This window comes from Chionomys nivalis, chromosome 19, assembly GCF_950005125.1.
Source record: "Chionomys nivalis chromosome 19, mChiNiv1.1, whole genome shotgun sequence".
In the NCBI taxonomy this organism is placed as follows: Eukaryota; Metazoa; Chordata; class Mammalia; order Rodentia; family Cricetidae; genus Chionomys; species Chionomys nivalis.
Genome location: NC_080104.1, coordinates 26,853,465 through 26,997,643, shown reverse-complemented (window position 1 = coordinate 26,997,643; position 144,179 = coordinate 26,853,465). Strand labels below are relative to the sequence as shown.

Sequence of the window (144,179 nt, the reverse complement as noted above, 5' to 3'; positions counted from 1 at the left end):
TCAGAAATGGCTTTATAGACCAGAGGCCTTGAACTCAGGGATCAGCCTGTCTCTGCTGGAATTAAAGGCGTGCACCTCCACCACCCAGTTCAAATTGCTTTTTTGATCATTTATCACAGCAACAGAAAACAAACTAGGACATCTTGGGAAAGGCTTTTATTTCTTTCTGGTGGTGGTGTTTTTTTTTTTGTTTTTTGGTTTTTTTGAGACAGGGTTTCTCTGTGGTTTTGGAGCCTGTCCTGGAACTAGCTCTTGTAGACCAGGCTGGTCTACGAACTCACAGAGATCCGTCTGCCTCTGCCTCCCAAGTGCTGGGATTAAAGGCGTGCGCCACCACCGCCCGGCCGGTGGTGGTGTTTTTGAGACTGAACTCCAACTCACCACGTAACTGAAGATGACTTTGAACTTCTGAACCTCCTGCCTCCACTCCCAAATTCTGGAATTACAGGCTTTTACAGGCTTGTGGTGCTGGTGATTGAACTCAAGTGTCTACTAGATAAGCACTCCACCCACTGAGCACCATCTCCAGCCCAGAGGAATCACTTTTCTTTAGAAAGTAGAGTCTGGCTCCTTGATGGAGCTATGGTCAAGAGAGGGCTATGGTTCCAGATTGGAAGGACAATTTAGTTTCTCACTTGGCTGGAATCTAGAATTCATGATGAATCAATAGACCTCACTGCATGAATAATTACATCCCAGGTGTTGGGTACTAATGACATTTAAACCTTGCAATTATAGGATTATCAGTAGAAGGTCAACTTGTAAACTTGAACTGCTGGATGTTATCGAAATGAAAACAACCTCTCCCAAAACGTTTTGGTATCCAAAAGAAACACTGATCTTTCTGCCCTTGCTAAAAATGTACATATATTCAAATACATATATTCATGGGTAGCTGCCAACAGAATACCATCAAAACACTGACTTTAAGAAAATATATAGACATTAATGAAATGGTGGTCATAGTTGTGCTTGATGCATGAAAATAAATCCTGGTGAATTTGCCATGATGCACTGGCACATGCAGGTATGCAAATTCTTCACAAAAGCACATCTCAAAGAAACAATGACAGTATGAAACTCTGGAGGTTGAGCACTGGCCTTGAGTTGTTTGGCTGATTGCACGGACAAATTTGATTCTTCCTGGTGTTAAGTAGGGATTGATGGAGGCAAGGTGGAAATAACAGGAAGAGGGGAAACTCCAGAAGCAGAATTGTTCTTTAATCAGAAACAACTGAAGGACTGCAGTCTCTCTGTGGAATTGAAGCTATGTGCCCAAGGCATGGGGGCCTTGGGCTTTTATAGAACAGAAAAGGGAAAAATTAAGGGATGGGCGAGTTTATTTATGGGTTGGTTCCCCTGTAGCCCAGAAGTGGTAAATACCAAAAGGTTTAGTGTGTGCTCACCAGATCAGAAGATTCCACAGGTGTTATCAGTCAACTTTAACAACTTTTCAGTCCACCTAAGGCTCTTAAGATAATTATACTGGAGCCCTGGTAAATAAAGGATCTAGAACTTCTACTACTTGGAAATTATTCCACCCTCCAATTCTACTTGTTCATGAAAAGACCTAGCGTGGTTTAATTCTACTAACACTGATTGTAATGGTCTGTCCTGTCCCTTTAAGACACAAGCCCCACCCACTCCCTTTCCCATCCACTGAGGCAGGCAGATCTTCCTCCTTGCAACCAAGTCTTTTCCTTTTCCTCTCTCTCTAAGAGGCAGCTTCTATCTCTCCCTTCTCCCCACTTCTCCCCTTCCCCCTTCTCTGTTTCTCTCTCTCTCTCTGCTCTTCCCCCTTCTATTCTTCCCTTCTGTAACCCACTAAATAAATATCCAACTTCACTCTGCATGGCATGCCTATCCATGTCTCTGTCTCTCACGAGTTGGACAAAACAAACCAACAGAAGAAAAAATCCCAAGGAAAGGCACAATAATCAGAGAGCTACTCATTCCCTCCCTCAGGAGTCCCATAAAAACACTAATCTGGAAGCCATAATATATACATAATATACAGATACAGAGATATCTGGTACAGACCCACGCAGGCACTTTGTATGCTTCTTCAGGTTCTGGGAATTCATATGTGTGCCAGTTCTGTCATGTGTAGGTCTTGAATCCTTGTCCTCCATCCCTCTGGCTCTTACACTCTTTCTGCTTACTTTACTGTGGGGTTCTCTGAGCCCTTGAGGGGAGGGGTTGGATGGAGTGTTCCGAGGTCTCTCACTCTCTTGGTAAGGTCTGGCTGTGGGTCTCTAGATTTGTTCCCTTCTGCCACAGGAGGAAGCCTCTCTGATGATGGCGGAACAACATACCGATCCACAAGTACAGCAGAATATCATTAGTAGTCATTTCCCCTTTTTACTTTTTACACTGAAACAAGTCTCACTGAGTTGCTCAGGCTAGGGTAGACTTGAATTTGGGATTTTCCTACCTTAGCTTCCCAGTGATGGGAACCTAACGCGCCACCATACCCATCTCAGTGATGGGAACATCGCACGTGCCACCATACCCAGACAAAACAAGTCACTTCTTTATTCTGGTGTGATGAAATTTGATAGTTCTTTCAGGAAAGGGCTAGGATAGACAAGATGTCTGGTGACTTTCCAAGAATAATCAATCAAATAACTTGTGTAGACTCTGCTGGTCCTCAATAATCTCCTATGACTCAAGCAAGGGGAGGCTTGAGTCATAATTCTATCAGTTCTGCAGATCATCTTTAGATGAGATCATCTGGATGGATAAATCTTGTCTTTCCCTCAGTCATCCATCTCATCTTCCTCGTGAAAGAAAGAAAGAAAGAAAGAAAGAAAGAAGATTTTGTTGTGAAATTGCTTCAGAGAAAGAATCATGTCTGATCAAAGCAATGAATCTGAACTCTAGTTACACACCACAGTCTCCATGACAGAAGTTGACAAGCACTAATGATCAGATACCACCCCACAGCAGTTAAATTACTGCTTCTGTGAGTTAGTAACCAAGTGAAAATAAGTTTTCAAGACTTCCTGGGCTGGGCATGGGGTGCAAACCTGAAGCCACAGTACTCCAGGAACAAGACCTTGCCTCAAAAACAGCAGCATCAGCAACATCACCCCAAGCGAAAGATGTTACAGGTTACACTGATGAACAGACAGGAGGAAGAAACACAGGTCTAAACCAGTCCAATCGTGGGTGTTGGGGATCTCCAGCTAGGAGCATGGGCTCTTGTCTCACTCCTCCCATTCCAAACTCCACCCCCCCCCTCAAAGTCCGGCAAAAGACAGCCCCTCCCTGGGGCTGCTCAAGACCACACCTACAAGCTTTATAAGACCTGATAGGCATATTTGCTATGTGATTCTTCCTCTGCCTTCCCAATGGTCATCCAGGAGTTGCTTTGCTCTGTTCAGATTAAGACAGGATTTACTTATTCGACCTGATCTGATTTATTATATCAGCGGCGGTGTTACTACTAGGGGATTAAACCCCTCTAAGATTAAACCCCTCCAGGGAGAATGAGCCACTCAGAAAGATTCTAAGAGAAAAAAAATTGGTATCAGTGTACTGACTTCCTGCCCAGCATAAGGTTAACTAAGTAGGCAAGCACTGGTTGGTAGTCATTTCATAACTATGCAGTGGACATGGTTTATGCAATAAAATGGCAGAGCGCAGACTGGAAAGTCCCACTAGGAGAAGAAAGCCTTCTGTAAATGCATTAAGAATAGAGAGAGGGTTTATCTCACACTAATATGAATATTGTTGCAGAATTGAAGGTCTGGAAGAAAATAGAGGAACAGAGAGAAACAGGCATTCAGCAGTCAGCCTTAAGTGCCTGCGTGGGTAGACACATTTCAATCCACAGAGAAACCAAAGACAATCAAGAGTGACAGTCGCCAAAGCAGAATTACAAAGAACGCGTCCCTGTAGTGGTCCCCTGCTTTTGTCCCTTGGGGGGAAATGCTTGTCTCTGTGTAAGCCTGACCGTGAGTCTCTCGCTGAGTCACTAGGTGAGATGATTCAGGGATTGCTATTGATGAGGAGACCAGCAGGTGGCAAGAGAATTCCAGGCCTCTCCACCTCTTCACCCAGCTTCACGGTAGAGGCCTCTGAGTGCGATGTCTCCTGTTTCCCTCACTCTCAAGTCCATACAAATTCCTCTTTCGTTCGCCAGACTCCAAGGCAACGCATCACACATCAACCTTTACTGCAGCACTATTTGTGACCCCAAGTTATGGAACCAACCTAGCAACCAGAGAGGAATGATAAAATCCGACATAGATACACAACAGATGTTGTTCAGCCATAAAGGAGAATGAAGCTATGCCATTTAGAGGAAAACGGAGAAAATCATGTTGAATCAAATGTATCATTCTCAGAAACATACATAAAATTTTGTACGCCTATACAAAATGAAAGTAAAAGCAATGCTGTGTAAAAGGCCAAAGGGAACTAGCAGGGTGAAGGAGGAAGGGGAGGTGGTGGCTGTGGGGAAATAGGCTCGACGTACATTATGTATTTCTGTTCAGATGTCCTTGTGAAACAGAGTACTCAAAGTGAACATTACACAACGAAAAACTTTAAAATAATGAAAAAGAAGCCAAAGGTTTTTTAAAAAAGGAAGGAAGTGTTCTTTAAAAGTATTCTGACACCTTTACTGCAGAGACTGAACTAGGTTACAATAGGATGATGATACCAAAAATAAGACCTACTGCTAACTGCCACTCTTGTGGAGCCTAGAGTCTACTGGGAGAGATACGTTGCCTAGGAAACAGGACAGGGAAGTATGAGAAGTACCCTAAAAGAAAAACAAGTGAAGTATGTGGAAGTCAAGCGAGCTTCAGACGTGGCTTAATGAGAGAAGTTTTGTTGTTCGTGGATTTTGTTGGCGTGAGATTGTAATTAACGTGGGAATCCTGAGAGTTCGGCATCAGCCATTCCCTTTTCACAGACACTGACTGGTAGGCACCCACTGTGACACCCGTTTGTAAATTTTTACTTGACAGCCTTCCAGGTTTGTAAACTTTTAGTTGACAGACTTCCAGGTACCAGGATCTCTCACCCGAAGAGTGAAGTGGGTGTGGCTGGCCGGATGTCCTGCATCTGCTTCCCAGCCTTAGCTCTGGGAATCAGAGTGAGGTGGCAGGTTTGTGAAACATCCCCCACCCTAGAAGGGCATAATCAGAGAGTTCTACTAGTCCTTATAGGATCTGATTTCTCTCAATAGAGCCCCCAGCCACGCGGTCTCAGACGCTGGCGCCTGATCTCTCCTCGGAGTTCTCACCTGTTGTTCACTGTCTGCCCATGGCATTAATAACTCTCCTAATAAATTTCATATGCTGCAGCTGTTTATTTCAGCGTCCCTCCTGATCCCCCATTGGAGACCTTTCAGTGCTCGTTTTTTGTTTGGTTGGTTTGGTTTTTCGAGACAGAGTTTCTCTATGTAGCTTTGGAGCCTGCCCTGGAACTCACTCTGTAGACCAGGCTGGCCTCGAACTCACAGAGATCTGTCTGTCTTTGCCACCCTAGTGCTGGGATTAAAGGCGTGCACCACCACCATCTGGCTCAGTTCTAGTTTTGTTTTGTTTTGTTTTTCCTTTTCCTCCTCCTCCTCCTCCTCCTCCTCCTCCTCCTCCTCCTCCTCCTCCTCCTCCTCCTCCTCCTCTTCTTCTTTCCTATTTGTAAATCTACCTATCAGGGAAGAGTTCCTTACCCTCTAGGGATAATGTGAACACTATAGTTAATAAGTTATTTTTTAGCCGTGAAATAGCCCAACTCAGGTGTGGTTGTAGTAATTAACAAGTCAAAAGATGTAGACCATAGTGTGAGAGTCCAAATTACATTTTAAGTTTTAATTACTATGTCTAAGAGATCCATGAACCACAAATGCCTCTGATCTCGCAAGCCCAAGAACAATGAATGGAGGCTATTGTTTATGGGAGGGAATAAGCCACAGGTTTTACTGCCCTAAACAAGTTTGTTTGACCCATCTGCACCGGTTGGGCTTAATCACACATGGTCACACGTGGACAGGAGATACATAGGCAGGAAATACATCAGGATGTATTCTTGCCCTTATTGGGCCTGACGGGAAATGCAGCGAATTGTGGGTTTTCCTTCTTAAACTGTTGCAAACTGTGACATGGGCCATTTCCCAGGAACCTCATCTACCTGGTCAATATTTAATTAAAGCTTGCTTCGGCCCGGCGGTGGTGGCGCATGCCTTTAATCCCAGCCCTGCCTGATTCCTGTTTTTTTATTTCTCCTTTTTCTTTTCGTTTTTTCCTTTTTATTCTTTGGATTTTCTTTGTTTGTTCGTTGTTATTGTTGATTTTTGTTTTCTTTGAGACAGGATCTTACTATGTAACCACGGCCTGGTACTCCCTATGTAGACATAGGCTGGCCTCAGACTCATAGAGATACAGCTGTCTCTGCCTCTCAGGTGCTGGGATTAAAGGTGTATACTACTGATTTTTATTCAAGTTTGTTTGCATGAATCAATGCATTTCCATTTTATACAAATTATTTTTCTAAACTGTTCTTTTTAATTAAATGAATCTCAATCTCCCTGTCTCCCTAGCCTCCCTCTCTCTCCATCTTTCTCTCTCTGTCAGTCTCTGACTCAAGAGATTTGACCTATGGTCTCACACATGACATGTAAGTAATCTATCACCAAGCTGTAATCCCAATCTACTATAATTGATTGTAATAGACAGACAAATGGCTCTGGGAATATACCCAGTTCCTTATTGCATAAAGTTTATTTAACTTCATTTTATGTGCATTGGTGTGAAGTTATCAGACCCCCTGGAACTGGAGTTTCAGACACTTGTAAGTGGCCATGTGGGTGCTGAGAAATGAACTCAGGTCTGTCTGGAAGAACATCCCACACTCTTAACGGCTGAGACATCTCTCCAGTACCTACACTAATAAGTCTTAAACTAATTACTCTGGTTGTCTTTAACTGCCAATTTGGCACAGTCTAACACCATCTAAGAAGAAAGCTTTAATTGAGGAATTGCCTAGATAAAAATCTGCCTCCGGGCATGTCTGTGGGAGATTATCTTGATTGTTAATTGATGCAGGAGGGCCCAGCCCTTTGTGGAAGCTTTACCCCTAGGCAGGTGATCCTGAACTGTTTAAGAAATCTAGTTTAGTATAAACAGACAGCAAGCTCTGGAGCAAGCAACAGCATCCATAGTCTTTGGTGTACTTTTGTTTGTTTGTTTGTTTGTTTGTAAAGTGAGCTCCTTGTTTGGAGGCAATCTTATAAGAAATAGAAAGCAAATCTCATTTCTTGTTCCTGATTGAGTTTACCTTGACTTTCTTTAATAACAGGCTGTGACCTGGAGTTGTAAGCCAAAAAACCCTTTCCTCCCAAAGTTCCTTTCAGTCAGGGAATTTTAATTACAGCAGAAGTGAAACTAAAACAGTGACATTTTAATTTTTTGTGCTTTAGTTGGTTACTTCCAGGTCAATATTTTTAATTTAAATAACTAGTTTTTGCTGGGCAGTGATGGTGCACATCTTTAATCCCAGCACTTAGGAGGCAGAGGCAGTCTAGTCTCTGTGAGTTCGAGGCCAGCCTGGTCTACAGAACAAGTTCCAGGACAAGCTCCAAAGCTACACAAAGAAATCCTGTCTCAAAATAACAATTATTTTGTGTGGGTTATATGTGTGAAAATTACCCTGCTCTGTCTTAGTTAGGGTTTCTATTGCTGTGAAGAGACACCACGGCCATGGCAACTCTTATAAAGGAAAATATTTAATGGGGTGGCTAACAGTTTCAGAGTTTCTGTCCTTTATCATCATGAAGGGACATGGAAGTGCACAGGAGACATGGTGCTAGGGGAACTGAGAGTTTTACATCTTGCTATGCACACAACATGAAGTGGTCTTAGCCACTGGGTATGGCTTGAGCATATTTTAGACTTCAAAGCTTGCCCCCCCAATGACACACTTCCTTCAACAAGGCCACACCTTTTAATAGTGCCACTCTCTTTGGGGACCATTTTCTTTCAAACCACCACACCTTCCTTTTGTGAGAATCCAATTTCCTACTCTCCTTTAAAGTCACTAATTAGCCGGGCGGTGGTGGCGCACGCCTTTAATCCCAGCACTTGGGAGGCAGAGGCAGGCGGATCTCTGTGAGTTCGAGACCAGCCTGGTCTACAAGAGCTAGGTCCAGGACAGGCTCCAAAACCACAGAGAACCCTGTCTCGAAAAACCAAAAAAAAAAAAAAAAAAAAAAAAAAAAAAAAAAAGTCAGTAATTATTTCAGGTTTTAAAACATCTGAAATAATGAGATATAAAAAAATAAAATAACAACATCAAAAAGACATACATATTTGGTCCCAGACCAAATGATGCACAGACCACACAACTAAACATACTTCTACTTAATTCTGCAGTACATGGAAAAAGAAATAAAAACCAAACCTTAGTGAAGTGTAAAGTGTTTTGATGAATACACATTACAATTTAAATCAAAAGGAAAACATCATGACTTCATAATGTTAGTAAAACCTTAAAGCGCTTGGTTCTATAGTAACAGAACCTGATAGTCTGCCACTTGGCAACTGGTCCTTTCTCGTTCTTTTTTTTTTTAAAAAAAAAAAACATTTATTTATTAATTATGTATACAATATTCTGTCTGTGTGTATGCCTGTAGGCCAGAAGAGGGCACCAGACCTCTTTACAGATGGTTGTAAGCCACCATGTGGTTGCTGGGAATTGAACTCAGGACCTTTGGAAGAGCAGGCAATGCTCTTAACATCTGAGCCATCTCTCCAGCCCTCCTTTCTCCTTCTTATACATTCCAGTTTCTTCTTGTGGAAATTAACGGAGAAATCTTCCCAGGCAAAAGTTACAATTATACCCACTGTCTTTTCTCTCAGCTTTCTGAGAGTCAGGAATTTGAAGGGCTTAGCTAAATAGTTCTGCTTGAGGTCCCCAGTGCAATGACAGAGGTGGGAACAAGGGCTGTGGCAGCTGGGGGCAATTCAGGCATCTCCAACTAGCCTCATGGTTCTCCCAGTGGTGTCCTCATGAGAAGTGGTGCCGTTCTCCTCAGAATGTTAGTACCCCTCAGAATGTATGATTTGCATCCCCACTGTCATCCCAAGGAACTCACAGAGACTAAAGTGACAAGCCCAGGGCCTATACGGGTCTGTGCTGGGCCCTCTGCATATATAGTAGGCTTTTTTTTTTTTTTGAGATTTCTCTGAAATCTAGTGTGAACTAGATTGAAGAGGAAAAACCATATCTAACACAGTCTCTTAATAAGAGAGAAAATGTAGTGCAGAATGAACAAGGGGCACAAGAGAAGTTGGAGCCTTCTTTAAAAAGTTAACCTGCTAAATAAGGTGGAGTAAAAGAATGTGGAGCCGGGCGGTGGTGCCGCACGCCTTTAATCCCAGCACTCTGGAGGCAGAAGCAGGCAGATCTCTGTGAGTTCGAGGCCGGCCTGGTATACACAGAGCTAGCTCCAGGACAGGCTTCAAAGCTACAGAGAAACCCTGTCTGGGTTGCATCCTATTGAGATGTTGGCCAAGGGGGTCCCATGGAAATCCCCCCAAACAACCCAGGCTGTTGCTAAGACAATTGGTTGCTCTCCTTAAACTGACAGCAGGGCTCCATTGCCAAGGGCAACACCCACATAACTCCTTGAACACTAGCCGTATGTCCTAGTGTCTTTGATTCAGGAAGGCAACCAAAAGAGAAGCATAAACATCGAACCAGCCACAAAACCTTTCACCCATAATCTGACCTGCCTGCATAATATATTAGAACAATGGAGTTACAGAACCTTGTAGGAGTAGCCAATCAATGCCTGATTTGACTTAAATTCCACTACAGATTATAGAACCCAAACACTGCTTAGGTAATCAAGAACTAGAGACTAAATAGCCCAAAGACTGCTCTTCCAAAGGTCCTGAGTTCAATTCCCAGCAACCACATGGTGGCTCACAACCATCTATAATGAGATCTGGTGCCCTCTTCTGGCCTGCAGGCACACATGCAATCAGAAATCTGTATACATAATAAACAAATAAAGTCTTAAAAAAAATTTAAAAATAAAAAAAAATTCTCTATTTAGTGTGTTTGTGTTTGGTATAAACAATAGTTAGTGATGCTATAATTAAAGAAGTTGGATTTTTAATGTATAGTTAATTTTGTTTGTGTATATACATAATTATATATACACATATGTAATATATTTTAGAAGTAATATTTTAGTCTTTTACAAGAAATATCAGAAAAGTAATATTCTAAAAGTCATGTTTTAAGTCCATAAATATCTCTCCCTTTGCTGAGTTTCTGCTTGTGTTATTTGATGTGATTCCAAGAATTAGCAAACGTCTAAAATGTGTATCTATTTGGTATGCACAGTCTTGGCAGTAAAGAGACAATGGTCTGTTTGCTGTTGTGTCAACAAAACTTGAAATGAGGTTGTGGTCATTTGAATGAGAAATGCCACCCATAGGTTGGATGTGTGGACACTTGGTCTCTAGTTGGTGGCACTGTCCTAGAGAGGCAGTGATGGAGGAAATGTGTCACTGGGGCCAGGTTCTGAGAGTTCATAATCTCACCCTTCTTCTCCTTTGCGCTCTCTGCTTCGTGGTTGAAGATGCAGATCATCAGTTTCCTGTTCCTGCCACTGTTTGGAGCACAAAGGTCCTTGCCCTCACAGATAAGCATTAAGGAAACCAGGAATGGTGAACAGGCAGGATTGGCTTTTCAACAAGAACGATGTACAACCTGGTTTTCCTCACAGAAGACTGTAAATGGAGGTGATTGATAACATTGTGATTTATGCTCTCTGTAGGCCTATACCAAGTCAAACTGCCATAAACAGGACCGGAAGTGGTCTAGGTGACCTTTGTGTCACTTCCCCAAGCTCCCACAACCAGGACCGGAGGTGGCTAATATCCCAAATGACCTCTACACTATCTGACCAAAACCATACCAGATCCTCCCCTAGGCCCTTAAGATAATGCCTGTTGCCTATCTATAGAACCCACCTTCTTGGAAGAGTCACAGACTTTGAGTTGCGTTTCTACATAATTACGCCTCCTTGTGCAGAGGGGATTGTGTCACACCAGGAAACGCTTCTCCAAATTGTACTGTGTTGGAATATGCTTACAGTAAACTGCCCAGAGTCGGATTTGAAAAGTTTGAGCTAGCGTGGCTAGCTAAGTTGCGTTGAAGCAGACTTCCTTCTTGCCTCTCATGGGATGTTTCAGTGCTTGCCACACGCCACCATGCCTGCCTGCTGCCGTCTCTCCCAGCCACAATGGACTTGTCCCGCTTGAATCCTAAGCAAAAATAAATTCTACCTTCTTGAGTTTCCTTTGGTTATAATTTTCTTACCACAGCAACAGAAGCATAGCTAGTACAGAGAGGAAGGCCTGATAGTTCAGGAATGTAATCTTAACACAGGAGTTCCAGGCAAGAGGACTGGTATTTAGGTCATCCTTGGCTGTATAGAAAGTTTGAGACTATCCTGAGCTATATAAGACAAGTCTCAAAACAATAGAATCAAAATCCCCATGCCTGTGTACATGCATAGCAACTGAATCTGATGTGAAATAAGCCGAGTAGCTGTCTGTGTAGTGAGACAGAATGATTGGCTGGAAATCATAGAATTCTAACTAGAACAAATTTTCTTGTTTCAGTTCAGTAAATTATTAGACAAGCACAGTCCAGTCACTGGAGAATGGTTTGCTTTGGTTTTGTTTGTTTATTGTTTTGAGACAGGGCTTCCTTGTGTAGCCCTGGATGCTCTTTGTAGACCAGGCCTACTTCTGCCTCCCAAGTGCTGGGATTACAGACATAGGCTACCGCATGTGTAGCATGTTTTTTTTTTCAACATAGTTTTTTTTTTAATCAATTCTTTGGAAATTTCACATCATGCACACTAATTCCACTCACCTGGAAACCCCATATCCTCCCCTGACCCCTACAGCATCCCCCAAAAGGACATTTTTAAAAAATCAAATCAAAACATAACAAAGCAAGCAAACAAACAAAAATAAGAACAACAACAAAAAAAAACCTCTTTGCTTCTTCTTTCCTGCCTTTCCAACACCTCTTCATTCATGCAGGTGGCCTTGAAAGCAGTGTGTCACACACCACACCCTTTCGTCCACTTAGCTTTATCCATAAATGTTCACTGCAATGAGTCACTGGTCTGGTTCAAGGCCTCTGGTTTCTGGTACAGCATTATCGCTGGATCCTCACCAAAGCTCCTCTGGGATTATCCCATAATAGCCCTGAATCATGGAGAGCCTGTGGGTATCATTCCACAGGACCAGTCCCTTCAGGAGCTCCAGCAGATCCTAGATGGGGTAAATGTTAGGTTGCAACTAACCAAGGCCCAGCTATGGGCCTGGGTGGTGGCTGAGCTTATCAGTACAGGACACTGGGGCCACAAGCCTCAGGGGAGGGGACAGAGTCAACTCCCCTATACCTATGCCATCAATGTCAGTTCTCCCTCACCTGTGGTGCGGGTTGGGGCCATCTCCCAAGTACAGGGGTTGGCTCTCCTGTGAGGGTCAGAGACAACTCTCTTGCTACAGTGGCCAGCAAGGTAGGACCAGCTTTCCCAGGGCCAGCAAAGGGCAGGGCTGGCTCAGCCTAGCCTTCTCATTTCATCGCACAGGGTTCCTATGGCCCCCTGAATTGACACAGGCCACAGATATCAACTGTAGCATGTTTTTAATAGAGGATGAGGCAAAGCTGTTTCTGAGGTTTAAATACCTTGTTGTCTTAGGGTTTCTATTACTGTGAAGAGATACCATGACCACAGCAACTCTTATAAAGGAAGACATTTAACTGAGTTGGCTTTTAGGTTTAGAGATTTAGTCCATTATCATCATGGCAGGAAGCAGGCAGGCATGGCACTGGAGAAGGAGCTGAGAGCTCTACAGGGTCTACAAGCAATAGGATGTGAGCTGTCACGCTACACTGGGTGTAGCTTGAGCATAGGAGACCTCAAAGCCCACCCCTCCAATGGCACACTTCCTCCAACAAAGCCACACCTCCTAAAAGCGCCACTCCCTATAGTGGTTATTTTCTTTCAAACTACTACAGTTATATAATACTTTTATGTATGTATGTCCATGGATATAAATATAAGTATTATATATATATGATTATATGATAACTATTTTAGAAAGAATTATGTTGTATTCACATTGCACTGAACAGGATTGTTGAGATATTTGCTTGTTTATTTTAAGAGACAAACAAAATTGAGTGTGGTAGAATACAGCAGTCATTCTAGCGCCTGAATGGCAGAAGTAGAATGATGGAGAGCTCAAAGCCAAGCTAGGCTACATAATGAGTCCCTACCTCAAACAGAAAGGAAGAAAACACATTCATCAACTAAACATAAGTTTGCTGACATAACACTTTTTGTAGATGTTAAAAAGTTTCCAGCCCCAGCACACTATATTTTAACATATGAATATCCAAAGCAAAGAGTGCTAATTCATTTTGAATTCACCACAGTTATTTGTCCAAAGTATATGAGGCATAAAATGACTTTATCTTGGAATGTGCTTTATTTTATCACTTTGTAATTCATTATTCTCTTAAATGGCTCAGTTTTCTCTATGCTGTCATTAAATTGAAATTCTATTTATTTTTATTTTTTTTTTTGGTTTTTCGAGACAGGGTTTCTCTGTAGCTTTGGTGCCTGTCCCGGAACTAGCTCTGTAGACCAGGCTGGCCTCGAACTCCCAGAGATCCGCCTGACTCTGCCTCCCGAGTGCTGGGATTAAAGGCGTGCGCCACCACCGCCTGGCTAAATTGAAATTCTAGACTGATAAATTGCATCTCTTGTTGGCTTCTCTATTTTTTTTTTGTAATATTTATTGGTCATCCTACATTAACTGAGAAACTTTTCATCTTCCAAGCTCCCGGATAAAATGCAGTTGGCACAGTGAGTGAAAGCAATGACGGAACGAACCACAGACCAAAGGCGAGCATTTAGTGAAGAGACCCTGGCCATTGTATTTCTTGACATGTGGAGAACATTTCATTCTCTAAGAAAGGGAGAAGGCAGACAAGGAGCAAAAATTACCCTATACAAGGCAAAAAAAAAATTACCTGACACAAAGTAAAACTGTTAGAAAAGCGAGCCAGAGTATAATCCTGCAGAAATTCAGCTTCTAAAGAGAAAGCTCCTTAAGGTGTTACAATCAAGGGGCAAATGTGTGTGTCTATGAAATGGTAACCATAGTCTTGAAGGGCAACCTCCAGAAAATGTTCAGGAGAACACATTTAACTTCTGATATTCATATTTTGTAGTCTGTGCACTGGATGAACAAAGGCAGGATATTAATCGGTATTCTTGTTTTCTCAGATAAAATACCAACACTTTTATATTCAATTCATCAGTTAGAAGTATTTTTGAAATTATGTGTATGTATATGTGAATATGATTGGCAGCTGCCCATGAAAGCCAAAACAATCCCATGTAGTTGTAAACCATCTGACAAGGAGTTCTGGGAATTAAACTCAGGGCAAGGGCAGAGCTCATTCCTAATCGCTGAGCCATCTCTTCAGCTCAAGCATTTCTCAATTAAATGCACATATACTAAAAACTCCTCAGGTCCTCGGTGCTGGTTTTTGTCAACTTGAATAAAACCTAGATATATTTAGGAAAAGAAGCCTCAATTAAGGTAAAAAACTCTATCAGATTTGTAGGCAAGCCTGTGAGGCATTTTCTTAATTACTGACTAATGAGGGAGATATCAGTTCGTTGTGGCTGGTGCCACTCATGAGTAGGTAGTTCTGGGCTGTAGTAGTGAACAAGCCAAGCAAGCCAAGAGGAGCAAGGCAGTAAGCACCACTCGTCCACGGCTTCCGCTTCAGTTCTTGTCCCTAGGTTCCTGCTTTTCTTGCCTTGAATTCCTGTCCTGACTTCCCCCAGTGATTTATTACCATATGGATATGTAAGCCAAATAAACCCCAGCTGCTTGTGGTCATGGTGTTTTATCACAGCAGTAGAAACCCTAAGACACCCTCCAAAATGACTATATCTGGGTGTATTTAGTGTTTCTATTGGAAGAAAATTTAAAAAGGTATGTCTTAGCCGGGCAGTGGTGGCGCATGCCTTTAATCCCAGCACTCAGGAGGCAGAGGCAGGCGGATCTCTGTGAGTTCGAGACCAACCTGGTCTACAAAAGCTAGTTCCAGGACAGGCTCCAAAACCACAGAGAAACCCTGTCTCGAAAAACCAAAAAAAAAAAAAAAAAAAAAAAGGTATGTCTTTTCTTTAAGTTTTTCATTAACTATTCCCTCTTTTGATATAATATCCTGAAAGAATATTCCAAAATAATTCCCAAATTTACAAATAACAAAACCTTAGATAGAATCTTTACACAGCTAATGTGAATACAATCACCAATTTTTTTGGAAAAAGTATCAAACTAACGATGATGGGAACCACTGCTACTTCTTCCAGGACCTGGGACAAATAGGAGCTCAGAAAATCATGAGCATTTTCCTGTTATCCTTAAGGGACAACTGTAATTGAGAAGTCAATGCAGTGTTGCCTGTGACTTGAGCCCTTAGGAAATGATTAGCAAAGAAATGTGATTATAATCATTGTGCTAGCTATTGGCTTCCTATTTGGGAACCTGATTTTACCTTCCTACCAAAGCAGTCCAATAGTGCAGCGCTGTTTTGTGGATGATAGTCAAAGACTCCATTACAATACAGTAAGAAGGGTGAGGGTCAAGGAGACTACACAGGAGAAGAGCCCGCTTTGGAGCTGAGCTCAGGAAATCTGCCATATTTACAATAAACAGTAAGTGAAGCTGCTCTTTCTCTGGGGAGGGACTTCACAGAAAGGTTTTGATAGAAGATACTGAGATGGAGACTGTTCCCTGAGGCCATGAGATTTATTTAATGGCTATATTATCTGCAGGCATATTTCTCAAATATTCTTTAATTGTGTCTGTTAACACTGACAGTTTGGGGCATACTAAATTTGAGAGTTGCCAGGTCTATTTTATTTTTCGTAAAACCTCAAAGCCATTGTCAATCTATATAAGAACTTTGGAGCAGGAAAGTGTTAAGAGATGTCCTGGCTAGGTGCCTGAGGGCAAGAATGCCGGAGCACTCAAGAATGACGTGTGGTGAGGTCTTGTCATTTATACCCAGAGAGTTCCACAATAGTATGGAATGGAGTACAACAAAGGTATATTTATTTGGGAATAAACTCACAGTAAGGGTGGAGATCCGCAGTCCTCCAGCCTCCTTTGACAGGGTCTGAAGAGGGGTAAGGCGTTCTGGAGCACCTAAACAGGAAGAAGATTTTAAGGCATTTGGGAAAGGGCAAAGGGGGAACATTTGCACTCTGACGTAATAGGAAAATAATAGAGAGGCTGTGAGGGAGGTGTAGGGGAAAGGCACTTGTCTGTTTGTTTTCTGTTGCTATGATAAACATCATAACCAAAAGCAGCCTGAGGAAGAGAAGGGTGGTTTCTTCTTACAAGGTATAGCCATCATCAAGGGGAACCAGGGTAGGAGCTTAAGGCAGGAACCTTCTCTGGAGGCAGAGACCACAGAGAAAGAGAAATGCTGATTTTTGGCTCGTTCAGCTGCTTGCTTGCTTTCTCTCTCTCTCTCTCTCTCTCTCTCTCTCTCTCTCTCTCTCTCTCTCTCTCTCTCTCTCTCTCTCTCTTTCTTTCTGTTTTTGTTTTTCAAGACAGGGTTTCTCAGTAGCTTTGGAGCCTGACCTGGAACTAGCTCTTGTAGACCAGGTTGACCTCGAACTCATAGAGATCCGCCTGCCTCTGCCTCCTGAGTGCTTGGATTAAAGGCGTGTGCCACCATCGCCTGGCTATCAGCTGCTTTTCTTATACATCCCAGGCCACCACATAGTAGGCTAGGCCTTCCCACGTCAATTAGCAATTAAGAAAAAACCTCACTGTCTTCCTCAGGGAAGAGCGCACCAATTGGTTATCCAATACCAAATGATCAGCCCTATAGACATACATACAGGCAACGTTATACAGACTGAACAAGTTATATTTAGGAATGCATATAAATAACAATGACAAATAAAGCCATAACTTTGAAAGAGAGCAAGGAGGGAGTACATTGGAGGATTTGGAGGGGGGAGGAAGGAGAAAATGATGTAATTATGTTATAATCTCAAAAAAAAAAAGAAAAAGAAAAGGAAGGAAGGAAGGAAAGAAGGAAGGAAGGAAGGAAGGAAGGAAGGAAGGAAGGAAGGAAGGAAGGAAGGAAGGAAAAAATGTCTCCCAGATGCAATCATTGACCAATCAAATGGAAGCGATTTTTCAATAGAGGCTCCCTTTTCCCGGATGTGTCAAGTTGACAAACGATGCTAGCTATGACAGACACGTTAGACTTATTCCCTGGATGAGGTAGGTATATACCTTATTCCTCTGATGTTCTGGATTTCTATGTTCCTCGGTACCTGACAATAACCTTGAATCTCGACACCTAGGGGTTTGCTAGACTCAGACTGCTATTGACCTCATCCAGTGGCAGCAGGGAATCCCAGAGTCTAATCGACTGTGAGGACTGACTGCTGGGAATAGAGAGATCCGTTCCAGAAAGCAGTTGAACCAAGCTGTGGGAGTTAGCATTTCTTTCCTCAAGTCTGGAATTCCCAGGGAGCCTGTCACAAACTACAGACCCTCTTCCTGATGAGCTGTCCTCTAGCAACTGAAAGATTACAGAGAAATGGGGTATGGCTAGTCCCTAGCTCAAACCTAACAATTTGGAAATTCCTCAAATTTGCTCACTGCAAACAGTCCTGAGGACTGTTCCAGGCACGAACAGTTAAAGCTACATTCTGTGCACAGCCAGCAAGAAGGAATGCTGATGCCCTCACTCAGCATCTCCCTCACTTCCTACCCACCTCCAAGGTGAGAGGGAATGCTAACGGAGATGGAGAATGGTTTTGAGGCTTTTGTGAAAAATAAACTACACATGGAAATTTCTCAAATGTAGTATATTGGCTCAGCCTCTCAGTGTTCAGTGGCAAAATTAAAGAACAACTGAGCTATGCCTGCTGATAATATTGGAATATTTAAATATATTTGGTTTTTTTTGCTTTTTTAAAGTGTAGATAAACAATATAAGGAAAATAATTAATTAAATTTAAGCTCTACATCCTGATTATTGCTGGATTTTTTATATTTTTTTAGAGTATAATATTATAATGTTTTCCCTTCCCTTCCCCCCTCCAAACCCTCTCACATACTCCTCCCATTCTCTTCCAAATTCATGGCCTCTAAATATAATCTTCTCAATTGGTGTAGGTTCTTATTTGTATGTTTTCAGGGGTTACCTTCCTCTTATAATTTAGCCAAGTCTATTTCCGATGCAAGACTTAGACTCTTTAGAGTAGAATGTTTATTAAAACATTTGTCATGTGTTCCTTGCTCAATATTGTTTATGTTGGTTGTAATTTTATACTTGATATCTATTTCTATTGTATATAGTTTTGTATTGGGTTTGGAACTCTCTTATTTAGACTAAAAGGGGGGTGATGGGGAATCTTTGTCAACCAATTATCTTATCTTAAAGAGGAGGGGCCAAGTTAGGGTGTGACTTTCTGGGACCCAGAGAAAAAAAACACCACGAGGCCCTGGTGCGCTCTCTCTGTGTGATTCCCTCGCAACACAGCTGAACTTGGACTTCTCATTCCTGTTTCATGAGTTTGTCCCTTATAATAAATAAAAATATAATTGTTATATCGTTTAGCTAGCCTGGTTATTTCTCGAATCGAGATAATTCAACAAATAAACATGGCTGAACAAGTACCTGTGAAGGGGAATGCTGAGTCGTTTGGGTATATGCTAAAGAGTAGTTATAGCTGTATCATACGATAGGTTTAGTTTTAGCTTTTTGAGAATTCTCCATGCCGATATCCACAACCTCTGTGCCAGTTCGCCATCCCATTACCAGTGAATGAGGGTTCTCTTTTCCCTGCACACCCCCAGCACTTGTCAGTTGTTCCATTTTTTATAAAACTGTTTAGTCTGAGTACCTGTTAGGACATGCAGATTCCTGTTTGTAATAGACAGTAACAACAATGAAAAGGACTTGGTTGTTTAAACAGATCAATGGCTGGCATTGACAGCTGAAAAGCAAACATATCCATAGTCGTTGAGTTTGTCTTATTATTCTTAACACTCTTCAACAGTTCAAGCTGTAATTTAGAGCAGTAAATATAATGAGTAATTGACTGAGTGCTATGTTTAACCTCAAAATCAATAGGGCTACTCTACTAATCAATTTCAACTCTGTAAAGCTAATTAATCTTAACTCAGAAGGTTTTGGCTCACGCTATGCAACATCATTTAATTCTCCCAAAGTCAATTTCGGCCTCCTAGGACTAGCTTCACCTGAAAAAATTCTTCTGGCAACAGTTTCTTAACATGTTCTGATCAATTTCCATTCTGCCTTCTTTTCTTTTACAAAGTGAAAAGTGTTCAGGAACTCTCAGCACATCAGGGTGCAGGATACTCTGCCTTTTAATCGTTCGTCCTGAATCTGTATCAGATCTGCCTAAAAGCTTCCTTCTCTTTGAGTCTCTCTCACCTAGCTGTCAATAGACTTCTTTTCCCTCCTCCTTCCACGCTCCCGCATCCTTACCATCTATATTAGTTACTTTTCTTCTTGCTGTCACCAGGCACCTGACAAGAGGCAGTTTAGAAGGAAGGAAAGGTTTATTCCCGGTTACAGTTTGACAGTTGGGAAGGCATGGCGACAGGAATGTGAGGCATCCGGTCACATCGTGTGCACAGTCAGGAAGCAGAGACAGATGAAAGGTGGTACTCCTCTCACTTTCCCCGTTGTATTCATCCTATGTTCCAGCCTCCTATAGTTCCAGCCTCCTATAGTTCCAGCCTCCTATAGTTCCAGCCTCCTATAGTTCCAGCCTATGGAATGATGCCTCCTCTATTTAGTGTGGATTGGCTCACTTCAATAAATACACTCCAGCAAGTTCCTCAAAGGCATTCCCAGAGATTCCTAGGTAAGTATAGATCCTTTCAAGTTGACAATGGCAATCAGTATTAACCATCGCAAGCCAACACCTGTCAATCTTACAGCCAAATGTTACTTTTAGGTCACAGTTTTCATCTCTTATTCCCATAAGCTTATGGCAATCTCAGTGTACAGAATATATTCAGTCCAACTTCAAAAGTTCACATAGTCTTTACAGTTCCAACACTGTCTAGGAATTCAGAACCCAAGTATCTTCTGACACTCAAGGCAATGCCTTACCTGTGGGTACCTATAAAACAAAACAACAACAACAAATCACAAACATCCAAGAGACATTATCTAAGAATAAGCATTCCCATTCCAATAGGGAATAACAGAGGTATGGCTTGGCTCAAAACTCACCAGGGCAAATGCCAAATCCTGCAGTTCTCTGCCCTGTGGGGACCATGAGGGACTTTCCGGGGGAGCAGTTTAAATAGACTGGGAGTCAAGATTTTGGCAGGCTGCCTTGATCCTCCTCTGGGGGCACAGGGATGGGGCCTCCAAAAATGAAGGCCAGAGACCAGGACTTACATTGTCTCCTCCTGAGTTTTCTGGTAATGGTCATATCTGGAGTTCTGTTGACATTGGACAAAGGGTAACATTGTTCTCCCAGAATTACAGAGACTCTATCTTTTTCAGACAAAATCATGTCTAACATAAATTTGTTCTCCCAAACCATCTTGCTAGTGGGGTTCAGATGTTCAGGTTTCACTTTGATAGCATCTTGGGTATGATTACCAAGTCTTTGGCAGGTTGTAATAAATATAATTGATCAACAATTGAATAGCAATCAACCACCAGAACAAAGCTGACTTGAAATTGCCAACGGTTTGTTTTTGAGCTTTGAGTTGTCTTGGGGCTCCCCAGGGCACTCTTACAGGATCTCTTTGAGACACTGGCCTTCATGGCCCCAGTTCATTGTCCGTGGGAACCACTTGCTCTCCTCACATTGAGAGGCTTGAGTATAATTTCCTACAGGCAGAAGGGGCTTATGACCGCTGGAGGCAGATGATGCTTCCTGTCTTTAACTAGAGGAAACACTGCTGACAAGGTCTGGCAGGAGTCATTGCCCCCGGCCTCTTGGTTTAAGGAAGAAATGATGCAATGCATACTTTTGGGGTTAGGGGACTATGTGGACGGAAAGGAACCAATTTCAGCTTGTGGTGAGGTTGCTAATGGCAATGACCTACTATGCTTTAACTATTTCTGCAGGTCATTCTATTATTCCAGGTAGCAAAGTGAAGTCATGTTTGTCAATAAGCAGTACAAGCAGTGCTTTAAATAAATCAATAAATCAGTATCTATAACTGATCTTCTCTACTATATTCTAGATCCAATGACTATACAGAAATGGCAAAAGTTGGCCACTTGAGCCGGGCGGTGGTGGCGCACGCCTTTAATCCCAGCACTTGGGAGGCAGAGGCAGGCGGATCTCTGTGAGTTCGAGACCAGCCTGGTCTACAAGAGCTAGTTCCAGGACAGGCTCCAAAACCACAGAGAAACCCTGTCTCGAAAAACCAAAAAAAAAAAAAAAAAAAAAAAGTTGGCCACTTGACATCTGTACTGGTAATAGTTGATTACTTAACTCACTGAGTCTAGAGGATACCGTTTCTTGGGATGACTATAAACTACCAATAATGACTTAAAATATGTATAGAAAACATAGCATCCATTGAATGGGATAATGGGAGCCATTCCACTGCAGTCCCATCTGAGGACTTGCTCAAATGCTTAAAATGAACTGAGAAAATACCAAGGGTTCTAGGATTGATTCTCATTCAGATAAAGGAGCAGCATTTTTCCATTTGTTTCTTTTTTTTTTTTTTTTTTTTTTTTTTTTTTTTTTTTTTTTTGGTTTTTCGAGACAGGGTTTCTCTGTGGTTTTGGAGCCTGTCCTGGAACTAGCTCTTGTAGACCAGGCTGGTCTTGAACTCACAGAGATCCGCCTGCCTCTGCCTCCCGAGTGCTGGGATTAAAGGCGTGCGCCACCATCGCCCGGCTGTTTCTTTTTCTTACCTTTGGTAAAGGTGTACTCTACCCAGTTTCTAGGCATGAGCCCAGGGAAGGGGAGGGCAGGGTCATTCTTGTCTTAGTTTTATTTTCCTTATAGGTCTTTTGGCCTCAGTTATTTCCTACCTTGAACTATCAGAGGTTCAGTGCCCTTTCCCTTGGGGCTTATTAGCCTCTAATAGTCAATTTGACGTTCACTACCCTGCTTCTGTAGAAGTCTCTTAGTGATTCCCTTTGTACCGGCACCCCATGTTTGTGCTTCATAGCAACACTCAGGTCTGCAAGAATCCCAGACTTGAGCTCAAAGACTTCTGAGACGTTGTATGAAATCACCAGAGTCTGTATAAAACTGTGAATCAGGACCATGAATTTGCTTCTTGTCATCGGTTTATCACATTTGCTCTCATTCAACTACCTGAATGACCTGACTCACAAGGGATACTATGCAAGCTTCTTGATATTTCTTATGTTGGTCTGTGCTTTTGTCTGGTTTGTTGCTCCTTTTCACTGTTGCTACGTCTCTCCAATAAGAGAGATGAACAGTTCCATAATACGGTCTTAAAGATATCATGCTTTGATATTTCATCCACCAAATTATTCCATTACTCTTGCACTCACTCAACTTCTTTTTAAAACTATTATTATTAGCTGGGCTTAGCTAATAATCCCAGCATCCAGGAGGTAGAGGCAGATGAATCTCTGTGAATCTGAGTCTAGACTGATCTACATAGTGAGTTCCAGTAGAGCCAGTGCTACATAATAAGACTCTGTCCCAAAAATAAATAAATAATTATTAGTATGTTATGATGTGTGGTCAATGTGTGCTGTGGTACACACGTGGAGGTCAGAGAACAACTTTCCAGGAGTGGGTTCTCTTTTTCCATATTAAAAGAATTATTACTTTTATGTTATGCATATGAGTATTTTTCTTTCATATATGCAAGTACACACCGTGTGTGCAATGCCTGAGGAGGCCAGAAGGGAGTATCAGATTCCCCTAGAAGTTAAATACGGCTGAAAGTCATCGTGTGGGTGCTGGAAACTGAACCCATGTACAGAGGGAGAACAATTAGTGCTCTTAACCACTGAGCACTCTCTCCAATCTCTCCCTTCTAAGCATTTTAAAGGCAGAGTCTCTTTTTTTTTGTCTCTGCCATGCTACTTTTGCTAGATTCACCAGCCCATGAGTTTCCAGGTGATTCCCCTGTCTCTGTGCCTCACCTCACTGGAGAAGTACTGTCGTCACAGCCGCACCACATAGCGTCATCTCCACATTTTACATGACTTCCAGGGATGGAGCACAGGTCATCAGGTTTGCACATCTCACCGGGCCTCACACAAGTTCTAAGGATACATGCAGAATAAAGCCAGATGCATCACTAAAATCCAGTAGCAATGGTCTCTAACGTATTTCCAGGTGGTGGTGGCACACTCTTTAATCCTAGCCCTCAGGAGGCAGATAGACGAATCTCTGAGTTTGAGGTCAGCCTGGTCTATAGAGTGAGCTCCAGGATAGTCAGGGTTGTTACACAGAGAAACCCTGCCTCAAAAAGAAAAAAACAAAAAATACAGTTCCCAATAGAATTTCCTCTGAAAACTGTCCAGAATTTTCTCACCATTCTGATCTTCAAAATACACCCCAGGATGGTTTGTTGAGCTTCTTTCTAGTCTGAAATTCCAAATGTCTGCACATCCTCCCACAAACACGTTCCAAAGGCTTGCTAAGAACCACACAGTTGGGTTTATCACAACAATCACTCTTGGGTGCCAGTTTTCTGCACTGGGTACTTTTCTTGTGGGCACCAAATAGCTGATAAGAACCAACTTGAAGGAAGAAAAAGTTTGATTTAACTTTCATTTAATGAGAATACCACCTCTAGTGGTTTGAAAGATGTTCCCCCATAGTCTTGGGCATTTCAATACTTGGTCCCCAGTTGGTGGCACTGTTTGGGGAAACTTAGGAGGTGTGGTTTTGCTGGAGGAATTATGTCACTGGTGGTGGGTTTTGAAAGTTTAAAGACTTGCACCATTTTGTTTTTCCTCTCTCTGCTTCCTGCTGCAATTTAAGATGCGAGCTCCTAGCTTGTTTCTCTAGCCACCACATCTGCCCTTTGCCATGCCTTCCTATGGTGATGGTGATGGGCTTTTATCTACCTGAAATTGTAAGCCCATCCCACACACATCCTCCTAAGTTGCCTTGATCATAGTGTCTTATTATAGCAATAGAAAAGTAATTAATACACCACTCATCATAGGAGGGAAGGCACGGTGGCTAGAGCATGAGGCAACTGTGCCATTGGTGGTCACTGGGTGTCTTTGGTCAGGAAGCACAGAGAGATGGATGCTTCTGCTCAGCTCACTTTCTCCTTTTTTATTCACTCTGGGACCAGAGACCATGGATTGTTGTCATCCAGATTTAAGATGGAGCTTCATGAGGTAGAATCAAAAGACTGGGAAGAGTGTGTGGAGTTTGCTGACCAGTTACATCAACTTGACACAAGCAAGAGTCACTACAGTCACAGCTGAGAAAAAGCCTCAGTAAGAAAAAACCAAAAAAAAAAAAAAAAACAAAAAAAGAAAAGAAAAAGAAAAACAAAACGAAACAAACAGAAAAAACAAAAAAAAAAAAAACAAAAAAAAAAAAAAAAAGAAAAAGAAAGCCTCAGTAATATTGGGCTATAGGCAGGATTAATTAGTGATGACAGAGGAGGGCCCAGTCCACTGTGGTGATGGAAGTCCTAGGTTCTATAAGAGAGAAGACTGAGCAAGTCGTAGTGGAGCAGCCAGGAAGAAACACCCCTCCATGGCCTCTGCAGCAGCCCATGCCTCCAGGGCTCTGCCCTGTTTGAGTTCCTGTCCTGACTTCCTTCAATGATGAACAGTGATATGGAAACCAAATAAACCTTTTTTCCTCAAGTTACTTTGGTCATGGTGTTTCATTGGAGCAATAGTTACACTGACCAAGACAGTGGAGGTAAGAGGAAATCCTGATTAAACAGCATGGATAGTTCCAGGACAGGCTCCAAAGCCACAGAGAAACCCTGTCTCCAAAAACCAAAAACCAAAAAAAAAAAAAAAAAAAAAAAAAAAAAAAAAAAAAAAAAAAAAAAAACCAGCATGGATAATGCCATCTCATTTGCCTTTTCTGATAAGTTATTGAGGAATCGGGGAACTAAGGATTTGATGTTGCATTTCCTTGAGTACTAGCTGGATTTAATTTTCTCTGATCTGACTTTTTGTTTGCAGCTGCTTACGTCTGTCCCATGGTTTGGCTTTCCTTTATTCCTTATAATTGAAAGTGCCACACATTTTAGATATTAAATCAGAATATGTTTTTGCATACTTAATTCACACTGGCTGGCCATATAATGGAAAACTTTGTAACTGTATCAAAGCATTTGTGGATGAGTTCAGTACCTTAAATATAACAAAAGCCTGCTCCCCTCATCTTCAGGGTCATTGAAGTCACAATATATACCATGTGTCCAAATTGAGAAAAACAGGGTGTATATATATACACACACATATATGTATATATATATACATATATATGTATAAAGAGAGGTGAGTATGAGCAAAGTATAATGTGTATGAAATATCACAATAAAGCCTACACTAACTAAAAAAGTTAACACTACACTTGCTTCTTGCTGTCATGTCTACCAGATGTCCTGCTTTCCAACTGTGATGGACTCATCTTTCTAGAATCATTAGCCAAAATAAACTCACTTCCCCCTAAGTTGCTTTTGGTGATGGTGGTTTATCACAGCAACAGAAAAATAACAAATAACACTCCTTTCAGGAAAATCTACACCAGACTCCCTCCTAAAGTGCCTAAGACCTCCCTATCCATGGGGAATGACAAGGGTTACTGTATCAGGTCAAAGTTCTTTCTGTGGAGACTCAGGATGCTGCCCAACTTATTCATCCATACTTGGAAGGAGGAGGGAGGATTGAGAAACAAACAGACAAGAGACAACAGATGGAATCGGGAAGGCATCCAGTGAATACTGTGATCTGACCCAAGTTTATTACTCAAAGTTCTTATATATCCCAATCAAAGTAATTTCCTCCTCACATCTCAAAACATCAAGTAACCACACCCTAGGTCAAAACATCCTTTTGTCTAGGTAAGGCATCCTGTAACCACACTTTAGGTCAAGCATCCTGTTGTATAACTTTGAAGGAGCAAGAAAAGGTTCAAACTCTCTTACCTTTAGTCAAGGTAGAAAGGATCCACTTCTGTGGGCTTCCACAGCAGGGAAGGCCTAAAATCCAACCAGAATGTGGTTGGTTGCCCCCATAACTACTATTCCAGTATTGCAGCAGTGATATATCTTGCCTGGCAGGTTATGATTGTGTTCAAAAGCTTCAGAAAAAGCTTCGGAGCTTGGTGAGACCAATGATGACTTTTCTACCAGTAGTGCTTTCCAACACTACAAAAACCAGGGAGGAAACATCCAACCCAATTCCAGCATTATTTCTCAATATCTTGGCACCAAAGTGAGAAGTTTCGTCAGCAAAAGGGTCTTCTCTAGCTCTGATGTGCAATCACGTGGGACAGGAAGAGCCTGTATTACTGGAAACCACTGGGGCCTCCCATACAAACAGCTCAGAAGGTGTAATCCCAAACCTGCCTCTGTGACTTGTTTTGTAATACTCTATGCTTTCTAGGAATGACATTATCCAGCAAAGGGAGCAGGAAGAATCAAAACCAATTTTTAACTAATTTGTAAAGTACTCAGTTACCATATGGTTTTTCTCATACCCTATTGATTTTGTTCAACCCCTATCACCACTCCTATGTATCCCCTTCAATCCACTCCCATCCCTACTTAAGCCTTTCCACCTCTTATATCCCCATCTCTAGTTGCATGTTACCTAAATTCTACTATCCATCTTCTTTAAAGCATTTCTCCATGGCCTCATTTTAGCTTCCTGGCATCTATAGCTACACCAAGTTAAACACAGACAACTAAAAATTCAAATCTAAGATCCACATATGAGGGAGAACACTCAGCATTTGTCTTTCTGAACCTCGGTTACCTCAAGTATACTTTTTTCAATCCCGTTCCATTTACTTGTAAATTTCATAATTTCATTATTCTCCTCAGTTGAATTTTCTTTTTTTTTTTTTTTTTTTTGGTTTTTCGAGACAGGGTTTCTCTGTGGTTTTGGAGCCTGTCCTGGAACTAGCTCTTGTAGACCAGGCTGGTCTCGAACTCACAGAGATCCACCTGCCTCTGCCTCCCGAGTGCTGGGATTAAAGGCGTGCGCCACCACCGCCCGCTCAGTTGAATTTTCTATATGTACCTCATTTTCATTATTTGCCAATAAGTTAATGCACATCAACGTTGATTCTATTTCTTAGCTATTGTAAATAAGCCAATAATGATCATGGGTAAGCAATTATTTCTTTATTATGACACAGAATCCTTGGGGGTATATGGTGAGGGCCAGTATAGCGGGGCATATGGTTGTTTTTAATTCTAAATTTTTGAGGAATCTTCACTAGTTTCCATAGTGGCTGCACCAATTTACTTTTATACCATCAGGGAATAAGCATTCCTCTTTCCTCACATCCAGCATTTGCCATCTATTTTCTTGATGATAGCAATGCTGACCAGTGTGAGATGGAATCTCACCGTATATTTAATTTGCATTTCCCTGGTGGTTAATGATAGTGAACATTTTAAAAATGTTTATGAACTACTTGTATTTCTTCTTTTGAGAACTCTCTGCTTAGATCTCTACCCCTCCTTCTCCTTCTAAGTTTTAAAGAATGGTTTTGCTCAAGCTTAAAAGAAAAATCCCAGGGAAGTCAAGCTGTAAATCTTGACAGGTGCCTAGATATTAAGGATGATGAAAAAAAGAAAAGAAGTCGTGTCTGTTGAGTTAAGCCAGAATGGAAGTCAGTCACACGGTAGGGAGGAGGGCCTCAGAGAAAGCATGAGCAATTCCAAAGTACAGAAAAAGCATTCTTGGACTCTTGGAAGCATTCAAAAGAAAAGAACAGATGAGAAGAAAAAAGAAAAGTTATACTTTTCTTAGGACTTAGAAAGGCAGGTCTGCCTAATAGAATCACATGCCAGCTTTGTAGCAGCTTCATCAGAGTCATATTTTCTAGAAAGGAAAAGAACATTGTCATATTTCAATTAATTAAGTCCCCCATCTCAAAAGCATGTCTTAGGTGAACATGCCTCCTGAAGGGCGGTCCCTTATCCAGGTGATTGATCTGCCTAATTGGATTGATTCGTATGGTGGTCAGAAATCAACACCTTCACCCAGGAACAGACTCCATTATTTTGGATAGGAAGTAACAACTCTCTCCAAATGGGCCCTGGATGCTACCGTAACACCCCTCTCTTTGAAGAGGTAACCCTTGGAATAATTTAAGAAATATATAGCCTGTTTTTTATTGTTCTGTTCATTTTCTTGAGGTTTGGGGGTACTCTGTATATCCTATGCATTAACCTTCTGTCAGATATATAGCTGGCATTTTTTTCTCCCATTCTGTAGGCTGCCTCTTTGTTTGTTTCTTCTGATATACAATGTTTTAATTTCATGAGGTCCCATTTGTTAATTGTTGGCCTTATTTATCGAGCAACTAAAGACCTACGTAGAAGGTCATTACCTATGACTACAACTCGCAGAGCACTCCTTACTTTTTCATCTAGCAGTTTCAGACTTTCAACTATTACCTTATGATTCTAATCCATTTGAACACCTGGTTTTTCCAACACCATTTGTTGAAGATGCCATCTTTTTTCCAGTGTGTGTTTGATGTCATTCCTAATTTGTTTCTCTATTGCTGTGATAAAACACACTGACCAAAAACAACTTGGGGGAAGAAAGAGTTTAATTCATCTTAAAATTCCCAGGTCACAGTCTATTATCAAAGGAACTAAGGGTAGAAACTCAAGTCAGGGGCCTGGAAACATGAAATGAATCACAGACCACAGAGCAATGTTGCCTGTTGGGGTTCAGTATTGACGGGTTCATACGTTTTAGGCTAGGAGTATGTGGATTAGAAATGTTAGGCAGAATAGATAAAGATACAAAAGAAATACAGAGACATAGGATAGTACCGGGAGGGCAACTCAGTGAATACTGACTACTGAATCTGCCAGTGTTTATTTTCCATATGCTTATATACTCCAATCCAAAGCAAGAAAGAAGGCAAAAGACTGCTTTAACATGACACAAAAAACCAGAACAATTACTTACTTCAATACTTAAGATATCAAGTCACTATTTTCTGAGTTAAGCAATCTGATGTTTTGGGCAGGAAATGCAGAAAATACAGCCTAGACCAAGTATCCTGGGTCAAGCCTCCTGTTTTAAAATGAAGGAGCATGAATAGGCTTGAATTTTCTGACCTTTGGTCAAGGTGGAGTGGATCTATGAGGTCTATGTGTCATCTTAATGTCCAAAGCACCAAGTAACTACACCCTAGGACAGGATATCTTGTTTGTGGTCACACCTGTAGTCAACAACTTTGAAAAAATAAAAATATGCTCAAATTCTCTGACCTTTAGTCAAGTTGAAATAGGATTCACATCCGTGGGCTCCCACAGTTGCCTACTGGCTTTTTTCTCAGGGCTTACTCAGTTTGCTTTTTATTCAACCCAGGAGCACTTGCTTAGGGGTGGCACTACTAACAGAGGACTGAATCCTTCCACATCAATCATTAATCAAGAAAATGCTACCACAAAGTTGCTTACAGGCCAATTAGATGGAGACATTTCCTCAACTGAAATGTCTACTTTCCAGATGATGCTAGCTAGTGTCAAGTCAGCAGCAACAACAAAAAACCCAAACAGCATAATTGCCCTCTTGTCAACTTGATACACAATTCCATCACTATTAAACCTTAACCTTTCTTATTGCTTGTCCCCAAACACTTTAAAATTTGTCTCTCTAGGGGCTGGAGAGATGGCTCAGAGGTTAAGAGCATTGCCTGCTCTTCCAAAGGTCCTGAGTTCAATTAACAGCAACCACATGATGGCTCACAACCATCTGTAATGGGGTCTGGTGCCCTCTGCTGGCCTGCAGGAATACACACAGACAGAATGTTGTATACATAATAAATAAATAAATAAATATTTAAAAAAAAAATTTGTCTCTCTAAACTATTCCAGTCTCTTAAACGTACAAAGTCTCTTAATGTTGGGTTCCTCCTGTAAAATAATAAAAAAAAATGTTATATACTTTTTAGCCCAAGAGACAAGAGTCAAGGCACAGATACAATCAAACCAAAACAAAGCCTATATTTATCCACGTAAATCAAGTCCAGTAGCTCAGTATCCCACATGTGGGGTTTCCTCATGATCTTCTCGGATCCAAAGGGCTTAGGTAGCTCCATCTTTGTGGCTTTGCCATCCATTGCACATCCAGTTTGAATCATAGGCTAAGACCAGCTTTACCCAAAGCTACTGATGTCCTTGGTAGTCATTCCTCTGTCCTGGTGTCTCCACTATGCTGTGATCCGCAAGGCAACTGAGGCTTCACTTTTCTGAATGGAGTCTCCTCAAGCGCTCTCTTAGGGGACTATAATTCTGATACTTGGTACCAAGCCTCAGTTTCTTTTATAATCTCTTCATTCTTCCCAAACCAGCATCACATATAATATTCATCACCAAGTTTAGCTACCAGTGTAACATACAACATTATCCCTCCTTGGACCACAACTTTATGTGCTGACCTTGAGAAAATACTCCCCAGAATATTTTGTCTCAATGATGTTGATCTCTTAATAATCTCAGTTAATTTTTCAGACACAGATTTGCAATTCAAATACATAACACAAATATTCCTACCAGAATATTTGAGAGATGCTCAAACTTTCACAAGCAAGGCCTCCACTGCGCTCACTGTCCTCAGACTTATCTTCCCAGCTCCCATAAGAGCAGCTCATTAAACTCTGAGCATCCAATGGCTTTTCTAGTCTAAACACTTCCCAGTCCTCCTGAAAACAACATCCCTAGGTCTGCCCCATCAACAGTTCATACGCTAGTCCCAATTCTGCCTTATGTTTCTACTACTATGATAAATGATGTGATTGAAAGTAACTTGGAAGTATATTTGCTACTTTTTTGTTTCTATGATAAAACATCATGACCTAGGCAGCTTAATGAAAGAGGGTTTATTTGGGATTTGATTTTTCCAAAGGGTTAAGGTCTATAATGATAGAGACAGTATCACAGCAAGAGGTAGACAGGCGACTGGAAGCTGAGGGTTCACATCTCAAAGGACAAACAAGAAACAGAGACACCACATTGGAAACAGAGCTTGCTTTTGAAATCTTGAAGACCACCATCAATGACATACTTCTTCCAGCAGGACCAAACCTCTTAAACACGCTCTAACAGTGCCACTCAAATGCCTGAGAATATGAGGGACATCTCATTCAAATCATCACAAGGAGGAAAGAGCTTATCTGGTTTACAGTCACAGTCCATCATCAAGGGAGGTCAGAGCAGAAAGTCAAGCCAGGAACTAGAAGCAGAGGAAATGGAGCAATGCTGCCTCCTCATGGCTCACTCAGCTTGCATTTTTATACAGCTTCTCAAGGGTAGCCCCATCCACAATGGGCTGGGACCTCCCACATCAATTATTCATCAAGAAAATGCCCTCATAGACTTGTCTACAGGCCAATATGATGGAGGTGCCTCCTAAATTGAGGCACCCTCTTCTCAGAGGACTCTAGCTTAAGTCAAGGTGGTAAAAGATAATCCACGGAGCACCTCTGCTAAAAAATCAGATGACTGGAAGCTTGAGAGATGGCTCAGTGGTTAAGAGCACATCCTGCTCTTTCAGTGGGACTGGAGTACAGTTCCCAGGATTCATGTTGGGCATCTTACAACTTATAACTCCAGTTCCAGAGACCCCCATGCCCCATTCTGGCCTGTGTGAGCATTATATGTACACACATGCATGTGTGCATGTGCACACACACACACAAATAATATGTCATTTTTCTGAAGAAAGAAAAAACAGGTAGCTGCAGTAGCACCACCTTGACTCTTAGTCCTCTGTTCTATTTGGTTGATCTACATGTTTTTGCGTCACTGCCACACTGTTGTCATTATTATGGTTTTTTAGTTAGACTGAAATCAGGTATGGTTATCATTACTATGGTTTTTTGATATAGACTGAAATCAGGTATGGTAATGCATTTAGTATAGTTCTTTTTCCTAAAAGTTGATTTGACTATCTGGGATTATTCAAGCAAAGAGGTAGCCTAGAGAAAGGGTAAAAAAATTTTTTTAACCTACATCTGACAGGGAGGTAGTATCTAGAACATATACAAAACTAAAATAACATAACGTCAAGAAAATTAATGATCCAATTTAAAATCAAGCATGTAAGTGAATAGTTTTTAAAAGGTGAAACACAAATAGATGAGAAGCACTTAAAGAGATGTCCAATATCCTTAGCCACCAGGAAAATGCAATGAGCATCACTTTGAGATTTCATCTTACCCAAATTAGTATATACAAGATTAAGAAAATGAATCACAACAGATTCTTGGTGAAGATGTGGGGAAAGAGGAGCATTCATTTGCTGCTGATTGGAGTGTAAAATGGAATAGTCATCAAGGAAATCAGTGTGGGTGTTCTTTTAAAAGCTGAAAACAGACCTACCACAAGATCCATCTATACTACCTTTGGGAATAGAGTCAAAAGACTGTACATCTTACTGCATAGTACTTGTTCATATGTGTTCACTGTTGCTCTATTCATAAGACCAAGAAATTAGAACTAGCCTAGATGTCCATCAACTGATGAATGGATAATGAAAATGTGGTACCTTTACACAATGGAATAATATTCATCTGTTAAGAAAAGAATTAAGAAGTTTTTAGGTAAATGTATGGATCTAGAATCATTCATCCTGATTGAGGTAACCCAGAAACAGAAAGTTAAATATGACACATTTTCCCTTATATTTAAATTTTTTTTTTTTATTTGGTTTTTCGAGACAGGGTTTCTCTGTAGTTTTGGAGCCTGTCCTGGAACTAGCTCTTGTAGACCAGGCTGGTTTCGAACTCACAGAGATCCGCCTGCCTCTGCCTCCCAAGTGCTGGGATTAAAGGCGTGCGCCACCAGCGCCCGGCCATTTTCCCTTATATTTAGATGTTAACTCTTAAGCTTTAGATATGTGTGCTTCATTCAGAATATTCACAGAGGTTGGGTAGCTAGTAAGGGACCAGGGAGGGAAAGAGAGGATTTTCCAATGAAGTGGAGATAGAATGTAGTATCAATTGTAGAAAGAAGTTTCTGTCCTGCTTGGTCCCACAGCCATTCAGTCCCAAACAAATATACAGAGGCAAGCTCCACCGGGAGCAGAAGCCAGCAGCAAATCCAACCTTGGGAGCCAACCCTGTCCTGGGACACTGGCAGACCTGACTCAGAGTCTGAAATCTCCACTGGAACTGGAACCGGAGTGGGACTGAACCTAGGACACAGAGACAACAAGCTCCACCAGGAGCCAGGAGCAAATCCAGTCCCTGGACACAGGCAGATCAGGACTGAGCCAACGACCAGATCCAGAGTCAACAATCTACATTGAAACAGGTACAGCGGAGTAACTGCTAAGTGAGTGAGCCAGAGCCAGAGACTGCTAAGGGTCCAGACGTGAATCGGAGACCTTCAAGGGAGTAGACCTAAGCCAAAACCCTGGTGGGTCTGGGTGAGAGTCTAGGACCTCCCAGGAACTAGGCCGGAGCCAGGACTTCTGTCAGCCTGGGTGTGAGTGAATCTGGGTCCTCCAAGGGAATAGGCAGGAACCAGAGATCTCAGCAGGGCCAGACACGATTCTGGGACCTCAGAGAGAGTAGGCCTGAGCCAGGTACCCTGTAGATTCGGGCATTTGTCTGGGACATCAAAGGGAATAGGCAGGAACCTGGAAATCCCGTGGGTCCCAGCGCAAGACTGAGACCTCTGAGGAAGTAAGCAGGTCCTCTACGGGTTTGGGCACACCTAAGCCTGGGACCTCCGAGGCAGTAGACCAGAACCAGAAGCCTTTCCAGGTCCAACTCCAGCCCAGGGACTTCTTTTTTTTTTTTTTTTTTTTTGGTTTTTCGAGACAGGGTTTCTCTGTGGTTTTGGAGCCTGTCCTGGAACTAGCTCTTGTAGACCAGGCTGGTCTCGAACTCACAGAGATCCACCTGCCTCTGCCTCCTGAGTGCTGGGATTAAAGGCGTGTGCCACCACCGCCTGGCCAGCCCAGGGACTTCTGCAGGAGGAAGTCCAGACCAAAATTTACAGATACAGGTCAAAGCCTGTAACCTAAGCCAAAGTTGCCCTGAGGCAAGGAACTCCACCTTGGGCAACAAATTCCACAGGAGTGGAACTGAAGGAGACTATCACATTCAGGGGTTCTGGTCTTAAGCTGAGGTTCTTGATCCCATATGGAGTTGAGTTTTTTGAAAGGTGATAGAAACAGATCTATGCTGGGGAATATTATTTTAAGGGGTATTGCTTTTGTTTGTGTTGCATTTGTTTAACTCTGTGAAGCTGTGTTACTATGCCTGTCTAAAACATCTGATGGTCTAATAAAGAGATGAATGGTCACTAGCACGGCAGGAGAAAGTATAACTGGGGCTGGCAAGCAGAGAAAATAAATAGAAGGAAAAATCTGGGAGGAGGGAGGAGCAAGAGAACAAGGAAAGGAGGATGCTAGGGGCCACAGCCACACAGCCAGCCACAGAGTAAGAGTGAAAGTAAGATTACATAAGTAAGAAAAGGAAAAAATCCAGAGACACAATGCAACCTTTTGGGTATAAGGTAAACAATCCTGTTGCCAGGGGTTTGGGACAGCCTAGTTTGTTAGAGACTGTATTATAGGAAAGCCCACGATGGTATGTCAAATGCTGGACCATTGGACCATTCCGAGTGCCTCTAAGCAACATCCCAGAAGAGGAAAAAAGCAAGAATACAGATTTTTAAAGTATGTACTGGTAATTCTCTGAACTTCCTCATGTCTCCCTTTCATCTTTAATTTTATTCATTTGGATCATCTTTCTCTTTCTTTTGGTTAATTTGGCTAAAGGCTGGCCAATATTATTGTTTTTTCCCCAAAAATCTGTTCTTTATTTCACTGATTCTTGGCATATTTCTACATTTCTACTTCATTAGTTCAGCCCATGGTGGATTATTTCCTGTGTATTCTTTTCAGGTGTTGTTTCTTTTTCCAAAGTTTTGAGTGTATCATAAAGCTATGAATATAAAACTCTTCAGTTTCTATGTAGGCACTTGGTGCTATGAAATTTCCTCCTTGGGCTGCCTTGCTTGTATCTCATAGACTTTCCTGTGTTGTGTTTCCATGTTCATCCAATTCTTAAAAGTTTTTAATTTCCTTCTTGGTTTCTATCTTGACTCAGTTCTCATTCAGTAAAGAGTTGTTTAGTTTCCACGAATTTCTGTGCTTTCTACTGGGTCTATTGTGGTTGGTACCCGATTTTAAGTCATGGTGGTCAGGTAGTATGTAGAATCTTATTTCACTTTTCCTGTATTTTTTTTTAATACTTGGTTCCTATCAAAAATATGGTCAATTTTGGAGTAAGTTCCATGGGCTACTGAGAAGAAAGAATATCCTTTAGAATTTGAGTGTAATTTTTGTGTGTCTGTTAGGTCCTTTTGATTTATAATGTTTTGTAGCTTCAGAGTTTCTGTTTAGTTTTTGTCTGGATGACCTGTCTACTGGGAAGAGTGGGATATTGAAGTTGCCCACCATCACTGTGTTAAAGAAAAATACAGTTTTAGGTGTTTTGGTGTTTCCTTTATGAAACTGGATGCTCTTGCATTTGTTACAAAACTTTTAGACTTGTAATGTCTTCTTGGGCTTTCTTTTTCCTTCTTCTGATTAGTTTTGCTCTGAAGTCTGTTGTGGCTAATTATTTTTTGGTTCTGCTTGCTTGAAGTACCTTTTCCATCATTTCGCCCAAACATGGTATCTGTCTTTGATTGTGAGGAATGTTTCTTGAGGCAGCATAAAGATACTCTGTTTTCTTTTCTTTTCTTTTCTTTTCTTTTTTTTTTTTTTGGTTTTTCGAGACAGGGTTTCTCTGTGGGTTTTGGAGCCTGTCCTGGAACTAGCTCTTGTAGACCAGGCTGGTCTCGAACTCACAGAGATCCGCCTGCCTCTGCCTCCCGAGTGCTGGGATTAAAGGCGTGCGCCACCATCGCCCGGTGATACTCTGTTTTCTAATTGAATTTGTTAGTCTGTGTCTTTTGGGGGATTGAGACTGTTAATGTAGAGAGCTATTTTTTTTTAAACATATGAATCTGTTTAATTATGTTGTTAGCAATTTAAGAAATCAGTTGGTGAGGATTCACATTCCGTTTGTCAGAGAGACCTGAGATTGCAGGTAGACCTGGAGCCGAGCAACAGCTTTGATCTTTGGCAAAATCTGTGAGTCCACAGTTTTCTGATCCGCCCTGAGCTACTACTCTGTAACCTAGTAGTATTTCTTCTTCCTGTTGAAGATCTTGTACTCCTGGTTCCTGGGCTTGCACAGCTGCTTCTTCTTGGAATAAGCATCAGGCAAATGTTGGGGGGGGGGTAACCTTGCTGAGAGCAGCTTTCTTTAGAGGTGACAATAACAAACTTCTGGTGTGTTCTGCTCAGAGGAAATCTGTTGAGGACAAATGGTCTAGTCACAAGTAGCAAACCACAGCATAGCTGTTTCAGGAAAGCCATTCTCTTGCCCCAGGGCGCCTGATGAGGATGATCAGGGTGGTCTCAGGAGGGGCGCAGACCACACCCAAACACCAATTTCCAAGCACAAACCAAACACAAAGAGATCCTTTATTAAGCAAAGAGACAAGGTGGCTGAATCTAGCTTTGCATTAATTTCAAGAGGGAAAAAGGGAGGTCAGTGAAATAAAGAATTTTGATTGCTGGACCTTGATCTTTTGATAGTTGGACCTTGGGGATCAGTCTCCGGAAAAAGCCTGACAGACCGAAGTGGTCAAATAAGGGACTAGACCTTGGTGGCTAGCTTTAGGTATGTAATCTAACAGTTTAGCAAGGGAGAGGAAATGGGAAAAGGCAAAACCCAACAGTGCCATGTTTGCCATGCTCAGGCCTGTATTTGCCATGCTCGAGCCTGCTAGAGCCCTTTAGGAAGACATACACCTTCAATGCAGATCTTGAGGAAAGAAGACACACCTTTAATCTGGGCCACAGCTTCTGATGGCGGTCTGTATAAGGACATAGAAGAGGAAGCTTTTGCTTTTTTTTTTTTTGTTTTTGTTTTTTTTTTTGTTTGTTTGTTTTTTGAGACAGGGTTTCTCTGTGGTTTTGGAGCCTGTCCTGGAACTAGCTCTTGTAGACCAGGCTGGTCTCGAACTCACAGAGATCCACCTGCCTCTGCCTCCCAAGTGCTGGGATTAAAGGCGTGCGCCACCACCGCCCGGCGTGAAGCTTTTGCTTTTTGACTGCTTGCCCTCACCTTGTTAGCACTGGCATTAGAGCCTGCTTCTTTGGGATTCCAGCATACACAGAAGACCAGCTAAGACATCCAGTCTTGTGGACTGAGCAGCTACTGCATTCCTGGACTTTCTGTTCACAGCCAGCCATTGTTGGATTAGCCTATAAGTCATTTCAATTAATTCCACAGATAAGTAAGTAGATAGATGATAGATAGAAAATTATCTTACTCTAGAGAACTCTGACTAATACACCTTTGACCTTTTATTACTCTTCCTTTGTTCTGTACAATTTGTGTTTTAATTATTATATGTCACAGGAGTTTCTTTTTTTTTTTTTTTTTTTTGGTTTTTCGAGACAGGGTTTCTCTGTGGTTTTGGAGCCTGTCCTGGAACTAGCTCTTGTAGACCAGGCTGGTCTCAAACTCATAGAGATCCGCCTGCCTCTGCCTCCCGAGTGCTGGGATTAAAGGCGTGGCCACCACCACCCGGCTCCTGAGGTTTTCATTTTGGGCTTTATTCCAGTTTGACTTTTCTTTAGTGATTCTGTTTCTCAGTTAAATTTTATTTTTATATCTTGAATTATTTTGAATATTTCATTCAGCTCTTCATGTTTTCATGGTCTTCTTACCTTCTTTAAAGTCCTTGAACATCTTTATAATTGTCATTTTGAAGTCTTTGTCTTGTTCTTCAGATAAATTTTTTTCTAAGGAATATTACAGCAGGTATGCTGGTTTCTAGAGGAGGCATATTGTCATGGTTGTTCACGTTTGTGTTTTTGAGCTGGAATCTTGGAATTTGGAGTTGATAATTTGTAGTATTTCTTGGTGTGGATAATTGATCTTGCCTTTGTTGGTAGGTGTTCAGTTCTTTGGTTGCTGTTGCCCCAATCTGACAGGTTATAGACCACTAGAATAATGTTTGTTTTTCAGTCTTACAGTTACTCTGAGTTTCTGGGTTCAGACCAGTTAAAGGGGGCTGGAGAAATGGTTCAGTTGTTAAGAATACTGAGCCGGGCGGTGGTGGCGCACGCCTTTAATCCCAGCACTCGGGAGGCAGAGGCAGGCGGATCTCTGTGAGTTCGAGACCAGCCTGGTCTACAAGAGCTAGTTCCAGGACAGGCTCCAAAACCACAGAGAAACCCTGTCTCGAAAAACCAAAAAAAAAAACAAACAAAAAAAAAAAAAGAAAAAAAAAAAAGAAAAAAGAATACTGGCTTTTCTTTCAGAAGACCCAGCACCTCCGTGTGGCTCATAAACATCTGTAACTCTAGTTCCAGGGGGTCCAGTGCCTTTTTTGGCCTCTTGGCAGTACTGCATATACATGTGCCCAGACACATATACAAGTAAAACACCAATACACATAAATAAAAATAAATATTTTTTTTTAATTTTAAAGAAAAGGCTTTTTTTCTTTTCTTTTCTTGATTTTTATTGAGCTCTATATTTTTCTCTGCTCCCCACCCTGCCTCTTCTCTCCCCTTCAACCCTCCCCCAAAGTCTCCATGCTCCCAATTTACTCAGGAGATCTTGTCTTTTTCTACTTTCCATGTAGATTGGATCTATGTATGTCTCTCTTAGGGTCCTCATTGTTGTCTAAGTTTTCTGGGATGGTGATTTGTGGGCCAATTTTCTTTGCTTTATGTTTAAAAACCACTTATGAGTGAGTAATATGATAATTGTCTTTCTCTGTCTGGGTTACCTCACTCAAAATAATGTTTTCTAGCTCCACTCAAAATGTTTTCTAGCTCCATTCAAAAAAATAAATATTTTTAAAAGTATGGTAAACTGAGGTTTATATCAGTTGACAATGATTTTTAAATAAGAAAAAAATCAAATAAAAAATGTTAAATGTTTGCTAGGAACAATATGCTGTGCTATTCAAAAGCAACCTCAAGTATTTTGCTTACCATGTTTTTTTTTTCAGTTTTTCTCTTATGTTTATTCAGATCAGTTTAGTATGTGAAATCTACTGTTCATGTTGAAAGTGAAAGGGGTAATACCTGGAGGGAAATTTAAGATGACTGAAAACCACAGAGGTGGGAAAATCAGTGCTGGTTATTTCTTGCCAGTCAAGCATGTCTCATGGAGTCCGATCTCCAATCATAAAGAGCAAGAATGCAGTTATGTAATCTGTTCAAGGATCCGCTCCATTGAAGCGAATGATACAACCCAAATCCTTAAAGGACCCATAGCAAATAGAGAGGAATTTACAATGACCCAGATGAAGATGAAATACTCTGTGATGTTTATATGCAGATGAAACTGCTTAACCAAGCATTTCTCAGAATGTGGCCTCATCTTCAGCCTATACATAACCCCTCTGCCTCCTGTGTCTCATTTTCCTAGTAACTACTGTAGTAGCCGAGATATTAAATACTACATCCTGATGCCGAATCTGAATTTGTTTTCATATTTTCTACATTTCATACCCCTATATTCTAACCAAATCTGTGTGATTTTTCTTTTTTTTTTTTTTTTTTTTTTTTTTTTGGTTTTTCGAGACAGGGTTTCTCTGTGGCTTTGGAGCCTGTCCTGGAACTAGCTCTGTAGACCAGGCTGGTCTCGAACTCACAGAGATCCACCTGCCTCTGCCTCCCAAGTGCTGGGATTAAAGGCGTGCACCACCATCGCCCGGCCAAATCTGTGTGATTTCCAGTCATCAGCCACCATTCCTAGGTATGGAAACAACCTAACTTTTTGTGACTTAATTTTTCTGTTTTCCAAATGGAGAAGGTTTTGGCACTTTCAAGGATTGTGGTGAGGACCAAGTATGTAAGATATGTAACTGTTCAGAATCACACGTGGGATGTAATACCACTGCTGCTCTTTTCCTTCAAGAGATTACACTTACAAATTAACATACTTTTAAGCATCCCATTTGTTAGACAGGATACTGTGGCTTCCTATTCTACAAGCTGCCTTTGCATCCTCCTTCTCCTTTCCTCACAATCTTGCACCTCCTAATTTATGAAAAACAAATAACTTATTAAATGAATTCATTACATTAAAGTCACTTAATCCTTTGTGTAAGGAAATTAAGTTTAGGCATTTTGTGCAGAATGATTTTTAAAATTGTATACAAAAGATGCTGGAGATATGGCTCAGCCATTAAAGGCTAGGCTCATAACCAAAAATAAAATTTTATACAATTGAGTACATAATATGAGATGTTAATACTGTTTAGTATGTAAGTTAAGTCAAATAAAATTGTGCTTCGTTATAAACCGAACTTTATAACCCTATACCCGTCAAAGATCATCAACATCAAGCAAAAATACTTCCTTTAAAACATTCAATCAACTGTTAAAATCATTCTGTTTGGTTTGCTTTACATTTAAGCCATCATTCTCACAAATCTTTATTGCTTGTATCTATCTGTGACAATTTCTCTCTTATGTGACTGATAAAGAACCATAGATTTTGAGGATATGCCAAACAGTATCAAGCTGTGTCTTCCTCAGACAGTCCGGTTTCCTGCTTCCTTCTAGACAAGCTGTGTTTTGATTTTCCCCAGCTTAGCTTAATTGTTTCCCATCTTTTATTCATTATTTTCAGTTTTAGTCTATGTTTTGTCAAACTACCTATTTAAATAATGTTCTCAGGAAGATGAATTCTTGTATGCTTAAAAATATATTTCTTTATTCTTGTAACTGTCAGATATCTTAACCAGACATAAAACACTAAGTTCTTATTTCACAATTATTTCCCTTTAGAGTTTATGAAGTCCCAAGGTGGTGGCTCATCTCTATGGCCCCAGCACTTGGTAGGCTGATGCAGTAGGACTGCTGCAGTTTAAAGCCAGGGTGAGCTTCACAGTAAGGTTTAGGCCAACCTGGAAGCTTATCGTAAAAAAAAAAAAGAAAAAAAAGAAAACAAAAAAATGATTTTAGATATATTTCTTCATCATCTCATATCCAATATTGCTACATAGAAAACTGATGTTGAATATGTTCTCATTGCTCTGAAAATGGATTTTCTATTTGGAAGCCTTTAGACCAGTGGTTCTCAACTTTCCTTAATGCTATGACCCTTTAATACATTTCCTTATGTTGTAGTGATCCCCAACCATAAAACTGTTTTCATTGCTACTTTCTAACTGTAACTTTGCCACTGTTATGAATTATAATGTAAATATCTGTGTTTTCCGATGGTCTTAGGTGACCTCTATGAGTCATTCAATTCCGAAAGAGGTCACAAGTCACTCGTAGAGAACAGCTGCTTTAGACTTTTCTTACAAGGTTTCACCATGTTGTCATGGAATTTTGATTTTCCTGCTTCAGATTTCCAAATGCTAGGATTATAGTGGTGCACCCTCACGCCCATATCACCATTTATAGTTTTTTCTTTTTTGGGTTTTGTTTGTTTGTTTGTTTTTTGAGACAGGGTTTCTCTAGCTTTGGAGCCTGTCCTGGAACTACCTCTTGTAGACTAGACTGGCCTCGAACTCACAGAGATCCGCCTGCCTCTGCCTCCCGAGTGCTAGGATTAAAGGCGTGAGCCACCACCTCCCAGCTCCATTTATAATTTTATATTTAGCCTTGGAAAACTGAAATTCAGTGGGGAATTATCTATGGGATATATTGTTTTATTTATCAAATATCCTACTTGATTCTTGTCAATACCGTTAAAAGTTCAAAAACTTAAAATCTATTCTGATGTCCTAAGGAATTCTCCTTAATAATCTCTCCTCTCTAATCCCATAATGGCTTTCTCTATCAGGATCTTTCATTGCTCTCCTCTGTCCCTCTCCCACCTTTGACCATTCTATTCCCGCATGTTCTTATCTCCCATCCCCCTCCCTCTTACTGCTCCCCGCCCCTGCCCCTAGTTTATCCAGGAGAGCTCATCTATTTCCCCTTCCCGGGGCAATTCATATGTCCCTCCTAAGGTCTTCCTTGTTATTTAGTTTCTCTGGAGTTGTGGACTGTAGTCTGGTTATCCTTTGCTTTACATCTAATATCCACGTATGAGTAAGTACATACCGTGTTTGTCTTTCTGAGTCTGGGTTATCTTACTCAGGATGGTTTTTTCTAGTTCCATCCATTTTCCTGCAAATTTCACAATGTCATTAAATTTTTACAGCTGGGTAACACTCCATTGTGTAAATGTAACACATTTCCTTTATCCATTCTTCAGTTGAGGAGCATCTATGTCGTTTCTAGGTTCTGGTTATTATGAATAATGCTGCTATGAACACTGTCGAGAAAATGTCCTTGCGTTATTATCGGTATATATATTCAGGAGTGGTATCACTGGGTCTTGAAATAGATTGATTTCCAGTTTTCTGAGAAACCAGCATACTGATTTCCAAAGTGGCTGTACAAGTTTGTACTCCCACCAGCAGTGGAGGAGTGTTCCCAACTCCACATCCCCTCCAATATAAGCTATCCTCAGTATTTTTTATATTAGCCATTATAACTAGTGTAAAATGGTATCTCAGAGTCATTTTTATTTACATTTACCCAATGATTAAGAATGTTGAGCAGTTTCTTAAATGTCTTTCAGTCACTTGAGATTCATGAGCAAGCTTGTTGGAGCCCAATTCCTATGGTGGGATGCCATGCTCAGCCTTAATGCAGGGGCTAGGGACTTGGTCCTACCCCAACTAAATGTGCCAGACTTTGATGACTCTCCATGGGAGCCCTTATCTGTTGGAAAGAGTAGATGGGTAGGCTAGGGGGGAGGCAAGAGGGAAGGGGTAAATGTAAATGTAAATATAAAATGAAATAAAAAAAATAATCCCTCCTCTATTTCATGTTATCTATCAAATGCTGAATCGCTAGACTGAGCCTCTGTATATCGCCTTCCCATTCATGCTTTACTTCTCAACATATGCTTTCTCTGTCTGTAAACTGCCTGCCCATTCACGCTTTTCTTCTCTATGATACACCTTCTCTGTCTGTATACCATCTTCCCATTCATGCTTTCCTTCTCCATCATACATTCTCTCTATATATGTGCCTTCCCTTTCATGATTTCCTTCTTTGATCTAGGAGACTCCTTTCAGTATTTAAACATGTTCTTCGGTAATTTCATGTATGAATCCAACATATTTAGCTTGTATCTTCACTCATGCCTCCCTCTAACTCCTAGATGTCCCAACTTTATGCCTTCTTCATCTTTGCTTTCTTTTTTATAACTCACAAGTTCAATTAGTGCTACCTGTACCATAGATGTGGTGCCATCCACTGGAATGTGGGCAACCAGTAACGGGTCCCACTACACAACCTTTTAGTACTAATTGTTTTTCCTCTAACCATTGTGTGTGTGTGTGTGTGTGTTCAGATGTCTCTTGCATTTCTGATGGTTTATCTTGCATAGTTACTAGGAGAATATCTAAAACAGTTTTATAGATAGAATATTATGCTGATCTTTTCAAGAAGTATTGTTTTATCCTTGTTTTATCAAATTGGCCTTATTTCCCCCCCTTTTTTGTTTTGCTCATCTTGGTCTTTTCCACTCAGGTTATTAATTTTTTTAAAGTCTTTGGTATATGTGTATATCAGTTTATACTTACAGAACAGAAGATAGCTTATTCAGAGTAGATGTGGGGCTCTCTATTATTTTTCTTTCTTTTTTAAAAAAATATGTATTTATTATGTATACAATATTATGTCTGTGTGTATGTCTGCAGGCCAGAAGAGGGTACCAGATCTCATTACAGATGGTTGTGAGCCACCATATGGTTGCTGGGAATTGAACTCAGGACCTTTGGAAAAGCAGGCAATGCTCTTAACCACTGAGCCATCTCTCCAGCCCCTCTCTATTATTTTTCTAAGTAGTCTTTCCCCACTCTAGAACAGGCAGTACTGTGCATACAGACAAGTAAGGAGCACTGACAGGGTAACTTTATGCACACTTTTCTGGAAAAGAGCAAGATGACAATTTGGAGAACCACAGGAACCTTTGGTCTGGGCATAATTCTTTTTTTTTTTTTTTTTTTCGAGACAGGGTTTCTCTGTAGCTTTGGTGCCCATCCCGGAACTAGCTCTTGTAGACCAGGCTGGCCTCGAACTCACAGAGATCCACCTGCCTCTGCCTCCCGAGTGCTGGGATTAAAGGCGTGCGCCACCCTGGCTTCTGGGCATAATTCTTACAGAAGAAACCTGAGGCCCATTAGAAAGTCTTTAGAACTATTTCTTCTACTTCTTTAGAAATAGCCTCCATTCTAAGAATGGAGATATTGCAAAGCTTTCCTTCTTACTTCATGAGTGTAAAACTCATGACCTTGAAACCCAGCCCCTCACCACACCCATACTGGAGGAAAATTATTTGGAGTGGAATGGCAGCTAGCAGTCAAACTCCTCCTCCTTCTGCACGTCTCCCTGAGGCTCTCACTCTTCTCTCAGTCTCCTCCTTTCTTCCAATTTGGCTTGCAACATACTGTTAAGAGCGGAGACTACATGATAAAACATTAAGGAATTACTAAACCTCATTTATAAGGAAAGAAAAGGGCCTAGAGAATTGCTCTAAAATGAGTACTGCTTTTGGCTAATGATATATTCCAATTGGTCAAGAATATTGCTAATTTTGACATATTTATGAACTACAGAGGAGATACATCAGCTCATATCTTAAACAAGGGTTGTTAATACTTCCTGCAATAAACTAAGGATGACTTCTAAATGAAATAACCTATGTAGAATTATAGTCCTACTGATTCTTGGACTATCCAGAGAAACCTAAAACTTGAACTTGGTTTCCTGTGCTCCAAGACTTCAACAACTCAGACACCAATGTGGATCCTTTCTGGAGATAAATACAGATGACCCATGATTTAAAATCTTTCAGTTTTATGATGATGCGAATGTGACACGTATTCAGCGGAAACACCACTTTGATTTCTTATCTTTTCCTGTGCTAATGATCCATACTATGAGACTCTTTCAAGGTTGGGGCAGTGTTACAAGCTGCAGCCAGCCAGGAGCTGATGAGAGTAAACAACAGATGTTCTACGGTGTGCTGGGTAGCCAGATAATGTACGCAGTAGTCAGTATCACTTGCCGTGATAAGGGCGTGTGAGAAAGAAACGTAAAGTGAGGAAAGTGCTGGCCATGCTGGTGGTACATGAGTAGTCTTAGTAGATGGGAGGCTGAGTCAGGAGGATCACAAACAGGTGCAGCTGGGCTATGTAGTAAAACTCTGTCTCAGATAAATTAATAAATGGAAGAAATACTTAGTGGAGTTTACAGCCTTGGGGGCTCCAGACAGTATATAGCTCCCATTAACACATCCCTAGTGGTATAGTTCTCTAACCTCAGATGTATAACCTAGTGATGATGTCAAAGTTTTCATGGTAAAGTCAGCTCTTAGTGGTTGAATCCACCAGATAGCAACCAAGTCTTCAGTTCAACAAATAGGCCTTTGTTTAGATGTGTGTGTGTGTGTGTGTGTGTGTGTGTGTGTGAGGGAGAGAGAGAAAGAGTAACTTTATAGTCAAATGCTCCAGTATTTGATAAGTTACATGCATTTGACTTGTGATGTTTCCAATTTATTGTAGACTTTTGGGGGAACATAATTCCATTATAAATTAAGGAGGTGCTCTATCTCCAAAGCATTTCATTTTAAAGCACAATGGCTAGTAAACAGATAATCAGTTACTCCCTCAAATTAGTTTCCATGTGCAAAAAGGCTTGGAGACATTAGTGAATTACCAAATGCAGGTTTAAAAACACTGTGATGACCATTTAAAATATAAAGAACAAGACAGAATATATCTTCAGAAAACAGGAGACTGTGAAAGGCAATGGATCATGTAGTGCTATGTATAAAGGATGCAGCAGCCTTTTAATCTGGAGAGTCTAACAGGAGAGTTATTAGTCCCTTGGGGCTCAGAATATGATAGCTAATAAAGACCTGACAGACTCTCAACTTTTACTATATTCCAATCCTAAAGCTTCTCTAACAGAAACCGCACAGATTGGGTGGTATAATGTAATAGACAGGGGAAAAGGCGGGTTTTTTTTTTTGTTATTATCATGTCCCTGACAGGAAACAGAAAACTCTGACATAGCATTTTCTTCACACACTACCCAGCTCTCCAGCAGACACCACTCAACTCTGTTCTACCTACCTAGAACAGCGTTGACTTCCACAGATTAAAAGCTCAGTTCCATGGAACTGCCCCACTCTAGGCACCAATCACAAGGCCCAGGCTGCCACCTGTGATTTTGGACAACTGGCTATTAATTTAGATCCCTATGACCCTCCCCTCAAGTTTAACAGTTGTTTTGTGACATTATCCCTAGAGAGATGCGAACGAATGACTGTTTACTCCAGGGAGAGACCCCGGGGACTGTTCACAGTTAATAGTTGCTGAATGTAATGGGCATGGTGTCAATTGTCTACTTGACATAATCTAAACCAGCTGGGAGATGGGGCTTTGGACACACCTGTGAAGGGATATTTTATTCATTGGTGAGGGAGGACCCATCTCAGCTTCTGGTGGGACCATTTTCTGAGCTGGAGTCCTAGACTATGTGAGTGGAGAGAGAGAGAGAGAGCACAGTGTATCTACTCTCTGCTTTCCAGATGTGCATGCCATGTGACCAGCTGCTTCAGGAGTCCTAGACTATGTGAGGAGAGAGAGAGAGAGAGAGAGAGAGAGAGAGAGAGAGAGAGAGAGAGAGAGAGAGAGAGAGAGAGAGAGAGAGAGTAGCTTTGGCCAAGTTCTGCTGCTTGCTGCGGCTGGAACATAACCCTTCATTCAATTACATCTTCACCAGCTTTCTGTCTTTCTCTGCCTAAACTTGGCTGTCCTGAAAGTTGCTCTGTAGATTAGACTGGCCTCAGACTCAGAGATCTGCCAGTCTTTGCTTTCCCAGTGCTGGGATTAAAGGTGTGCCTTTCTTTAGTTTCTTTCCACAAGTTGGAAACCTCGCTGGGTGGAATCTTGCCCTGACGTCACCACTCCCTTTATTCCATTTCTTAATCCATTTATCTCCTTGAACACTGAATTTAGTTCTATTTCATATCCTGGTGCTCTTTTTCTCCTCCAAATTTACTTTTTGCAATTTACCCTGCTCAGCTTGCTCCTTTTCACTGTAAGTCTTCATTAGAGATATCGCTAATATCCACAGGGCAGTGTCTATACTAGGCTGTTTTGAGATTTCTTCTGTTAATGAAATTAATCCAAAACTCTTCACATTAGCCTCACTAAACTCTTCAGACAAGAGCAAAAGGCAGTCACTTTCTTCACCAAAATATCACAAGAACAATATCTAGGCAACATATTTAAATTCTTCTCCTCTGAAACCTTTTGAGTGAACCTCCAACAGTTCAAATAACTCTTATCACCTCTGTATTCCATGCTTCTATTAGTATGGTTCACTGTTTTCATAATCCAAAGTACCAAAGTCCAAATTCCTCCCAATAAACACACAGTCAGTGAAATGGATTAAAAATGCTGCTGATCCCTAGGAAGTTGACTGAGACACTGGGCAGTATCCTGAGCATAGGAAACCTCAACGCCTGCTCCCACAATGACACATTTTCTCAAACAAGGACATACACACTCCAACAAAGCCACACCTCATGATAGTGCTGCTCCCTATGAGATTATGGGGGAGTCAATTACATTCAAATTACCACACCTAGAAATTTATTCATTTGTTGATAACATTTTGTATGGCTTTAGTTTTTGCTAGATATTAATTTTACCATTCAGTAGCCTGGAATTTGTCAAATCTGTTCATATGTATTTTGTTTATTTTATTATAATGTAAGGGTACCTGCCTCTGCCTACTCCAGCTGGAGACAGCATGCCACAATCTGTTTTAACACAGGGAATTTGAGCGCAGGAGGTCAGTGCTATCATTTTAAAGCCAAACATTCCTTCTGACACTTTTCTGGTAAAAGGGGATGTTGGAGACTGTGGACCCCCCTGACACTGAATTTCCTGTGATCCCCTGCCTGCTGGAGTAAACAATTTGTTTTCCTATGCTTGCAGCTGCTCTGAGCAAACAACTTGTCTTGCAGCTGCTCTGAGCACATGACCCTCAGGAGTTCCTGATGTCAGGAGAGTGGTTTCTGATGGGTTTGTAGCTCAGAGTTAGGGAGTGGCCATGACCCAGATGACCCATGTCTCTTGTGTGTGTGTGTGTGTGTGTTTCAACCTCCAGCCCCTCATGAACCGTCCTGTAGTGCAGGCGGTATGCTACAGGTGTAACTATAGCATGTAGAGCAGGTGTTGTGCTACAAGGGGGTAACTGCAAAGATCACATATCAGTATTCAAGTAAGTGTCCCTCACTTGGAAGATTATTCTTTCTCAAGACCTCAAAGTCTACTTGTACTATTCTGCTCCAACTTTCCTCTCTTATGGTCAACAATTACTAAACCACTGTGTGTGTGTGTGTGTGTGTGTGTGTGTGTGTGTGTATAGGAAGAGGATTGTGGTGATGGCCAGACTGAATTATCATGTCTCTTAGAGCTACCTAAATTGTCAACTCTTTTTTTAAAAATATTATTTATTTATTATATATACAATATTCTGTCTATATGTATGCCTGAAAGCCAGAAGAGGCCACCAGACCCCACTACAGATGGTTGTGAGCCACCATGTGGTTGCTGGGAATTGAACTCAGGACCTTTGGAAGAGTAGGCAATGCTCTTAACCACTGAGCCATCTCTCCAGCCCAATTGTCAACTCTTGTTAAAGTTCTGGGTTGTTTGTTTCATGTCAATATGACACATGCTAGAGTCATTGGGAAGAGGGTCTGTCATTTGAGGAAATATCCACAGAAGACTGGCCTGCTGGCAAGTCCGTAGTGCATTTTCATAATCAGTGATTGATGTGGAGGGTTTAGTCTATTGTGGTGGTGCTGTTTCTGGGCTGTTGGTCCTGGCTGCTACGAGAAAGCAGACTGAGCAGGCCACGAGTGAGCAAGCCAGTAAGCAGCACTGCTCTACGACCCCTACTTCAGTTCCTGATTTCAAGTTTCTGCTCTGAGTTCCTGCCTTGCCTTCCTTCAGATGTGTATTTTGACCTGAGAGTTGAATGATGAAATGAATCCTTTGCTCTCTAAGTTGCTTTTGGCTATGGTGTTATATCAAAGAAATAGAACCCCTAAGACATGTGCCAACAGAATACCACATTTCCTGAGATCTGGTGATTGTTACCTCTGTCTATGCTTTACTGTGGAAACAGGAAAACGCATCCTTCCTGTCTTATTTAGGGTTTCTATATACGACCAAATAGCAAGTAGGGGAGGAAAGGTTATACTTCAGCACTGCTGAAGGAAGTCAGGATAGGAACTCAAACAGGACAGGATCCCGGAGTCAGGGGTTGCTATTAAGGCCATGGAGAGGTGCTGTTTACTGAGGCTCCTTCCTCTCTGTTGACTTTAGCTTGTGTCAAGTTGACACACAAAGCCAGGTAGTACACTTTCCTTTCTATACCATTCTAGGCCTTCTAGACAACAAAGGAACGGTGTTTTGAGTACTCATGCTTAATGGAGTCTTTCAGTGAACATAAATCTAGGCTACTGCTTATCAAAATGTTGGAACAAAAGTATATTGAGCTAACATCTATGCTATTCAGATCCCATTCTTTGAAACACAGTAAAAAAAAAAAAATTCCTAGAGGCTAAAGCCTTCCTGCAAATCCATCATTGGCAAATATAGGTCATCAGGATGAGAAATGTTTACTGAATTTCTGTAGATCCACGTGTCATAATGGGCTCAAGGGATAAAAGTTTGAACAAAATCCATGGTCTCTGTTGTTTTAAAGCATAAAAGCTTTATTGACTGATGATTGTGTGCATGTGTGTGTGATAGGGAAGATATGCCATAGCCTGTGTATAGAGGTCAGAGGACAACTTTTGGGTGTCTATTTTTGTACCAGGCTTTTTTTCTTTTGAGCCACCAACCAGCTCCCAAATCATGACACAAAGACTTATTATTAATTTTGAATGCTGGGCCTAACTTAGGCATGTTTCTGGCTAGTTCTTTTAACTTAAATTAATCTGTTTCTTTTTATCTACCTTTCTACATCTGTATATTTTACTTTCACTGCTTCTTTATGTCTGTCTGGCATCTGCCTGGCTTCTTGCCCTGGCGTGTTCCTTGTTCTCTCTTCCTTCTCTAGTTCTTCCTTCATTCCTCTCGAGCCTAGATTTCTTCTCCAATCTATTCTCTCTGCATGCCAACCCTACCTAGCCCTCTCCTGTCTAGCTAATGGCCATTTAGCTTTTTTATTAGAGCAATCAGTTGCCTTAGGCAGGCAAGGTAAAACAGATGCAATATATCTCTATATAGTTAAACAATATCCTTACATCACTAAATAAATGCAGTATAAACAAAAGGAACACACCTTTACACAGTTTAAGTAATAGTCTGCACTGTATACAAATGTAACACATCTTTGCCTGGTTAAAATAATATTCGACAACCAAGTCTTTCCATTATGTGAATTCCAGGGATCAAACTCAGGTCATAGGCTTGGTGAGAAATGCCTTACCTGCTAAGCCACTGGTCTTGAAGTTTGCAGACTGTAAGAGAACAAAATGATTACATAATTAATTTGTACCTGATTAGTTAAGCAATTACGAGTAGACAGAGCTAGGAAAAGGCTGAAGGTGTCCAAGAAAATCCAACCTAGATATCAGTGATTTTTCTCAACACCATGACAAAATACCCGTCAGAGACAACCCACGGGAGGAAGGTTTACCTTGGCTTAAGTTTTCAGGCGACTTCAGTCAGTCATGGGGGAGAAGGCATGACAGTGGAATCATCTCAGTCAGTGGTGGTGCAGCATGATGCGGTTGATTACAACCTATGTGTTGTCTTGAGACTTCCTGGGGAGAAACGACAGACCTACTCACCATCAAAAGGCAGCCCGGGACAGACCTGTGTCCAGTTTGGGTGAACTAATGAGTTTTTATTGGTGATAATAACAGAAGTATGGATGAGAGTTATTTACAGAGAGCAGGGAGATCCATCACCGAAAGCCCACCCTAACACAGCTCTCTAGCCACTGATTTTTCCTGTATTCCTGCAGAAACTCTGGCCTCAGTGACTATTTATGAAGGGACCCCCACACAGAGGAGGTTCCTTTCTGGACCCCAGATGAGGTATGAACCACACCCAAACATGTTTTCACAAAAGATCTTTTCTTTTTTAGTTTAGCCAGATACCAAAAGATACATGTGCAAAGATATTAATTGGAGCACTATTACTTTTTCCTTTTTTTGATATTTATTGAGCTCTACATTTTTCTCTGCTCCCCTCCCTGCCTCTCCCCTCCCCCTTCAACCCTCCCCCAAGGTCCCCATGCTCCCTATTTACTCAGGAGATCTTATCTTTTTCTACTTTCTACTTCCCATGTAGATAAGATCTATGTAAATCTCTCTTAGAGTTCTCATTGTTGTCTAAATTCTCTGGGATTGTGGTTTGTAGGCTGGCTTTGCTTTATGCTTAAAAACCACCTATGAGTGAGTACATGTGATAATTGTCTTTCTGTGTCTGAGTTACTTCACTCAAAATAATGTTTTCTAGCTCCATCCATTTTTTTTTTTTTTTTTTTGGTTTTTCGAGACAGGGTTTCTCTGTGGTTTTTGGAGCCTATCCTGGAACTAGCTCTGTAGACCAGGCTGGTCTCGAACTCACAGAGATCCGCCTGCCTCTGCCTCCCAAGTGCTGGGATTAAAGGTGTGCGCCACCACGGCCCGGCCCATCCATTTTTTCTGTAAAATTCAAGATGTTATTTTTTTCTGTTGATAGTACTCCATTGTGTAAATGTACCACCTACCCTCCTCCCTTCCAGTCTTAAGAGAATGCAGGGTACCCTGCCCTAAGAGAAGTCCAAGGACCTTCCCCCTCCATCCAGACTTAGAAAGGTGTGCATCCAAATAGAATAGGATCCGAAAAAGCCAGTACGTGCAGTAGAGACAAATCCCAGTGCCATTATCATTGGCTTCTCAGTCTGCCCCAATTGTCAGCCACATTCAGATGGTCCAGTTTGATCCCATGCTCACTCAGTCCCAGTCCAGCTGGATTTGGTGAGCTCCCATTAGCTCAGGCACACTGTCTCAGTGGGTGGACCAACCCCTCGTGGTCCTGACTTCCTTGCTCATCTTCTCCCTCCTTCCTCTCCTTTCTTCAACTGGACCTTGGGAGCTCAGTCCAGTGTTTTGATGTAGGTCTTTGTCTCTATCTCCATCCATCACTAGACGAAGGTTCTATGGTGATATTCAAGATAGTCATCTGTCTGACTATGGGACAAAGCCAGTTCAGGCACCCTCTCCTCCACTGCCCAGGGTCCTACCTAGGGACATTCCCAGGGACACCTGGGAACCCCTCTAGAGTCAAGCCTCTTGCCAACCCCAAAATGACTCCATTAATTATCTTCTTCCCTGCTCCCATATCCGTCCTTCCTCCATCTCAACCATCCCACTCCCCCAAGCTCTCCCTAACCCTCCCCTTCTCCCTTCTCTCTCCCCCTCTCCCCTTCCATCACCGTGCCCCACCCCCATGATCCCAACTTTTGCCTGACGATCTTGTCTGCTTCCAATTTCCAAGAAGATCTATATATGATTTTCTTTGAGTTTACCTTATTAGTTTCTCTAGAATCACGAACTATAGGCTCAATGTCCTTTGTTTATGGTTAGAATCCACTAATGAATGAGTACATACCATATTCATATTTTTGAGTCTGGGTTATCTCACTCAGGAGAGTGTTTTCTAAATATTTATTTATTTATTATGTATACTATATTCTGTCTGTATGTATGTCTGCAGGCCAGAAGAGGGCACCAGACCTCATTACAGATGGTTGTGAGCCACCATGTGGTTGCCGGGAATTGAACTCAGGACCTTTGGAAGAGCAGGCAGTATTCTTAAGCACTGAGTCATCTCTCCAGCCCCCTGGATAGTGTTTTTTATTTCCATCCATTTGCATGCAAAATTCAAGATGTCATTGTTTTTTATCGCTGAGTAGTATTCTAATGTGTAGTTGTGCCACACTTTCTTTATCCATTCTTCCATTGAGGGGCATCTAGGTTGTTTCCAGGTTCTGGATATTACAAATAATGCTGCTATGAACATAGCTGAACAAATGCTTTTGTAGATGATTGGGCATCTCTTGGGTATATTCCCAAGAGTGGTATTGCTAGATCCTGAGGTAGGTTGACTCCCAATTTTCTGAGAAACCACCACACTGATTTCCAAAGTAGTTGTACAATTTTGCATTCCCACCAGCAATGGATGAGTGTTCCCCTTACTCCACATCCTCTCCAGCATTGGCTATCATTGCAGTTTTTGATTTTAGCCATTCTGACAAGTGTAAGATGGTATCTCAAAGTTGTTTTGATTTGCATTTCTCTGATAGCTAAGGAAATTGAACATGTCCTTAAGTATCTTTTGGCCATTTGAACTTCTTCTGTTGAGAATTCTCTGTTCAGTTCAGTACTGGGGTTATATTTAGGAAATGGATCCCTGTGCCAATGTGTTCAAGTGTACTTCCCACTTTTCTTCTATAAGGTTCAGTGTGGCTGACTTTATGTTGAGGTCTTTGATCCATTTGGACTTGAGTTTTTGTTTTTTTTTTTTTTTTTTTTTCTTTTTCGAGACAGGGTTTCTCTGTGGTTTTGGAGCCTGTCCTGGACCTAGCACTTGTAGACCAGGCTGGTCTCGAACTCACAGAGATCCGCCTGCCTCTGCCTCCCGAGTGCTGGGATTAAAGGCGTGCGCCACCACCGCCCGGCCTGGACTTGAGTTTTGTGCATGGTGATAGATATGGGTCTACTTTCATTCTTCTGCATGTTGATATCCAATTATGCCAGCACCACTTGTTAAATATGCTTTCTTTTTTCCATTTGATTTTTTTTTTTTTTTCCGAGACAGGGTTTCTCCGTAGCTTTGGAGCCTGTCCTGGAACTCGCTCTTGTAGACCAGGCTGGCCTCGAACTCACAGAGATCCGCCTGCCTCTGCCTCCTGAGTGCTGGGATTAAAGGCGTGCGCCACCACCGCCCGGCTCCATTTGATATTTTTTGCTTCTTCATCAAAAGTCAGGTGTTCGAAGATATGTGTATTGATATCCATTGGTCCTCCCATATGTTCTTATGCCAATACCAGACTGTTCTCAGTACTATAGCTTTGTAGTAGAGTTTGAAGTCAGGGATTGTGATGCCTCCAGATGTTCTTTTATTGTACAGGATTGTTTTGGCTATCCTGGGTTTTTTGCTTTTCCATATGAAGTTGAGTACTGTTCTTTCGAGGTCTTTGAAGAATTTTGTTGGGATTTTGATGGGCATTGCGTTGAATCTGTAGATTGATTTTGGTGCGAGATCCTTTCTTAACCAAAGGAGAAGGACCTAGACCTTGAACCTTGGAGTGATTTAGAAGGACTGGAGGAGACCAGAGATACAACCATGGTGGTGGCAGTTTTCAAAGAGCGAGAATAAAAAGGGATTGAGGCCATGCATTCCCTCAGAGCAGCCAACCTAGCCATGTTTATAATCCTATTACTTGGGAAGCTAAGGCAGGAGGGTCACAACTTCAAGACCAGCCTGGGCTACACAGGAGGACTCTGTCTCATAAACACTCTACAAATTAGTCCTAAAGGAGGGCAACTTAGCTGTTGATTTTTCTATGAAACAGTATTCCAGGGACTGGTGAGTAGAGACTGGCCTTATTTTTCTTTCTTTCTTTCTTTTTTTTTTTTTTTTTTAGAATATAAGTCATTTAATACTGTTAATTTTATAGCACAAAATAAAACAAGCTATAATCCCCAAAAATGATTTTAAAAGCTTACACAGAAAATATTATTGCCTGACACTTATGATCTTTATTTTTCAAGTTCCCATTTTGTACCATATCACGGAAGTTTGATTCTTCTTTTCTTTTTAAAGATTCTCTCTTTTCTTCTTCTTCTTCCTATTCCTCTCCTCCTCCTCCTCCTCTTCTTCTTTTGAGACAGGGTTTCTCTGTAGCTTTGGAGCACGTCCTGGAACTAACTTTTGCAGACCAGGCTGACCTTGAACTCACAGACATCTGCCTGCCTCTGCCTCCCAAGTGCTGGGATTAGGCAGGCAACACCACTGCCCAGTGATTCTCTCTTTCAAGATATAATCTCGAAGACATTCAGTCCCAAAGAAATACACAGAGGTCTACATTAATTATAAACTGATTGGCCTAGTAGCTCAGGCTTTTTATTAATTCTTACATCTTACAATAACCCATTATTCTTGTCTGTGTTAGTCACGTGGCTAGAAAACCTTTTTTGGTGAAGCAGTCACTGTGTCTTGATGATGACTGCAGACTGAGTCCTTTGTCCAGAATTCTCCTGTTCTCATTGCCTTACCTATACTTCCTGCCTGGCTACTGGCCAATCAGCCTTTATTTAAAATACAATTGACAGGGTACATTGTCCCACAGCAAGAAAGGGCTATATTGCCTGGCATTACAGATTTAATTATATCATGTACCCAAAAAGTAAGAAGCAAGCTCTTGGGTCATCTTATGACCCATTCTTTTTTGCCCTTGTATGGTTTGAAACTCAGATATTCTTACCCCAAAGTTCAAGTAGTGGGATGTGGTTGCTGCCTGATAGGTTTTGGGTAAATGAGTAAATTTTCACACCTCTGATCTAAGAACATTAATTAATCCCTTGACAAATTTATAATATGATGATGACATTATTAGGAGGTGATCTAGCTATTGGTTTCAGAGATAGCATTTGAAAGAACTATACCTGGGCAACCTAGGTCATGTTTATCCCCCTGAGAAGTTAATTCTCAGACCCTCATTTTGAAGTTGTCTTACTTAGGTGCATGTTCTCCTGCTGTACATTGGCAAACTTCCTGTAAAATTACGTCTTTATTTCTGTGTAATATCTCAGGAAATGCAAAGCTGAAGAGGTAGGTGTGACCAATCCTAAAGGCTTTGACTATTACATTAAGTTGGAGCCTGCTGTGATGGTGACTACTTAGCTGCAACCCCAGTGCTCTGTCTTAGCTTTGGAGGCTAAGACAGTAGGACCTTGAACTCTAGGCTACAGTGAGCTACCTCACAGTGGGATTCTGTCTCAAAAACAAAACAAAGAGAAACAAACTGAAGAAGTTTATTTTATTGGATTTTATGTTTTGTAAAACCATGGAGTGTTTAAGTAGAAGGAAATATTATCATTGAGCTTGTCTTAGAAAGACATCATAAAAGCACTTTATGCAAAAAATTTAGTTATTTTTATGGTGAGGGCAGCCTCCCCATCAGATCTCGGGAATGTCCCAGAAATTTTGCAGGCAGTAGAAAACATAAGCACCTGTCTTTTATGCCTGCTAATGTCACACCATGCTGCATGTGATTGTGGACTGCTCATCTTTCCCACTCCTCTGAGTTTCTTCAGGGCAGGAATAACTGGGTTCATTCCTGGTGTATTTAATGGACAAATGAGCAAATGAAAGAACCTGTAGGTAAGTAAGGAGACTAATGCAGAGGAGATGACCTTATGATTGACATCTTTAAAAGGCTTCTATGGCCTACAAAGGCCTGGGGTAGATGGAGGCTTATTTTATTATTTGATCCAGTCTTCCTAGCTACCTTCACTTGAGCTCTGTTATGTGACAGCAACTATTCTTGAATAGGGAGGGCATTCCCTTTACCCAGTAATTATGCTGAAGGCTCATACAGCTAGCCATGTTTAGCAGAAAAGTGAATGTGTGCATGGGAGGAAGTTCGTCACTATAAGGGATACAGTTTTCTGGACTAGGCTTAGATGTTCAATGACAATCTCACTAAAAAGAGGTATAGATATTTAGACTGCTGTTTTCATATCATGGTGAAACATAAAAACATTTAAAGCTTTTCTAAACCAATATGACAGTGTGTATCTAGAACAGATTCTAGAGAAAATCCTACTACACAAGTACATTTTATTTCCTAAAATACTTTTTCAGGAAGTGGGGAATGTGTGGCGGTCAGGGGACAACTTGCAGGAGTTGGTTCTCTTACTTCAGTGTTTCTCAGCCTTCCTAATGCCACAACCCTTTAATACAGTTCCTCATGTTGTGGGGACCCACAACCATAAAATAATTAGTTATTATTTCATAACTGTAATTTTGCTACTGTTATGAACTATAATTATTTTCAGAGATAGAGGTTTGCCAAAGGGGTTGTGACACACAGGTTGAGAATCACTGTTGTTCTAAATGGAACCGAGGGATTGAACTCTGAGCCACCTGGTGCCAGCCCCATATGCCAAATTATCTATCTGCTCATAATGGGCAACTCAAAATTTTTTCATTTTATGTAGGCCCATATTTCTATATGGCATGGCAGCCAAGCCATCAAGCCATAGGCCACACCTGATATGGGTCACATAGCCCTATAGACAGACTGTCACTGCCCTAACAAAGGGTCAGGATGTTGTTTCTCCTTTCTTTGTAATTTGGAGGATGCCTGATAAAGATGCGGATTCAAGCCTAAGTGACAGCTAGCATACAGAGCAGACAGGAAGTTGTGGATGTGAGGAAAAGCCATTCACCTGGTTACCTAGGAAACAGAATGCAAATATATTTCCCTTAAGTTTTGGTATAAAGGCTGTTTTGGAGAATAAACAGAGGAAATTCTTCAGGATGTTAACTCAGGATATCATGAGGGATCTCTGAGAATCCCCCTCCCAATGAAACCATGTGAGTCATGTTTTTATTCCCGTCTCCTCCATGATGGTCCAGAGAGACATAGTTTATGTTGGGGTCTGGTCGAGAGAAATAATTGATGGTCTGGGCTAGCACCAGACCCCGACAATTTTACCACTTGACTGAACTGATACTGTAGAGACCAATGCTTCAGTGAAGATACTTTTTATATCAAACCTAAATCTTTTAAAGATTTTATTTGTATTTGTGTATGTGTGTGCGTGTGTAGGTATGTGTACATGATACCGGTGCCTACCCAGAAGAGGGTACTGGATTCCTGGTTTATGGGTAGCTGTAGTTTATGGGTAGTTGTGGCTGTTTGCTGTAGATGGTGCTAGGAACTGAACTCCAGTCCTCCTCTGGAAGAGCAGCAAATGGTTTTACCCATGAATACATCTCTCCAGCTCAAAATGAAATTCTTAGAAGATTTGAGTCCTAATATTGGAGAAGCATGTGAGGGTATAAAGCCTGAACCTTCTCCAATCTGACCATTTGTATAGTCCTGAGTGACAGATACCCCTGGTGTGGCAGATCTTGGAAAGTGCCAGCTGCTGACCCAGAGACAGCATCCAACTGGCAGGATGCCAGCAGACACAACTGGGTCTGGCACTTGGGATCCGATGCTTCTGTGGTATGGCACCAAGATACTGAAAAACTGATACCAGTGTCTTCAGTTCCCAGCCTGGCCTGACCTCCGTTGTGCACCATGAGCCCTCTGTCTTAGTGTGCCTTGGATGAAGGTCAGCAACAGTAGGAAAACAAGAGCAAAGCTCACCCTAGAATGAGAACCTCAGTTGCAGGAGCACCAGCAAGGCTCACATCTACAAGTGTGATGCAAGACTCTGGTCCCCAGAGGCCTGAGATCTCCAGGATTTAGGACAGGACACCAAACAGAACAGCCAACAGGGACTTGCAAGAGCTTGTTCTATCTATGGCAACAATGGTGTTTCAGACAAACATAACCCTCTTTTGCCTAAGGCTGGGCAAGCCCAGTCCCCTGCCTGCAGCTTAGCTGTTAAAGGCAGTAGATGAGCATTAAAAGGCTGCTTAACTTGGCAATCAAAACTAATTCTGGTATTTGCATTAACTACTGTCTTCCATTTCTGGTGGACTTTGGTTTTGTTGGGTCCACATTTTTGCAAGATCCAAATTGTGCCACCACGCCCATAATTTTCAGTCAAATATAAACACACACTATTCGTTTTGTGTTTTTCCACTAAATTCAACTTCTTCAAGTTAATCTGGACTTTTAACGCTACCAGTTTTACCTGATTTTTCGCATTAGAGTTTAAACATTTTAGTTAAAAAGGACCTATGGGTAGTTATAACCATTCTCAGGGTTCTTTTTTTGTAACCTATGACTTGGGTAAAAGACAAATACTCTTGTTTAGCTTTAGAAACAACAAGCAAAGCCCAAGAGTGGGCAAATACGGATTTGGATGCTTCATTTAAAAAACAGACTCAAAAAAACAATGTTTCATGGCACTGCTTTGGATCCGAAATCCTTGCTGTGTGAATATAACAGTGCTATGACTCATTCTTACCTTCATTTTGGGTTTTGTCCTAAATTTACTAAGATTTCTCTGAAAAGATAAGTTTTCCTCAGTTCTTAATACTTCCTCTGCTTTTATGACACCGAGGTCAAGGAGAGTTAGCGTAGTATTAACTTTTTGCAGTTCTTTCCCAAACAACTCAAGTGAACGTTTCTAGTTATTCCTTTCTTTCTTCCTTTCTTTTTTTTCTCTAAGACCGTGACACAAAGACTGATCTTTACAGCGGGGTGGCATCCTGGGCTGCCACTTGAATCTGGACAACCTTTGGACAAGTGTTTGCTTTTAGTGGTGAAGTTACCAGAAGAGCAGGTCACCACAGGCCTGTGGCTTGTTCTACCTCCTGCTGACCTTAGTATGTGAAGGGTGATTGGTGTGAGGTTTAGCTTAACAAAGGCTTTCAAAGGAAGTGTGCAGGCCACATGGTTAGGTGCTCAGCAGGTCGGGACAACACTGTAATTGTCTCTTGTCTCTGCAGACTTGAAAACACAATTGTGGTCAATGGGTTCATTTTGGTTACCATGACTGACAGGAAACAGACCACTGCACTTAACTAAAGGCCGGGATGGGGGTAAACAAACTGTTGTGGAGTTTCAATGCTTGCTCTTTGGACTTCTACACACCATTCAAAATTGAGGGACCCTGTAATCAGACTGACGAATATCTTGAATATCACCATATAACCTTCATCCCGCGATGGATGGAGATAAGAGACAGAGACCCACATTGAAGCACTGGACTGAGCTCCCAAGGTCCAGTTGAAGAGCAGGAGAGAGACTATGAGCAAGCAAGTCAGGACCATGAAGGGTTGGTCCACCCACTGAGACAGTGTGCCTGAGCTAATGGGAGCTCACCAAATCCAACTGGACTGGGACTGAGTGAGCATGGGATCAAACTGGACCCCCTGAATGTGGCTGACATTTGGGGCAGACTGAAAAGCCAATGATACTGGCACTGGGATTTGTCTCTTCTGCATGTACTGGCTTTTTAGGATCCTAGTCTGTTTGGATGCACACCTTCCTAAGTCTGGATGGACGGGGGAGGTCCTTAGACTTCCCACAGGGCAGGATACTCTGCCCTCTCTAAGGACTGAAGGGGGAGGGGAGGAGGGTGAGTGGGGGAGCGGGAGGGAAGTGGGAGGAGGAAAGGAAGTGGAAATTTTGATTGGTATTATTTATAAAGTAATAAAAGATTAAAAATTGAGTATCTCCAGGGGGGTTATTTTATAGTTGTAGTGTTGTAGTATTGATACCTTGGGGAAGGAAACGTAAGAAAAAAAGGATAAAAATAACCACAGGTTCCGTTACATGCCACAAATATTATGATCGACTCTGCAATAAAATGAAGACTGAAAAATTTTAAGAGTATTTAACCAATGCTCTGTAAGGGGGACAAGAAACTTAGAGACACACTATTGTCAGAGGAATGAGGTATCTCTTCAAGTTAGCAATGGAGAGTGGCGTCCAAGGACTGAGGCCCATATTTCGAAAACTGCTTACCAAGAATATTTTTGGGTATCCAGGAATATTTCTTTTTTCAGAGACAGGGCGTCTCACGAGTTGGCCTGGAACTCTCTATGTAGACCAGGCTGTCTTAGAACTCCTGAAAATCCGACTGCCTCGGCCTCCAGCACTGTGATAAACCACGCCTCGCTTCCAGGAATGTTTCTTGAATAAGGCAGTTCGCGTTCTGAGCCGGTCCTGGCTAACCGGCTGCAGGGTGGCGGCAGCGCCTTCCAGAATCCTGAGGCCTAAGGATTCCATTTTCAAGTCACACTCAGGAGGTAAGCAGTAGGCGGGGAAAGAGAGGGGTCAGCTCGGCATCAACGGTCCGCTTTCCTGCTCATCCCGGTTGGCAGCCAGCGTCCGTTGCCGCCTCCACCGCCACAGAGGCCGGCCAGGCGGAGCCTTCCGGGAGGCTGCGCGCAGAGCGTTGCGCGCAGGCGCGGCTCACGCAGCCCCGGCCCCCGGAACGGTAAACAGTAGCGTCACGTGACGCGGCCCCGCTCCTGCTCCCGCGCCGCGGCCGCCTCCGTCGCCGCTGTCGTCGCCGTCGCACGCCGATGGCTGCGGGCTCTCGCGGCGCCGCAGAGGCTCCACGAGGCGAGCGACCCCCGGGCTCAGGGAGGCAGCGACTGCAGCTTGGACGGGGAGGGCGGCACGCAGGCCAGCCGTAGTGTCGTCACCGCGGCGGCGCGGGCTCTGGAGCCCCGAGCCGAGGCAGCAACGCCGACGCCCTGCGCGCACCCCCTCCGCGGCCCCCTCCTCCGCGGCCCCGCGGCCTCCATCTTCCTCTGGCTGCCGGTGGCAGCGCTCGTCTGCGGAGCGGGTGAGTGGCGGCGCCGTCCGCGACGGGCACTCGGTGGCCTCCTTTCCCCACGCGGGCTGGCCCGCGTCCTTCATCCCTCGCGCAGGGGCCGCCCTCTCCTCCCCCGGCCGCCCGGCCTCAGGGGCCTCCCCGGCTTGCCCCGCCCCGCCCCGGCCTGCCCCACCGTTTGGCCCGCCGGCTCGGAGCAGAGGTGGCGGCGCGGCCTCTGCGCGACCGCCGAGCCTCGGCCTTCGCCGGCGAGCGTACCCGGTCTCCGCCGCCGCCGCGCGGGCAGGCGTCGTGGGCCAGGCCGGGTTCGAAGGCTCCGGGCCTGGCGCTTCGGACTCCGCCGGCTCGCGCAGCCGGGCCGCACCGAGGCCGAACCCTGCTCCCACATCGGGGGAGCCAGGCGCTGCGGACCTTGGGGGAACGCGCGCTTTTGTGCTGGGGACCCAGACATTGGACTCCTTTCGCCTAGTTTGAAATGGGAATCCTAGAGTCCTGCCTGCCGACAGGACGTGTAATTTAATGAACCACTAGTCGATAAGTACGTGTTAATGGTGCTAAATAACTGATCATCTGACACGGGGCGGGGGTTGGGGACCCAGGGAGAGGGGAGAGAGTGTTGTAGCACCTTCCAGCCCGAGGCGCCTTCCTTAGATGGCCCTTACCCTCAAACGCCCCTTCTTGTCTTTGGGTAGCAAAATGCCTTTTCCTAGTCATTAGAGTTCGAATGTGTGTTTATTATTGCTAGTCAGTAATCATTAGCAGAGCGTGATTGTGATTTGAGGGAAGTGGCAACAATGCTTTGATGTCTAGCTGATGTTCATTCTTCGTACAGATCTTTTAAACAAGGATCGAACAATCGAGACTTTGCCCGCATTATGAATTTTGCCTCTTTATTTTACGACGAGATTTTTAAATTGATCACAGCAGATTATATTGCTGCACTTAGTATTTGGGTTCAAACTTTGTCAAGTGTTTTCAGTTTGCAGACCCACATTTCAGTTCCTACGTTTCTTAAAATTCTTAATGAAGTGTTTGGTATTTGGAAGATGTGGATGGTGTGTGTTATAGAAGAGATAGTTGAAAGAAGCAAGTGTTCTGTTGTAGCATCTTTATGTTTTTTGTTTATAGCGCCATTCCAGAGCACAGATGTTGAGAGAAAAATCAGTCCTTAGCATTTGCTGTACTTAGATTCCCCCCCCCCTTCGCACTGTTCTCTTTGTCGGTCATTTATGTTCACAATGATTCTTCTTTTCATCATCATTACCATTATCACTTTTTAAAAAGACGAATACTCTAGTTTTCAGTGATAGTATCAATGTAAGCAGGACGTTGAGGAGTCATCCTAGCTCCGATGAAGCCACACATTCAGATAATTCTTTAGCAGCAGAAAGACTTGTTGCATAGGTGAAATGGGCTATTTTAAAAAGAGTTAAGTCCGGAGATGTTAAGCTTTATTTTATAGTTGTACGAGTGATGTGTCAAGATGATAAATGACTCAGTGGTGGGACCAAAGTTGTCTCCTGTCCCTTTTACACTTTATAGATGTTTCTTGAAGAGCATGAGTGGTGTAATTTCTTACTGTGCTCTTGCATCCGAGTGGAAGAACAGTGGGTTTCTCCATTGCACCGAATTAGTTTTTATGTATGTATAGGTTTCTGAATATTTTCATGCTGTAAGAGAAAAATTATGTAGGAACTAGGTTAGGTTAAGTTAATAATTTTGGGATAAAGAAATTGAAACTTTTAATCGTTTTTAAAGCCACATTAAAATTTAACATAGTCTGGGAATCAGCTAAGGAAAGTTTGATAGCCTTTGATCTCTCTTTGGTAAAAGGTGGAAGGCAGCAAGTGACAGTTTGAAATATAATTATCTTAAGAGTTTGAGATTTTGAAGACTTACTCACACACATAGGCATTCACAGAACGACACGGACAGCCAGCACTCAGAGACAGGTATGGATTGGTGTCATGAAGTGGGAAAGCTCTACTTTGGAGAGCTCTGCTGTGATCTTTATGGTCCCTCAGTCTTGGGGTGAAAGTGAACTTGCAAATAAATAAATATACAAGGAAAGGGAATGGAGAAACAGAGGGCCAGGTTTTCAGGCAGGAATATAACAACTCACACTCCGGCAGATGTGCCCACACAGGCTGCGCATGGCTGAGGACTGCTGCAAATGTGGTTCAGCACAGACAGAAACTTCAAAAGACTTGAGGTGTTTGTTTAATATGGGCCTGCTTAGAAAAGCTGCTCTATGGAAACTAGGACTACAGTTTTTATGTTTCAGGTGTCTAAATAGGTAATAGCCCCGGCTGGCCTGGAACTCACTCTATAGCAGACTGTGCTTGAACACACAGAAATCTGCCTGCCTCTGAGAATAAAGGTGTGTACCGCCGCTGTATGGCACATCTTGCTTTCTTAAAAGTACACTTTTGAAGAAAGTCCAGATTAAGCTCCGTTATTTCCCTTAAAGTAATTTTTGTATTTCAGTTTTTTCCTAGAGTGTCCCTTTTCTAATGTACATAATCACTTCAGTTTCAAGAGGTTGAAACTTCTTAGAGTGCTAAATATGTCCATTCACCTGCTTTTCAAGAATTTTTTTTTTTTTTTTTTTTTTTGGTTTTTCGAGGCAGGGTTTCTCTGGTTTTGGAGCCTGTCCTGGAACTAGCTCTTGTAGACCAGGCTGGTCTCGAACTCACAGAGATCTGCCTGCCTCTGCCTCCCAAGTACTGGGATTAAAGGCGTGCGCCACCACCGCCCGGCCTAAGAATTTTTTTATTGACAAGTGACTGCTAGCTTTTTTCTTTCTTTTTTTTTAAAATTGGAACAAAATGTCTTGGGCTTAGTACCCTGCCCCCTCCACGTGCACATCCTCAGAGAAATCCTGAGAAAACCATTAGAAATGTAAGAGATGTTAATTTTTTTTAACTACAAAAATGAGTTGTAAGCTATTAAAAACTTAGGGTGCTGTTACAGTTTTAAGAACAAGAAAGGAAAATACTCTTTAATTGTTGCTGTTTGATTACATAGGGGATCCCAAAGCATTAGTTCACTAAAAGTATCTGAAACCAAGGTGCTCTGAGAGAATGGAGTTTTGACTGAAAAAAATTTAAAGACATTAGGTTAGAAATCAGTGTATTAAATTGTAGAAGGGAATTCAGGTATTAGGAATTCCCTGTATGAATTGCCAAGTGTTATTCATTATGTGTTTAATTTTAGACAGTTCTTTGTCAGAGATAATTATTATTTGAAGCAGAGTCTCACTGCCTAGACTTCTGGGCCCTGAACTCACATAGCCTATGTTGGGATTAAAGATGGTTCCACACCTGGCTAAAGTCTTAATTTTTTTTTGACCATTTTCACAGTGAAGAATGGCTCTAAGAAAGTAGTTGAGACTTGAATATTATCCAGAAGTTTTAATCTGTTGGTATAATCTTAAGTATATCAGAGGTTTCAAATGGCATGGTAGGTGATAGAGAAAAGATAAGCATAATACTGTAATTCACAGTTCGTGTGAGGTGAACATGTGAAGCAAAACAGTAGGCTGTGAAGTCCATTGACAAGTCTTTAGTGGTGAGTTTACTTTTCCTCGAAATGACATGTTCATCTACATTGAGGAGAGCTATTTTATTTTTTGTGTGAATCATGTGGCTAAGTACATATTCTCTGCTTTATTTTGAAAGAAAAGTGAGATGCTTGTTCAGCATTTTTACAAATTTCATTGTTGTGAGTTAAAGTTATAAACTTATTAGTTATATAATATAAACTTAGTAAGTACAGTGCATAAAATAAAATTCAGAAATGCTGGTTCAGAAATCACACTGCCTGTATTGTGAGACCTTTTGAAAATTAATTATTTACTTTAATTTAGTTTTAAATTGCTCTTCTGTAGAGGAGAAACAATAATTGCACCTGCTTTACAGGGTCTGATGTTCATTAAGTGTGAAGTACATGTTGTTTGACTGTTAGTGCCATGCTATGATGATATTTCAGTGGTTAATTCAAAATTCAGCATTTTAATGCTACTTACAATACAAAATGACCAAATTTTGAAATAATTTTTTTCTTTTACCACCTTTGGCTAGTTCAATTCTGCATTTGCAGATTCAACTTCTACCTGTTAGTTCTGTTTTGAAGTTCATAGATCTGCTTGAGCCTTTGGTGTCATTGTAGGCAGGGTACCAGTTTTTTTTATTGGATAAATTCACAAAGACTTTATGACCTTTGTCTTCATTTATGAGATTTTACTGGTAGATTCTAACTCATGAAACTAGAACAGAATTTGAAATGTATGGACAGTCGCTTGTAGGATGGTACCTGTTTCATAATTTTCCTTGATTGTCCTAGAAGGATAACCTAGGATTCGTCTATAGTTTTATGAATTTTTAAGATAAAGTTGTATGGGTGTTATGTCTGTCTATATGTATGTCTATACATGTGTGCCTGGTTCCTCAGATCACCTGGAACTTGAATTATACTTTTAATCAAGGATGTGGGTGCTGGGAATCAAACCTGGGCCTTCTGGAAGAGCAGCTGGTGCTCTTAACCACTGGACTATCTTTTTTTTTAATATTTTTTATTATGTATGCAATATTCTGTCTGTGTGTATGCCTGCAGGCCAGAAGAGGGCACCAGACCCCATTACAGATGGTTGTGAGCCACCATGTGGTTGCTGGGAATTGAACTCAGGATCTTTAGAAGAACAGGCCCTTAACCTCTCTGAGCCATCTCTCCAGCCCCCTGGACTATCTTTCTAGTCCTTACCTATAATGTTTTTTATACCAGTCCTTATGAAATCACAAGAAATCACCTTGCTGTCATTCAAGTGAGCTTACGCGTTCTGCTTATATGCTGAACAAGAGGTGTAACTTGTAAGCAGTAGCTTTCTTATAAATTGTTAGTAATAGTAGAGTAAGTAGTACCTGCCTAAAAGTATGATTGTCAGAATTAAATGGCATAATAATAATAATGAGCTGTGTACTACAGTGTCCTGATTAGTAAATATTAAATGAATTTAATTTTACAAATTAAATTTTCTCTGGGTTCAGCTTTATGCTCCACTGCTTACTCTATCAGTTTGATCTTTGCTTATTAATTTTTAAAAATTGGGTTTATAATATAGAGTTATTTCATTAAATGAATATGTATAAAGGAGCATTTTTTGGCCCATACTGTTGCCCCCCCCATGCAATGTGGATTGTTTGAATGTATTATAATGTGCTTACTAGATACTTGTGTTACCCTTTCCAACTGTTATGACAGTAAAGGCATCTAAGCATAGCCAGCTAGATCTTTGGACTGGTATAATTGCCTCCAATTAAGAATAATTTGGTTCTGATGACCCACACCTGGAACCCCCAGTATTGGGAGGCAGAGGCAGGATGATTAAGTTAGGTCAGCCTGGGCTACAGGAGACCTTGCCTCATCCTCAGTGGGTGGGCAAGTGGTGTGATTGCTGTGCAGCTTGACATTAAGTTAGAATACATTAAGTTTTTTTTTTGTTTTACTGTTAGTAGCAGCAGTATTTTGTTTTTACTGCAGCTGACTGTTAGAAATTTGTTTTTGCTAAGTATAACTGATCAAATTTCTTGATTTAAAGCTCAAATTAAGTTTAAATAGTTTAATTTAAAATTTAAACTATTATGTCCATGCTGGAAAGCATCAAGTATGGTCCCTTTCTAGGGCTTTGCTTTTCTCCTAGGTCTTTGCTTGAATTTCTCTTACACATAGTTGATCACTAGTTCTCTTTAGGTTTTCACTAACATGTTACCCTAGCAGTAAGAACTTCACTAGCATATATAAGATGTTCCCTTCCATTTACTATTACCTTATTTAAAATTTCATGGCTGTTATTCCCTTGTGTTTTAGTTACTTTTCCATTGCTATGACAAAACACCTTGATCAAGACAACTTGTAAAAGAAAGCATGTGATTGGCTTTATGAGCCCATGATGGCAGAGAAAAGGCTTGGCTGCAGAAACAGCTGACATCTGACATCTTGACACAAAAGCGTAAGGGGACAGAGAGGAAGATGGGTAGGCAACTGGGAATGGGTGAGCCTTTGAAACCTCAACCCCCCCCCCCCCCAGTGATACCCCTTTCAACAACGCCACACGTAATCTTTCCCAAACCAATCAGTAACTGAGGACCAAGTATTTGGATGAGCTGGTGGGGGCCCGTCTCATTTAGACATCATGGATATTTTTTGTTTCTTCATGTTACATATGTCCATGCACATGTGTAGACTACATGAGGCAGCTAAAACTCATTATATAATTCCCCAGTCTTTTCAACCTTTTTTTTTTTTCTTTCTTTTTTTTTTTTTTTTTTTGGTTTTTTGAGACAGGGTTTCTCTGTGGTTTTTTGGAGCCTGTCCTGGAACTAGCTCTTGTAGACCAGGCTGGTCTCCAACTCACAGAGATCCACCTGTCTCTGCCTCCCGAGTGCTGGGATTAAAGGCGTGCGCCACCACCGCCCGGCTTCTTTTTTTTTCTTTAATGACGGGAGATCTCTTGTCCCAGGTTGTCTTGGAGCTAGATATTTAGCCAGAACTAACCTTGATCCCCTTCTTCTTTAGTGCTTGAATTACAACCCTTTACCCATGTATAGGTCTCTTAGCTGTGATACTGGTGCAATTATTTATTTAGGCTTTGAAAAAAGTAATATTTGATGAAAATATATTTTATGTAGGTTTGCTTTAGAGATTTTTGTTTGAGTTTTTTTTTTTTTTTTTTTTTTGTATATAGTATTGGGATAGAAACCTACTGCTGACCTGTATCTCTGGGTGACAGTCTCACTGAGTTGCCTGGGTTGGCCTTGAACAGAAATGTACTCTGAAGCCCAGGCAGCCTTTGAATTTATAATTATCCTGTGCCTGTCTGCCTGCCTACCAGAGTAGGTAAGATTATAGGCCTCTGCCACCAGACCCCGCTAAAAGTGAGACAGTTAAAATCTAAGCTTAAAGTCAATTTTTTAAAGTAATTTTTATTGCACTTTGTAATTTTCCCCATTCAGTTTATACCTGAATCAGAATAGCATATTTTGGTTTTATTTACTGTAACCTAAAATTTTTTTTTTTTTTTTTTTTTTTTTTTTGGTTTTTTTTTTCGAGACAGGGTTTCTCTGTGGCTTTGGAGCCTATCCTGGAACTAGCTCTGTAGACCAGGCTGGTCTCGAACTCACAGAGATCCACCTACCTCTGCCTCCCGAGTGCTGGGATTAAAGGCGTGCGCCACCATCGCCCGGCTGTAACCTAAAATTTAACTACAGTTTAATTCTCAAAATTAAGTATTTTAAAATTGCAAAAATTTTTGGATATTTAATTTTACATACACTATTAAATTTAATTATATGTTCTGAGTCTTTATAAATGATTTAATAGAACAGAACACTACTGTTCATAATCAGCACTGTTTTCCTTCTCTTGGTCTACCCTCTGAACCTTTAGAATTCAGGTCACATATCTACCTACCTCCCAAGTTCTCATTTCTGATCCTATTAGCAGCCTCAAATATTAACAGTGTATTGATATTTTACTGCATTTGTATGTCTGTAATCTGTCTTGGATTATGAATTTCTTAAATTTGAGACCATAGTTGCTTTCCCTTTGTAGTAGATGTTTAGTAAATCTGAATGGATGAATGAATGAGTAAATGGTTTGAACTAATATCCAATTCTGTGACAACTATGTGTATTTTATTGTTTGTAAATAAATGTGACTATGATCCCAGAAAAATTTCAGATTTTAACATGTGTAAATTATAAGATTTAATTGTATTTATTTCATGAGCCATTTTAAATAGACACTAGAGTGTATTTTACTTAAAATACCGAACACAAGGAAGTACTTAAATAAAACTTTGAGACAGATTTGTTTATATCAAGCAGCTATATAATTAACAGACTGAAAATACCTTTTTAATTAGACCTGCTTGTCTTTGTCTTCTATATTACTTGGTATCCCCAATGTTCTCTTTCTTTTGAACACTGTCTTATTTTGGAATACTTTAGATTTATAGAAAATCCGAAAAGCAGGATAAGTGTTCCTATATACCCTGTGTATATCTTCAATCCATTTCCCCTTATTACTGACCTCTGATGTATAGTGCTTCTGTCAAAGAAAACAGAAGATTATTAACTGAAGTTAATACTATACTCAGATTTTACCAGCTTTCCAAAAATGTACTTTTTCTCTTCTGTTGTCAATCCACATTTTACTTAGATTAGTGTGTCTATTTTAAGTCGGTTAGTATTTCTGTAATTAATGATTGTTTTACTACTTAACATGGATTATTTTTTAAGGTGCATTTTAAATTTTCTGTCAGTGTTTGACTAGTCATGGAGATCCCCATCTTCCTGGAGCTGCAGGACTTGGGTGCTGGGAACCAATTTTCATCTCTTGTAAGAGCAGCTCATGAGCAGCCAAGAGCCATCTCTTAAGCTTTAACAGGAGTTATTTTTGATACTAAGTACTTAATATCTGAAACCAATTTCTTAGATTTCTTTATATTTTTGATAAATGATAACTCAAGCAGTATAGCTTGAATGATGGATGATGGTACACTGTTTTTGGTATTTTTTTCTTTATTGAATTGTGTACAAATCTAATAGGACCTACCTTAGAAAAGGCAGCCTCGTTAATTTATATCAATTTCCCATAAAATATGTTCCCAGAGCCGGGTGGTGGTGGCGCACGCCTTTAATCCCAGCACTCGGGAGGCAGAGACAGGCAGATCTCTGTGAGTTCGAGACCAGCCTGGTCTACAAGAGCTAGTTCCAGGACAGGCTCCAAAACCACAGAGAAACCCTGTCTCAAAAAACCAAAAAAAAAAAAAAAAAAAAAAAAAAAAAAAAATGTTCCCAGAGTATTAGTGTTGTGATATGTCCTGTGAAAATTGTTCTTTTTGGACCCATAAATATGGGGATCTTTTTTTTTTTTTTGTCTTAAAGGAATTTTTATTCTTACTGGCCTGTCAAGGTGTCTCATGCAGTAGTAGCTGCATAGTAGATGTTAGACGACTAAAGAAGAAAATATTGTTAAAGAAATGCAACCTTATTATACCCAGTCTTTCTCAGCTTTTGATCATAGAATCTTTTTTCCTTCATAATGCTTTCTAAATCTAGGGAAACACGAAGTCACACCGTTTGGATTAAAGAGCCATATTGGAAAGTTTACCTATTTTAAAGAGTTCAATCAGTATGCTTAATTGCTTCCTCCCCTCCCCTCCCCTTCCCTCCCTTCCCCTCCCCTCCCCTCCCCCCTTCTTTCCCCTTCTTCCTTCCCCCTTCTTCCCCTTCCCCCTTCTTCCCCTTCCCCCTTCTTTCCCGTCCTTCCCCCCCTTCCCCCTTCCCCTTCCCCTCTCCTCCCCCTCTCTCCCCTGGCCTTTCCTCCTTTCTTCCTTATTTTTTCTTCTTATTTTCTTTTTTCTTTCCTCTTTCCTTTCCTTTGCTCTTTCCTTTCCTCTTTTTCCCTTTCCTTTCTGTTCCTTTCTCCTTTCCTTCCCCTTCCCTTTCCCCTTTCCTTCCCCTTCCCTTTCCCCTTCCCTTCTCTATCCCCTTTCCCCCTCCCTTCCCCTCCCCTCCCCTTCCCTCTCCTCTTCCCTCTCTCCCATCCTTTCCTTCTTTGTTTCTTACTTTCATTCTTTCTTTTCTTCCTCCCCCTCTTCCTCCCGTCCGTCCTCCCTCCCTCCCTCCCTCCCTCCCTCCCTCCCTCCCTCCCTCCCTCCCTCCCTCCCTCCCTCCCTCCTTCTTTCTTTCTTTCTTTCTTTCTTTCTTTCTTTCTTTCTTTCTTTCTTTCTTTCTTTCTTTCTTAATTGCTTATTTTTGGCAGGGGAAAATAAGTTGAGACAGGGCCTTATTGACCCAGGCTGACTTCAAACTCCTCTTTCTGTAAGCCAAGGCTGACTTGAACTCATGGTCATCTTCCATTTGAAGAGTGATGGGATATTTCTGAAACTATTGCAATAATTAAGATTAGTAATTAATAATTAAGACATCCCACCATTCCTTATAGTTTTCCTTTATTCTTCAGAGTCATCTTCCTTGTCTTTATCCCCTGGCAATCACTAATTTGCTGGGAAATCGTTTTTCAATAGCCTTCAGTGAGCCAAGTCTTTCCAGTTCTTAAGCTCACAGTATTGAGGGTGAATAGGTATTATGCATTGACTATGGAACTGGATAACGTTGAGGAAGACCTTTAAATTATTTAAACACATTTTCCTTGTAAAGCAAGCATATTATCTGATCCTGTTTTTCATTGAGGATTAAGTTATACACATTTGGATAAAATGCTCTCCAAAGTATTGCATATAATATCTGGACATTTTAGATCCAGTAGTTATATGTGGGAACTCCATACTACCTCCCTTTCTTACGATAGTATCTTAGCATGTGACCCAGACTGGTCTCAAGCTCCTGATCCTCGTGAATTCTGGGATTGTAGGTGTGCAGCGTCACACCTAGCTTTCCTTCTCATTTTTAAGGAGAAAGAGCTTAAGCCTTGTTAAGAAAATTTGGTAGATTTGGAGTTATTGTAAAATTCTGAAAATACAGAGTACAAGATATTCTAGGTGATCAGTGCGGTTTTTTAACTAGTTCACTTTTTACCTAAAACCATTCATAAAAATAATTTAGTCTTTGATAATTACTACATCTTGAAAGCATGAAATATCTTTTGCTTAATGATAGTGGTGTGTAGGTACAGTTCAAGTAGACTAATTCAACATCTGTGTAAACCACACATAACTCACTAAAATAAATTACATATGTGATGTGATTGTTTTCTTGTTCTTTACCTTGTTTTCTCTTAAAAGAAGATCCTCAGAGGATGTGTGTATATGTGCACAACTTTGTGTGCATGTGCAGACTTGTCATTTGTTGGGTGTAGTTAATAGTTTCTTTGATTCTACAGGAAAAAAAAACCTTGTTTCGTTTTGTTGTATGTGAATAATTTAAATGCTTTGTAAATAAAACAAGGCTATTTGTGGTTTCTAGTAGTTATGGGACCATAATTTAAATAATTGAATTTTAGCTCTTTTATGTGAACTTACTGTAAAAGCATTGTTTGATTATTTTTATCAAAATGTTATGGTTAAAAACATGCAGTTTTATGGTTTAAACCATGTAATTCTTTCAGATATGTCAAATTAATGAGCTATATAATTATTTTTCTAATAATGAATTGAGTAAGCATTTGGTAGGGTTTCTGGTAAAATAATGTTCTACATGCATGAAGAAAGGTCATTCAGTAAAGATTTGTTCCACATTTCCAAATGTTTATTCTAAAAAATAGTGAAGGTTTTTTTTTTTTTAAAAAAAAACAGATTCAGAAGTGTGTTCTTAGATTCAAAACTATTAAAATAATTTGGTATTAGGTGATTTTCAATTGATAGCTTTATTTCTTATGGTATTTTTTTTGTCTTTCTATAGGGTTGAAAGACACACAGAAGTCTTCATGGATATAGTTGATACATTTAATCATTTAATTCCTACTGAACACTTAGATGATGCCCTATTTCTAGGATCCAACCTGGAGAATGAAGTCTGTGAGGATTTTAGTTCAAGTCAAAATGTCTTAGAGGACTCGCTGAAGAACATGCTCAGCGATAAGGATCCTATGCTAGGATCTGCAAGTAACCAGTTCTGTTTGCCTGTTTTGGATAGCAATGATCCCAATTTCCAGATGCCTTGTTCAACAGGTAATTCTTACTTTTTTTTTTAAGTCTGCAATTTAAAATAAAGACTTTTCAGCAGCATCCTTTTTTCCTTTTCTTTTTTAAACATGAGCGTAGTGAATTTAGGGTTCTTTTCTTTACATGTAGAGTCTCTTCCAGGCATCAGAATTAGAGAGTTTCAGCTAGGCTTTCTTCCATGCAGTGTATAGAGTTGTTTTCAAGGGTATCATAGATCTAGGTAAAGTGACCGTGTAAATTGTCATATAAGATAGAATGTTTATAAGGATTAAAGGGGTTTCTGTTAACAATTACGTCCTCATAACTTGTGAAAATTGGAACTCATGCTAGAAATAGAGTTTGTCTGGCAAATAGGACACACTGTCACCTTTGGCCTGCTAGAGTCAGGAACAAGGATTGACTTGATATAAGCCTTCAGCTTTCATAGTTTTCTTGGCTAGAATTACAGATATATTTTGTACATGTGTTTCAAAACCAGACAGAGAACTCTAGGTCTGTGCTGTCCTGTACAGTAACCACTAGCCATACATAATTATTACCCCAAACTAACTTAGTTCTTGTTGAGATGTGCTATAAAATGTACATTAAATTTTAGATATTTGATATGAAAGAAGATTGCAAACTATTTCATTAACTTCTTGATTATATGTTAAAGCAATATTTTGAAGACATTTGGTTAAATTATGAAAATTTTGCCTAATTTTTTACAGAGTTATTTTATGAATGTGGGTCTCAAGAAATGCCTCAAGCTGGCCTCTACCTTCTGGGCTCATGAAATCCTTTTGCCTGAGTGGAGGATTTCTGTGCCTGTCTTACTTTTTTTGCTGGCATTTATTTTTATTTGTCCATCTATCTATTTAATTTGCTGAGATTGAACTCGGGCCCTTGCACATGCCAGACAAATAACCTGCCACTAGTCAGATGTAAGCCTAGCCTGTTTTTATAAACAAATGACTATTTGTACCTTTGAAATCACTCATGTGACTTGAACTGTTGGAAAGCACTTCTTTAGTATTTGTAGTTGAAGTAGCTGAAAGAGTAGTAAGGAGAGCAACTTTCTGTTAGGCTAAAGTATTCTTGATGAGAAGTGGCTCATATAATGGTACATGCTTATAATCTCAGCACTTAGGAAGCTGACGGAGGAGGATTTTTTAAGTTTGTGGCCAACCTGGGCAGCATACCAAGACCCTGTCTCAAAGTCAGGGAAAAAGACTGGGGAACACCTGACTGTTTCCCAGAGTATTTCCCAGACTTATGTGATGCTGATTTGTTTGCTAGTGACTTTAGATCTCTTTTCTCCTTTCAGTATATTTATTATTTATTTTTAATATTTTTTTGTCCAATATTTTAAATTTATATAGTAACTGAAGGTTTGGAATGTCTGGATTGCTGTTGACTCATACCATGCTGCCTGAAGACCTCAACACTGATTACTAGGACTCTGATTTCAATCACTCCTTATTACTGAAGTGTTTGAATTGCTGTTAGTGGTGTATCTCTAAAATGATTCCTTTTGTGTGGTGTTATCATTTAGGTCACTTTGTTATTTGTATTAACAAATGTTTCAAAACTTTAAAATTGTTTTCTGTATGTGTTGTGCAAGGTTTTTTGTTTTTTTTTTTTAACATTTATGCCTGTGTTTGTGTGTAGTTGAATATATCTTTTGTTAAGTGCTTTGGTAGCCTTTGCTTGTCCTCACACTATTGGCTGGTTTAGTGCACATTCAGGAGAAACGTTTCATACCTGTACACTTGTTGGAAGTACTAATAATAAATCAGTCACCACTGATAATGCTTTAGAGATCTGGAATTAGCATGGTTAGCATCTTGCTTGACAGTTTGTACTTATAAGATTCTGGTTCATTAGTAATCCTAATATTTCTACTGGCTATTTAAAAAACCTTTTTAAAAGATAATTTTTGCTGATATAAAAGTTTTTAACTGATATACAAAGACTTCCGTGTTAACATTTCTAGTTAAATATTTAAAATTCCTTTATCGAAATACTTATTTTTGAGAATTATTTATTAATTTTTATAATGATTCTGTTTTGAGTAGAAATGTTCTCATTAATTTGATGGCTGTAATTATCTTAGGTCTTTAGTAAATTATTTTTTTGTATCCATATTTGTATGGTATATGCACTTTTTAAGACATGCAAGATAATCTTTGGGACACTTACAGTAATGTTAAAGCTCCTGTTAATGATTGTTTAAATTTCATTATTTGCCAGTTGGTCAGGGGATTTGATTCACGCTTCTTTTTTCTTTTGAAATAGTTGGATTGGTCAAAAGCTCTCTTATTTTCTAATGACTACAAAATGGAAGACATTTCTTAATTTTTAATTATGGAATAATACTATATTTAAGAGAGCTTCAAAGAAGAAATTTTATTGTAACTTAATGAAAATACTTTGTGGAGTGTAATTTTTCCAGCTATTCATAAGTTCCTTTTTGTTGTTGTTGTTGTTGTTGTAAACATGATGTGGTTCCTAGCCAGACATTTGTACTCCATAGGTTTTTACTGATGGTTTTGACTGGAGGTAAACAGAGAAATGTTCCTGTATGTATTTCTCAGGAAGGCTGTATACTGTGGTTATTTTATAACTTTGGACTTTTTTTTAATAGTTCTGTAAACTTAGCTCTACTCTACAGAACTCTGGGGTGTTTCTGTAGCTGTTTGCAGATTTCTTTTTTTAGTGACACAGTTGGGTGGTTTGTATTGTATTTTCATTGTTTATAGAAACCTCATGCCTGTAATCTCAGTATTTGAGAGGATGAGGCAGGAGGATTGTCAAGAGTTCCAGTTCAGTTAAGGAAACCATATGACCCGGTCTCCTCAGAACCTTTGCTCATGCTGCTTCCTTCTGAGCAGAGTAGAGTTGTGATTCATAGCAACTGTGAGCTTTCTTAGCAGTAGTATACTTCAGTGCCGTTTTTGCCCATTTCTTTTTTAAAAAATTATTAATAATTATGCATCTTCGTAGGTTAGTGTGATAATTCAGTACTTGTACACAGTGCATGATGGTCCCTTTAGAGACTGACTTGTGTTGACAAGTCTCACATCACTTTATTCCATGTCACCATATTCCTTCTTTGTATTCAGCATCATTTTTGTTTACTTTTTACATCTTTTCTGTTTTTTCTCTTTTAGAAATTTGTTTTACAGTTTTCCTTTTTTGATTTGCACAGTCATATTTTCCTTGTCTGAAAATTTAATTGTGGAAGTTGTTAACAACTCTTAATGTATTCTGTATATACCATTTTACAATGGTATTCTATTGTCATAGGGACAGAGTAGTTCTTATCTGAATTTATTTTTCTTTTCCAGTAGTAGTGTGAATATTCCCCAAATGTTGGATTATTTTGTTTTAGATCTTTTGATGGTAAGTAGGAAATTTAATGATGTTTTACTGTGAAATAATTGATTATTAGCCAGGTAGTCCGCAGTTGTTTGGGGAAATGCTAAATAGCAGATTGAGAAATATTTACTACTGAGTAGTTTCCGTCCTGTTTTCTCTCCTTCAGGTTTAGGTTAGGGGAAGATTTTTTTATTTCCTTACAAGTCAGTGCTTGGGTATAGATAGGCCTTGTTAGGTAATGAAGCGGAGGGGGAAATCTGTTTTACTCAAAGTTTAAACGTTAATCTTCTCTTAAAATAATACCTAACACTTAGTATTGTTTAACTGAATATCTAGGTATCATATCCTAGATGTAAAATTCACCATCAAGACACCAAACTTGGCAAACATGTAACTTGTTTTTAGTTGCTACTTTGTATTTGTTTTGTCATGAAAGTCATTTCAGTCTTAAAAGTTTTGGGGCAGTGTTTGCAGAAGGAGCTTATAGGCAGAGGTAGTTTATGAAAAAAGCTCCTAGTTCTTTTTTAACAGAGGATGTCTATGAAGGAACTTGGTAAATGGTTAATGCTTTTTTTTTTTAAGATTTATTTATTATGTATACAGTATTCTTGATATTCTGTATACATGTATGTCTGCAGGCCAGAAGAGGGCACCAGACCCCATTACAGGTGGTTGTGAGCCACCATGTGGTTGCTGGGAATTGAACTCAGAACCTTTGGAAGAGCAGGCAGTGCTTTTAGCCTATGAGCCATCTCTCCAGCCCCAAGGTTAATGCTTTCTTGTTAATGCACACAGATACTGTGTAGAGGTGATTAAATGACTTTATTACATCTTTAGGACACCTTACGAGCTGTAGCTATGCACATAGTAACTGTCAGTTACATTGTTGTGGCTAAATATTAGGACCAAGAAAAATTTAAGGAAGAAAAGACCGATTTATTTTGGTTTAGAGATCTAGATTGTCAGTGTGTGTGATGGTAGGGAAGGTGTGGCAAGCAGTTGAGGGCCAAAGTAGGAAGGTGGCTTATTATCTGTCAGCTCTACACAGGAAGCAGAGAAGGAGAACAGGAAGCAGAGCTGAGATTTTAAACCCTCATAGCTCACCCCAGTGATGTACTTTCTCCAGCAAAGCTACAGTCTTAAAAGTTCTGCAGTCTCCCAGACTCAAAAAGTGCTACCAACTGCTGACTGTTTAAACACATGCGCCTCTAGGGGTTATTTCTTGGAAACCACAACAGTTATCAACAGATTTTCTACATGGTTAATTTCCCAAGTTCATTAATAAAAAAGCCACAGTGTCAAGATTGGAATATATCTTAAGTTTTCTGCTGCTTATGTAGTTGAATACTCTTTCAATCAGGGCTCTAAAGCTTTTCCTCGAATTTCATTTAGTTTTATTTTCAGTTAGGATGATGTTTTAAAATCTGTTTTTAGAAGAATAAAGAGGCTAGATTTGTTTTTAAGATTATGGCTTTAAGGGAGATTTATTAGGGTCTGTATGGAGATAGAGACAGAGACCCACATTGGAGCACTGGACTGAGCTCCCAAGGTCCAGATGAAGAACAGAAGGATGGAGAACATGAGCAAGGAAGTCAGGACCATGAGGGGTGCGTCCACCAACTGAGACAGTGTGCCTGTTCTAATGGGAGCTCACCAAGGCCAGCTGGACTGGGACTGAACGAGCATGTGATCAGACCGGACTCTCTGAATGTGGCTGACAATGAGTGCTGACTGGAAGCCAATGATAATGGCACTGGGTTTTGATTCTACTGCATGTACTGACTTTGTGGGAGCCTAGTCTGTTTGGATGCACACCTTCCTAGACCTGGATGGAGAGGGGAGGGCCTTAGACTTCCCACAGGGCAGGGCACCCTGATTTTTCTTAGGACTGGAGAGGAAGGGGGAGGGAAATGAGAGGAGGGGAAGAGGTGGAAAATTTTAATAAACAAATTAATTAAAAAAGACTGGGATTTAGAAAGGGAGATGGAGAAGAGTGACATGAAACAACTGGCTAGTGATTCAGTTGTTTGTGCAAATCAATGCTCTTAAATATGTGCAGTTAATAAGTACAGTGGGTAGAGATATGCGGCAAGCTGCCTTAAATGGTTTTTGTCAGGCAAACAAACCATCATTTCAGGTAGAATTCAGTTAGCTATAAGAAGAAAAAACCTTACCCTTGTGTGTGTGTGTGTGTGTGTGTGTGTGTAGTATAACAGATTTTATTTATATGCACACATAACTTAAAGCTATATATATATATATATACATATATATGTATATATACACACACATTATTTGTATATATATATAGTTTCTCTATGTAACAGTCCTAGCTATCCTGGAACTAGGTCTCCTAGACCAGGCTGGCCTCAAACTCATGAAGAGCCGCCTGTCTCTGCCTCCCAAGTGCTGGGATTAAAGACACGCTACCCCTGCCTGTCTAGTTTTAAAATCTTTTTAAGAATAGTATTTTGCTTTGTAGAGTTTGCCTAGCCTTGTCCTTACTGCCCCTGCAACTGTCACAGTCCTACCTTAGCCTGCTAAGCACAGTGTTTTTGTTTAATATGAAATATTTTGAGCTGTATTCATTGCTGAATGTGTATTTTGTGCTAGCCATGTACTAGGCTACAAATATACGAAGGCAAATAAAACAAAATTTGCCACAGTTATCATGGAGCTTAGCATTTAATATAGAAATAACAGTTCTTGATGAATTCTCTTAGTATATTTTGTAAGACCAGTTATGTATTTAGCATTCATTTGTTGGAAAAGATAGTGTAGCAGTGGCCTTGAGTGTTCCTGAGCTGTGTTGTTATGCCAGAAAATCTTGGATTATTTCTCAGAATTGTGATTTCAGCAAACAACCTTGAATGATGAAATAAAAGTACATTATCACATCTTTTATCCCAAAGAGCAGACTTGTTCACTGTTCATTACAAAAGCCATAACTGCTCTACATATATTATTTCACTTTCTTACTGTAGTTCACTGAGCATGCAGGCATCTCGCCAGGCATACTTGTGTGTCACTCCTGTGAAACTGGAAGAGGTCAGAAGCACTGACGACTTTCTTTTGTCTTGATAGTCTTGTGTATCTTGTCAGCAACTATGAATCAATCAAATCCTAGCCCCTTTACACTTCTTAACATTTCTGTTACTCATATATGCAGTAAAGAAGTAGGCACTTAGTGATCTTGGAAAAATAAAGCAGAGAAAGAAGAGGGTGGGAGACCAGGAGGCCAGGCAGTGAGCAGGTGTGCTGCATCTGGCCTTCTGCAGCTTCTAACCAAAGCGTAGAAACCTTGACTGGTGCCTCAGGGAAAATTATCTCAGAAACTAACCTAGAATTTCTGTCCATAGTTTTATTTTATGTTTAATAAGTGGCAGTCTTTAACAATATACTTTCAGGGAACATAGGCTTTATTATATTTTGAACACAGACCTTTAAAAACATATTTTCCAATATATCCCCTTATAGGCAGTACTATGAGACTAATGAAGACTAACTAGTATGGCCTAATCTCAAGATGGATCTTAAAGTTATTTTTCAAATAACTTTTCTTGGGTATAGGTTATATACTGTTTGAGTGTTGCCAAGACAATAAAGTTTTTCTTGTTTTCTTTTGTCAGTTAAGTACATGGGGATGAGATTGTGAAAATTTAAGGGGGTTGTTAGGGACATTTGTTTACAGGTTTGCTCTGCTCTCTTTGTAGAAGATAGGGCCAAGAAGCCGCTGGGATTCTTTGTAATGTGCCCTGTGTGGGGGGTGGGGGGAGGGGTTCCATGGGGAGGACTCATATTAGACATGCAATTTTGTCATAACTTTTGTTTTACAACTCAAGTTTAAAGTGGTAACTTATAGAGTGAATTCCTGTGTTTGATCATCTTTCGTTGAGTGATTATCTTTGATTATTTTTCCTGTTAAGATAACATTGCAGAATCCTGCTATCATTATCTCCACAGCACTACCTGCTGGGTTTTGGCGTTCTTTTATGCCTTGATTTTTCTCCCTGGATTCCCCTCTATTTCATCTTCATTGGTTTAGTTGGAGAATCTTCTTAGACGAATTCTCAGCTAAAGTTTCTGGTGTGAATACTGTGCTTTGCTGTCCATTTCTCTCAAATATTACCGTTTCCTAGTTCTGACGTTTTGCTACAGACTTGTAATCTGCCTGCAGAAGTCATAGCTGTAAGTGCATCATGATAGTTATTAAATGTGGCTTAGAGAAAAACTCGTGAAATCCTTTACATAGAGATTTGTTAAAGTCTGAGGCCATCGAAGGTGATGAGATTGCTGAGTGCTGATTGATGTATGCCCCCTTTTCCTGGTAAAGCTAATTTCCTGTAACTACTCTTGAAATCAGGATGAAAAAAACCACATTTTTCTTCATGTGGTTGCACAACTACATTAGATACCAACTCCATTAATAAAATGCGAAAAGTGCCCCTTGTGTTGAATGGACAGCAGCTGATACTAGTTTAAAGGACACTATTAACATATTCTGAAATTGTTTTATGTAAAATGACTATATTTTGATAGCCTTACTCTTTTTAGTAGGAATAATGCTTGCTGGTCCTACAGCCCTCCTGTATCTGCCTTCCAGATACTAGGTCACAAATGTGCACCACAGCACCTGGCTTTCGTCTCATTCTTTTTTCTGCTATGTTTCTTGTGTGCATGTGTGTGCATGTGTGCACTATCATTCGTATGCTTATGTATCTTCATGTTGGTGCAGCTGCTTGATTAGATCCTTCTGGGGCTTGAGATACCAGTGTTTGTGAGATACTTGGTAGGGTTTGAACTTGGGAGAACAGTGCTGACCTTAACCCTTGAACTAGCTCTCTAACTCGCCAAATTTTATTTTTATAGCCCATACTCTCAACTGAAAATTTAAGTAAGTTCATTATATTTGCATATACTACTTTGAGAGAATGTTCTAATTTAATTGTTTGGTGATTTTATATAATTTTATATTTATATATTTTAATGTGGAATTTACAAGATTTTTGGGGGGTCAGTGAGATGGCTCATGGGTAAAGGTACACTGGTCAAGCCTAATGACCTGAGTTTAATCTACATAACAAACGCATGTGGTAGAAGAGAAAAAACTCGCACAAGTTTTCCTTTGACCTTTACTTGCTCCACCCCCATGAGATAAATGTAATAAAGATAAAAAAGGTTTATGGACACTGAAATTGGTGCTTGTTATATTAGCGCACTCGTGACTGAGGCAGGAGGATTGTTGCAAATTAGATGTCACCCTGGGCTTCAGAGTAAAAAGAAAACAAGCCAGGCGGTGGTGGCACATGTCTTTAATCCTAGCACTTGGGAGGCAGAGGCAGGAAGATCTCTGAGTTTGAGGCTAGCCTGGTTTATAAGAGTTAGTTCCAGTACAGGCTCCAAAACTACAGAGAAACCCTGTTTTGAAACCTTCCCCACCAAAAAACAAAAAAACAAAAAAAACCTCACCTCCTCCAAATAAAACTACTCCCCCAGAAAGAACAGTAAGAGAATTTGGAACCTGTGTTCATGTATATGGGTGATAGGTATTCTTAGGCAGAACGGTGGGCAGTCTATGATTTTCTTATTTTATTTTTTATCATTGTGGGTGTGAGTGTTTGTGTGATGTGAATGTGTGTACCATGGTACACAGGTCATGGTTGAAGATTTGTGAGCCAGTTCTCTCATTCGGCCTTTATGTGATTTCTGGGCATTGAACTCCAGTTGTCAGGCTTGCGTGTTAAATGTTTTTATCTGCTGAGCTGTTTCTCCTGTCCCCCCCTCCCTTTTTTTTTAAATGTGAAGGATTCATGAGATGTTTTTCTGAACTTGAATTTATCTTGTTCTAAAAACACCATAATTAACTTCTTTATGTTAGGAAGGACAGTGAATAATAAAAACCTTTAAGTGCTTTCCCATGTTGCCTTTTAAGGACACTGAACAGGAAAGGGTTCTGACTAAAGATTGAGGTGGGGACTGGCATCTCAGCGGCCTGGAAGGAGACTCTTGGTTCAGGGCCTTGTCTTGGCTCATTTTCTTTCTTCTTGATGTGTACCTACTTGGTTTTTGTAATGTCTTGGTAGGGGCAGGTCCTATTTTTAAAGAAGGAAAGTCTCACTGATGACCTGATTTCCATCCACTTGACAAGCTTAGACATTCTCTGCCTTCCTGCTAATTCCAGAAACACTGTTTTCCAGCCTTTGCTCTTTCCTAGGTTCTGACTTACTGGGTTATGTGGTCTCAGAATATTTGACTGCAGTTTTAGATAGGGCTAGGTTCACCCTAGTGTGAAAACAACTGCATTTGACATTGTGAATCTTGTAGGTCACAGCCTAGATAGTACTCAGCATCTGTAGTAAGGTGGATTGGGTAATGCAGTCTCTATGAGTGACATGTACCCAGATACAGAAAAGATGAGCTGAGTGATCCTGAGCAGTCACTAGTAGCTTCAAGCTTGCCTGCCATTCACTAGTGCTCTGTGTACTGATACCTCTTCCCACTTCTGTGTCACCCAAGGTATTTAGAATGCTTGGCTTATTTTCTGAGCTGACCCTGCTTTACTTATCTAAGACTTTATACCTTTTCTGTTTATTTTTCACTTCCTTAATGGATTGTAAGCATCCAGCATCTTTTTTTATCATAAGGGGAGAAAGCAGGTTATTGTAGTGTTGAACCCTGAAGAAGATGGGTGTTCACATTACTGCTTGTTTATTTGAGGCTTCATTCGTGTGTGTGTGTGTGTGGGGGGGGGGGTGATGGCTGGGCACAGAGGTCCATGTCAAGTGACTTACTTGGTTACTCTCACTTCATTTTTTTGGCTCAGGGTTTCATGTAAACCAGGACAGCCTTGAATTCATTAGGTAGCCTCATGATCTTGAATTCCTGATTCTTCTGCTTCTACCTCCCAGGTTGTTAAGAGTATAGGGATTAACTATCATACCCCTTTTGCTACACATTACTAAAATGTTGCTTTTTTGGAAGGGACAGACTAAGGGTGTTTATTTTTTTGGTATCACTTACCACTTAGACTTTTTCATAATAGAAGAGGCCATTATGTTTGTAATACCTGTCTTGCAAATAATATAGTTTCTTTGTGGTTATTTTGAGTCTGGGCAGCCGGGAACAAATAAGCGGCCTCCCTACAACACTGTCTCATTTTAAAACACTTAGCCTGCTTTGTAAAACGAAAATATTTAACTCATCTTTAAGTATAATAACTGTTTTAAAGCCTTTGTTGTGAATTGATACAGACACTTGATGTGATATATCTTAATAGTCACTTCCCATTCTATTACTATAAACAGTCTACTGTTCATAAAGTTTTAAAATATAGAGAACTGTGTATTAATAATGCTGTAATGCAGAACACTGAAGGCAGATGTATGTTTAGGTGTCAGTTTCTCTTTTCTAGCAGGTTCTGATCCTCAGTGTCTCTCATCAGGAAGTGTCCTAGAGTTAGCTTGATTGAATATTGGGAAAGCTAATTTGTTTTATATTTTAGGTGAGTACAAGTTTTTCTTCTAGGTCATTGATTATTTACTTATAGATACTTTCTGGGAAAAGTAGCTTCTTGTGTTTACTTTTAAAGCTGCTGTATGGGGAGTAGAGAGCACTTGCTCTTAGAGGGCCTGTTGTGCCATGTTTTACTCTTGTCTTTTTGGGGGCTCACCACCCAGCTCCTAAATAAATCACACACAGAGGCTTGTTTTTAGTTATGAATACCCGTCATTGGCTTATTTCTTGCCAGCTTTTCATAATTTAAATTGTCCCAACTACCTTTTGCCTCTGGACTATTTCCTTTTCATTCTAATTATATCTTTCACTCTTACTTTGTTTCTGGCTGGGTGGTTGGCCCCTGATGTCCTCTCCTTGCTCCATCTTGTTCCTCTTCCTCATTTCACCTTCTATTTATACTCTCTGCTTGCCAGGCCTACCTTTCCTTGTTCTTGCCTTGCTGTTGACTGTTCAGTGCATTATTTTACCATCAGGTGTTTTAAACAAAGAATCACAGTTTCACAGAGTTAAACAAATGCAGCATCAACAAAAGCAACACATCTTTACATCATTAAGCAAATGTTCCACAGCATAAACAAGAGCAACACATCTTAAAATTATATTCTCCAACAAGGACCCGAGTTCAGTTCCAGCACCCATGTCAGGCAGCAGCTCATAACTGCCTGTAACTTCAGCTCCAGGGCATCTTAAGCTACATTGCCTCTGAGGACACTACACTTATATGAACAAACACACAGACACACAATCATACACAGAATTAAAAATAAAACACATCTTTTAAAAAGTGCTATATAAGGGATTCTATAAAATTGATATTACAGTATGATTTCAATGTATACAGACTTCATATATTTTGCTTAATACTTGACATAGACTTTTAAAAGTTTATACACACACATTTATGTGTTTGTGCATGGTGATTAGGTCACCTGGCTTGTTCTGTTCTTTATTTCCTCCAAATTGGAAGTGAGAATTAAAAGCTTGATTAGAGTTAAGGATAAACATATTTAAAAGACTTCTTCATGTGTAAGGCTTTGTAGTTAATATATAATGTCAGAAATCTTACTGTGCTTGATTGTGAAACTCTTTATGTTAAGTTTGATTACCAGGTTAAGGTAATAAGAGATAAATCTCTTCTTAGGACTTAAGATGACATGCCATCATAAAACCATAACTTTGCCAACATGAAATACTCTGTTTCTCATTAGGTTTTTTCCTTTAGTGCGTTTCATTCTTTGGCAGTGCTTGTTGGCATCAGTTGTAACCATTGGTTATTTTAATTTGTGTTTATTTGCTGGCATTTTTTAGTGAAATTAAAATTTTGCTCATCACCTACAAGGTAGTATACAATTCCTATTGAGACTTCTGAAAGGGACAAAATTAGCATTTAATTAGCAGTTTGAGAGTTTATATCTGACACCATGGGGAGGGTGCTACTATTATCCCTTTTGTCACGAGGACTCTGGATCTAAAATACTGTTAGAATGTCCTTTTTTACACTCCTGTCTTTAATCTTTTCCTTGTAGTTTTTAAAGAGGATTTAGTTTCTAGACATGCGTTCTAAAAAATACTAATTGTCTTTTTTTTTTTTTATTGAGAGAGTGGCTTTTTTTCTTGTCTCTGTGACTTCTAATTTGTGTTTCTAAACTTTTAGCATCCTAACTCTGAATTCTGCAAAGGACTATCCAACACTTCTGTAATTTATTTAGTAGAGTTCTTTTATTTCTATTGATTAAGCTGACTAACTCTAGCTGAACATGAAGGTTGTAAGTTCTTGACGTAGATAATTGGAATCTGTGATGTTTTGTGCCCATTAGTCCTTAAGATTGAATAGTGTATACTTCTGCAACTGTTTAGACATTGATACTCTGTCAGAAGGCTTAGGCACAAATTAATACCCTTATGAAGTTTATGTTTTATTTAGTTGTATGTGTACAACCACCAAAGTTCCTTCCTGGGGTGTGGTGGTAGCTTTCTAGGGGAAGAATACATTTCCTTAAGAAGTTTGAAGAAGCCTTTCTTGTTTGTCTCTGTTTTCTTTCATTTATGTTAAAGTGTATGTTAGTCCACTTTTTGTCACTATAGCAAATGTCTTAGGTAACCAAATAGCACAGGGAAGTTTTATTTGGGCTAACAGTTTTTTTTTTTTTCCCTATGGGCTAACAGTTTTGTAGGTTTCAGTTTCAGTCCAGTCAGTTGACACCTTTACTTTCAGATGTGGGAAGCAGCATGTCGTCTGCTGTAGCAAAAGAGCTTAGTTCACGTTTTGGGGGAGTGGGCTGAGGAAGGGACCTTCATCCCCAAACACCTTTCAAGAACACCCTCAAAATTACCTGAAGACCTTCCACCAGGCTCCACCTCTTCAATTTCTCCGGCCTCTCCTTAGAGCCTCCTGGAGACCAAGCATCTGATACATGGACAGTAGGGAACCAACTACGATCCAAGCTACAGCAGTTACAGAAGAATCTAATTGGGAACTGACTCATTTATTCAATGAATAAAAACAGTTTATGTTTCAATAAGAGGCTGAGTCTTTAAATTTAAAAGCTTATTCCTATTTTATGGCAGCTTGATTCTTATTAAAGAACATCCTAAGCATTAGCAGTATACTGCATGGTTGGAAAGTCTATGTAAGGAATTAAGGTTTACTTTAGGTTTAATTAAGGTTTACAATAAGTAGTTGATTCTGTACTATTTGCTCACTTTTAAAATGCTGTATATCTGTCAAGTGTTGTGCTGTTTAAAGTGCTGGAGGGTGCAGCGATAGTTGGTACAAGTTCTGCCCTCATGTAGCTTCTAAGTATAATTGTAAGATAATAGAGTTTTTCCTGCCTTGCTTGCTTGCTTGCTTCCTTTCTCCCTCCCCCAGCCCTCTCTCCCTCCCTCCTTCCCTCAGTTCCTCTCTTTCTTTTTCATTCACTTATATGTTACATCATGACTGCAGTTCCCTCAGAAAGGAGCAGGCCTTGTAGGGACATCAGCCAAACAGCATAACAAGCTATAATAAGATCAGACATACCCCATAATATCATGTTTGGATGAGGCAACCCAATAGGAAGAAAACAGTAGGTGGAAGAATCAGAAACAGCCCTAGCTTCCACTGTTCGGAATCCCATAAGAACTCCAAATTACTCAGCAATAACAGACATACATGTAGAGGACCTAGGTCAGAACCCAATGGACTCCCTGATCTTTGCAAGTCCCTATGGTTCCCAGTCAGTTAGTTGATCTGTGGACCATGTTTATATGGTGCTCTCTCACCCCTCTGGTTCCTCCTATCCCTCCTCTTCCTTCTCTGTAGGACTCCCCACACTCTGCCTAATATTTGACTGTGGGACTCTGTGTCTGCTCCCATCAGCTGTGGATGAAGTTTCTCTGGTCTCTAATTCTGCTAGGCTCCGATCCCAGGACACTGCAGGCAGGACAAACGAAGTCAAAGGTTTTTGTGGCTGGTTTGGTGTCCCAATCCCTCCACTTGATGCCTTGCCTGATTACCTTAGATGGCTGGTTCGGCTCTGTGTCCTCCATTACAGGGAGTCTTTGCTAGGGTTACTTTTGTGGATTTCATGGAGTTTCCATTGTACTAGGTTTCAACTTCATCCCCAAAATGCCTACCCCCATTCCAGTTGTTTCTCCCTCCTCTCTACTTGATCTCTCCTGTTCCCAACCCTACCTGTCCCCTAGTCTACCTGCAAAAGTCTAGTTTTTCTTACATAGTGAAAGAGATTATTTGAGTGTGTTCTATTAAAAAGAATGTTTGGAGGCTGTGGAAGTGTGTCATTTGGTAGTGTGCCCTGCAAGCATGAAAACCTGACTGATTCAGTATTTTTGATCCTGTTATTTTTCTGTCTATGGTAAAGCACCATGACCTAAGCAATTTACAGAAGGAAGAGTTTATTGAGTTCCAGGGCAATAAGGATAGATTATGTTAGGGTAGTGGCAAGCATCGCAGAGGCACAGAAGTTGAGATTTCAACCTTCAGATGTAAACACAGAGCAGAGCAAGCTGGACATGGCCAGAGTCTAAAAAGCCTCAAAACCTGCTTTGGGTGACATACTTCCATTAGCAGGCCACCCCTCCAGAACACATCCAAGTCGCACCATCTTCTGGGAACCAAATCCTCAAGTACAGGAGCTTATGGGAACCTTTCTCATTCAAACCACCACAAATCCACAGAATTTACATAAAAAGCTGGGTTGGGCTGGTGAGGTAGCTCAGAGCTTAAAGATGCTTGATACCAATGCTGATTGCTTGTGTTTGATTCCTGAAAGCCACATTATTTGTCTTTAGATCTCCATATGTGGGCCAGGCAATACACATGGTCATCACCTCTAGTACACAAACAGGTAGGTAGGTATAGGTAGGTAGGTAGGTAGGTAGGTAGGTAGGTAGGTAGGTAGGTAAATGATAGATGGATGATAAGTAGATTGATGGATGGATGATAGATCAGTAGATGATAGGTAGGTAGGTAGGTAGGTAGGTAGGTAGGTAGGTAGGTAGGTAGGTAGGTAGGTAGGTAGGGCAAGCTTTTTAAAAAGCTGGCTGCAATGATGTGCACCAATAACCCAAGTTCTGAGAAGACAGAGAAAAAAGGATCCCCAGGGCTTGCAGTCCTGCCATTGTAGAGAAACTGGCTGTTTTGGCTATCTCCAGCTTCAATGAGAAACACTGGCTCCATAATAATGTAAAAAAGCGTAAGGAAGATAAAACTGCTGACCTTTTTTTCTGGCCTCTGCGCACAGGTGTGCATACACATACCAAAACGAGAAACAACAAATAGTAGCAGTATTCAGGGAGACGTGTAGTGGTCAGCTTTTTGAAGATCATGGCCAAGTAAAATACATTGTAACAAAAGCATATGGAAAGAGGTGGTTGGTTAACTCATTCATTTAAGGTAATTTGCTGTAAATTAATAATTTTGTCATGCCTAGAGTTCTTACATTTTTATAATAATTTACAACTTTTTACTTGTGAGTTAGCATTATAACAGGGAGGCTGTTCAAATGAATTAGGACATTGATCTCCACATGATCTATCTTAGCAGAAAAGAAAAGCCTGAATAATAAAAATAAAATGAAAGAGCCCTTAAGTATTCCCTACATCCCTCTCCAAAAGACTGCCAGTTAAGAGTGTTTATCCCATCATTAGGCATTCTAGAATTGACCCGTGAATATATGTATCTCTTGCGTCCATGCTTTTAGATGCATGGGGCGGGTACAAACTGAAATAAAAAATTTCAATGTGTATTTTTGTATATTCCTCAGTTTCATAATGTTGTTTAGTAGGGTAAAAAATTGCCCTTTGGTTCATTGTTAGCTTTTCTTGTGATGTTCTATATTTAGATATTCATTTCATGAAATTTGTTTTAAGATGGTATTTTTAAAATTAGATTTTCCATGTTTTCCATAAATATGGTTTGCAGTTATATGACATAATATACCTGTCTTTTCTTTTCCCTTTCTATACTTGGAAGAATTGAAGTGTGGGGCCTTTATTATTGAATTTCATTGTCAGTACATGTTATTTTGAATTTATTTTTGTTTCAGCATCTATATTTCGCTTTTCTGTCCCTTTTATCAAAGTATTTCTCCTTTGAGTCTAGATCACTATTACCACTCCTTAAGGTCACACTAGTAGCTATCATTTATCTTTTCTTTCATCTGTCAATGACATTTAATTTAATTGACCTGCTTTTCTGGAATATTTTTTCACTTGTTGTCTGGTTCATATGTCTCACTCAAATCTTTTTATTTTTCCAGATTATTTGTTTGTTTTTATGCTTCACATTTTAAACAAGTTCTTCTATTTATACTTACCTTGTGGTATGTCACTTGATTCCCTAATTTAAAAAAATTAAAAACCTTTGTGATTCAGCTCTCAAGTATGCTTGTTTATGTGTGTAGAGGCCCAAGATCACCCTCATTGTTATCCTTCAGGAGCCATTAATCTTGTTTTTGAGACAGGAGTCTCTCAGTGAGATATGTATGAACATGCCAGTTTGGCTTTATCAAATTGTACATAACATACATTAAATTAACTTCTTCGTAGTAAATTAGATTTTTTTTCTTACTATTATGTTCCTAAATATAAATAGGGATATAAGTAATGCTGATAAATGTACTTACCTTTGTATCCCCTTTCAGTTTCATCATCACATTTAACTCTAGCTCAAAGACTTGCTGAGTCAAATAAGCATTTTTATTAGTATAGTAAGTAGGTAAGGAGACAAATGTAGCAAGGGAGGTACTGTTAATGGCTTTTCAAAAGGATTATAAGCAACTAGTCTTAAAAAACTGCAGATTAAGGCCAGTGAGAAATGGCAAATAAGGGTTCTTGCTGCCAAGCCCGAAGACCTCAGTTTAAAATCCCAGGCACTTAAATTGTGGGTTAAGAGAATGAATTGCTGTAAGTTGTCTTCTGACCCACACACTTTTGTGCTGTGGTATTTACATACGCATTCACAATATGTAAAACTCATTAATTAGCCTGTGGATTTGAGTTACTAAATCTCCCCAACCATTAATTAGCCTTTTCTATTCTCTTGGACAGTTTTACTTTTCCAGATTGTTCCCCTCCCTTTTTTTTCTCCTGATTGCAATATAAGGCATGTGCTTACTGTAGACATTTGCTGACAGAAAGTATAGGAAAGATTAAGAAACTAGACTATCAACTATTCCTTATCCACCTTAACTGTTAGAGATAATTGATGCTAGGAGTCTGTGTTACATTCTATAATGCATGCTTTGTATTAAGATAATTGGATTAGATTAAAGGTAAAGCCTTACCTTTTATAGAGAAGAATTAATACTACCATTGTTATATTTTCATCTGTATCTTGTCAGTCTTTTTTTCCCTGTCTAAATGTGTATGGTTATGCATTTCGTCTATATGACTTCTTGAACAAAGATTAGATGTTTTCTGGCCAACATTTTCTTCTCAATTCATTCTTTTCCTCTTTTTTTTTCTTTTGTGGTTTTTGGGGAAAGGGTTGAAGCAGTTTTGTGAATCTATTCATTGCTGAATTGCTCTTCAAAAAGATTGTGTTATTTGAAAGTATATTTATTAAGAATTTTGTTCTCTTTAAATTTTAGGATAGACCACTATCTTGTTGAGCTCTTTTAAATGAAGTTCTTCTACTTGGATACAAAGATGAGGACTAGATAACTTCTTGAGGTTCCTTCTAACCCCTAGGATGAAGATAATAACTAACATTTGTATAGTACTCTAAAGTTTACAGAGTGAGTTTTCATACATCATCCCACTTGATCCTCACAACAACCCTGTGAGGTAGGTAGGACAGGTACTGTTACTCTCCTTTCAGAGATAGAGGAAACTAGTAGACAGGTTAAATGCCGTAATCACATTTCATGTGCGTGTTTTGCCAGGAATTTACATCCAAGCCATTTAATGAAAATAGAAACATTCTTTGTACAAGATTTCAGCAAGTGTGGTTTTAAGATTATTTATACACATTGACTTGTTAAGGTGGCATTTGTTCTGTACAGAAATAAACTTAGTAACAATGTGAATACTGTTAATATTTTCTTTAGTGATCCCAGACCTTTTCCATCCTCTCCTGAGTAAATGACTTTGTCTTACTGGTTAGGGGAAAGTAATTTAATTGTTGAACTACAAATACCCACTGCTTTCCTCTCCATTGGAAAGGGAGTACAGCTTTCATTTTCTTTTTCTGTCTGCTCTTCCTTCCTTATTACTTAACCATCTATAAGTTACCTGTATCATTCTCACTTATGCAGCATAACGTCTCAAGATAGACACTTTTTTTACTACCTCAATAGAATTGAGATAATTGAGTATTCCAGGTATAGTTGCCTATGGCAGTCTCAAGGGGCAAGCAGATGATAATAGAGCCGTAGTTGAGCTCAAATTGGAAAAGGTTATTGCTAATTCTCTGAGTCTCACAGGTAGACATTTGTCAGATGGAATTGATGTGGGTGTTTGCTAGTTACAGTATCACATAGATTATCAATAGACTTAGATTTTTATGACTATTCAGTATCACATTAAAATACTTTGATTTTCCCCATTGTACTGCTTTTAAATTTATAACACACCCAATATTTTTAAAATTAATTTTTGTTTTTGTCTCTTTCTAGTTGTTGGTCTTGACGATATTATGGATGAAGGAGTTGTTAAAGAAAGTGGTAATGATACCATTGATGAAGAAGAATTGATTTTACCTAACAGGAACTTGAGGGACAGAGTAGAAGACAATTCAGTGAGATCACCAAGAAAATCACCTCGTTTAATGGCACAAGGTAATCCTCCCCAAGAGGTTAAGCTAGAAAGTCAGATGCATAAAACATGTGTTAGGTTACACACTTGCTAAGCAGATTATCCATCCACCTACCTATCTACCTACCAACCAGCTGATCAATATGGTCTCTTAACAGCCCAGGTTGATTTCGGACACCCTGTGAAGCTAAGGCTTGCTCTGAACTTCCTATCTTGTTAACTCCATTTTCCAAGACTAAAATTAAGGAAGTATTCTAGTCATGTCTGGCTTGAAAGATTGTTTTTCAAAATGTATTTTGTGGTGGTGTTTTTTTTTTTTTTTTTTTTTTTTTTGTTTTTGATTTTTTTCGAGACAGGGTTTCTCTGTAGCTTTTTGGTTCCTGTCCTGGAACTAGCTCTTGTAGACCAGGCTGGCCTCAAACTCACAGAGATCCGCCTGCCTCTGCCTCCTGAGTGCTAGAATTAAAGGCGTGCGCCACCACCGCCAGGCTCTGTGGTGTGTTTTTAAATTATTGGTTTTTTTTGAGATTTTAATAGCATTTCTCCCTTCCCATTCCTCTATCCAAACTTCCATATAGCCCTCCTTGATCTCTTTCAAATTCATGGCATCTTTTTCATTGATTGATATATATGTGTGTGTTCCTAAATATACAAATACCTCATGCTCAGTCTGTATAGTATTTCAGGGCTGACCATTTGGTATTGGATAAGCAATTGTTGCTCTTACCTGGGGAAGACTATTTCTCTGATTTTCAGCATTTTCACTTGTTCATAATTGTTTGTTGAGGTTGAGGCCTCTTGCACTTGCCCCTGTCTATATTAGCATGTCTGTTGTTGTTGCCCTTGTTCAGCTCATCTTTAGTCAGTCATATTCACAAGATTTTTATGGTTGTAGCTTCTGATATTACTAGGATTGCAATCTTAGAACAAACTCCCAGATCTTTGGGCTCTTAGAGTTTTTCCTCCCCCTCTTCTGCAATGATTCCTGAGCCTTAAGTGACACAGTTCTTTTGTAAGTGTAACCATTGGGACTGGGTTCTGCGACTGTTTTGTTTGGTTGCAGTGTTCTGTTGTGGTCCTCATTTGTTACAAAGAGAAGGTTACTTGAGGCATGAGTGCCACACTTATCTGTGGATATAAAGTCACATACTTAGAATGTAATTAAGAATGATGCTGTTTTTTTTTTGTAAAGTGGTGGTTGTAGGTTCTGCTGCAAGATCCTTGGCTTCACTAACTAGCTCTGAGATTTTTAGTACCAGACATAATTACCTTCTTGTTAACTGAGTCTTTTTTTTTTTTTTTTTTTTTGGTTTTTCGAGACAGGGTTTCTCTGTGGTTTTGGAGCCTGTCCTGGAACTAGCTCTTGTAGACCAGGCTGGTCTCGAACTCACAGAGATCCGCCTGCCTCTGCCTCCCGAGTGCTGGGATTAAAGGCGTGCACCACCACCGCCCGGCTTGTTAACTGAGTCTTAAGACCAGTTAGAGAGCTGTTTGTTACTACCAAATTGTGTGTGCCAGTACTGCATCCTTAAAGTTATGTGCTATGCTGGTCGTTGATGTGGCTCATAGCTGTCATAACTGGGTAGTACTATTGGTTCCTTGTTCCCTCCTTCAGAAGCTTGCACAGCACCATCTGCTATCATGAAAGCTGGTCCTCAGAGAAGAGGTGTTCAGGCCAGTTCTAGCTCAGGGGCCTCTGGACCCTATGTCTCAAGTGTATGGTACACCTTCAGCAATAGGGACCTACCTTCCTCTGGGAGGTAACCCAAGGTAGTAACAGTAGGCTATAATGTTCTGGAAGTCTCCCGGACAACCCTAACAACTCAAAAAAGGGATTCTCAGACCTTGTGTTAGGGGTTTTGTTAGATTGTCTTTGGTTCTGGGATGGAAACTTTTATTTAAACTATACTTTTATTTAAACTATGTATGTATACTTAAAAATATTTTTCAGAATTTCATAAATGCTCATATATATGTTACACATTAGTCACCTCCCCCACTATCATCATCATCATCATCATGATCATCATCATCATCATCATCTTAGTCCTTTCTGTTGCTGGAAATACTTCTTCTTGCCTACTCTTTTTCCTACTTTAATGTTTCTATTTGTGTATCCACAGCATTTAATTCGGGTTGCTTTCATGGGCATGGGTGGGGAATAATTCATGTTAGCAAGGACAAATTACCAAAGGAAGTGATTTGAAAGTGATTCCATTCACTTACTTATTAAGATGTTTTTCTCTGCTTTGTTTGTGTTTCGGTGTGTGTTGTATTGCTATATGTGGGAAGCTTGTAGAATCTCTTTCCCACTATATTTAAAAAAAAATTTCATAACATGAAATCTTGGTGTTTGGTATGTTTTGTTTATTAAAGTTACCTAACACTGATTAGCTTCAGAGTCTGGAAACTATTGTTCACTCCTGGGAGTTTTTCTAAATTTCCTTTACTCATTTTCATTTGTCAACTCTTGCTTTCTGGAATGTACATCTGATAAAGGATACTGGCCTTTCATTTTCTTTCCTTACATTTTCCTATGTTATCTTTTTTACTTAATCTTTTGAAATTGTTTTATTTTCCTATGACTTTTCTGTGCTCATGCTCAAATATGTCTTTGTTTTGTTTGGGGAATGGCTCTGATAGTAAGGATGCATTCTTCTTTTTTTTTAGTGTATATTATTAGCTTTTGTCCTTAAGTGCTGATACCTTTTGTCTTTAGGAAGATAATCAAAATGTTTTAAAGTGTCTCATTTCCTTTAATAGTTTGTTTTCTCCATTTTGCTTTAAAAGAGAAAAGGAGTTTTAGTCTTTTTCATTTAGAAACCTTCCTTCCCTCATTTTGTAAATATGTTTTATTTAGGAATTGCAAGAAGTCAAAGAGCTAAGCAAACTTCAAATATACAGAGAATTTGTATATCACAGGGTTTGTCACTGGCTTCTGCCAGCAAGATTCACAGCATTAGGTGGAGTTTTCTTGAGCTAGTGAGTAGGACTGCTAGCTGAAAGGACAGAAGTCGTTTTGTCGCTGTACTTGTTTCAGAAGTAGAGCAAGTGCCTGCTATCACAGCAACACAGTGAGAGAAAGTGGTAAGGGTCACTAAGTCACAAGTCAGTGTTTCCAAGAGGTGTGGAAGGAGATTGGGAATGCTGGAACAGAGGAGTAATACGTGTACAATCCCATATTTCTAAAGATCTTTGACTCTTGACTCTTGCTCATGCTTCAGTGAACAAACACTGGGAGCTTGTAAGTGTGTGAGCTGAATTTATGAACTGAGTGTTACTTGTTCTTTGAGAAACCTCTCAACAGAATTATTTCTCTAGTATATTGGCATATTTTGGTACCCTGTGAAGATAGCTGATGGGAATATCTCAAAACTTTCAGTATATGTAAATTATCTTTGTCTCACAACTATCATCAGTGTCTTGTATTTATACTCCTTAACTGTGACATTACTAGTCAGGAAAAACCCTTTCTTACTCTAGGGGATAAGCCATCAGTTTTGGGCACGATGTTGGTGAATTTGCTAAACTTGCCAGTTTATTAGTGTTGTTGTTCTTCGTCGTCGTCGTCGTCGTCGTCGTCTTCTTCTTCTTCTTCTTCTTCTTCTTCTTCTTCTTCTTCTTCTTCTTCTTCTTCTTCTTCTTCTTCTTCTTCTTCCTCCTCCTCCTCCTCCTCCTCCTCCTCCTCCTCCTCCTCCTCCTCCTCCTCCTCCCCTTCCTCCTCTTCCTCCCCCCCTCCTCCCCCCGCCTCCTCCTTCTTCTCTTCTTTTTTTTAATTTATTTTACAGTCTGGCCACAGTTTCCCTTCTTTCCTTTTCTTCCCTTCCCTCTCTTTACCTCCCCTCTGCCACACACCCCCCCATCCACTCTTCTATTCAGGAAGAGGCAGGCCTCCCATGGGTATCAACAAAGCATGGTCTATCAAGTTGTGGTAAGACTACGCACTTCCCTTGTAGTGAGGCTGGGCAAGGCAACGCAGTATGAGGAGTAGCCAAAGCATTAGGGATAGCCCTGCTCCCGTTGTTAGGGTTCCATAAGAAGACCAAGCTGCACAATTGTCACATGTATGTAAAGGGCCTACGTCAGTCTCATGCAGGCTCCTTGTTTGTTGGTTAAGTCTTTGAGTTCTTATGAGCCCAGGTTAAGGATATTACGTCTTAATTGTCTCTTGTTTGAATTATAAAATTTGTCATTGTTTCCTCTTGTTCTTCATTTTCTGTGAATTCATATCTTTTCAAAAAGATTCTTTATTGTAGCTAAGGGAATAAAGGTTGTTGTTATAATTTCCTTGAGATACATGTGTTTGTGTGTGTGTGTGTGTATAATATAATAATAGAAAGGCAAAAAAGGCAGTTTAGAGAAGCAAAAGTAGCTTTATCCTTCACTCACTTAATAGATAAGTTTGCTATTAGAAAATAATATTTCATTCGAATACCTTCTGAGTCAACTGCTGCTCTTTTTTTTTGTTTTGTTTTGTTTTTTTGTTTTTTCGAGACAGGGTTTCTCTGTGGTTTTGGAGCCTGTCCTGGAACTAGCTCTTTTAGATCAGGCTGGTCTCGAACTCACAGAGATCCGCCTGCCTCTGCCTCCCAAGTGCTGGGATTAAAGGCGTGCGCCACCACCGCCTGGCTTGCTCTTCTTTTTTTTTGCAACCACTTCAAAGCCAAAAGGGTTTTTTTTGTTTTTTGTTTTTGTTTTTTTAATTTACTGTTTTTCAATGGTTCCATTTCATGGATGGATAGAGTTCAGAACTTAAATGTCATCTGATACAGAAATAAAATTTAGGGAGTTATTTTAAAAATAACTGAGCATATAATGAACAGTTCATAATACATTAATTAATGTTTTAATTCTGATTTTATCTTTTTGTGTTGTATGTGCATATTTGTGGGTGTATGTGTATGTATTCACCAGTTGTGTGAATATGAAGGCCAGTTGTCTTTCTCCATCGTCTTCTATCTTCTGTTTTGAGTCAGAATCTCTCAGTGAACTTGAAACTCCTTGATTGAACTAGGTTGGTTGGTCAGTGAGTTCCAGGGGTCTAGTTTCAACAGCCTGTCCTGCCTCCAGCACTGGAATTACAGACTTCCTTGCTCATCTTATATAAAAGATGTTGAGAATCTAAACTCAAGTCCTTGTGCATTCATAACAAGTACTTTTCTGACTGAGCTATCTCCACAGCCCATGATTTTTAAAGTTGTAGAGTGTGTCCCAAATGTCCAGATAATGTGAGGCCTGGAGGGAATAGAAAGGGTCCCAAAGACTGGATGACTGTGTATAGTTTATTTTTCAATGGTACACTGAAGAGTGAGACTGCTGTTGTGTTACACCAGGGCCTGAAGTATCACCTGGGATTGCTGGAAGGACATTCTTTAGTAGTTTCATCCTCTGACGATAAGTGACAAGTTGGGGGAAAAATTCAAAGCAGTAGCCTAGTAGGATTTTATTTTGAATGGGGAACTTTAAAAGAAATTGATGTATTCATGTGAATTTGATTTAGAGGAACAAGATAAGTATAGTTTCATGCTTCTATTTTGAATTTTAATTTACAAATTGCTTTTCTGTTTAGTGAATTTTTAAAGTTTTGTTTTTTGTTTTTTTTTTCCCCCAGTTCTTTTTACTGTGTGTTTTCCTTTCTCTAGAAGATTTGTATCAGACTCAGGGGAAAGGGGGAAAATCAAATTTAATAGATTCCACTAGGAGCACTGTTAAGGAAGTTTCTTTACTTTTTTAAAAAATATTTTCCTTATTATACATTTTTCTCAGATTAAGTTACTGATTCATTTGGCAGTCTGTATGTGGTACACTGGTGTAAACTTCTTCTTTCTTCTTTAGGAATAGTGTAGGGACTGGAGATGTTTGTAGGTAACTGTTTTAGAGTGCTTACCTACCTAGCATGCAGAAACCTGGGTTTTAGTTGTGCTAACAGCCTATTAAGTCTCAGCTTGTAAAAGTGGAGGCAAGAGGATCAACTTCAAGGATCATCTTGGAGTTTAAGGCTAGCCTTAGACTATAGGAGACTAGTCTCACTTAAAAAAATAGCTTTAAAGTAAAAGGAAAATATATTAAAATGGAGATTGGAAGTCTTTAGCAGTTATTTCTTGAAACAACAGATATTGTTTAGGATACATGGTTCCATTTGCATTTAAGGCTTTATTGGCATTTGGGCTTATAATGGCAATTGGACATAACTTGGTTTTATATAATTAGAAATATTTGCTATTTAGGAATATGAGATAATCTTTCTTTAAGCAGTTATTAGTGGTAATAGATTCTCATTTTGGTTACTTTGATTTCCATCTTTTACTTTGTATAGAAAAGATAATTTCAAATTAGATGAGTCTGAAGTTTGTATTTCTATTTCTTCTGCTAGAATTCAAGAGATTCTCATGAATGTAGTTAACATTAAATTATATATATTAATGTATATGTGATCATCATGAGTAGCTGTCAGTAAATTTTTGCTGTTATGATAAGGTAAGTTTCATAGTTCAGAATGAAGAAGCATTATATTCTAATCTCTACTGAAATAAAAGCACACAGCAAATAGCTAAGTTTTTATTTTATTTTTATATTATTTTTTTCTCTTATGATAGAACAAGTAAGAAGTTTGCGACAAAGCACTATTGCCAAGCGTTCAAATGCAGCGCCTCTAAGCACAAAAAAGCCACCTGGGAAGACTGTAACCACCCCTAAAGTAGGGGTGAGATCGTCAGAGAGAAGTCACAGTAAAGAAGAACTTCACACATCTCTGAAATCCGAATACCCCAAGGAGAGTAGAAGGAGTAGCCGGCATGCTGAGCCAGTCAATGTGGTGCCAGAAGTCTCAGCATCTTCTGTTGATTCTTCAGTGTCGCCTTGTGTTGAAATGAAGGATGAAGCTGAATTGGATTCCAAGCGTACATGTGATAACCAGGGGGAAGTAAATGTGCCATCTCATGAGTTAAATTGTCCACTTCTTTCAGAGACTTGTGATAGTATAGAAGAAAAGAAAAATGAAGTTCTGATAGAATGTAAACCTAAGAGTGATCGTAGCCCATTGTTTAAGTTTTCAGATAAGGAAGATGAACAGAATGATCTTGTTTCAGATGAAATAGATGACACTATTGAAGATAGGGGCACAATGGGAAAACTTGAACAAGAATTAGAGGAGATAAAGCTACCCTGTGAAGATGACCAGATGACGGAGGAACCTGTATCTTCTGATGTGTCTAGTGACTCTGTCTGTACAGATAAAAATAAGACAGAAAAGAATGAACTGGCTGAATGTAATTTGGAATTGAAGAATACAGTAGGTATTGTTGATAAAGCTGAAGACTGTCTACCAAGAAATCAAATGGAGACATCGGGATATTGTGAGGACACGGGATCTAATGATGTTCAATTGCAGAGTACAGAGTTTAATAAATCAAATTTGGAGGAGGTTGATACTTGTGCATTTGAACCAGAAACTAGTACTTTGGAAAATACTATTTGTGATGTTCCTGACCAAAATTCAAAGCAGTTGAATATTACTCAAAGTATTAAAATAGATTCTCATGAAACAACAGATCTTCAGGATGATATAAGCGGTTTAGAACCCAAAAATGTAAAATCTAAGCACTTAAAATCTACAACTCATTCGAAAAGTATGACCACAGAGATTCCAAGAAAAACTGCTACAGTAAAGCATGAAGTAGTTCATAGCAAAACTAAATCTAATGTCAAGAGTGTGAAGCGAAATGCTGACGAACCAGAGCTTCAGCATGATTTTCAGAGGCCGGCCAAAGTGAGGAAAGGACAACTTGATAAGGAGTCGAAGAGTCTGAGTTGTAATTCTGGGGTTAAATCTGTGAAAAGCCAGTCTCATTCTGTATTGAAAAAAACCTCACAGGATCAAAATGTAATGCAAGTTTCCAAACCTTTAACTCATTCTCTTAGTGATAAGCTTCATGGTCACTCTGGCTGCTCTAAGGAGCCTCATCACCCTGCACAAACTGGACACTTGCTGCATTCCAGCCAGAAACAGAGCCATAAGCCTCAACCACAGGCACCAGTGAAAGTCACTAGCCATGTGAAGGATGAGCATGAGCATCCAGGCAGTGAGCATCTTAAGGAGGAGGATAAACTGAAACTTAAAAAACCAGAGAAAAACCTACAGCCTCGCCAAAGGAGAAGCAGTCGAAGTTTTTCTCTGGATGAGCCTCCTTTGTTCATTCCAGACAACATAGCTACTGTAAAAAAAGAAGGGTCAGATCAAACCTCCTCAGTTGAAAGCAAATATATGTGGACTCCCAGCAAGCAATGTGGGTTTTGTAAAAAACCACATGGCAACAGGTGTGTGTGCGTGTGTATATGTGTATGGGTGTGTACACTGAGAAGCTTGTAGGATGAGGATTGAGATCGGTGTGAGAACTTTCTAATATGAAAAGAAATTTGATATACAAGACTTATAAAAGCCCCATACCAATCCTGGATAAATGATAGAAACCTGGAGCCACTGAATTTACAATCAGATCATCATAGGATATTTTTTAAAAGCTTAGTCTGACCAATAGCTGATATGCATGTACATGTTTTATCATTGTAACCAGTTATGATTTAATGTCATTACATCTGATAAAATTCAGAACCCTTATGATAATCAGAATTGTCATACTGCCTCAGGACTGGAGGTTATCTGTCACTTTATTTGACTGCAGAAGAACTAGTAATAAAGTGTGAAGGTCATAATGGAATTGCTAGTTTTCTTTGAAGCTGTTGTTTTTTTTTAAATGATGCACTTTAAACTCAACCACTACCATTTCAAAACCAACAGATTTGAGCTGGGAACTAAAGTCAGTAGCAAAAAAGCAACCGTTAGATCACCTAGATGAATTTTGTATCTGTTATGGAATAGACTGAAAATGTCTTTGGAAAGTTTTAGTAGTTTAAAGAATTTGTGAGTTGTAATCTTTGAAAATTTTATAGTTCACTTTACCACTACTGTTATCATAGGGTTGTTTTGGACTCCATTTCTAGTAGCGCATGACAATGCCCCATCCTCAGTGTGTTTTCATTTACTTTCTTCTTTGAGAAAGTACAAAGAAGAAATGAAGTTTCTACTATAGTTGCTACTCTAGATGGTGCTGAGCAAGTAGTATTCACGTTGCTGTTGGGACGTCTGTCAACAATTAGACATTAAAGAGAAAATAAAACGCGGACAAGTAAATGACAGTTACCTTTCTACTCTTGTCAGCTCACATAAGAAAGACACCGAATAGAGAGAGGCAGTCAGTAAATGGTGTTGTGTACATAATTTCAATTGGAGAGGAAAGGGGAAGTTTTAGGGTTGTTAAACCAGATTTTATGCCAGAGAGTTGCATTAAATTTTTTGTTTGTTTTGAGACAGAGCCTGTAGCAGAGCCTGTTTTAAAGCTCAGTATGTAACATGTGCTGTCCTTGATCTTGGGGTGGTCCTCTTGACTCAGCTTTTATGTACTAAAATTGTTCATACCCTATTGTAATGTCAGGAAGTACTTTTTAAAAAGTAAAAGCATTTTCTTGTTTTTCTAATGTTTGAATATAATGCTACCTTTATCCCAGTTACATACTTCTAATGGCTTTTATGTTCATGATACATTTACATCTTTTAAAGGAGACTTACTCTTCAGATCTCAGAGACTTAAGGATTAAATTGTGCTTTTTTCTTGTCCTTTTAATAAAAGCCAGCCCTTTGTCTCTTAGTATCTTCCAAAATTCATGGCACTGATGTGTTTACGAGTCATGGGTTAGAAAACTTAGCAATAACTTTGGCATAAGAGTTAGAACCCATGTGCAGTATGCTACAATTGCTTTTTAATAGATAAATTTTGTTTAATGGCCTAGTCTTCAGGAATCTACCCAAGCTCTTTAGTTTAGTGGTGGCTGTCACTTCATAGCATCAGCAGTTAATTTTGTAAAGGAAAGGTTACATATTCTGCTCATACTTTTTTTTTTACTGTAATTTTTGAACCTGCCTTATCAAATATGGACTTTATTTGCTTTAGTCTGGAATACAGCTTAGAATGTTAGCTGTGGGGACTGGGATGTTGACCCTCTGTAAGTGATCTTGATGATGTACATTGGAAAGTTTCTAAATTAGTTCTTCAGACACTTTCAGTAATTTTTTTCAGTCTGTGAATAAAGAAACCTAAGTAATTGGTTGTTTTTTTTTCTTATATATTAGCTTCACCACTATACTGTTACATTGTCCTTTCATTCATTGAATACATAAAACATGCTTTTCAGTTTGTTATTTTCCACATTTAATGTACATGTAAAACTATAGATTTACTAGGAAAGTATGTAGATTGTCTGATTTTATATATTAGTCACATTTGTGACAGTAGAGTTAATCAGTATTTTACACAAATTGCAACTGGGGTTAGCTTCTTATACATATGTTCAGTTGAATATTATGATTTGTATGAACAATTCTTCATGGCATAATATCCTAACTTTCTTATGTCCTAGAGACAGTAGTTCTTTTAATATAGTGCATTTTTTCTTAAATTTATTTTCCTGATGCAGACATGTATCAAAATTATTCAATATATTTTTAAAATAAGACCTTTGTTTACTTTTACTTAAATATGAATTTAAAACCTTTTAATTAGAAGGCATTTTGAATGGAAGTTTTTTTAGTCTCTTCCTATTATCTACCTTGGGTTTCTCTTTCCTCCTTTGTTAGGAAGATGTTTTGTAACTTTAATTTGTAGTGCATTTCTTGACCCTAATTGTATATTGGACAAAATTTCAAAAACAAGGAGCAAAAAGTCTACTTAACAACATTAATTCATAATGTTATATTCAGAAAAGAACACTCAGTTCTGAGGACATAATTCATTAGAACAAGTAATTTTGGTTTTCTTATTTTAAATTTTGTAGACTATTTTTCTTTGCAGACTAGGTTTACTATTAAGGAGATTTAATGTTTATGTGAAAGAGAATCTTCAGTTTAGAAGAGTGAGTTTGTATGTAGTGACAATACATTCTGGGCTGTCACTTCTATTACCTATAGAACTATAGACCTAGTAGAACTAATAGAACCTGTAACACCTTCAGTGTTAATTTGTGACCCCACCACTTTTTATTTGTTGTTGTGACTGCAGATGTTCTTGGAATTAATTCTATAGTTTACTTTAACATCTAAAGTTTTCCGAGAATTTTTTTCTTTTTGGCTCATACCAAAAAGAATTAAAATTAGAAAAAGTTGCTTTCTATTATTTTTCAGTAACTAATTTTTGTCTTCTGTCTGTATGTGAACATATAGTAAGAAAAGACAGTGAGTATTGCTGCATTTTTCCACTTACTAATTCATACTGATTTACCTGAGTTAACTAATTTAGAAGCTCTACATGGAATTTATTTTTACACAGAAACTTACTATTTTCTGTAAAGAAACTTCTCTTGTTATTCAGAAATTCAAGGATAGGACAAGAAATGGAATAATAGTTGTTTATTGCCCTACTGCTACAGATTCTGGGCTCTGCTTCCTAACTCTGCCCCCTCGTCCTTTTGTCTTTAAAGCAGCATGATAGCCAGAAAGAAGGAAAGGTCCCTTGTCCATTCATCTCTGAACCCTCTTCTCTCCCATTCCCTGTTTATGTCCTGTCTTTACAGAAAGGTTTTTTTGTTTTTTGTTTTTTTTTTTAAGTTCATAGTATTTAGAGGTTTTGACTTTAGAAATTGGTGATAACAGTTGTAATTGACAATATTAGATTTCTCCCACCCTCCACAACCCCAGATGCTGGCTGGGAGTTTTTTACCATTTTTTTGTTTGTTTTTGTAGAAAATATTTTTTAAATTAATGCATTGTTTTTAAAAGCAAACCTAAGATCACATCTTTAGATGACAAGAGATTTGTTTCAAAATATGTCAACATTTGAGTGTAGGCATTTCCAAAGTAAACTTGAAATCAGTTATGATGAAATAATTTGGTAACTTTTCTGATCATAGATCAGTGAGATGGCCTGGTTGTGTGTCACTTTACAGTGTTGTGTAATCTGACATTTAAGATGAAACCACTGCAGACTTGCCTTGAAGTCAATGCAGCTGTGGTTGTAGAAGAGAAGTGACCAGTTTTCTTTCAGAATCTCAAAGCTGTTTATGTTAGAGAGTTGGTTTCAGGAAATAGCAATGTGTGTACTTTGTATGGAGTAAGGAAAGAACATTAAGGTATTAAAAATGAAAGAATTCTTCAAAATCCCTACCCTGTGGAAGAGCTACATCATTTGAAATATCACAGAATCATCAAAAATCTCAAACCAGAAACTTACAAATGTTACCTTGTTTAAATGCTCTCTCATCTTGTGAAGAAAGGTATTTTTTATCCTTATTTTTCAAACCAAGAGCATCATAGGAAAGTGAAGTCTGACAGCAGTGGCAGCAGACATAACCATTGAGGATAAGTGGCCAGTTGTACTAGTTTCCTTAAGACTTAGCAACAGTAGGTGGGTAGACAGAAATGCACACAGGATAAAAAGAATGAAAAGCTACTGCAGACGGATGGATGGATTTGGTACCACTTTTAAAACACCTCCTAAATGTACGAATTTTGTTATTTCCAGCATGAAAATAGGAACTTGGGTGTTTTTAGAGTTGGGTCACTTCACTAGGCTAATTTTCAGCATTCCATCTGTTAGACCACTTATACTTTAAAAGGAGTAGGGCGTGTTTGGTGGTGCCACAAAGTACTAACATTATAAAAGGCTATCCCTAAGTCTTTCAGATACCATGAATTGCCAGAGTGAAAGAGCAAAAGGGGATGGAATCTGAATATCCAAGTGAGCTGATAATATTGCTGCTTATGTGGTCATGTTTGATTTGCCACTTTGTTCCTAAGTAGTTGCAAATATTTTTTAGGTGAATGACCGGGCAGCGGTGGTGGCACACACCTTTAATCCCAGAACTCGGAGGCAGAGGCAGGTGGATCTCTGTGAGTTTGAGGCCAGCCTGGTCTACAGACCGAATGTCAAGACAGGCTCCAAAGCTGCACAGAGAAACCCTGTCTCAAAAACCAAAAAATAAATTTAAAAAATTAAATATCACATCTTTAGGTGAATGACAATTTTTTTTAATTAAAACTTCACACTGGACTTGATTACTGATTCATGAGTAGTCAAGGTAGAATGCAATAAAGGAAAAAAATTTCCACATTTGAAATAAAACCTAAATGTGAATGCACCTATGTTAAGATAAGAGTATTGTTTTTGGGAAATGAGGTGATAACCTCAAACACATGGGCATTGACTAAGATTCACTCCCAAAAGTAAACAGATTTCTTCAGCTGAATCAGTTTGACACTTTGGACCAGAATGAAGAATGATTCAGGTTACATACTGGCTAGTAAGAATGAAAGAGACTTTCTTCTATGGTTTTTTACTTTTTAAACTTTTTTAGTCAAATCCCCCTGTTTTCTGTATGATATCAGCTCTAGGGTGGATTGAGGATAAGATCTCACACCTTGCCCTGCTCACTGTTTCTGTTTTTGCTTTGTTTTATGGTGTTTTTGTACTATGGGAGATTAGTTTTCACCCGAAACCAACTTGTGTCCTCATTTCTATCATTCCTTAGTGTCTTCTATCCGTTCTAGAGAGGAGACTCTCCTGATTTAAAAGTTATATTTTCATGGGATATTCCTTCAGAACTTCCTTCATGTTGAACTATTGCGTACATGGAAAGTAGGAGCAGTAGCTAAATACTGTTTTTACTTGAATACTGTTTTTAATAAATTACTTTTCTGCTCCCCTCAGGTTTATGGTTGGCTGTGGGAGATGTGATGACTGGTTTCATGGTGACTGCGTTGGGTTAAGTCTTTCCCAAGCACAACAAATGGGAGAGGAAGACAAAGAATATGTTTGTGTAAGATGTTGTGCTGAAGAAGACAAAAAGACTGACATATTAGACACAGATATTTTGGAAGACCAAACTACGTTTGAAGCCCACAGTGAAGAGAAAACCATGGAGTGTGAAAAGCTCGGGTCATCGAAGCACATGGTAGCCAATGATAAAAGCAAATACATGAATGATAATATAAAGCACAAGGTCAAAATTTTAAAACGGGTAAGCTTTCCAAAAAGTACATTTATTATTTCATAAGCTTTATATGGACCTAAATGAGTTTCAAAAACTTCTCTTTTGCGTTTATTACAATGTACATTCTTATTTTTTCATAAGACTGAGTTGAATTTAAGTTTTTTGGGGGGGACAATTTTGCTGAAAAGTAGGAACTTTGGCATTTTCAGCTTTTTTGTGCTAAGCTGTAGTTTTATATTTGATTTTTTGTTTTATAGTGTTTATGTGACTGTGTGACTAGGTACAAATTATGTTTACAAAGTTTTTGAAACAACTTTTCAATCTAAATACTGATTTTTTTTTTTTTAGGTGAACCATTTTGTATTTTCTTTAAGAATTAAAAAAAAATGTAATCTTTGATCTCATTTGCTTGGAAGTCACTCCTCCCACTTCTACTGTTAAGCTGTAGACTTCTAAAGGTTTATTTTCCCTGATCTTTTTTATCCTTTATTTATTTATGTATCTATATATGTATTCATGTATTTATTTTGAGGCAGGGAGGGGGGTTCTCTGTGTAACAGTTCTGGCTGTCCAGGAACAAGCTCTGTAGATCAGGTCGGTCTTGAACTCACAGATAGCCACATGTCTCTGCCTTCTAGGTGCTGGAATTAAAGGCATGCACCACCATCACCCGGCCCTGATCTGACATTTTAAACCGCCTTCTAAAAGTATTTTTTAAACAAAGTCTAAAATATATATTTAAAAGAAGAAAAAATATAAAGGGTGTATTGTTCTATCCAATTTTTCTTTCATTAACAGTGATTTTTCTTATTCCTGATTTATAGTAGAATCCTGATGAGGAAAAAAATGTAGTGGCAGTAAGTGTGTATGAATAAGTAAATGTCGTCTAAAAGACAAAGAAAACACTTATTTTTAGAAGCTGAGGGAAGCACTGGAAGCCTTTGGTCTAGCCGTTCGGATCTGTTAGTAAGCCACACATTGCTTGGGGAGAAGCTGCAGCTTCTGTTTTCAAAGGATGGTGAGGGAGCACAGCTCTGTTAGGAAGGTCTGCAGTTGAGCTGGCATTGAACTCTGCAGTTCCCGAGCACAGCCAGGCTTTCTGCTGTGCAGGGAAAGTATTTCACCAGGGTCTGGGTGTCTCGTGATGGCCTCCTCCATAGTTTACTGACTCAGCTCCGTCACACACTCTTTTTTTTTTTTTTTTTTGTCTAATCTTGGTTGATTTCCATTTTGTCAAATCTTTTTGACATTTAGCATTTCTGTCTGACAGGATGTTTGGAGAGTTAGATTTTCTTGGTTAACATAAAGTTAATTGACAATATGGCTGAGTGCTATATTAGTGTTTTACAGTATGTTCTCTGAGAACTTCTATATGTTATTGTTATTTAACAACTGTTGGTTGTTAAATTTTGTGTACAGTTTCTTGTCTATCTGGAAATATATCTTACTATATTGTCTTTTTGTCTTTCTTACTTGAAAAGACGTTATAGAACATTAACATTGTTAATGTTTTCAGAAATTCCAGAAGTTGGTCTGAATTTATAGATGTGTGCTGCATTCTGCCCGTCTTTGCTCGGTTTTCTTTTTGATGGTGAACTCTATTCTTTGTCCACCCTTTTTGTTTTATTTTAAATTTTTTTAATCTCTATGTAGTCCTGGCTGTCCTAGAACTTGTAAATCAGGCTGGCCTCTGTTCCCAAATACTGTTATTAAAGACATGTTCTGCCACACCTGGCTGATGGTGAACTCTTGAATCTTCGGATCAGTCTGGTAATTTACAGTGTCTCCTTTTCACATCACCAGATTTCTGTGTTGAACTATTTATTGTATTTTTGTTGTGTGCTAGGAATGTTATTACCAGACCTGTGACAGTAAAACATGTTACTGGGGCTAGGGAGATGGCTCAGCAATTAAGAGCACTGGCTATCTTTGTAGAGGAGTCAGGTATAATTCCTAGTGTCCACATGGTGGCTCACAGTGTCTGCAGCTCCAGAGCTGTGGGCTCTGACATCTCTTCAAGCCTCCACAGGCATGGTGCATGCATGTGGTGCACTTACATACATGGCAAAGCATAAGTAAAAATTTTGTGGATTCCTACATTAAAGAAAACATCATGTTTCCACATTTGGTATTTCATTTATCTGTACATGGTTATTCTTCTTGTTTTTCAAGATTAGTATAATGTAATTAATTTATCTGAGAAGCCTTTTTTCACTAGTAATTATTTGTAGGTTTCAATTTAGGAACCAAGTAGCAAGGACACTGATGGTACCCAGGGAGTAAAAATGGCTTATTGACATAGTGTGAACCGATTCTTTAGAAGTACTGACAAATGCAGATGCTCAGTGTCTGCATTCTCCACAGTCACTGCCTTCATTTTATAGCCAACTGAGGACCTTACCACCTGATCTGTTTTTTCCTCCTTTATAGGATGTTATGTGTTTTGTGCAAAGTAGGTGCTTAACAAATAGATTTTGAATAAAAAAATGACTTTTTTTTTTTTTTTTTTTTTTTTTTTTTGAGACATGGTTTCTCTGTGTAACCGTTCTGATTGTCCTGGAACTTTGTAGATCAGGCTGGCCTCGAACTCACTGAGATGTGCCTGCCTTTGCCTCTCAAGTGCTGGAATTAAAGGCGTGCACTACCCCTGCCTAGCGAACCATTTGTTTTTTATTCAGTTTATTTTTGTGTGTCTTAAAACAGTTTAGATGTTTGATGACTGAAAATTGTTTCCTCTCTACAGCTTGTGTGTTAGATTTAGTTTCTTTCACTTATATATTATTGAGGTTCCTCTTATGTAGTAGTTTTCATTTTAATGAAATAAATTCCATTTTCCAGGAGGCTGGTGAGGGAAAATCTTCATCTGACAGTAGAGATACTGAAATTAAAAAATGGCAGCTAGCTCCTCTTCGGAAGTTGGGACAACCAGTTTTACCTCGGAGATCATCAGATGAAAAAAGTGAAAAAATACACAAAGAATCTACAACTGTTACTTGCACAGTAGAAAAAGCATCAAAATCAGGTAATGACTACTAAGAATTACGTACCATATATTTAGTTTATTTCATAGGTTAGTGTATCATGGACTTTTTTTCAATGAACATTTTAATGACAGTTAATGACAACTCACAACTATTTGTAACTTTAGTTCTAGGGGATTTAACACTCTCGTACCAATGTACTTAAAAAATAAATAAAGTAAAATATTTTTGCCAGGCGGTGATGGCACATGCCTTTCATCCCAGTACTCGAGAGGCAGATGGATCTCTTGAGTTTGAAGCCAGCCTGGTCTACAGTGACTTGCAGGAGAGCCAGGGCTACACAGAGAAACCCTGTCTCGAAAATAAAATAAAAAATTAATTGACTATATTTGTAATGAAAAACATTGCCCTAAATTTAGGGGATACTAGTGAAGCTAGAAGACCTTAGCCCCATCTTCCTGGCCTTTAAGTATTAGTGGGAGGAGACAGACAATAAACTGACAAGTAAGAAAATGGTATCAGAAGCTTTAAGAAAAAGTGTGGAAATGAGATGCAGAGCCCCAGTTGGGGGGAGAGAGCCGGGGGACTGATTTAGGAGGGAGATAACTTGAGAAATTTGGAGAGTATAAGACACTGACGGAGAGATATAAGGTCAGGAGCAGTATATGTAGACTTAGGAATAGGCTAGTATTAGAAGGCAGGTTAAGGGAAATTATGGAAGATGGTTCAGTTTATTTTCAATATGTGTGAAACCTTTGGATTTTGTGCTTGGGGGTAATAGATGACCTTAATAGTTTTGGTCTGTAGGCTGGTAGGAAGGGAGGAGTACACTCATAGCAGCATCCTGTAAAAGAAATGAGAGTGGCTTGTTGCACAGGTACAGCAGACATAGTCAAAATGTTCAAGTTGAGATGACTTTTACAGTAAGTTAACAACAGAACTTGACAGAGGATTATTTATAGGCAAATGAAGGAAGTGGGGATGATTGGATAGAATTTTAGTTTCATTTAATGAGATGAGAAAGCAAAGGACTTGAAGGAATATTTAAAAAATTACGGCTTTAATCATTAGAACTTTGAACATTTATTAGATATCCAGAGCTATTGTATGAATTTGGAACACATCAATCTATAGCTATTATTTAAAATCAAAGATTTAATAAAAAACAGCTATAGAAATTTCCACAATGGACAGGCTGTATAGTCAGGGTTTTCCCATCCCACAGCCGCTCTCAAGTAAACATACTGAAACTTACATTAATTATAAATGCTAGACCAGTAACTCAGACTTATTACATATACGTCCGCATTAATACTGTTATGCTCAAGTTACTTGTCCCCAATGAATTCATGGAGCTGGATTTCTGATGCAAATTACATGAGGGTTTTTTTAATAATATTCAAGCTTAAGTTTGGACCAACACCTTTCCAGCACCCCAGCGTGGGGTGGGAGGAGAAAGTGTGGCAGGGAGCGCTGGGAGCATAGAACTTTTAAAGGGGAAACGCTGTAATCAGAGAGTTCACGTCCTGTCGTCTTGGGATTAGGTAAGAAGGGCATAGGATAAGGTAGTTTCTGAAACCATTTGCCAGTTTTTGGGCAAAAACCTAACAAAGAGCCATAAATTACTGACTAGGTATCTTCAAGAACAGGATGCCTCCTAGGAACATATAGCCCTCATTACATTTTATGATCTGCTCCCTATCTTCTTAATTGACCATTTTTTAGGGTATCTGTTCAGATTTCTGCAGTCACAGCACATTTCTGGAGCTGAGATCTTCTCATCCCCAGCTTGTTTTATATATATGGCTTAAGATGAAGCCTCTTCTTTAAAATGGAGTTTGCAAAGTCAGATCCTCACAATACAAGTATATACTGTGCATTGTACATAAGTCAGCCAAAGATGAATTTTTTGTTATGTGTTTGAGCAGTAAAATATGTAATCATATATCTTGTAGTTCTTTTAGGTTTATTTCTTTATGTTTGTAGCCTGGATTTTCAGGGGTTCTTTCTCCATCAAACCAGATTTTCTTTAGCCAAGAATGAGTCCAGAGCTTCTCAATTTCTGTGGAAATAAAAGCATAGCCTCTCCTCCAAAGAAACATACCTTTTTACTTAACATTTGAAGTCATGATATTTTGAAAATATATAGGTTGGTTTAATCTAGCAGCTTTAACCCAGTGTCCCTTACCAACCATTGCTTCTTCCTCAGCAGTCAGAAAATTCAAAGACAACACAGTAACATATAGTATCCAGACTCTGTGTTTTTTCTTTACATGGCTTTTTAAAATATTACTTCCTTTTTAAAGACTTCATTATTTTAATACTGTAGTTTTTAATTTAATGTGTTATATACTCTTTCTTTATGGAGTATTTGTTTTCATATATATGACATCATGTCTCCTGCAAGAGAAATAATTTGACCTCCCATTTTCCTGTTTAGATGTCTTTTATTTAGTTCTTTTGTCTTACTCCTCTGGCCTCAAATCTGAAGCTTTTTTGTGTATTCTGTTTTCAAAAAGATTTCAGTCTAGGGATGTTCAATCAGTAGTAGAGAATATTGGGTGCAGTAAGAAAACAAACTGATGTAAGTAGAGTGACTCCATGCTAAAAAAAAGTATTAGCTGAGATTCTGTTTCTCAATAAAATGTGAAATAAGCAAATAAAACTGGAAGATAAGGGAGTGTTTTGTTAAGAGAAGGGAAAGAATGAAGTGTCTCAAATGGGGTATCAGAGTTCCTGGGAAGATAGGATCAGTAGATGAGGGCATTGTCTAGCAGGAGAGTAAGTGCTAAGCATACAAGGAGCAGTGGTGATGTACTATTTAATTTGATTTTTTATTGGAAATGGGGTTATGAAGATAATAAAAATGATAGAATTAAATGGTTTTCAGAATAGTAGATATGTGAAAAATACCATTAATCATCTAGGAAGTACAAATCAGAACTATAGTAGGATATCAGTTTATCTCTTTTAGGAATGGCTATTATGGGAAGGACTGAAGAGAAATGGTACTATCAAAGTGTCTGCCAGCTGATGCGTTATATACATAGAGTGAAGTCTACTCTTTTTTCTTTTCTTTTGGTTTTTCCTCACGGGATTTCTGTGTATCCTTGATTGTCCTGGAACTCACTCTGTAGACCAAGCTGTCCTCAATAGAGATCCACCTGCCTCTGCCTCCCGAGTGCTGGAATTAACGGCATGTGGCAAGTCTACTTTTTATTATATGTAGAGTCTGAAATGCTGATTTTATAGAAGCTGAGAGTAGATGGGCAGTTTTGTCAGCTGGGAGTCACCAGAGGTTGGAGAGAGTTAGATAGGGAAATTTATGCAATGGCTAAGTTACAAGCAAGAGATTCTGGTATAGTAGTGTATAGCAAGGTGGTTGCAGATAGTAATGATTTATGTTTCAGAAGGAGTTTGTGTTCATCATGCATGGAAGAGATAAATTTAAGGTGACTTATGCATTGCATGATGTAATTAGTAAGTACAGTTTTTAATGTATATAATTTCATTCTTTTTAAAATTCACTAAAGTTTTTCATTTATTTTACATCCCCATTGCAGTTTCCCCTCCCTCCTCTCTTCTTGTTCCTTTCCCCTGCCTCCTCTCTACTCCCTCCCGCCATCCACTCCTCCTTCATCTCCTTTCAGAAAGGGACAGACCTCCCACGGGTGGCAACAAAGCCAAAGCATAGAACATCAAGTTGAGGCAGGACTAAGCTCCTCCTCCTATATCAAGGCTGGGTGAGGCAACCAGCATGGAGAATAGGTTTCTAAAAGCCAACCCAAGTGCAGGGGACAGTGGGCAGGTCCTGATCCCACTGCTAGGAACCCCACAAACAGACCAAGCTATATAGCTGTTAGTCCCATGCAGAGGGCCTAGGTCACATGCAGTCTCCCTAGCTGTTGGACTGGTCCAGAGTCTATAAGATCCCCCTAGCTCATGAGGGTCACCTGTCTCTATGGGATCCCATATCATTACCACGGCTCCCCTAGCTTGTACGATTCCCTTCTCTCTGTCCTCAGCAAGACTTGTGGAGCTCAGCCCAGTGCTTGGCTGTGGATCTCTGCATCTGCTTCTATACTGGATGAAGGCTCTCTGATGACAATTAGGGTAGTCACCAATGTGATTACAGGAGAAGGAGAGTTCAGGCACCCTCTCTACTATTGCTAGGAGTCTTAGCTGAATTCATATTTGTAGATTCCTGGGAGTTTCTCTGGCACCAGGTTTCTTGCTAACCCGAACTGCCCCCCCCCATCAATCAAGACATCTCTTTAATTTCTTTCCTCCTCCATCCCACCCTCACCCTGCCCAACCTGATCCTTCATTTTCCCATTCTCCCTACCCCCGTCAAATTTATTCTTAAAGATATACTCTTTTTTTGTTTTTTTAAAAATATTTATTATGTATACAATATTCTGTCTGTGTGTATGCCCGCACACCAGAAGGCACCAGATCTCATTACAGATGGTTGTGAGCCACCATGTGGTTGCCGGGAATTGAACTCAGGACAAAGATGTACTTTTATTTCTAATGGTCTGTCAGTGTGTGGCTATGTACATGTAAGTGCAGGTGCCTATGGAGGCCGGATGTGCTGGATCCCCCAGAGCCAGAGTTGTAGGTGATCATGAGTAGCCTGGCCTGGTATTCTGAACTGGACCATGGTCCTAGAAGAGCACATGCTCTTAATCAGTAAGCCATCTTTCAATCCATCTGAAATAATTTTTCTGAATGCTAGCAAATAGAAATGAAAAGAATTTCAGAATTTTTGAGCTGAGAAGATTCTAGAATAAATCAGCTGATGTCAAAGTAGTAGGTTGTTTGACATTGAAAATTTGAAAATGTGTGAGAAGAAAGAAAACCAGTGGAGTAGATTAGTGTCAAACAAGGTGAAAAGCTCAGTCAGTTCTATTAATGAAGACATCACATTATTAGTTTACCTAATAAATTTGGGTCAGATTTCCTAAGTAGCCTCTTTTTTTTTTTTTTTTTTTTTTTTTTTTTTTTTTTTTTGAGATAGTTTTCACTGTAGCTTTGGAGCCTTTCCTGGAACTAGCTCTTGTAGACCAGGCTGGCCTCGAACTCACAGAGATCCTCCTGCCTCTGCCTCTGCCTCCCGAGTGCTGGGATTAAAGGCATGTGCCACTACTGCCTTGGCTTCCTAAGTACCTTTTTAAAAGTGCAGTAGAATATGAAGAGTAACTGTCTTTGAAATCCTTATTGAAATGGGGACAAGAGTGCATACACTTCATGGCTTTAGGGCTGCTTTTTAAAAGAACACTGGATATTTTAATTATCACTTTAACACCAGGACGTTTGATGTTATTTCTAAGTAGTGACTTAGTCTGCTTTGATTTAAACTTAAATCATTCATTATAAAAGAAAGTGCCTTTTAAAACAGTTTAATGAGTTTAGATCCTTTAAAAATTAGGTACACATGAGAAGCAAGAGATGAAAAAGAGGAAAGTTGAAAAAGGAGGACCTCATGTGCACCCCCCTGCTGCTGCTTCCAAACCCTCTGCAGATCAAATCAGACAGAGCGTCCGGCATTCTCTTAAAGATATTCTTATGAAAAGGTAATATGTTGTTATTATAATAAGGTTGAATGATATTTATTCCATGTATTTGAAAATAATTGAATTGTTTTAATTTTAAGACTTACAGACTCAAATTTGAAGGTCCCAGAGGAAAAGGCAGCAAAGGTTGCCACAAAAATTGAAAAAGAGCTTTTCTCTTTTTTTCGAGACACAGATTCCAAGTATAAGAATAAATACAGAAGCTTGATGTTCAATCTAAAAGATCCTAAAAACAATGTAAGTAGCTTGTTTTGTCTCTAAATTTTCGTAAATTTTATTTAATTTTGTAAGTTGTGCATGTGTATGGGGAGGGTATGTGTGTTCTTTGGCTCTTTTGTCAGAGGACAACTTTCAGGAGTCAGTTCTCTCTACAGTGAGTTCAGAGAATTGAACTTAGCTCCACAGACTTGGTAACAAGCACCCTTACACACTGAGCCATCCCACTAGTCTTATAAATGTTTATGCTTGCAGCTTTCCTGAATAGGAATCCAATATAATGTAATATAATACAATATAACTCTTCAGTTTATTATTTGGAGTGAGACTGTCTCAGATATGCCCTGCAAGAGGTTCGTCGCCTGAGTGCATCCCAAATAGCTGTGAGTGTGATCCGGCACATTTGTAGATGACAGGGTGTCACATGGTGAAAATGCTCAGCACCTCTGGGCAGCTCACACAGTACTCTCTGCTGCTTGGTTTATTTGTTTGTGGAGCTAGTGACTGCACTCGGCCTCTTGTCATAAAGTTTGTCTTAATGAAACCGTGGCCACAGCAACTCTGATAAAGGAAAACATTGAATTGGGTGGTTTACAGTTTAGAGGTTCAGTCCATTATCATCATGGAGTGCCATGGCATTCAGACAGACATGGTGCTGGAGAAGGAGCTGAGAACTCCACATCTTTGATCCACAGGCAACAGAAAGTGAACTGAGACACTGCATGTGACTTGAGCATATTTGAGACCTCAAAGCCCACCCCCACAGTGACGCATTTCCTCCAGTAAGACCACACTTACTTCAACAAGTCACACTAATAATGCCACCCCCTCTGAGAATATGGTGGCCAATTGCATTTAAACCATCGCACTCATTAAAAACACCTAAGTTTTCACTGGCCAGAAAAGGAAACACGGTCTTGAATTAGATGTAGCTGAGGATGACTTTAAACTTCTCTTCCTTCTGTCTCCAGCTCTTGAGTGCCAGGATTACACATTGCTCACCTTACCATGTTTATGGGCTCAGATCCAGAGCTGCACTCAAGGTGGGCAAGCACTTCGCCACCTGAGCTGCATATGTACCCCAGAACATAACATTTTCATAGGGTCTTTTGCTACTAATTTGTGAATCCTATACATTAGTGATTGTGAGTCTGTTGAACCGTATGTCTAGATTTATGTGCATTTTCTTTCCTTTATTCTCTTGCATAACTCAGTTGAATAAAAAATTAATTCTTCAGTATTCTTCAAAATCTGTTAAGCCTAAGCTCTTTGGGTTTTTGAGACGGGGTTTCTCTGTCTTAACAGTCCTGGCTGTCCTGGAAATCACTTTGTAGACCAGGCTAGCCTCGAACTCACCAAGATCCTCCTGCCTCTGACTCCCAAGTGCTGGGATTAAAGGTATGCACCACCACTACCCGGCAAACCTAAGCATTTCTCACTAAAATCCCAAGTCACATTTAGTTATAAACTTAAAACAAAAATCTATGCATGATGGCACATGTTTGACTTCACAGCTGCCTAGGGAATCAAAGGCAGAAAGTTCACTTAAGCTGTGAGTTCCTGAACAACTTGCAATACCCCTTTCCCCAAGAAAAGTATTTGAAATAATTTTACCAAATGAAATAGAATTTTTTAAAAAATATGTTTTTAAATGTGCCATAAACATTATTGATCTCTTAATTTTCTTTTGGGATTTCTTATTTGAGACTTAGCAAAAGTCTTAAAGCTCTGTGTATGTGTGTTTTATATGTGTGTATATATGTGTATTTGTATGTGTTTATACACAGAAAGTTCTGTGCTGTGTGCACTAAGCAAAAGTTAGGTAGTGAACACTTTCAGAGTTCAAAATATAAATAAGATTTATTATTTTGTGTATTAGATTTACATAGAGCCATTGAAAATTTTGGGCTATAGATGACTCTAGGTTATAGAATTAAACTAAATCTGTTTGTGTAAGAGCTTTCACATCAGTTATGTAAGTTTGCATAGTAATGTTTGTTGCAACATAGTCATCCCTTTGTACTCGTGAATTTCTGCATCTGTTTTCTACCATCAGCAAAACAGATACTGAACATATATAGGCTTATTTTTCTAGTTGTTATTTCCTGTGTAATATGTGTAACAACTCTGTACACGGCTCTTAGCATTGTATTAGATATTATAAGTAAATATAGAAATAGTTTAAACTATACTTATGTGACACTTAACAATGCTGATGCAGTATAAAAAGATCATCATTAGGTGATTTTGCTATTGTGTATACATCGGAATATATTTGCATAGACTAAGGCAGCTAAGTCATCTTCTCTGTCACTAAGCATTAAAATTGTATATTATTATTTGGATAGACTATTGTAGACTGAAATGTTAGGTCACATACAACTATATATGGGATCACGTATATAGGCTAGATGAAAATAGTTGTATATCATCATTGGCAGTTTAAACATCTGAGGATTTGGTATTGGGGGAGTTTCTGGGACCAATCTCCCTATTGTTTATGGACAACTGTATTTGATTAAAATATTTTTAAGTTACTCACACCTATTGAAGAAAATTTACGCTGTACAATCTGTCATGGACCATGAACTCTTGGAAATATATAATCTAGAAACTTCTCAGTAATCAAATTAAGACTGTTTTTCCTCGCAGTTGGTACTTTGCTATAGTTTCCACTCAGGCCTGCCAGGATTCAAGGGTAAATGTCTTAAAAACAGAAATTATTACAGTGATAAAAGCTGTTTTTATTCAGTGCATTACTATACAGTGGGTGATTATTATAATTCGTCCTGGGTTAGATTTAATACAGTTTTTGGGCAGCTGTATTATAGTTTCATTGCAGTTGTTTTTTCTTGTTAATTTTTACATGAATTTTCTTTTCTTTTTTTTGGGGGGGGGGTAGAGTGGGGTGGAGCAGAACTGTAACAGAATGTCACAGTGTAGTAAGCTGTAGCTGAGGTTGTCCTTGAACATTCCATCCTACAGCGGGCATTACAGGTGTGGACACCAATTGGCATCAAGTTGAATTTTATATAGGAAGTGTTTTACTCTTCCAGAATACAAAGCTGTTAGGCTGCGTGTACTAGGTTATATATAAATTATGAATGTTTATAAATCAGACTTAAAAGTTGCTTCAAAGTTTACTTATTAGCAGTTCACACATGAAACAGCTCTTTTGCTTCTAAATGTTTGTGTCTCCTTCTCATTTTAAAATCCTGTAGATATTATTTAAAAAAGTACTAAAGGGAGAAGTAACCCCTGATCATCTTATAAGAATGAGTCCAGAAGAACTAGCCTCTAAAGAGTTAGCTGCGTGGAGACGAAGGGAAAACAGACACGTAAGGACATTCATAACTCTGTGTTTGGCTTGGCTATCAAAGTCTTTGCTTTTTAACCATGGGGGCAAACTTTTTACAAAGATCAGTTAATACGGAGTGCAAGTAAAACAGGCTTTGTTTTCTAACACCTATTCTCTTCCATCTCTCCATTTTTCTCTTCTCCCTCCCTTCTCCTCTTTTGTCATGTTCTCCAGTTTTTCAGGGTTTAGTGATCTCACCTAAGCATTTGAAGTGCTGAGACGACTAGCATATGCCTTTGTGCTCAGCTTCCTTTGTTTCTTAACCTTTTAAAAATGATTCAGTTATTTTTATTTTGTGTATGGACTTTCTGCCTGTCTGTGTTTCACATGCATGCACTGTCTGAAGAGGGTGTCTGCTTTAAGGTTTCTCTTGCTATGATGAAAAACAGGACCAAAGCCCTAGGGAGGAAAGGGTTTATCCTGAGTCAGTTCACTGAGAGCAGACTAGGCAGGAACTCAAAACTGTAGGAACCTTGGAGCAGAAGCTGATGCGGACGGAGGCCATGGAGGAGTGCTGCTTACTGGTTTGCTCATTTTAGCTTGCTCAGCCTGCTTTCTTCTAGAACCCAGGACTTTCAGGCCAGGGGTGTCCCCCACATGTGTTCCTATAGTGGGATGGACCCTCTCCCATTGATTGCTAGTAAAGAAAATGCCTTTAGGCTTGTCCACTTACAGCCTGATCTTGTGGAAGCATCTTCTCAATTGGAGTTCCCTTTCTTCAGATGACTATAGGTTGACATAAAACTAACCAGCACAGCTTTGGGTCCCATGTGAGCCTCCATGTAGGTTCTGGGAACTGAACACATGTCTTTTGCAAGAGCAAGTGCCCTTAACTAACTACTGAGCCTTTTCAGCCTGTTTATTAAATTCTTATATCCTACTGTAGGTTTTTCCTTTTTTATTGCCTTTTTTGTTCTATACATTTTTCTAGTTTTTTTCTTTCATTTTTTGCTGGTCAGCGGATTATAGAATTAGAGCTTCATGGCGTCTGCCTGTCTCTGCTTTCTTCCTCCCAGAATTCTGTTCTGTCTTCCCCGCCTACCTGAGTTCCGCCCTATCAACTAGGCCAAGGTAGTTTCTTTAATAACCAATGAAAGCAACACAAATACAGAAAGGCCTCCTACACCACATGATGCTTGCTTTCATCATGGGCATTAACCCTCCTTGGTCTGTGTCAACAGTGGTCTGAAGGTCATGAGGCCTTCATGTAGTATCCTATCTGTTTGTACATCACTTTTTTTCCTTTATTCTTACATAATCTTGCCTCTTCTTTATTTTGAAAATAATGTTAACATCATCTTTCTCTCCACATGTTAAATACACACTTGCCAAAGTTACGTTTTAAAATTGACTGCCCGTGCATTGGAGACCAGTTTTCCTTTTCTTGGATTTTCTGCTTGAATTTTTTTTTTTTTTTTTAGTTTTATTTGCTGCTGTTGTGTGTATGATAAATGGGGAATGGTGGTGTGCCAGGGCGCCTTTATTTGCGAATGTCACAAGACAAGTTTGTGAGCAGATCGCTCCACTTGCCTTTCTGTGGATTCTAGGGATCAAACTGAGGTTCTCAGGTTATTTGGTAAGAGCCTTTACCTTCTGAGCAATCTTACTGGTCCTATCTGACTTTCTTAATCTATATTTTACAGCTAACAAGCAAGGAATAGATGGACAGACCTTTGCACTCCTTACTTCTTGCTCTATTTGTCACCCCTGCCCATACACTATCTCATATGTTAATGTGAGCCTCTCATGACTGAGACATAGAGTTGAATTCTATATTTTACAGTGTTTATTTGTATTTTCTATACGAGAGAAGCTATAAATTTATTATGTAAAATTATTAGGTAAGTACATTATTAAAGCACATACTTTAAATATTTCTTAAAATGTTTTCTGTTAGACTATAGAGATGATTGAGAAAGAGCAAAGAGAAGTGGAAAGACGACCGATCACAAAAATAACTCATAAAGGGGAGATAGAAATTGAGAGTGATGCCCCAATGAAAGAACAGGAAGCAGCCATGGAGATACAGGTAAAGAGCAGATGTGTCCTATCTGTAGCTTAGAACATGAAGATGGGGGAAGACTTGTCTTATTAAAGCAGAACATTATTTTTAAATTGTGGATTTTAAAGGAGTCTGTTTTACTGGATTGGTTATTATGAGCTTATTTTTCTCAGCAGAAAATTGTCTGCATTATAGAGACGCCTTTTAAAAACTTGTTGGAATCCTGAGGGTATTTGATACAGTAATTCCTTGGTGTTTTGTAAATAGTGTAATTTGAGAGTAATTGCACCTTTTCTTTAACTAGATTAAGATTTATTTTCTCTTGTATAATAAAAAATGAGAAGTAGATCAAGATGGAGACATTTTTATTTCAAATTTCCTTGTTTTCAAATACCAGTGGAAAAAATAATTTGAAGACTGACTAAAAGCTTTGAGTTGTTTTGAGATTTTGCTCGAAGTAATAAATGCTAATTCTTATTTTTACTTATTTATTGGTTTTTTTGAGGCAGGATCTGTGTAATATAGCTTTGGCTGTCCCAGAACTCACTTTGTAGACCAGGCTGGCCTTGAACTCACAGAGATCGGTCTGCTTGAACTCAGAGATTAGCCTGCTTCTGCCACCCAAGTGAGAGCTGGGATTAAAGATGTGGCTACCATGCCCAGCTGTTATTTTTTCTTAAGAAAGTCAGAACCTTACAAACATAATGGCTTCACTTTGGAAATGAAATATGTTTATGTTTATGAAATAGCAAGTTGACTTTTAAAATCAGTGCCAGATTTTACTGCTAAATCTTATTTTTATTCTCACTTATGTTAGGAACCTTTAGCCAATAAGTCATTGGAGAAGCCAGACGGATCTGAAAAACAAAAAGAGTCTGACTCCACATCTAAAGATACCACCAGTCAACACAGACAGCATCTCTTTGATCTGAACTGCAAAATATGCATAGGTTGGGAGTTTTGCCTTCTCCAGTATTATGCTCGTTGTTTAAGGGGTATTTCTGTAGTTGTCTTTGTAATTGGGGTAGGTTTTATTTTCCCAGCTTGGGTGCTGCAGCATCTACCTGCTCCTGTTCTATGAGATTAGGTCCAATTTACAAATGCAAAAGCAGGGATAGCCATGCCTTTTCATGTACACAAGAATGTAAATTTACAGCAGCACATGGGGAGCCTTTGTTAGATGACTAGACATGCCTGTTTTCAGAATGTTTGAGTTTGTTTTTCCTTTCGCGTGCTATAGTCCCTCATTTGTATCATTTTCTAAACTACAGTGTCGTTCATGTTGTGTAGCTTAACATTGCTCACTCACTCTCTCTCTCTCTCTCTCTCTCTCTCTCTCTCTCTCTCACACACACACACACACACACACACACACACACACACACCTGGAGACAGTGTTTCCGTGGTAACAGTCCTGGCTGTCCTGGAAGTTGCTTTGTAGACCAGGTTGGCCTCAAACTGAGAAAGATCCTCCTGCCTCCATTTCCCTAGTGCTGGGATGAAAGGCATGTGCCTCTATGATTGATTGATTGTTTTGCTGATTTTTCACATTCATAGGTGAGGATAGATATCATCAACTCCTCATTTACTTGTGATGTTTTATAAAATGATCAAAGGGGGTGTTAGGTTAGTTCAGGTAGAACCTTCCACTTTGGTTAGTTTAGGTCTCTGTGGAAGAGGGGGTTGTCCTCTGGAACACTTTCTTATTGGTTCTGAGAATAGGTGTAATAACTTGGTGTGAGAAAACATTGCAGGTATATATTGCCTCAGGAAATCTTTACTCAATAATTGAGCCAAAGAAACGAAATTCCTTTAGAAACTAAACTGAATGAACATTTTAAAATTTCAGATAACAAGCATATTTTGGTGTCTTGTGGCTTCAGGTCGGATGGCACCACCTGTAGATGATCTTTCTCCAAAAACCGTGAAAGTTGTTGTGGGAGGAGCTCGCAAACATTCGGACAACGAAGCAGAAAGTATAGCGGATGCCTTGTCTTCAACTACAACTATTCTGGCTTCAGAATTCTTTGAGGAAGAGAAACAGGAGTCTCCCAAATCAACGTTCTCTCCTATGCCACGGTAGCGCTCTCTCAGTCATAATTCTGTAACCGTTACTCACTTGTCCTTTTACAAATAGAAAAGTGGCATACTCAGGGACTTGTGAGAAAGTATCTGTTATACTCGGGCCAAGTGAGATAAGTGAACAGGACTCTGAAAGTTAATTTATTTTGAATGGATTTTAGATTTAAGAGACTTGAGAGTATGAAGTTATAACTTTCAAATTCTAATTATGGCTCATCATTTAAGAGCACTGACTGCTCTCCCAGAGGTCAGCTCAGAACCATCTGTACCTCTAGTTCCAAGAGGTCTGACAACCTCCTCTGGCCTCCATGGACATGCATATGCTACATATGCAAACGCTCATACACATAAAGTAAAAAGTGACTCTTTATAGCTAAACCGGAAGCAAATGATTTAAATATGCTGGTCCCAAGAAGTATGGGATACAGCACTTGCTCTATGCTTGTACAGTTTTGGATCTTAGCCTACCTCAAGCCAGCCCAGAACAATGACTTTGTAAACCATGACTATGTGTTTGTGATTGTAAATTTATAAATTGAAAATGTAGACTTCTATGGATTGATAGCTTTTCTTTTTTTTTTTTTTTTTTTTTTTTTGGTTTTTCGAGACAGGGTTTCTCTGTGGCTTTGGAGCCTGTCCTGGAACTAGCTCTTGTAGACCAGGCTGGTCTCGAACTCACAGAGATCCGCCTGCCTCTGCCTCCCGAGTGCTGGGATTAAAGGCGTGCGCCACCACCGCCCGGCTGATAGCTTTTCTTTTTATTGACCTTTATTTATACTTATTTTTATTGATCATCTTCTTGATATAAAATGCTTTTAGTAACTATGTAGAAAATTGACTCATTTCTGGGCATTTTATTTACTGCACTTGTTTGTGTGTGTATGTGCTACAACACTCATGTGGAGGTTAAAGGGCAACTTGGTTTGTTGATTTTCTGTTTCCACCTTTATGTGGGTACAAGGGATTGAACCCAGCCCTCAAGATTGGTAGCAAGTATCTTTACCCACAGGGTCATATGAATGACTTTGTTGCTAACTTTAGTATCCTGTTCTAGTCCAGAGATGCCTGGAACTGTTGAAGTTGAGTCTACCTTCCTGGCTCGTTTGAACTTCATCTGGAAAGGTTTTATCAATATGCCGAGTGTGGCAAAGTTTGTTACCAAAGCCTACCCTGTATCTGGATCCCCTGAGTACTTGACAGAGGTACTGTGAACTTTGTTGTTTTTCCTTACTTGGGTTGTGTTTCTGAAAGCAGTAGGCAGGGAGACATACAGTTAATAATAATTTAAATTGTTAAAAGCCCATTTATTAATGATCCTTAAAACAGTTACATTAATGAAATTATTAATTCACAAATGAATTTGCAGACTGGTAGAAAACTGTATCCTGAAAGTTTTAAACTTAGATACCTTACTTTTTCTAAAATGCACTTCACGGAGACAGTTAAAACCATTGTGTTTCCCTGATTATCCAAGTTTGTTTTTAAGTAGAGATTTGCATAAAAGACTTCCCTGTTTATGGCAAAGGTAGCCTGAGAAAAGAGTCTCTAAATTGCTAAAGAAATGGAATTCCTACACTGTTTATGTTCGGGACCGGAGTATTTGCCTGTCTGTTTATACTGGGGAGTAAAGCTTACATCTAATTGTCAGTCTCCGGAGAGCACTGACTAATCAGTGCAGTGGTAACTGTGGTTGGTTGTATATCCAAAGGAAGAAAATGTTAAGTAATAGAAAATAAACAGTAGTAGCATAATGCTGTAATTAGTGACCAGCTGTGACATTTAAACAACTACATCAGAGGAGACAAAGCCAATGTACATGTATTATGTACATTATTTTTGCTGGTTTGTTAGATTAGCTTTTTCATTTATTCTTAGTCTTCTAATCATAAGCCAGTTATTTAAATAATTCATTTCAGATTTTAACAAGTCTAAATCATATGATCATTCTCTATAATGTTAAGGTGAGTTTTCTTTTGATTAGGCTGAAATTTTCCTGAGTCCATCTCCTCCTTCCCTGGCCTCCTTGTGTTTCTAGATACCCATCCCAGGGCCCCGTGTGCATGTCAAGCCTTCTGCCACCAAGCTACAGCCACAGAACCTTATATCACTGTTGTTTTTAGTTACTACACAATGCTATTGTTACATAATTTACTTGGATAACAATATTTTAGGAATGTGAGTTTTGTTAGAGAAAAATTAGATGGGGCAGTGATGGTCTTTTGAAGGAAAAAAGTCTTGAATTCTTAAGGGTTTTTTTTTTTTTTTATATTATTTTTAAGGCAATTCTTTTACATGGTAATTTGGTCCTAGACTCCCAGACCCTTTGACTTTGAATGAAACTGTTTTCCTGAATGTTACAGTTTCTATGTGTTCACTTTCTTTAACTCCATTTCTGCTTTTTAGTTTAGTTTTTTTTTTGAGCTAAAATCTCAAAATATTCAAAGCAACTAATGAGTTAAATAATCTTAATTCTACTTTTATGATTTTCCTTGGTCTTCAGAGAAAAAAGGAATACACTGAATAAGTTTTAAATGTCTGATTAATTTTATATATTTATATATAATACCAGTATACCTTGTGTGTGCTTATACATTTTTAAAATGTTTTGCATTGTTAGAATTAATTTTCTTTTTACAAAAATATACTTTGTAATTAAGTTGCATCAAATCTAAACTTCAGCTATTAATAATTAAGAATACCTCAAAAAAAAAAAAAGTTAAGAAGCACCAGGCATAGCAGTGCATGCCCGTAGTTCCAGCACTTTGGAGACGGAGGCAGGTGGATCTCTGTGAGTTCGAGACCAGCCTGGTCTACATAGTGAGACCTGTTTGAAAATATAAAACAGCCAGGCAATGGTGGCACACGGCTTTATCCCAGCACTTGGGAGGCAGAGATCTCTGAGTTGGAGGTCAGCCTGATCTACAAGAGCTAGTTCTAGGACAGCTAGGGTTGTTACACAGAGAAACCCTCACTCAAAAAAACAAAACCAAAGCCAAACAAAACAAAAAAAACCAAAGGCAAAGAATTGTCCTGCCCACTACCACAGATAACCACTGAAGAACAGAAAGCCTGCCTCTGAGTGTCCAGGAGTGTACTGATCTTATTAATCTGTGTATCACCACACGGCTGTGCCTTACCTGCCAATGTTCTGTCCGGTGACTGTCTCTGGCAGGGAGGGGCTACATGGCTTCTCCCTGACTCCACCTCCTTTTCTCCCAGCACTCAGCTTAGTTTTCCCTGCCTACCTCTATTCCCTGTGTAGGCCCAATGCAGTTTCTTTATTAACCAATGATAATCACAGCATCCAGAGGGAAATCCCACATCACTGTGTTGGCCGCTGGTTCTTTTCCTTGTGCTTGTTTATTCTGACCTGGTATGACCTTGGATATTTTTTTCTTAATGTTGAGACTGTATTTTATGCTTTTATCTAACATTTTCCTCCTTAGTAAACTGCATTTTTAGTATTACTTATTTGAAGTTGGCATTTGAAATAAGATCTGTTGCTATTTCTCTACTGTGTTTTGTTTTCTGTTGCAATTTTACTCACTGTGTGTTCTGGAGATCGACTGAAGCTTGAGTCTTATATATGCTAAGTACATGTTCTACCACCATGTTCTTATAGCCTTGCTTACTTGTTTTTCAAATTATTCTCAAAGCTAAATATGTATGAGTCATGGATATTGTAATGAAGATATTCTATATTTGTTGAATTTTTTTTTTTAAACCATAGGACTTACCAGATAGTATTCAAGTAGGTGGCAGGATATCACCTCAGACAGTTTGGGATTACGTGGAAAAAATAAAAGCCTCAGGAACCAAGGTATGTAAACTTTTAAAATGCCAGTATGTGAAATGTTTACAGAATCAAACTACTTAGTGTTTTATACAAGGGTCCAGTATTTCTTAGGGGAAGGGAGCTAATACAAGTTTGAAATGTTATAATCTGCATTACAGAATGGAGGTAAAGGGCCCTGGAGGTGATAGACAGATCATTTGGTAAAATGACATCTATGCAAGCCTGAGGACCTGTGTTTAATTCCCAGTACACATAACAGTCTAGAGTGTGGAGGTGCACATTTATGATGTCAGCACTGGAGAGACAGGTGCGGACTTGTGATGCTTGGCCAGATACCAAGCTAATTAGAGCACAGGGCCCAGTAAGATACTGTTTCTTAGAACAGTAAGGACAGCTTCCTAGAAATGACCCTTTGGTTGACCTGTGGGCTACACATGTGGATATGCAAACTGAAGTAAAGCCCTTTGCTCAAAGCGGTGCAGCATTCCCTTTTAGTCCCTGTCTTCTGGAATGTGTCCTCCATAGCTCCGTTAGCAGTGTGGAAGGAAATGTGGTGGAGTAGGTGTTGATTTTCCCTGTTTTAGTCAAGCTGCAGGCGAGTTCTGCACTCTCTGTCCAGGGGTTCAGATACTGCAGAAGCCAGTCCTCCTTTACCAGTTAAGGTGCTTAAGGCTTTGGGCTCTGGTCTTGTAGGATCATTTGGGAACCAGACTGTTCTGTCCATTTATTGTTTCCAGGAGTGCTTGCCTTCATTAGGCAAAATTGTTCAAAGCTCATGTCAGCCACTGGTGGGGATAAGTGAGGGCTATTTGTCAAGGGTTTTTGTTTGGTTGGTTTTTTTATTTCATGTTTTTCAAGACAGGGTTCCTCTGTGTAGCTTTTGAGCCTGTCGTGGAACTCTCTCTGTAGACCAGACTGGCCTCGAACTCACAGAGATCTGTCTACCTGTGCTTCCTGAGTGCTGGGATTAAAGGTGTGTGCCACCACCATCTGGTTTGTCAAGTTGTTCTTAAAGGCAAACCTGAGAAATTACAGTCATCACTTAATTTTTTTCTTTAATTCACTTGACATGAATGTAGTCAAACAGCTATATGTAACTGCAAAGGAAACTGGCAAACGTGGTCTCTACTGGGTGCCCAAGTGCCAGCCAAAAATTAAGGTTTGTTAGTAACAGAAAGAGGAGACTATAAACTAGGAGATAATCAGTAGCCCCCATCATGCTAATATTTCTCTTCCAGGTTTTCTACATAATATCTCTAGTTTCTTAAACTTATAGAGAATAATAATATATACGAATAATTTAAATAATTTCTTTGTAGAAGTTTCTTGTTTTTCTTTAAAGTGAACCAAAATGGAGAGTCTTAAACATCCCCCCCCCCATATAGATTTTTAAATTAAATTGATTTTTGTGTTTCAATACTTCGAGGCAGGTAAAAGGCTACTAAGCTTGGGAGGTAGAGATAGACAGAATTGCATTGTTTGCTATCATTTATACACATACACACATTTAGTGTGTGTGTGTGTGTGTGTGTGTGTGTGAAAGCGTGGGGATGTATGTTACTGCCCAGTACTTTATAGCATGCCTTCAGATTGAATTGGTTTAAACACAAGAATACTTAGCTTATATGTAATGTGATATTACTAAGACATTTTGTATATCCCCTATCCAAACTGCTTATGATCGATCAGAAATGCTTTAGATTTTGAACTTCTCTGAATTTTGTAATGTTAGCATATATGTAAGATGGTACCTTCGGAATGGAGGTTCAAGTATAAATGTGAAATGCATTTATGGGTTACATAAACCTTACAAGCATAGACTGAAGGTAATTTCATACCATATTTTTAGGGTACCCATGTTTTGATTGCATTTTATCACATGTCGACAGGTATGGAGTTTTCTAAATGTTGGCCTTCCAAGTTTCAGAGTTGAGAGCATTGATACCGAATCTTCAGATAGGAGTTGTAAGAACTCTATCTAATATCTAGGAGGCAGAGCCATAGCTTAACTCACTAATATATTTCTTGTTTTTGTGTCATTAGGCATTGTAGTGAAGCAGGCCTTTGCCATTTTTGACTGCAAACCTTTAGGAAGAACCCTCCATTACTAAAATAATACAAAATTATGACTATCTTTTTATTTATAATAAATCCAAGAACCCCAGAAGTGGGAAGCAAAATTACTGAGTTAGCCAATCACCTTAAAAGCTTAGAGTTTGTGTGTATATGTCTTTAGAGTGTTGTCAAAACCAAGTCCCCTTTATTCCTATGCTTAGGCTCTGTAGACTGGATACCAGGCTTGCGTGTTTGTGTGTATCTAAGTTTATCACTTTTTTCCACTCTCTGAGGTTTTAGTTTTAAGGTATATGATGAAAAATATTTTTCCATTCTGCTTTCTCTGTACATCAAGGATGTGAGTCATCTAGCTTTCAGACAGTGTGTGCTACCCACGTGCTAACTATCTCCATCATTAGATAATTTTTATTTTATTTAATAGCCTCAAAACATAAAATTAGTGATACTAACAATTTTAATACATTATATTTTCCCATTACTGTATGCCTTTTTCTGTCTAATTTATTAATTAGCTTTATCATTGGGATCATAGGTACATGCAGGGAATGAATATTTATATAATGTTCAGTGTTATCTGTGATTTCAGACATTTGCTGAGATCTTGGATATATCTCCCACAGTAGGACCAACTTCTGTGACATAGTTGGGTAGTAGTGTGGGGCACTATTATTTCAGTGTGCCCAGAATACAGGCTGCTCTCTAGAGGTTATATCTTTGGAAATCAGGAATTGTGCAGATACCAAAAGACTTGGGTTTCAACATTGTCCTTGCCACTGATAATTTGTATGACCTTGAACAATTTCATTGTATCCAAGTGCCTTGGGCCTTTCTCCTCTGCATCCCTACCTTACTCATACTAGGCAAATGTTCTACTGGTGAGCTATTTGCATAGACCATATTTTATCATAAATGAGCATCTCCTAAATTGCCCAGACTCACATTGAACTTATTGGGTAGCCCAGGCAGGAATTAAACTTCTCGTTCTTCTGCCTCTCAGTCCCCAAGTGCCTGGGAGTATAGGTGTGTATGCTGCTATCCTGTTCAGGTCTCAATTTGTTATGGGAGGTCTTCAAATAATACAGAATCCTCAATGAACCAGGAAGGGTATTTTCTTAGAAGTTGTTTCCTTTTAGAATTCTAGTTTCTATTTAACTTGACTGCTATTTGATGACCTTCATAAAACTCCAAATTAGATTAATACTAATAATAAACTGTATTTGAAATCAAGCTACATATTAGATTATTATTTTAAGCAATTGTTTGTTACTCTCTTGAATAGGAAATCTGTGTGGTTCGCTTCACACCAGTAACTGAAGAAGATCAAATTTCTTACACTTTGCTGTTTGCATACTTCAGTAGCAGAAAGCGTTATGGCGTAGCTGCTAACAACATGAAGCAGGTTAAAGATATGTACCTTATTCCTTTGGGTGCTGCAGATAAAATTCCACACCCTCTTGTGCCTTTTGATGGACCTGGTAGGTACATGTTTTGGTAATAGAATAAGATTGAAATAAAGTGGGAGGGGTCAGTCCAAATAAAAAAGAATGGCTGCTTTTTGTCTTAGGATTCAGACCCATTAGAGACGGCGTGACAGGGCTAGCCACCATTCGGTAGCTTGGAATGGACTGCTTGTGAAATGTACCCTTTTAGGAATTGATTGCAAATGATGGTTGATGTTTGTTTGTTTTCTCCAGGGCTCGAGCTGCACAGACCTAATCTGTTGTTGGGCCTCATTATTCGTCAGAAGCTGAAGCGACAGCACAGCGCTAGTGCTGGTCCTAGTCACACAGCCGAGACTCCTGAGACCGCCCCAGTAGCCTTGCCACCTGACAAAAAGGGGAAACTGGACTCGTCTCTGGAGGAAACCGCAGAGGAGGAGAACGACTTCTTCAATTCCTTCACAGCTGTGCTGCACAAGCAGAGAAACAAGCTCCCTCAGCCGATGCCGGAAGACCTGCCCGCAACCACTGAACCTCTGTTGGAAGTCAATAAGCCGGAGCCACCAAAACCCTTGCGGTTCCTTCCTGGGGTCCTTATAGGCTGGGAAAATCAACCCTCTACTTTGGAATTAGCAAATAAGCCTCTTCCTGTGGATGATATACTCCAAAGCCTTTTGGGCACCACTGGTCAAGTGTATGAGCAGGCTCAGCCTTCTGGAGAACCTCTCAAAGAAATTCCTTTTATAAATGATCAAACCAACCCAAAAGTAGAGAAAATAGACAAAGTGGAGGTAGCTGAAGGTGAAGCCAAGGAGATAAAAGTTAAAGCAGATAATATTTCAGAATCTATAGGTAAAAACTCAGGAGTAGAAGACACTTCATTAGTGGGCTGCCCTTCCATTTCCCCAGGGCCTTTGGCGAGTCTTAGTCTGAGAGGGAAACCTCCAGATGTTTCTACAGAAGCATTCTTAACAAATTTATCAATTCCATCAAAACATGAGGAAACTGTGGAAAACAAAGACAGAACATTAAAAAGGCAGCTGCTCCAAGATCAAGAGAGTAGTTTGCAAGATACTCGGACTTCGAGTCATTCTCCATGCAGGCCTAGTACAGGAAAGGGAAGCGTAGATGGGAATGTGAGTTGCAGTGAAAATGTTGTTGCTAACACAAGGTCCCCCCAGTTTATCAATCTGAAAAGGGATCCTAGGCAAGCAGCAGGACGAAATCAGCAGACAACCTCAGAAAGCAAAGATGCAGAGAGCTGCCGAAATGGAGACAAGCATGCTCTGCCTGGTCCATCGCACAGCAAAGAGCTCTTAGCAGAATCAGTCAGTGGGGAGGGAAAACTGTCTTCCATAGAGAGGAACTCATGTGTAGAGCAGAATGATGATTCTGAGACTACACAAAACCCATCCTCGGCGGAAAACATAAATTCTTCACAGACAGAACAAGCCAGTCCTTTACAGGAGGATATTTTAACACAAAGTATTGAAACCGTTCACCCATTTAGAAGAGGATCAACTACAGCATCATCTCATTTTGAAGCTGGAAGTACATGCCAGTCAGAATTTCCTTCTAAAAGCATCAACTTTACTTCTAGGAGTACCAGCCCCAGGGCAAGTGCAAACTTTTCACCTGTGAGGCCACAGCAGCCCAATATCCAGCATCTCAAGTCTAGTCCTCCTGGGTTCCCATTTCCAGGACCTCCAAACTTCCCTCCCCAAAGTGTGTTTGGATTTCCACCACATTTGCCACCTCCGTTACTTCCCCCTCCAGGCTTTGGTTTTCCTCAAAACCCTATGGTTCCTTGGCCACCTGTTCATCTCCCAGGCCAACCTCAACGTATGATGGGGCCGCTTTCACAAGCATCAAGGTATATGGCCCCACAAAATTTTTATCAGGTCAAAGACATACGGAGACCAGAAAGGCGTCATAGTGACCCTTGGGGTAGGCAAGACCAACAACAACTAGACAGGCCATTCAATAGGGGTAAAGGGGACCGCCAGAGATTTTACAGTGATTCGCACCACTTGAAAAGAGAGCGTCATGACAAGGAATGGGAGCAAGACTCTGAAAGACACAGACACAGAGACAGAAGCCAAGAAAAAGACAGAGACAGGAAAAACAAAGAGGAAGGACATAAGGAACGGGCACGGGCATCACATAGTGATCGAGCGACAGATGGAAAAGTAGGCAGAGAGAGTAAGAATGCAGACAAGAAACCGGACCATGAAAAGGAGAAGGAACGAGAGAAGAATAAGCATAGAGAAGGGGAGAAGGACAGAGAGAGGTACTATAAAGACAGGGACCACACTGACAGAGCAAAAAGCAAAAGGTGAAATTTGTAGGCTGCTTCAACGTCGCATTTAAAAAACTATTAGATGTTGTGTATCTTTATAAGATCGCCTGGAAGGACTGTTCCACCTTTTAAATCTTTCCTCTTGGTGGTCTGCAGAGCAGTCAGCTGCTGGAGCAGGTCTGCACAGTGCCCACCATCCACCGTCCTACTTCCAGGAATTTAATATTTTTGAAAGTTTTACAAGCTGTATATTCAAAGATTGTTTTATTAATATGCAATAAAGGCTTAGAAATTTTAGTTTTATTCCTTAATTGGTAAATATGGTTAACTATGAAATATATTTACTGCCTCTAGTGAATGTCCTTTATATAATGACTAATTTGAAAGTAACCTGTGCTCTGTACATTTGTTTTCAATTGCACTGTTTTTAAAGAAAACGTAGAGGAGCAACAAAAAAAGCCAAGTGACTTCATAATCAGACCATACTAATCATCTAGTTGGGCAATTTTTGACCATGAATCAGAAGCCCAAGGAGTCCACTTATTGCTTTAATCTGCACTCATTGAAGGCATTTCTTACCATGTCCTGCAGTTTGTGGTAGGCCATATTCCTTTCCCTTCTGGCTCTTCAGAAACTTGAATACTTAAGCTTGTACATGATCTTGTGTTTTGCTATCCTTTTTACTGTAAAATGTAAATATTTTAAGGGATATTTTGATTCTAAATATGATAAAAGAATTTCTCACCTGCTTTGTGTGTGTGATTTGAAATTCAGTAGTAAGAGAGGTTCCTCAAAGCTTCTTTTCCGTGAGACATTCATTGTTCTTCTACCCCGAAAGGATGTGTAGACACAATGTCAGACATGACCAGCAGGGAATGGTTGGTTTTCAGTCTGATGTACCACTTCTAAAGAGACTAGTACGTAGACCTGCCAGCAGGGAGCTTTGCAGTTATCCGCTTAGTTGCTATTATGATTCTGAACACTTATATATGATCAAACTTTGTTATACGGGACTCAGTAATCATTGTAAAACTGCAGAACTTTTAAGTGAAATGTATTTTGAAAATTTTTTTTTGTAAAATGATTTTGTTTGTAGGGCAACTGTAAAATTGAATATACCAGTTTGACTTGAAATAGAAAATACATGAGACTGTTGTTCTTTCGTATTTAAACTTACCTACACCCTGAAATACAGCCTATGCTGATGTTTAAAATTTATAAAGCAGTAGCTGCCAGACGATGTTAAAACACTTGAGACCCAATCAAGAGCAATCAGTGTTCTTGCCTACTTGTACCCATGAATAAGAATCTCAGGAACGCCACAAAATTAAGAAAATTGTACTTAAAGGGGCGTTACCAGGTTTTTAAACTGGATTAACCTTGCTATTCGCTCTAGAGAAAATAACAGTCAAGCATTTTGTCTGAATCGCAAGGATTACAGTAGACTTCTTTCATCTTTGCCTCTAAAATTTATCATCATGAAAGTTCTAAAGTGAAGGGTTTTCACTTAAATAAAGTATTTTTAACTTTGGTCTACCTTTTTTGGAAGTTAACTTGCAAGGGAAAAGAAAGGTCTTACACAAGACCAATTCTAAGGCTAATCATTGTTTACATGATTGTGAAGTCATGGGTTACTTACTCCACATGTGTCAGGAAATCTGCTTTTCCTGATGTATGTGGTTTGTGGGTTCACCTGACACCTGACTTGTTTTCTAAGGTACACGTAAAAAGAAAGGGGATTTTTGAATGGAAAAAGATAGCCGCATTGAGCCCTAGATGCCAGGTCTTGTATTGAATGTTTGGTTCATGCGATCTTTGACCAGCCTTGATAGGTGAACAGTTGATTAAGAATTTAAAAATCTGGAACCTGGGAAATTGTCCAAGGTTAGACTGCTATAATCAGAGTTGGAGTCCCAGTTAGCTTTGCTTTCCTTTACAGTCTGTTCAATAGTTGTGCTCTAAAAATGGAGAGAGGGAAGCAAAAGCATTTATAGCCTTTCTGTTCATCCCATCAGCATTCCTGAACCCCTTTTTAGCAATCAACAGGAATAGCAAGACAACTGTATGCCCACACATCTGTTCACACAGATTGGCTAGTGTATTTTAGCCATGTGCCCGAACTCACTAGCACTCATTTGTTCCTGCTGTGATATGGCTGCCTCGGTGCAGCTACAACTGCTCATTGCAGTTCTGCAGATGAAAATGTCACGCATATAAGGGAGGTAGCCACAGGGTGTGCCCCTATTGGGGAATCTAGGTATATTAGGGTACTCCAGAGGTACAGAACTTAAAGAATGGTATTTATTAGAATAGTTTACAAGCTGTGGTCCAACTAGTCCAACAATGTCTGTTTACCAGTGGTAGGTTCAAGAATCCAGTAATTGTTCAATACACAAGACTAGGTAAGTCCGTTGGTCTTCTGAGCTGTCAGAATTGCCAGGGAAGTGAGTTCTAATGACAAATGAAGGAATGGACTTTTCAATGAGCAAGCAAGCAAAGAGTGTGGTACAGGTTAAAGATTTCTGAAGCACTATTAATAAAATCTCAGAGACTGATACTGGGGTTCAAGATGAAGACCACAGAAGCCAAGCAGCCAGACACTGGCTCTTACCTCGACCTCAATCCGAAATGGCGAGCCTGCCTCTGGTAATCTCAGAATGAGACTGAGAGCTGTTTCCTCCTGTTTTATAATCCTCTCCAGGGCTGGGATTAAAGGTGTGCAGCACCCGATTTCTATGGCAAATTAGTGTGGCCACTGGGATTAAAGGTGTGTGTTACCACTACCTTGGTCTGTAAAGATTGAATAGTGGGGTGGTTTTTCTTAAATCTTCAAGCAACCTTTATTAAGATACAAATGAAATGCCACTACACAACTCAAAAGATCCAGAATAAAAGTAGGCCTTCCCACTTTATTTAAAAGAATATCCCTCACAGGTGTATGTACCCAGCCACTTTTAATTTCAGATGTAGTCAAGTTGACAATCAAGAATGTCCATCACACTAGAGTAACCACTTCCTTACCTTTTCTAGCTTTAAGATGCACTTTATTTTTCAGCTCCTAGTCGCGCCCCCGTATTTAAAGGCAGAGGAGAGGCCCGCTTTGATGCTATCATCTCCAACCTCTTCTGGTGCCCTTACACTTAAAGGTCTGTGTGATGTCATTTGCTCGACCAAACATTCCAAGACAGCCTCCTTATCTGAAAGTCAACTGCATAGGTGTCATCTGTGACCACTTCTCTGCTATGGAACCTGGTGTTTAGATTCTGCAAGAACTAAGATGTAGATTGACATCTCCGAGATTGGGGAACCATTTTAGCCAGGCTTGCAAATTGTAGTTGTCCAATTGTTAGCCTGGAAATACAGAATAAGGTCATTGTAAATACGAACAGTATAGAAGAAAGTGAGGTAATGTAGAGTTCCAATTTTTGTTTCATGCTTTCAGAGCATGTTTACATAAGCCCTGCTTACCATCACTTCATAGTTTGTTACATGGAGTACAGTTTTAAAGTGAAGGGACTTTCACCAAGCCATTTGCTGGGCCATCTCTAGGAAGCATTGCGTTTGTGGATGTTTGTAATGTACCCGCTCTGCAGACGCTTGCATGGCACTTAGAATTCATTACTGCGTGTCATTGTAAGTTCCCAAGCTGGCAGGTCTTGCCACATGGTGGGAGGAGTGATAGTTGAGTGTGAGACTGCAGGTGTGGGAAGCTTGTTGAGATGGCCAAAGCTGAGAGGTAAAACTTCACTTTTTCTTCCCACATTGCTGTGGTTTGGACCTAGGGCCTTGCCCATGCTAGACAACGACTCAGGGTTGCTCTGACCTGTATCTCTAGCACTCTTGAGTAATTATTTTAGCGATAGTCCTCTTATTTATAGTATAGCATTTGTGTAAGGCTGTAGCTTGGTTGGTAGATCTTTCTTATTTTTTAACCTGACATGTACAAACCTGGGGTTCAGACCCCAGTACCAGACAAGGGGTTGCACCCTTGTAATGGTAGCAGTTTGGAGTGGAAGTAAGCAGGTGGTGAGTTGTAGGCCAGCTGGGGTACATGAGCCCATCTCACATGTTTCAAAATGGAATGAAAAGTAGCTTCCACACTAAGAATGTCATTTGTTTTGTAAAAATATTTTTCTTCAAAATTGTCACACGTATATTTTCTATCCATGCACCACCACTTCCTTCCCAATTCCCCCTTAGCTCTTTCAGCATTCATGTCCTCAAAGCAGAGTGACTCTCTGGTTCATCAGCCTTCAGTTGCTTATAGCTTTTCTGCCAAGGGTGGGACCATCTATGCTGGAATCTTGACTGGTTTGGTTTTGTGCGGGCAATCACAACAGCTGTGCATAGGTAAGTGCATCGGCCATCCCATACTCTGAATTCAGTATTTCAAACTTCTCCCCATTGGCCAGTTGTTTCTTCCCACCCACTTTTCTGCAATGCTCCTTTAACCTTGAGATCAAGGTAAACCCATGAGTATAAACACTATTGAGAAGGCAGTTTGACAGTATAGCTGTTTAATAAAACAAGGTTCCTCCCTAGGGCCAGTGACCTTTCTTGGCTTTTGACTAGGTTTACAGTACCAGATATGAATTCCCTCCTTTGGAGTAAGCTTCATATCTAACTAGAATATGGTTGATTATCCTCATAAGCACCATGCCTTTACTGAGCCAGTGAGCTTGCTAGGGAGTTCAATATGATATCATGCCTATTCCAGTGCGGGTTCAATCATTGATACCCTTTCAACAACGTGCATAGCACCATCTGACACTATAAGCTAGTTAGCAAGGAGAAAATTTCCTGGATGGTTGAAGTTGGTTTCTGTTCTGCATCTAACAGGAGTGGTGTCTTCAGGATGGAATCTTACCATCTATTTTTCTTAATCTCCCACATGTTATATTTTTGCAAAAGAAAAACAACGCTGAAATACATCTAGAGCTAGATACGGTGGTGGATTCCTTTTAGTTTGAGGTCAGCCTCACCTCAGAGTGAATTCCATGCCAAGTCAAGTCCACATAGTGAGATCTTGTCTCAAAAGGAAAAGAGGGGTGGGGAGAATCTTTATATAGTTTAGGAAAGTAGAGGATTCTTCATCCCCTGTGAAGATCCAGTGGATCCTGGGGGTCCTTTCAAAACCCTTGGGAAGTGTTTCTCCAAAGAAAGGACATGCTGTGTTGGGGGAGAACATGCAATCTAATATGGAAGGTGCAGTTTTCTTGAACCTTAGAAAGCTTCCACAGAACAGATTCATTACTTCAGGAAATGTGTTTAGGTTTGTGAACCAGCTGCCAAAAAAATATATCCACTCCCACCCCATGCTGTGCTTCCACTGAGCACTCCCCAGTTCCTGAAAAACCTTTATGACGTTGATCTGAGTCTGAGTATCTCATGTTATGTACAAGGACTGAGCAAGTGTAGACAAATGATTTTCTGAAAATGGAGTTGTTTTCGGTGGTTTTTGTTGAAAAACATTTGGGAGCCGGGTATCGGTGGTGCATGCCTTTAGTTCCAGCACTCAGGAGGCAGAGGCAGGTGGATCTCTGTGAGTTCAAGACCAGCCTGGTATACAGAGCGAGTTTCAGAACAGGTACCAAAAGTACATAAAAAAACCCTGTCTCAAAGGAAAGAAAAAGAAAAACATTTGGTGAATTTGCAGACATCCTGTAATTTTCCTGTATCTTACAATCCATTGGAGCTATTTGTGCCTCACAGACTGGTTTTAAGTACTTTCATGAAAGCCCAAAATGTCCTCTTTGGACTGCAGTAATTAAAATACCAAGACCCAAATAAACAAAAATACAACAATAATAAAAGTTTTCAAACTCTCTAGTATTATAAATCTTTCCCTTTGCCTGGTTGGTCTACACAGGCTGGAGTCTAGATTCAGCTTGTGTTCACTTTTCCTTTCTGTGTCGTTTGTTCTCCATTTGCTTGGTGATAATTACTTTTTATTTTTACAAACTACTTCTTACCATGACCTCCTCCCTGTGACCCATTTTACCCATAAGTGCTTCAGATCAGTAACAGGTTGCCACTGGCATTTGGTTGTCCTCTGACCTGTATGAACACGTGTGCACATGTGTGTGCATACACACACACACACACACACACACACACACACATGAGGGGGAACTAGCGGGAGGGAGGAAAGAAGGAAGGGAAAGAGATGAACTCAACACTCAGTAGAAAGGTATTTTTGAAAAGCACAGTAAGCTGAGGCTTGCCTAGCATGTGGTTCAGTCCCTGGGAACAAAACAGCAAAAAGCCGGAGCAGCTCAGTTTAGTACTCTTCGGTGGTATTATTCTGAATCTGTCCTATGTCTGGTTTGAGGATTTTTAGACTTGAAAACAAATGTAAGTAAAGATTAGCATTATTTCTGTTCGGTTCTGTAGGTACATGGTTTTTAAAATCGGGTGTTCTGGAAGGCTTATAAGCAGCGGCTGCCCTAGGCACTATTAGGTGCTACTTAATCCTTCAGGTATTTCTCGTGCATTTGTCTTCATGCACAAGTTGCCAAGTACTGGCCATATCTGCCATGAAAACAGAAATTTATCTCTTAACTAGTCTCCTTCAGTTTCCCACTTCTTAACCATGCAATATTTTTCTTTGTTTTGCCTTTAAGTTTTGCTGCATTACAATTCATATATTCATACAAACAACTTAGATAGGTAACTGGCATAACTCTTGGTAGTGGTTTCTTTTGGGGGTGTTGTGATTATTAGGGGGATATGCCTCACTATGTAAACCAGGTTGTTTTCAAACTTGTGGCAATCCTCTGCCTCAGCCTCAACTTGGACTGAAATGCCTACCACCAAGCCTGGCTCTTGGTCTTGGATCATAGCTTGATCACGGCTATGCTATAGAATTTTATCTCCATGTAAACAAAACACTCCTACACATAACCTGTATTTTATTTCATTGAGGAACTGGCTGCAGATTTCCTAGTTGTACATTGTTATTACTGAATGAGTGAATTATACTAAATCAAAGTTGAGTGAATTATACTGAACTGAAATGAAAGCCAAAGCCGAACACTAGGCAGAGCCAGGGGAGCCCTGCAGAAAAAGGGGAGGAAGGAGAGGTTGAGGACACTATGAGGACAGAATCAACTAAGCAGACTCACAGGAACTCAGAGAAACAGAAGAGACAATCGCCGACCTTGTTCTCTCATCGCCACTACCTGGGTGAGCTCTCCAGGACTGCCTCCGCTAGCTCACCCAATGCAGCTGGCAGCAAGGAGCAGGGCAGTTCTCTTACTCTCAGGCCCTCTGATCTGGGTCTCCCTCACTCATATCACCAGGGCTAACTCTACTGTTTGGCCCAGGTGGGATGCAGGGTCCTCTCTCCCAGTTGCAAGAGGGGGCATACGAGGGGGTTTGGGATCAGCTCTCCTAGTCTCATGCCCTCAGGGCTGTCTCACCTGTGCACCTGACAACAGGGTCAGCTCTAGTGTGCTCCCCAGATGGGGTGCAGGGGTTGCTCTCTTGTGTGTTGTAGCTGGTGAGGGTTAGAGCTAGCTCTCCCCTTCTTGTGACCCTGGGGCCAACTCTCAACCATGCCACCACATGGTCCTCAAGGTCAGCTCTAGTGTGCTGCCCAGGTGAGTGCATACCTGTGGTCAGGGGTGGGGCCATTTTTCATGAATGTGGGCAGGCTGGAGGTAGCTCTCACCTAACGGATAGGACCAGCTCTCCTGCTGCATCTAGCAAAAGGGCAGGGCTGCTATCCCAAGGCGACTGAAGGGTGTGACTGGCACAGTCCAAACATGGTCCTAGGCAGTGGCCTGGGCCTGGACAACTCCATGGGACAAAGTGGTAGCACTGACCACCCAGATCAGTATGGCCCTGGCTGCAGCATGGTGCTTGGGCACCAACATTGCCTCAGGTGGCTTTCCAGACCCTAGGCATCCTCATGGCCCTTGGTGGTAACAGAAGCCATGGACATCAACTCAGACCCTGGCTTCTGCAGGGCCATGGACCCCTACAAGGTCTTCAGCAACAGCTCTGACCTGGACAACACTATGACACCCTCATGGCCACAGGATGGACCCAGAGCATGTGTGTTGTTTTTGGTAGTCACATGGGCCATGGGCATCAATACAGACACTAGCTATGCTAGGACCATGGACTTAGACAAAGTCCTCAGGAGCGGCTTGGGCCCAGATGTCACCATGGTCCCAGGTGGCAGCACAGGTCACTTGGATCAACATGGCCCTTTAGACACCAACATGGCCCCAGGTGGCAGCCCAGACACCTGGCATTGACACAACCTTCTATGGTCTTAGGAGCTATGGAAATCAACACAGACCCTGGCTGCAGCTGGGCCAGACATCGCCCTTGGCAGCAGTCCTGGTCCTGAGGTGACAGCACTGGCCACACAAATCAGCTTGGTGGCAGCACAGACCTTGGACACCAATATGGTCATCAATTGCAGCCTAGACTCTTAAAATCTGTGGACCCCAGTGGCATCACATGCCAGGGACATTAACTCAGGTATATTTTAGGCTCAATTTATAGTAGAATCCTTATTGGGATTAATCAGTTCATCTGAATACTTAGTTTATATGGGCTTTTATCTTGTTACCTGACATTGTATTCCTGACTATAGCAGCAATTATGTTTTTGCTTCATTTTAATGGACTATCTCTTTCCTGAACTGGAACTGGTTATGTAGGCAATGCAGGTCTGGAAGTCATAGAGATCTAACTGCTCCTGTCTCTGAAGTTGCTGGGATCAAAAGTGTGCACTCCATCCCAGCGAGCTTTTATTTTTTTATTTTTATTTTTCCCTCGAGTCAGAATGTCTCTGTGTAACAGCCTTGGTTGTCCTGGAACTCACTCTGTAGACAAGGATGGCCTCGAACTCATAGAGATCCACCCTCCTCTTGCCTCCCAAGTGCTGGAATTAAAGGCGTGAGCCCACCACCGCCCGGCCCCAGCAAGCTTTTTAAATACTTCATCTCAGGTGTGCTTTTGTTTTTGACATTACAGTTCTGCTGATGTTGTGGTCAGAGAGTCATTCAGAAATTCAAAAGGCCATGTATGCACTTAGACAGGCAATAGAGAGTTAGTGTCCCACAGCCAATAGTGGCACAGGTGAGGGGTTACTTATGAGCATGGGTAAATCAAAGGCAGTGTTTATTACTCAGCTTCCTGCCCGGTGTGCAAGCAGTTCCACTAGAATCTCAATTCTTCTTTTTTTGATGTTAGCCTTTCTGACAGGGGGAGATGTGTGCTGATCTGAAGAAGAATATCCCCCGCCGTAGGCTCTTACACCATCAGAGAGTAGCACTCCTTGGAGGGATTAGGTATGGCCTTGTTGAAGGAAGTGTGTCACTGGGAATGGACGTTGGCCTTTCAGAAAGCCCAAGCCAGTCCCAGAGTCTCTCTGTCTTCCTGTTGCCTTTAGATCTGGATGTGGAACTGTTATCTACTTCTCCAGTACCATGTCTGCCTGTGTGCTGCCATGCCCACGTGATGACGATGGTCTAAATCTCTGAAACTATAAGCAAGCTCCAATTAAATGCTTTCTATTATAAGAGTTGCCATGGTCATGGGGTCTCTTCACAGCAACAGAACACAAAGACGAAATGGGATCTACAATTAGTTTTAACTTGCATTTTAAACATGGGTGAAAGATTTTATTTAACGCTCTAATTGACGAAAGAACTGTCATGAAGTCTCAACAGATTTAAAGGTGTCGTCACATTACATGTCACATGAGGGATGCTGAGATAAGCTGTAAAGTAGTTATAAAAACAGAAAAGCAGCCGGGCGGTGGTGGCGCACGCCTTTAATCCCAGCACTTGGGAGGCAGAGGCAGGCGGATCTCTGTGAGCTCGAGACCAGCCTGGTCTACAAGAGCTAGTTCCAGGACAGGCTCCAAAGCCACAGAGAAACCCTGTCTCGAAAAAAAGCCAAAAAAAAAAAAAAAAAAAAAACCAAAAACCAAAAAACAGAAAAGCATGGTGCTATCAAACAACAAATAAGTAATTGCATCCCAGAAGTCCTAATTTGGATTTTTAATATCAAAACTTATATTATGAGTGAGGGGTGTGTTACAGTGGTAGACTCCATGCCTAATGCAGGAGACTCTTGGGTTTCCTCACTCAAAATGTTTTCTAGCTCCATCCATTTTCTTGCAAAATTCAAACTGTCATTTTTTTCTGCTGTGTAGTACTCCATTGTGTAAATGTACCACATTTCCCTTATCCCTTCTTTGGTCAAGGGGCATTTAGGTTGTTTCCAGGTTCTGGCTATGACAAACAATGCTGTTATGAACATACTTGAGCACATGTCCTTGTAGTACGATTGAGCATCCTTTGGGTATATGGCAAAAAGTGGTATTGTTGGCTATTGAAGTAGGTTGTTTCCTAATTTTTTGAGAAATCACCATACTGATATCCAAAGCAGTTTTACCAGTTTGCACTTCCACCAGCAATGGAGGAGTGTTCCCTTTACCTCACAACCTCTCCAGCATAAGTTGTCATCAGTGTTTTTGATCTTGGCCATTCTTACAGGTGTAAGATAGAATCTCAGAGTTGTTTTGATTTGCATTTCTCTGAGGACTAAGGATGTTGAACATTTTCTTAAGTGTCTTTCAGCCATTTTGGACTCCTCTGTTGAGAGTTCTCTGTTTATGTCTGTACCTTATTTTTTTTTATTGGATTACTTGTTCTTTTGATAACCAATTTTTTGAGTTCTTTGTATATTTTGGAGATCAGGCCTCGTCTGATGTGGGGTTGGTGAAGATCTTTTCCCATTCTGTAGGCTGCCGTTTTGTCTTGTTGACATGTCCTTTGCTTTATAGAAGCTTCTCAGTTTCAGGAGGTCTCATTTATTAATTGTTTCTCTCAGTGTCTGTGCTACTGGTGTTATATTTAGAAAGTGGTCTCCTGCCGGGCGATGGTGGCGCATGCCTTTAATCCCAGCATTTGGGAGGCAGAGGCAGGTGAATCTCTGTGAGTTTGAGACCAGCCTGGTCTACAGAGCTAGTTCCAGGACAAGCTCCAAAGCCACAGAGAAACCCTGTCTCGAAAAAAACAAAAAAAGAAAGTGGTCTCCTGTGCCAATGCATTCAAGTGTGCTTCCCACTTTCTCTTCTGTGAGGTTCAGTGTGGTTGGCTTTATGTTGAGGTTTTTGATCCATTTGGACTTGAGTTTTGTGCATGGCCATAGATATGGGTCTATTTTCTAGAATATTGCTTTTTTTTATTAAACCAGTAAATTTTGGGGGGAAGGGGGTTGAGACAGGGTTTTGATATAGGATGTCCTTCTGTATATGAGTTGCTTTTACTGACTACAGAGGGACACTCTAATCTAAGCTGTAGGCATGACTCAAAGCTATTTCCTCCTTAAGCTGATTTTCTGTTTTTATTTTTTCCAAGGAATCAATCAGGAGCTGACTAAGCAGGAGTGTTTACAGCTTAAGTGGGAGAGGGAGAGTTCCGATGCCCTTTGAATGTGAGTGAGTCTGCCTGAAGAAGTAGGTAGAGGCTACAAATAGGACTCGATGGGGCCCCTATTCGGTAAGCA

At 39.9% G+C, this 144,179-nt stretch overlaps 1 protein-coding gene across 6 annotated transcripts; it reads left to right on the top strand.

The window, feature by feature from the left end:
- Nucleotides 1–61,367: 61,367 nt before the first annotated feature.
- Nucleotides 61,368–134,124, top strand: Phf3 (PHD finger protein 3). 6 transcript variants are annotated; one of them, XM_057794650.1, is made up of 16 exons: nucleotides 61,368–61,433; nucleotides 73,390–73,658; nucleotides 92,645–92,806; nucleotides 99,380–101,099; nucleotides 106,538–106,847; nucleotides 109,659–109,842; nucleotides 115,233–115,377; nucleotides 115,458–115,614; nucleotides 118,815–118,931; nucleotides 120,849–120,980; nucleotides 121,771–121,903; nucleotides 122,837–123,032; nucleotides 124,090–124,237; nucleotides 126,766–126,855; nucleotides 130,187–130,382; nucleotides 130,602–134,124. In XM_057794650.1, exons 2-16 carry the CDS (start codon nucleotides 73,415–73,417, stop codon nucleotides 132,683–132,685), a joined length of 6,018 nt encoding a protein of 2,005 aa, XP_057650633.1. In that variant the 5' UTR covers nucleotides 61,368–61,433; nucleotides 73,390–73,414; the 3' UTR covers nucleotides 132,686–134,124. The 6 variants fall into 6 exon arrangements, with proteins under 6 accessions (XP_057650633.1, XP_057650632.1, XP_057650636.1 ...); XM_057794649.1 differs by lacking the exon at nucleotides 61,368–61,433 and adding an exon at nucleotides 61,656–61,978; XM_057794651.1 differs by lacking the exon at nucleotides 61,368–61,433 and adding an exon at nucleotides 62,487–62,504.
- Nucleotides 134,125–144,179: the final 10,055 nt, after the last annotated feature.

What these genes read in the sequence shown, in the direction of transcription:
- Phf3 (XM_057794650.1), top strand. Translation starts at nt 73,415, where the DNA reads ATGGATATAGTTGATACATTTAATCATTTAATTCCTACTGAACACTTA. An exon ending in AGGTCAAAATTTTAAAACGG is followed by an intron (nt 106,848 to 109,658) that starts GTAAGCTTTCCA and finishes TCCATTTTCCAG; the next exon opens with GAGGCTGGTGAGGGAAAATC. An exon ending in TAAAAGCCTCAGGAACCAAG is followed by an intron (nt 126,856 to 130,186) that starts GTATGTAAACTT and finishes TCTCTTGAATAG; the next exon opens with GAAATCTGTGTGGTTCGCTT.